Source organism: Sceloporus occidentalis, unplaced genomic scaffold (genome assembly GCF_023333645.1).
Source record: "Sceloporus occidentalis isolate IW3139 unplaced genomic scaffold, rSceOcc1.0.p SCAF_74, whole genome shotgun sequence".
Lineage (NCBI taxonomy): Eukaryota > Metazoa > Chordata > Lepidosauria > Squamata > Phrynosomatidae > Sceloporus > Sceloporus occidentalis.
Genome location: NW_028317054.1, coordinates 1,842,405 through 1,970,350, shown reverse-complemented (window position 1 = coordinate 1,970,350; position 127,946 = coordinate 1,842,405). Strand labels below are relative to the sequence as shown.

The following is a 127,946-nucleotide window of genomic DNA, read 5'->3' as shown; positions in this document are numbered from 1 at the left end:
ATACTGAGACAGAACATCATCTGTATAAGTGTGTAGAAAACGTGTTTCTACAGCAAGAATGGTAAGATGGAAATCAATATGCTAGATGAACCTGGGGACCTTGAAACCCAAGGAGCAAACTCATCAACACAAATTCTACTTTTAAGTCCCTATGCTACATCTATATTAAAGAAAAAGAACAATTCTTAGCCAACTAAATATAATTGACATTACATTTGTGTCTACACCATTCATGGTTATTGCAGAGCACCATTACACATGAGTAAAGTGAGCAGGGTCTTTTTACAGACAATTCAGCCCCCGATGACTTCCGTTAAAGCTTTGACATGTGCTGTATACTTTGTTAATAAAACATTTTATTTACTATTAATAGTCATTTCTTTTGTGTTTTCCATGAGAAGGGGAGAGGGAAAACATTTGCTATGAGAGGGAATCATTCAATTGTGAAAGTGGATGAAAGGGGAATTGGGAATGTGTGTTGGTTTATGGAGAGTAAGAGAATAACAACCCTGTGGAAAAGATCTGGGGACCGGGAGGAACAAGAGGAAGAGCAGAAGGAAAGCATGAAGGGTTTATTAAAAATAACACCAGGAGATTATAAAAGTCTATAGGGTGCATGGGATTGAAGCAGGAAAGCTAGGGTAAACTGGGGCTACTGAGACACTCTCAGGAAGAGAGGAGAAGCAGGCAAAAGGCCTTGTGTGAGAGGAGTTACATTGGAAGGTTAAAAAACCTGTGGTTACTACGAAGTAGTAGGTCAAGCCTATGAAACATAATCATTACTTCCTCTTTGCATGTTTGCATTTAACCCTTCGAGGATCTCTTGGGGCTCACCCCAAGGGTAAAGGTGAGACCACTTTGGTCCCTTGTGCCTAGATGAATGCTTACTGTACCCCTCTGATGAGGACACTTAAGGCTGAAAGATATGTCTGGGGTTGTTGGTTCCCTAGTGCAGGCAAAATTTGCAAAACAAAAAAGCGAAATAGTGCAGTATCCTCAAGTATGACACATCAGTAAAACAGAATGCAGTTCCTGGACTAGACTGGGAGTACCGTTCCTCGTATTGCCACACAAGCCCTTATGCATAACACTTATGCCAACCAATCTGTAAGTGCATTCTGTTTTACTGATGTGTCATACTTAAGGATACTGCACTATTTCGCTTTTTTGTTTTATCCATAGACCGTATAGAAGAATAAAGAAGTTTTTTACAGATTTTCCTGATGAGCCGCTTTTATCATTTCTGCTATATTTGTCTCGTGAAGATTGTGAGGAGTGTTCTGAGGGTTGCTGCAGTGTTTATTCTGGGAAGTATACTTTTTATATGTTTTATACATTTTTTGATTTCTTTCACTACCGGCACGTGATTGGTGACACCTCTTTCCCTTTTTCTGTAACGGCACAAGCCAGCTAAAAATTGAGATGTTCCCAAGTGGGGATGGACTGTAGCACAAGCTATGAAGCGGTTGTCTGCTCTTGGTGAGTATCCCATTCCCTTTTTTATGGCATTTCAATCTTTGCTGACATATTAGGAAGTAATCTAGCTTCCACAGGTAAAAGGCATCTGAGAAAAATTGAGAGCACTGGCAACCTCCTGTGGTGAGCCAGAAAATACCGAGACATTGAAAACCTCAGACTGGGGAGGTAGGAGCAGAACAAGAGTTATGGATACTTTCAAAACACTTGCAAACCATCTTGCCTTTGTGTTCATAGCCATTGTTGTCCTTGAGCTCATACCCCTCTCGTCTGTTCCATAGCTTCATGACTGCCTGTTCACAATGTCACAGAAAATATCTTTGCAACAAAGTTTAAAGATGTGAATCCTAATCAAGTCAGTTCACAAGGAACATGCTGTGCCCGGGTGAAATTTAAATGTTGTAAAGCCTTCTTGCTCAACCTCTAAAAAGTTGCATTGCTGTAAAAATTCCCTGAAGTGTCTGAAGATTTCTTGAGCCAAGGTAACATGCCGCGACAAGGGTATATTCCTCCCAGAAACTGTGTGATCATCAATACAGATATTGTTCACAACAAAGCAACAAAGCTTTAGCATTTCAGCTCTCAGGGATACATTATCTTTGCCATGCACATTAAAGCAAATATATAATGAAAGCACTGTGTGTCTCCTTTATCCTTTTCCTTATCTGGTATTGAATTATTTTAGTCTATTTTCTTTCGCTTTATGGAGTGCAGCTCTTTTGTCTAATAAAGTAGTTTTAATAAAGTAATTTAATGAAGCTGAATGCTGTGTTAACAAAGACATTTAAATATGTTTAAATATATTTTATCTAGTTGGAATCTAGCAACCAAATTTAAAATAAAAACAAACAAAAAAGTATATTTTTTAATGAACAATATAGAATTTTCAGTGAAAACCTATAAAAGCTCTTTATGGCTGTTCAGAAATGCGGAGGTAAAATCTCTTTCTCAATATCTGATTTATATCAGAAATATTAAGTTTATAAAATATTTCCTAGTTAAATTGCTTTCACCATATCATTATGCTAACTAGCTGATTTTGATAAAAGTAATTCAACACAAGATGAGTCATGTTCAAATATGTATCTTGCATTGCCAACAATTGCTGGCCTCTCCTATATTACTTGTTTCTGAATATAAGCTTGGTTCATATGTAAAAATATTAATTGTAAGAATATTGTTTATCGTAAAGTAATTCTGTAGTTACGTTTTCAAAGTTCTACATAATCAAGTTTAGAATTTTTAAAATTCAATTCAAACAGTAAATTGTAAAATATAAGAGGCAATGAGAAGAGTTTTTATTTCAATATTTCAATTAAGGTACTTTACTTTATATAAAAAAAGAAAACAGATGATTATGTTTGCTGAAAACATTAACAAGACACATTAAGTTGGGATTTTGACTTTGTTTTTCAAAATGACAAAGTCCTGAATAAATGTTGGCATGTGGGACAATGGTATCCAAAGGAATGAAGCATCAGTACCCACACTGTATCTCGTTCTGGGATGCTGGCTTGTTAAAGCATGTTCCATACACTGGACAACCAGGGAGAGGTCACTGTTTTTAATTCGTTGGTTTAGTTTTTGTTTCTTCTTTGCATCTATTAAGCATCAGAAAGAATACATAAATGTTGTTAGTTTAATGCAAAGGCCTACCTAGTTAAAACATCCCTGTCCCATCTGTGTCCCAAATGTGTCCAACAGTCCCAGTTTTTGTGGTACAGTCCTGATTTTCAGGAACTGTCCCACTGTCTTGGGTACTGGACCAGTTAGGGAGAGCCTCTGATCTTCCTTGAATGTCCAGGGAGCTAAAAATTCAATGGATATCTGTGCTGTTGCAGCACAGACTTCATTCACAGTTCCTATGTGGTTTTCTCATGATGCCAGCTTTGTGAGAGGTCTGTTCGGCAAAGTTAGGGGGTGACCATGCATCCTACCACACACTTGTCTGGGTAGCCACACTGACGTCTGGGTAGCCACAACGATGTCTGAGAAAGGGCCTGCCTCTCCTCATCTCCTCATCAACAAGGGTGTCTTAATTCGGGCACCTTATATGTTTATTAACTTAACTAACATGTAGGCTTTAGTAAATATAACCTAAAGTTCATTAATAATTATCGAGACACCCCTTGCAAGGGGAGCAGGGAGACAAATGCTGTGGACTACTCTAATTTGACGATTTTGGGGCACCTCCATAAGTCTTGTCCATGTTTTATTTGCAATGTGTGCCAAGTTACTATAATACTTATTAAATGCTTTCTAGTAAGATAGAAGCATATCTGCTTACTATGAGCAAAACCGTGTTAGCATATATGTTTGTTACATTTCTTACCTATTGCAATATAGTTTTCTCCATACTCATCCTTAATATATTGAGGAAGTTTATGCCAGATCTCCACACGTTCCTGTATAACCTTATTTTCATCTGACAGCGGTGTTTTAAATAGTCCAGGTTCAATGCATGAGACTTTTACTCCAAAGGCCTTCATATCTCGCCTTACAAATAGAAAAAAGCTGTTATTGAGTAATTATTCATTACTATGTTACTTAGTTCTAACCTATATGCACCTTTTGTTTATTTAATACACTTTTCATCTTATTCAATGAATAAAATATTAAAATTAGTTAAGACAAGGTCATATGTCACCATGTCATATTTGCAATGTGAAACAAGTTCTATGCTATTCTTGTGATTACCTTTTAACTGTTAACATACACAATTTTCAGGTTCCAGACATAGCTGCAAACATTCCAACATTTCCTTGGAGAGTCTTAAATATTTTCTTTTTGTTCTTATCTCTTATCTTTTTTCTCTTCTCTGTTCTTTCTTTGTCTGCTTCTACACGGAGGTAACCTCACGGGAAAAGTTTAGCCAAAATAGCAAAGTTTCTAGTGACGTAACTGGAAGCTCCGCCATTTTGCCCTATGATAACCTTGTGTAAACTGGATTGGCGAATCAGAGAGAGGGCGTCACCATAAGCTCCCCCATTTTGGGCTACAATAACTTTATGTAAACTTCCGCAAAAATAGCGGAGCTTCTGGTGATGTCCTCTCACCTAATTGGAGAATGAGCCAGATGACATCACCGGAAGCTCCACCATTTTGCGCTACGATAACCTTGTGTGAACTTCTGCCAAAATGGCAGAGCTTGTTGTGATGTCCTCACCCCCAACTGGAGGATTTGGTGGAGAGGATGTCACAGGAAGCTATGCCATTTTGGTAGAAGTTTGGCAGGAGGTTATGTATGCGGAGATGCTAACAAATAGAGAGAGAAAACCGAATATAGAAGAGACACGTAAGTGGAGCTGCGAGACACGGAAACAGAAGTGATTGAGAGACATTAAGACAAGGTAGGTAAACATTCAGAGAGCTTGAGAGAGAGAATGAACAAAAATGAGAGTGTGAGAGAGTGCATGAGAGTGAGAGTCAATTGTTTCCCAATTCAAAATGTCCCCCGATTAAGTATAAATATTTAATATGAGGCCAGTGTTTTGTCTTTTCTCATATTGTAACTTTTTAAATACACAACACAGTCAACCTCAAGCATTGATTTGAAGATTTTTAATACAGTTTAAAAGTGGTGCACTTACAAAAATCTTTTACTAAAGACTCTTGGAAATACTTAAATAATAATAAATTAATTTTAAATTTTAGTATAGGGGTCACACATATCATTTTTCAAGCATTATTCTTATTATTATATTTATTAGTGTTATTATTATTCCATTAAAATTGTTTGGTCTCTTTGATTCTACTTACCTTAAGCTGTCATTAAATCCTTCAACACCATATTTGGATGAAAAATACCCGCCACCGCTTGCGGCAATTCTTCCACCAACACTTGATATGTTCACTATCCGTCCTTTGGCTTTTTTAATCAAGGGGAGCATTACTAGTGTCACGTGTATTAAGCCTATTAAATTAACTTCAATTGGGGCTCTAATGTCTTCCAGATTCAACCAGTCCATAGGAGCAAGTGTTCCCATAATACCAGCATTGTTTATTAAACCCCAAAGTCCTGTAAAACAATAATACTGACATGTAAATGATGTACAACATTCGATATAAAAATATGTGCTCTCCTATCATAACTGCTTTGCTCCTAGGGCAACATAATTGTGTTTACCAAACCTTGAATTAAAGTGAAGTGATACAGTCAGTATCAAACTACTGTGATGCATTAGAATTATTTTACTTTTCCAATAGTATGTTTCTCAGACAGCTACATATTAGTGACATTCTAGCACTGTGATCTAAGCTCAATTTACTAAACAAACCAAGTGAATTATCATTCTGCTTTATGGGTAACAATAATCACCCAGACAGACCCCTTGATCCACAAAAGCCCATGGAGGAAAGTAATTAGCATTGCTGTAAAGAATCAGCTTAGTGTGGTTCTCTGATTTGTATATTTTGGGCCATTTTCAGCGAAGAAGGTACTCCCTACCTACATTCAGAGAGCGCATGTGAGTGAATGAGAGTGAGTGAAAAAAACCAATGAAATTCAAAGGAAAATTCAGAGCACTTTGTTTTATGTTTATTTGTTTTGTTCAAGGTTTCTCCTCGTTTTCTGAGATTTGTACGAATTGACGAAACTGGCAATTTAAATTTAAAGTCTAGTAACAAGGATTTAAGGCATCAGTTAAAGCCAAATTAGATTGTTTTAATCTCTTGTGCTGTTCAGATCGTAGATGAATGTCTGACAAGAAAGACTAGGAAACACCAGGCTTATTCTATGTCAAATATGTTTTCTGCTATACTACTGGGTAGCTTGGCATGTCTAACCAGGATGTTGTTTTAGTGACACCAAATAAGACTTGTCAAATTATATAACAATTAAAAGATAACGCTGACTTACCTCTACTACCAACTTGTTCTTGTACCCATTCAGCAACCTGCTTTACATTGTCTGCCTTGGTCACATCCAAATGAATAGTTTTCAGACGCACAGATGTTTCTTTATTGAGTTTGGCTGCTCCAGCTTCTGTATAACAAGTTGCAAGTACCCGAAACCCTTTTGAATCAAAGGTTCTTGCCGCATGGTTTCCAAATCCTGTGTCACATCCAGTGATCAATAAATATTTGTCTTCGATGCAATCGATCCTTAAGCCATCTCTTATTTTCCACCAAATATAGAGAAGCATCACACAACACAGCAAGTACACAAACATGTTTTCGGTGTTCTTTAGTGTTCTAGATTGAAAAGAAGACAGCAATGTTAAAGGAATAGTCAGGTCTAAATAAAGAACTGGATTGCCAACCTGTCATGACCCTTCTGAAAATAATCCTTGGAAAACACACTCACATTTTTGTGTCCATCACAAAAGTAGGGGTTTTCACATTCATTTCACATAGGGTTCCAATACTAGCTCCAGTTAAGGCATTGAAAGTAAAAAAGTTATGATGTCATGAGTGGTGACAACATGAATTTTCACGTTTTCTATATCTCACAAAGCTTGTGATACATGGTTTTTATTATTATTATTTTTATTTATTTATATAGCACCGAATATTTATGCAGTGCTTTTTACAATACATATATTAAAGGGGCATAAGAAAACCAAAACTGACAGACTAAGACATGCTTTAGATAAAAAGTGTCCTGCTCACAACGAGAGATTATCTCTTCAGGAAGTGTTACTTTGAGCCCTTTTCTAAGTAGTTCTACTCATATTGCAGGTACACAGGAACCAGATTTATTTAGAAAATTAATTTTTCATAAGTTTTACTCTTGAAAATGTGTATGGTAAATATTTTTTTAAAAAAACTATGATAATAATATAATAATATGTATAATATGATATATAATTTAGTATATAGCAGAACATACAGTTTGTGTAAATTGAACAACGGCTAATACAATCTCACCTTGTATAAAACAGTTTTATTAGGTATTTAAAGTCCTTATAGAATCATGTCACAGACACATAATGTTCTGATACTACCTGGAGGAAGACAGCTCCATTTAAAAACTCCTTAAGCATTATAAATATCACAATACTTTTAATACAGAAATAAGTTTTTCTACTCACATATTGTTAAAGAGATGTCCCGTGCAATCATCTGCTTCTTCATTACAACAGAATGCGTTCTAAACACATAACTTCCTTTTTTTATGACTTAAGGAAGTAGCTGTGTACATTTATGTCATAATGCTTTTTGCAAGACGCTGACACACAAAGGAAACAAATTGTAAAACAAGACTGACAGGTAGATCAAGATAGTGTGAATATAAATATATATATATATATATATATATATATATATTTAAATATATAAAAGAAAGAGAATGAATTACCTTAGTCACTTAAGGTAATCTTATAAATTAAAAAATATTATTACTCTTATCTTTTAATTATTAAGCACTAACATATTATGTAGGGCTATATAATATAAAGATGGGATGGTTAACAAATACATAATAAATATACATTTACACATACAGATACAGCATTGGTTGAGGACCCTGTCCATAAACTTGCCATCTCACCTTATGATACATTCATACACAGTTCATAGCAAGAATAGTGGGTTCATGACGGCCCTGCTCATGACTTTACATTCTGTAAGGAATTATATGGGATTCTTGTAGCACTAATTAGGGGTAAGTGATGGCAGAAAGCTTGGTGTTCCAGGAAAACTAGAAGAGAGGAAAGAGAAAGATGATTATAGAGTAGGTAAAAAAGGGGAGGCGTTATGGCTGTAGGCAGGGGTGCACCTAGAGTATTTGGCATAAGGGGCTGATCCTGTATGTGACACACCCCCTCACTTTAAAATGTAAAGACATCCACAAAAAATAATGTTCCAAGAATATTTCACTAATTTGTAAACGTATGTCAACTTGAAAAAAAACTAGAAATCTGAAAAAATAAAATAACAAATAAATTAAATAAGTTTAAATAAATAATATGTATTGAACAGATATAGTACAGCATATCTCCTATCACTATATACTGAGCCATACATTGATGGCGATACAGCGTAACCCCCATCACTATACACTGAGCCGGACATTGACCGTAGTGTAGCATAACTCCTATCACTATATACTGAGCCAGAGATTGAGGTGGAACTCTCCCAAAGTATGCATGATTAAGTGTGAAAGCAGTGGCGATTCACTAAGGTCAACTGGATACCTGGGTACATTAACATTCATATACAATGTCAATAGCTGGTTTAGAGGTAAATAAATTGACAACACCGTTTAAAGAAAAACTACTCGGGCTATCGACAGGTGTTGGATTTGAAGGAGACACGATTCTCTTGTGTATAAATGTACCTTTACAATGTAATTTAGACCAATTATCCACACATTATTCTAAATATCTAGTTTATTAGGATGAAAAACATTTTAAAACAAAAGAAATGTAATAGTAGCTCTTTTAGCTTAAAGATCCACATCTCGTTTTTATTTTCATTTCAATTTGTTTGATTAGGATATTGCATAAGCGTCTGACTTTTGGCATTGATGTAGCATTTTATGGTTGCCAGGTATGTGAAAGTATTAGCATAATGTTACAACTGAATTTTTTTCTGTTCTTGATCACACCCTGAAGACAGTAGTATTAGTTGGTTTTTAAGGTTGGAACTGTAGTGTAAATATGTGTAGTTGACTTCCTGTATTGTCAGAGTGCTGACTGCGTCCATAGTGTTATAATTTGATAGTAGGTTTCAGTATATTTCATAACACTTATGAGGCATCAGATTTCCATGAATAATTAAAAAAATAAAGATTCATGCTGCCTTTAAACTACACCTATGATCATTGTTTCTGTGCTGGCTTTAGGTAATAAGAGTTGCAGTTAAAGAACATATGTTGTCATGTGGCGTAGAAGGTCACCGTGGTTTGGGCTGTCACTCAAAATTTTAGGGGGCTGTCTGTGTTCCTACTTACTGTGTGTTGTAACAAGCTGTTTGCTGTTACCTATGTACAAGCATGCTAAGGTCGGACGCACGGCTCATGAAAAGGGGCCAGGTTATTGACCTGGCATCAATCCACTGAAAATCAGGTTGGATGCTGGCTGCATGTGCCATGGCCATTTAAGATGTTTTATTTCTGTGTTTAATAATGTAAATGTGCAAATACGAAAACCAGTATATTTGTTTTGCAATTCAGCTTAATAAACTTAGTGATTGCCCTTAAAACAAATATTATTACTTTTGTACTTCAAAAACTACTACAGCCATTCAATATATTTTTATTACCCTGTTTAACAATGCAATTATGCATTAATATGAAACTAGCTTTTTTTAAAGTCTATTATTCTACATCCAAAAGAAGGAGCCGCTAGATAGATCATAGAAAGGGAAATTAACAGAAGTTCAGCACCGTGGAAGCAGAAGGCAATAATGAATAATTCATAGAGTTTTAGGTTATATGGTGAGATAAGATATTTAATGTTAACTACAGTATGTATTACTAACAAGCAAACATGGCCTGCTTTATTTGTGAAAAGGAAAGACAAGCCCTGGATACTAAGAGGAAGGGCTGCATGACTGGGCCTATATTTAACTAGAAGCGTGATGGCCAGGTTTTAAAGGGTCATTTAAGGGACATCCTTTGGGGTCCCACATCCTCGTATGGGTGGGGTTTTGGTGGCTATTTAGGGGACCGTTTTCCCGCCACTGATCAGAAATCTGTTAATCAGAGTGACAAACCAAAGAATTTCCCGCCCTCCCTCCCCAATTTTAATCTGTTGTAAATGTATGTAGGGTACGGCAGAATTTTGAGATAGGTATGCTGAATTTACAATTGGTTGTTATGCCAACATTCATGTTCAAGTGGTTTTTCTCCACGGGTTCAGTCCCTGGGGGAACTCTCGAAGGGTAGGGTGTTCCGACCCAACGGTCTCCGTTTGGAATTTGTCGGGATATCCCTACAAGATGTTGTTTGGTTATGGTTTTACATGTTATTAATGCATAACCTATCTCTTGTTTTATTAATATATTAATATATTTTCTTGCACTTGTCACAGTTAATAAAGCACTGTGGCCTTACACTTTTTTCCAACGACCTCATGTCTCTTGTGTTTTTTATTTCATGTCTTTTCGCTGCATGTTAACATATATAGTGCCCGAGTCAAGAGTAAGCTGGACAAAAAGTGGCATTTTCCCATTTTGTCAAGACGCGTGTGACGTTACTGGATGTGGAGCCTTTTGGGTTTATTTTTTTATAAAAGTTTCCACTGGTCAGTAAGTGGCATTATCTGCCAATTTTGAAGTATTGGCAAAAGTTGTCACCCACCTCCAGTTCCGCATGTATTGTTCTCAAACGTCTATAGGCATTTCCTTATTGCATATCCAGGGCAATTGCAGGTACCAGCGGCCATGGTACTGAACTTCCAGGCTTTGGCTTCTACATTATTATTATTAACGAATCCATTCTGGGGGAAGGTACAATGTAGTTACTGTATGTAGTGACCGTAACCCAGTGGTCATTGCCCTGGTTAAGCTAAGCACAAGCTCTTTAACAAGTTCAAGTGAAGATAAACAGCCCAAACCAATAGTGTATCAATCACAGACAGGTCCATTTACCATGCTTGCTTCAAATAAAGAGCATATTTCAAGTCCAATTTCTTTAGATATTATTTTGTATTTAAGGTATGGTTGAAGTGAATAATAGTTGAAATGATTAGTTACAGGCATCTTAGTCATATTATATACATAAAAAAGAGATCTAGATAGTCTTGAAAGCTTCCAGTAGATTATACTTTGGTTACCAATAAAGGCACCATCTTCACCAAACTTGCTCTTTCTCTTTCTACAGCTAACATGGTACAACCCTATAACTTGATGGGGATATAAATATCATATATAATATATAATATATATATTTAAGAAAACAGGAAATACATATATGATAATGACAGTAGTAGTGGCAAAAAAAGAAGCCTTCATGTAAAGGTGGACCTCCTGTCGCTGGCACTTTAAACACTATTGTTATACTTTTTCTTATATTTTGTTTATTTGTCATATAATGAAAACACAACAGAAGATGTTGGAATCAGAAATGAACTCAATTTAGGTCAGTGAGATATATTCGCTGCCAGTGTCAGTGGCTTTTCACCGAACAGCAGTTTTACTCCGTATAGTAAGCTAGGATTCAAAGGTGAAAGTTTTTTCAGTTCATTACCCGTGACTGTTTTACCCTTTGTGTGCCAATAAGGGTGAACAACATCTTGATCAAGATGCCCTTTTCATTCTGTATAGCCTTTAATGGTTTTAAATTCATAAAATAAGTACTATTAAATTATTTATAACAAATTTATGCAGAACTCCAGGTATGTACGTAGTTGGATCATACCAAGACAAATTTTACAGCTGGAAGACTATGTTCGAGCTCAATGTCTGGCATTGCTCTGGTACAAAGTTAACCTGTTGTTTGAAAGTCAGAACGGAGCCAGAACTGCTGAGTTCTTTAAAATACTGTGTGCAGGCGTACCTTGGAAGAATTGATGCTTTTTGAAGGCAAATGAGTGGACACACCAAATATTGATTAAGATTTTTCTTTATCTTTGTTTATTCACTTTGAATTCTGTTAAATAATAAAAATAAACGATTATCATGTCTATTTTTTTATTACTTTACCGCATTTTTTCACACCTGCCTAAAACTTTTGCAGATTATTGTACAAGTGTGTGTGTATATATATATTTTTATACCATTGTACAGCGCTACGGAATTTGATGGCGCTATATAAAACCATAAATAATAATAATAATACCTGTGTGTTCATACTGAAATGCTGCACATATGTTTGAATATAGACATACTCTCACTAGCTTTACATAGCAACTTCTAGCTTTACATGTATAGAGATCTGTATATATCTCCCTTGTTACGTCACAAGTTATATCATCTTATACTGTAAATCCTCCAGTTAGTAGAGACCGCAAGAAACCAGGGTTGTTCTTGGTATAATTTTGTAAGACTGTTGCTTGTTTCCTCTCTATTTGGAAGATGAACACATTCTGATTCAGGGTAAAAAATTAAGCAACCAATGGAGAGAAAAAAAATTATGCAAGGGAAATGCATGCAGCTTGTGAATTATGATGTTCCACGATAGCGGGGTTTTATATTTATGGCTGTTCTAACTTAAGAATAAAGTTTTTTCCTGAACGTATTCCAAAATTAAAATCTAACATTTAAGCCTTACATCATTTTTAATATTGAGTGTATGTAGTTGTATGGTGGATTTACTAAGCCGGTGTAAGCCATTCTCTGATAAAAACTAAATGACAACCCAAGAGGAAATATTTTAATTACAATTCATTTCTACTAAGTTTGTAAATGTTGAAGTTGTAAAGCCAACTAAAATTAATTAATGTATTCATTTTGCATAGGAAAAAAAAAAGGTAAATCAATGCTCTGTAGGTTAGACAGGGTGAGCAAAAAATTTTATTTTCGTGTTTGTCGCGTTCATTTTCGGGCAATGAATTTTGTTTCCCGGTCGTTCGTTCCATACAAAATTCGTTTTTGATTTGGAATGAAATTCGGGAGAAGATCCCACTTTCTGGACCTTTTATTATATAAATTAAAAGAAAAGATTCCCCAGAGTAAGGACCGTGAAAGAGTTGCAGCAGCACTGGGCCCGGGCAGGCAGACACTGGCAGATGATAGGCACATGCAGCCCCGTGGAGCAGTACTGAATTTCCCCAATATTATAAGTTATAATGCCTGGTTTTGTCACCAATATTTGGTTATCAATGAAGAATAATAAATAGGTATGATAGAAAGATAATAAAACATTGACTTGTCCACAAATTAGAGGTTTGGCTGGCAGCATAAATGGCCAACTGTCTTAATCTAAACTCTACTCAGGAACGGGAAAAAATGTCTGCCGCAGTCTCTGTAATCACTACAGTAATCACTACAGCTTCTCCAACCCACCCCACAACAGTACATTTTCTGCACAATATAAACGGTTAACTTGTAGTATTGTATATGAGTAATGAGCATCAATATAACTGTCACACTCAAACTCCCATCAGCCTGTAACTGCTGCTACTGACAAGTTAAAATGGCGTCAGTACACTTATATATCTAATGCTTGTCCCTCCCCTTGTAAATGGTCATTGGCCAGAGGGAAATACTCCCACAGGTTGTTGGACCCATCAATCACAGCCACCTCCATTTTTTTGGCTACTTCTACCTATAAGTCATTCATATGTACTCTCCCACACACACTTTCCCTCCCACTTTACCTCATTAAAGAGCGGCAAAACGGCTTGTAATGTCGGCTACACATGCAATTCGGTTTTGTTAGTTTGGTTGGAGACCCCCCTCGTTTTCGTTGATTCATACAAAAGCACGAAACATGCCATTTCCGTTAAAAATAAAGTTTGTGAGAAAACAAATGCACAAGTCTAATACGGTATTTGGCAAACCTTGAAAATGTAAAATATAAAATGGACTTGCAGCATTGTCTACAAATAATCATTCAATTAATGCTTGGGCTATGATATTATAACTACCACTGATCTATAAGATCCTATAACGTATAGAAAAGAGAAACATGTCAGTGAGCTTTGACATTTTTTATATGTTAATTGACTTTAACATCGTATTTTAATAGCTACATATGAACAAATCTATCCTACTTTTTTCATTGTTTATAATAAAATCACTCTCCTATGTCAGAGATCAACAACCTGTTTGCCTCTAATAACCCAGATTTAGTCACCCAGGGCTTTTTCTTAGTACAAGAACCATAGGCAGTTGGCTGGGATACCGGAATAAGTGGGGTGCCTGGCAGGTTTGTATTGTTATTATAGGGATATAAAGTGGGATATCTAGACCCAAATCTCTTGCGGCTTCGTTCCTCCCACGAGGTCCCTTCTTTCTGAGACTGCAGAATGTTTGGCGCATACGAGTGCATCACGGTGTTCCACAGACCACAATAATATTTAGATAAAAAAAGGTAAAGTAGAATATACTTTACACTGTGATTGTATATTGCTAATCTGAAATGGTAAAACATAGATGAACTGACAATATATTATTTCTGAGTAAGTCTATTTATTACCCGCAATGTTAAGCACAGCTTATTTCTTTTTGTTCACAGAATGTGCTCAACCTGATTTTGACCTGCCGATCTGTGTGTCTTACAATGTCATTGGCAAAACTGATAGCGCAGCACAGTGTACGGTAGGTCAATGCCAAAAATAATCACCATAATCAAGAAAGATTATGCTCACCATAATGAAGAAAGATTTGTAAAAATGCCTGTTGGTCTAAGAAGCAAAATAGTTCATTTTAAATGAAAGGACACCTCCTCCAAATATATGCCCAATTTTGACTCCATATACCATGATGTTGTCTGTCACAAAAACAACTTGCTACCAGAGTCATTGAACTGTAGGAGTGGAGTTCGTGCGGCCATTTACCTTTATGTAAACACAAAATATACTCTTAAAAGCTTCAGTTCTTAAAAGTGTTCATTTACCCTCTAAGCAGGGATCCGATATGGACATACAAACTGCATGCTGACAGCGCTGACAGAATTTTTTTTTTTTTTTGTGGTTGACAGACAGAGAACACGTCTCATTGCCAGTCACAGGCAAGTAATATCTCCATTACTTAATTAATTATAAAATGTATTGCAGAAATACAGAAAAACTATATATATCTATATATAAATTTATATATATACATATATGTATTAAAATCATTATATATATATATAATATATATATATATATATGCAATACCTGCACTTTCTAACCTTAAACTATACTGAATATAATGAGTTACATAACATTGCATCTACTTCAACTGTATTAACACCAATTATTCTTTTGAGTTTGATGTTAGATAACATTGATGTTACTATTAATGAGCTTTAACAGACTTAAATAGGGTCGTATTTGTTGTAAACAGTTTGGATTTGGATAAATATTGTACATAGTTATATACATCAGCATGTATTTTGTGTTTTCAAGGTTTTAACTTCTTTAGGATTGTTACATAAAATGTATTTATAAATTTATATATATATATAAAAGATGAGTCTCTCTCATAAATCTTACCATCTCAATGTAATGTATACTTAATTCTAGCACTATAACTATTATTATGGGGGTGAACTCCTGTCCTTTACTTGCAATTACAACCAGATATACAAACCTAGAAATGCCACTAAAGTCTGGTGTAAGAACACCTATAAAGGCTTTTAAGAAGCTCTGCCATTAGCTAACTTCCTGTAATTGCGTGTCAGAGGAGTAGATGTTTTACATGGAGAGAGAGAAAAAAAAAATTCTACCACCTCAAATTTTTTTTTTGAAAATAAAAATACATTTAGAAAATCTAATGTAAAAATTAAATTAAACCTATAAGGAGCCAACATGTATAAGAGCTCTCCAAAGCTAAAAGTGCCCCAATATCCCCTAACCCTGCCACTACCAGTAAAAATAATATATATAAAAAAATCACTACCTTCAGTAGTATGAACAAATGCATAATACAGGGTAATATGTAAAGTATGGATGTGGTCTTCTTGAACAAAAAAATATGTATGTGGGGTATTACTGTAATCAGGGGATGTTTATGAACATAAATTAGGTAATTGTTCAGCTGTACCCACTGTGTACAAGAGGTTCTAGGCAAAAGATTAATTGAGAACATTGTAGTTAGCCTCTAGTCACGATACAAACACAATTCAGTGGACGTTAGCCTAGGGAGATACTATTCTGTTACCCACATATGTCAATTCATACATTTCTTAAATTTCCAATAGACTTCTGGAAAAACATTAACCCCCCCCCCAAAGAAAATAAACACTTAAATTTAGCTTCATTCATACTAAAGTTAGAGAACATTCAAATACATAAATAGTGATATAGTTACAGAAATACTTAATATAATACTTAATGTAATATCCAACAAAATGGCTATATGAAGTCTAGAGGAGATAAAAGCTATTTTGTTTTGGGGCATTCAAGTTATGAAGTGGATGTGATATTAGTGATAAATTAGATCAGAAACACCATGGTTAGTCAGAATACCATCTTCTGGTTACTCTTAAACCTGACAAACCCACGTGGTATTATTATGTTAAAATGTTCCAGAACCAAAAATGACATGGCTTCACTTATGTAGTTGCTCTGTTATAATATAACAGCTACTGTAAAGGTATTGTACCTGGGTAATTATTAGACTTGTGCATTCGTCTTCGGACGAACATGAAAACGAACACGAAGAGTGCGTTTTCGTGTTCGTTCCGAAGACACGCCGAAGAGAAGATGGCGGCGGTAAAACGTAGGCGAAAACGAAGACACACACCACGAAGATCTTCGTGATCATCTTCGTCTACCATTCCCCCCCCCCTTCTAACTTACCTTGTCTTCGCGGCATCGCGGCATCGCGGCAGTTCCCGGAAGTGGAAATCCGCAGGTTCGCCATCACGGGTTACAGGGCAGTGCGAACGAGCCTATTGGTCGCCTACAGGGACCTCCCCTGGCATCAACCAATTGGACCCTGCAGGTGACCAATAGGCTCACTCGCACAGTCTTTGTAAGTTACCCGGCACATCCCACTGGTCTCCCTCCCTGTTCAATTAGTTAAATGTCCGTACGAGCGACTTTATTGGTCGCTCGTACGGACATTTAACCCGGCACAGACTAACTAATTGAACAGGGAGAGAGACCAGTGGGATGTGCCGGGTAAGTTGCAGCATTGAGGTTTTAAAACCCCAATGCTGCAACTTACCCTGCAGATGCCACTGGTCTCCCTCCCTGTTCAATTAGTTAAATGTCCGTACGAGCGACTTTATTGGTCGCTCGTACGGACATTTAACTAATTGAACAGGGAGAGAGACCAGTGGGATGTGCCGGGTAAGTTACGGCACCAGGAGTTTAACAGTCTGTACGAGCGACCCTTTTGGTCAGCAGCAGGGGGCTCGTCTGCCATCAACCAATGGCAGACGAGCCCCCTGCTGACGACCAATAGAGTTGCTCATACGTACATTTAAACTCCTGGCGCCAGAGCTGCGTTAACCCCATATTAACCCCTTAACCAGGAAAACGAAGAAAAACCGAACACGAAGAATGTCCACGAATATTCGCCCGAAGAGAAGACAGGAACAGGCGAATATTCGCGGAATATGAAGATTTTTTTCCCCCGAAGATGAGCACGAAGAGCCCCCTGGTGCCCAAGTCTAGTAATTATTGACACGGTGATTTTAACCTAAGCAACGAAAACACTAAATATAAACTAAAGTCAGCAAAAAAAGAATAAAACAAAATCATATATTGAAAAAGTGATGTATGAACGAACAAATCAAAGGAGATTTTATAGAAAGCTGTTCATTTTATTACCCATAAATACTTTATTTTGTAATTATACACATAGATTAATAATAGAACAATTGAGTGACATTGAAAATTACACTGAAATATTATTAAGTTTCTTATGGATTATTAAAAATAATATCACAGGTGCTCTCCATAAAACAGTAATTGTAATTGTAATATGTTAAGCAAATAGACATAAGCAAATGATCTGGGTATTTCACAGTACTAGAAATGATGCTTCCAGGGATCATTTTTCTACTTATTTATATCTTCTTACTAATTTGGTGTCATGTGTTATAGATTTGTGATTGAGAAAAAGTGGCCAACATGTCAGTCACTCTGCAAAGTATCAAGAAGATTGGGGAGGACAATAAATCATTTGAATCGGATGACTCAGGTAAATGAAAAAGAGCTAATCAAGCAAAATTCTGGTAAACAAGCATCTTTTGGGGGATTTATATTGGTTTTTCGAAAGCAGAAGAACATTTTTGTGTTAGGAAAAAAAATCATACAAGCTACAATTGTGTGTCCAATGGCTGAGACCAGCTATAGTTGTAAATTATAGTAGTCTGTATACCTACATACTTATTTTGTAATATACCTTCACCAATGTAGGAATTCATAAATACTTACAGGAGGGCTTATCATTAAATTAAATGCATGGCAACGATCAGTCATATGCATTAATTATCATGCGGTTTGATCCAATTATTAAAAGTGAGACACCAGCAAACATACTTTGAAACATATACAAGTTGCTGAAAGAATTTACATTCTCCATATAGCATCTTTATAAATAAAAAATGCAGTGGTTGCATCAGAATGGATTGTACAATTTGTGGAGTTTCTTTTGTAAATTGTAACTATGAATTTTTATTTTGGCAGATAACTACAAGAAGAAAGAGTAAGTATCATATTAAATATTTATGAAATCATTACACAGGCTGATACACTTAATTAACATTTTCTTTCAAATAGTTCAAATTTAAATGATTCATCTTAATGACTAGTATTTTTTTTGACAATTTGCAGGCGTGATAGATGGGTAGATGATGATGATGCAATTTGTAGAGATAGCATAAGTCACTGTATAAAATGGGAGATTTGACTCCATGTAACATAATGTGTGTTTCACGATCGTTATATCTATGGATCAACTTTAAATGAAATACAACAAATTAAAACTGAGAAGTAGACAGTCACCTAACTTTTTTCCTTTCTGAGCAGAAATCTATATGAAAATGGAGAGTCGTCTTTAAAGAAAGAAAAGTAAGTACTGTATTTGTTGCTGTGGTTAAAATCTCCTGTAATTATTTATTTCATAATGCCTTGAGAGATTGGAAAAACATTGTGAATAACATATAAAATTTTCTGTTTGCCACAGGCCAAAAAGCAAACATGCGAGTGATAGCATTAGAGTTGGATTCTTCCAGTTGGTAAGAAGGCTTCCTTACGATGAAATATTACTGTCCACCCAAATGCCCATAATCAAGACACTAGGAAAATGATTGGAGTAACAAAAAATTAAGAAATCGAGAAGGATATACAATCTCTCTAGTCTCAATGAGTGTATTCCATTGTATTCAACACTTTGATTCCCAAAGTTTATTTAGAGCTCTTTTAATACAAACATATAGATGCGTAATGACCACAGAAAAAAAAACCATGTGTGCCATCTATATCCACAGTATTTACTACCCTTTGAAAAGAAACAACTGCACCTGACATTGGGCAAACATTACTATACACCATTCCTTATTGAAATATGAGATATTTATCTAATTAAACCCTTTTCTCCTCCCCAGTTTAGATTTTCTACCTGCTATGAAACTTTTCTGATGGTCTGTGGGGGCTTCGCTGCAGTTATTCACGGAGCAGCCCAGCCATGCATGTTACTCGTTTTTGGCCTCATGATTGACACATTCATTTTATATGACATTGAAATACAAGAGCTCGAGAACCCTAACAAAACGTGTATCAATAACACCATCATGTGGATTAATGAATCTTTTGAAGAAGAGGGAGATAATGAGACTACAAGCTGTGGGTAAGATGTTGGTAGAAATTACTTACATTGTTGACTGATGGATGGGGTCATTCTATGTACCCAAAATGGGGGACCATGACATACAGTACTTACTAGACTCAAAGCCAATACCTGGCTCAGTGTGGTGACAAGAGGATGTGCTTGAGCCAGCATTTAGCCAGAACTGGAACTGGATTAACCCCCTCCAGTAGCAGTAAACTGGACTAGGGTTGTAGCTTAGCATTGTGTTATCTTATGATGGACTATGGCTGTTTCACCAACCTCTTCTCACTAGTGCCGCTGACTCCCTTATTTTCTTGCATACAGATACAAATCCCACCAAATCACCGAATGCAACCAGGATGTACAATATACACAAACCACATGTCTCTTTGCATGCTTATGCGCACCCATTACACATACCAAAAGCACGCAGCCTGTTCTTATACCCTCTTATTCCTCCGTAACCCTCAGTAGTGTTATGCATTTGACTGCTATGTTAGAACTCAAAACAATTGTCAATGTTTGCTTACAGCTTGCTGGATATTGAGGCAGAAATGACAAAGTTTGCTCTGTACTACGCAGGGATTGGGTGTTCTGTGCTCTTTCTTGGTTATGTTCAAGTAAGTACACATTTTCTCACTTTACTTTCACTGTTTCCATTTATCTCAGTAGGATCTTCAGTATAAAGAGCAATTCCTGTGCAAAGTAGTGCCATCACCATAACAACCAAATAATCCTGCTGCTTTCATTTTTGAACGCTAAGCACAAGTATTGAGATAAATGTATCTAACATATTTATGCCAAAGAAGAAAATCATTCTTATACAACTAGATTTTTTGTATTTACTTGTATGAAGCAAATTGATATTAGCTTTATAGAAGAGTTCTGACATCATATGATGTTTTTTCCCCCCGATATGCCCTATGAAATTATGAAATGGCCAAATTAAGTTGAATCATAAACTTGAAAGAATAATAATAAGTTCACTTACACTTTGTTCCTACCTGGAAAATAATAATAAAGGCTAAAAAGGACAAATGGAAGGGAAATATTTTCCGTGGAGCATTACAAATGACTAGAATTTTCTGTACTTTCTGAACATCTCGGTTCGCGGTTGTTGAGCAATGTACAAATAAAAGATGTGTTTTCATGCAAAATATCCACAATTTTAAAAAAAAGCGCACTATGCTCAGAGACTGACTGATACTTGGGTAAATGCAGAGTAAAATAAGGATACATTTTTGCAGGCAATAGTTTGAAAATATTCCACAAAATGGAAAAGATGTGTCTACAAATATTGCATGTAACCTTTGTTTTACCACCTACTCAGATTTGTTTTTGGGTCATGGCAGCTGCCCGGCAAATTCAGAGAATAAGAAAGTTGTACTTTCGGAAAGTCATGAGAATGGAGATTGGTTGGTTTGACTGCACGTCTGTAGGTGAACTGAACACCAGGATGTCTGAGTAAGTATAACGGTTATAAGGTTATGAACCTAGAAATCTCATATATTGTGAGGTTCCAACAAGACAAAACAATGAATAATGGATCAAGCCAACACATAATAATTAAACATCACATAATTGTGTACTGCTGTCTACTGCCCCAAACCTCACCACAGATGAATGTATATAAACTTATTTTAATATGCATTCTTTACCTGCAAGAAAGGCAGACAATCATTTATTTTCTAAAGATGGTACAGATCCAGAGCTGGAGGGTATTGCTCCCACCCCCTGCCACAATCTGAGAGAATGTTGGTTCCTATTCCCATTGAAAGCTTTTTGTGCATATGTGCAGGTGGTCTAGTTAGACTCCCTGGGAATTTAACGCAAACTCTAAGCATCTTGTACAAGAATATTAGCTCAATAATTAATTCCATAGGAAAAATACTACCCTTGCAGTGAATGGACTTGGGCAACTCACATGGTTCCCCAAACTAGTGGATCTGAGCCTGTTAACACTGTTTTAAAAAAAGAATATGACGAAACCTCACCAATTATTAATTTGCTACTTTTTATCATTGCAGTGACATAAACAAAATTAATGATGCTATTGCTGATCAGGTGGGGATATTTATCCAGAGATTCACTACATTCTTATCTGGGTTCCTGTTAGGATTTGTTAACGGCTGGAAACTGACATTGGTCATTATCGCTGTAAGCCCTTTAATTGGAATTGGAGCAGCACTTATGGCATTGGTAAGATTTTATAAGTTTAAGTAAAATGAAAAAGAAATACATAGTAACATAGTAACATAGTAACATAGTTCATAAGGTTGAAAAAAGACCAAAGTCCATCAAGTTCAACCTATATACATATTGTGTCCCTACTGTGTTGATCCAGAGGAAGGCAAAAAACCCTTATGAAGCAGATGCTAATTGCCCCATACCAGGGGGAAAATTCCTTCCCGACTCCAAATATGGCAATCAGAATAAATCCCTGGATCAACGTTCTGTCCCTATTAATCTAATATCCATAACTTGTAATATTATTGCTTTCAAGAAACACGTCCAGGCTCCTTTTGAACTCTTTTATTGAGTTTACCATCACCACTTCCTCTGGCAGAGAGTTCCATAATCTCACCGCTCTTACTGTAAAGAACCCCCGTCTGTGCTGGTGTAGAAACCTTCTTTCCTCCAGCCGTAGAGGATGTCCCCTTGTTATAGATACAGTCCTGGGTATAAATAGGTCCTGGGAGTGATCTCTGTACTGTCCCCTTATATATTTATACATAGTTATTAAGTCCCCCCTAAGCCGTCTTTTTTCCAAACTAAATAACCCCAATTCTGATAATCTTTCTGGGTACTGTAGTCCTCCCATTCCCCTTATTACTCTGGTTGCCCGTCTTTGAACCCTCTCCAGCTCCACTATATCTTTCTTGTACACTGGTGCCCAGTACTGTACACAGTATTCCATGTGTGGTCTGACTAGTGACTTGTACAGGGGTAGAATTATTTCCTTGTCGTGGGCATCTATGCCCCTTTTGATGCACCCCATGATTTTATTTGCCTTAGCAGCAGCTGCCTGACACTGGTCGCTACAGGTAAATTTACTGTTAACCAAAACTCCTAAGTCCTTTTCCATGTCAGTCGTCCCCAGTGTTTTCCCATTTAATACATATTCCCAGCCTGGATTTTTCTTCCCCATGTGCATAACCTTACATTTATCTGTGTTGAACCTCATCTGCCACATCCCAGCCCAAGCCTCCAACCTATGCAGATCCATTTGTAATCGTGCGCTGTCCTCTATTGTGTTAACCACGTTACAGAGCTTAGTATCGTCTGCAAAGATTGATACTTTACTATGCAATCCCTCTACAAGGTCATTAATAAATATATTAAAAAGAATAGGACCCAAAACTGACCCCTGTGGTACCCCACTAGCAACAGTCACCCACTCAGAGTATGTACCATTAATAACCACCCTCTGTTTCCTATCACTGAGCCAGTTACTTACCCACATACACACATTCTCCCCCAGCCCAAGCATTCTCATTTTATGTACGAGCCTTTTATGTGGCACCGTATCAAATGCTTTGGAAAAATCAAGATATACGACATCCAGCGATTCACCCCGATCCAGTCTTGAGCTCACCGCCTCATAAAAGCTGATCAGGTTAGTTTGACAGGACCGATCCCTTGTAAACCCATGCTGATATGGAGTCATACACTTATTTTCATTGAGATACTCCAAAATAGCATCTCTTAGGAAACCCTCAAACAGTTTACACACAACAGAAGTTAAACTAACAGGCCTATAATTCCCCGGGTCACTTTTTGTCCCCTTTTTGAATATTGGCACAACATTTGCTATGCGCCAGTCCTGGGGAACAGACCCTGTCACTATAGAGTCCTTGAATATTAGAAATAGGGGTCTGTCTATTACATTACTTAACTCCCTTAGAACGCGGGGGTGAATGCCATCTGGACCTGGTGATTTGTCTATTTTGATTTTTTTTAGGCGGCACTGCACTTCTTCCTGGGTTAGACAGGCGACATGTACTGGGGCATTTATCTCATCCTGCTGTATATTACCTGGCATTTCATTTTCCTCTGTGAATACAGCAGAGAAGAATATATTTAATAGATTAGCTTTTTCCTGATCCCCGTCTATAACTTCTCCCTCATTACTTTTTAAGGGGCCAACGCTTTCATTGTTAACCTTTTTACTATTTATATAGTTAAAGAACATTTTGGGGTTTGTTTTACTCTCTTTGGCAATGAGTCTTTCTGTCTCCAATTTTGCTGCTTTTATCTGATTTTTACATTTTTTATTTTTTTCCCGATAGCTTTTTAGTGCTTCCTCACTGCCTTCTTGTTTTAGTAGCTTAAATGCCTTTTTTTTGCCATTTATTGCCCCCTTTACATTTTTATTTATCCACATTGGTTTTCTCTTGTTCCTGACTCTTTTATTCCCATACGGTATGTACCTTTCACAGTGAGAATTTAAGATATTCTTAAAAATCTCCCATTGAGCGTCTGTACTCTTGTTTTTGAGGACATTTTCCCAATTTACAGTGTTAAGGGCTTCTCTTAGTTGATCAAACTTTGCCCTCCTAAAGTGCATAGTTCTTGTGGCTCCTCTAAGAGTTCCCTTATTGAAGGACAAGTTATAATGCATCATATTGTGATCACTATTTCCTAGATGTCCCCTGACCTGCACATTAGTTACTCTGTCAGGTCTGTTGGTTAATATTAAGTCCAGTAGGGCGCCCCCTCTGGTCGGGTCCTGTACCATTTGGGACAGATAATTATCCTTACTTATAGTCAGAAACCAGTTTCCTTTATGAGATTCACAGGTCTCGGTTTCCCAGTTTATGTCGGGATAGTTAAAGTCCCCCATAATAACCACCTCATTGTGATTAGCTGCCTTGTTTATTTGCTATCTCCAGTAAACAACAATTTTAAGGTTTATATAAAGATATCCCTGGGCAAATTGTGCAAGTTGTTATACAGGGCATTAATTTGATGGTAGTCCCACATATTATTTCACTGCCCCACAGCCTTCTTTGCTCTTACAATAAATTGTTGTTTACTGGAGATACGTTTATCTACCAACTATGCTGGGGATGAAACGTGGCCCTGGCACTTTAAGGCTAGTGGGTGCCAAATGTAATCAAGTGCATGTTACATTTTTATTGCAGCTTGAGGTAGTGTGTATCTGTTGGGCAGCACACTGCTGGCATGGTATGTTAAGCGTGTGTGTATAGGTGTAATTGTATGGTGGTAGTGAGTGTTACTGTATGTCAGTAGAGTGTGTGCATTAGTGTATGGTGTTATTTTGTGTGTATCAGTATATGGTGTTAGCATGAGTGTGTGGGTGTATGTTAGTGTATGTTGTTAGTGTGTATATGTGGGTGTTAAGCCTAGGGTTAGAGGTGTGACAGTGTGTGTATGTATTTGTTAATTTATGATGTTAGAGTGGGTGGGTGTTAGAGTAAGTTTGAGTGTTAATGCATTTGTTTTAGTTATAGAGGACACACTGAAGAAATGCTGCACCCAGGTACCGATACCCTAATCTCACCGATGAAAGCAGCAACATTAATGCAAAAATGTATCATTTTTCACAGCATGGAAGAGGGGAAATTGCCCAAACATAGATTTCTTCTTTAGGATAGCATTTGCTGATGTTCAGTTTATAACTTATACATTTATTTCTCATTTATTATATCCGTGTCCTTAGGCTGTGGCGAAATTAACAGGTAGAGAATTACAGGCTTATGCCAAAGCTGGAGCAGTTGCAGATGAGGTCCTCTCTGGCATAAGAACAGTAGCTGCTTTTGGTGGAGAACTGAAAGAAGTTGAGAGGTATGAAATATTCATGTTAAAGGGAGTTTGTTAATGTAGATTGTATTCAGTATTATTCAGATTTATTCAGCTGTCCCAATTTAGTCCACTGCAGGTATAGTTTATTTTGTTGAGAAAAGGGATTGAAAATCTAAGTTGTAATAACTGTGGAGTAGAATGGTTGATTTTTATTTTGCACACAGATCATTGTATATTTTGGAAGCTAGTTTTATATATTTTAGTGGAAAATTGACTCTCATTGTTTATGGGTCACATGAACTTGGATATAAAGGTGTGCAAATCAGATTCATGCTCGGTAAAAGCTCTCTGAACAACTAGAGTTCCTGTGTATACATTTTATGATAAACTTATACATTAAAATCGAACTGAAGAGTGAGAGTATAACATTTTAGTATCTTAGTTGCAAATGTGCTGGGCTTCTTCTTGTCACGATCTGAATGCTCATTCAATGCAAGCGGTGTTTATTAGATGTCCCGCTAAAAAGGTCTCATAACAAAACATTAAGTGTTTACATAGCACCTTTATCCCAGTGGGACTCTCAGAATGAACTGAATCGGAGGCTGAATAAAAGATGTTGTTAATACTCGATCGATGGTACTCATTAATCAACTTCTGAAGGATGAAGGGCTGAGTTGACACTTTTGGGAAGCAGAACCTGTGACCCTGAGATTTGATCAGGTTCTGAAGTCAGGGTATTTATCAACTGGGATATCTCACCAGCTTTCCTAGCGTTTGTTTCTGTTATGCCTGCTGCACTATATAGAAATTCTTATCATGCATTGGAGTAATTCTTCTTTTTTTATTCTATTTCACACAGATATGACAAAAATCTGGTGTATGCCCAGCGTTGGGGAATAAGAAAAGGTGTAATAATGGGGTTTTTCACTGGATACATGTGGTTTATTATCTTCCTGTGTTATGCTTTGGCCTTTTGGTATGGATCCAAACTGGTCCTTGAAGAAGAGGAATACACTCCAGGAAACCTTTTGCAGGTAAATGACAATAATGCAACAAGCCATTAACAGGTTTCATCTCAACATGAATAATAATAAATTATGGATCCATCCAGATGTTCTTACTTCTCTTCATCGTGGAGAACCAGTGCCCAAATATTTAAGTGTTTAATTCCTCTAAATGTTGCTTTTCTTGTAAATTCTTGTCTAAAATATAAGGCAATTACTTACTTTCCATTATAATCTAATATAATTTACATCTTGTCCACGGTGGCTTCATAGAAGATGGCAATTCATTCAATACAGCACCTCCTCTGATAATTATGTTTTCTTGCATTGCAGGTGTTTTTCGGTGTGTTGGTGGGTGCTTTGAATCTAGGACAGGCATCGCCTTGCTTGCAAGCCTTCGCCTCTGGAAGGGGAGCTGCCACCAACATTTATGAAACTATTGATAATGTAAGATTTTGTCATAAGATGTATTGTAATTTAAAGTGCCAAAATAATTGGTTTAGATAATCAATAGCCAGCGGGCAGCTCTCTAGTTTTATTCTAAATTATGATTCCAACGCTTCTGGACCACCTTCATTGTCATGAAATGTGTCATCTTTCTATTCACCTACAACTTACCGTTTCAACAATAAAACCTAAAGAATGCATGGGTTAATAATTATTGATTATACAAAGAGCAAAATGTTTTTTAGATAGAAATATATTTAATACTTATTTTAAGATAAAATGACAGGCAATACTCATGTCTGCTGACATGCTCTTCGCCGAGTTTCTCTTATTATCTATGCATATGGAAAGTCTGCTTTCATAATTTAAACATACAAAAGTTTGTACCACTATTTTACATTCAATCAAAGTAACCCATCATGAGGTTAAAGAAAAGCAGAATTTGATTGCAGATAAGAGCCATTCAACACATCCAATCTGCCTGTTTTTTTCCTGCGTCAAGACTCAATCCTTAATCAGTGCTTAATTCAGGATAGCGTTATGCCAATCCCTTGTATGTTTATATTCCATAAGTGTATTAGCCCCTACCATTTCTGCTGAGAGGCTGTTTATATATCACCCATTTAAATCATAAGGCAATGTGGAAAGAAGACCCTAAGCAAACGTTTCCTTTCTTCCTTCTGTCGTAGGAGCCAAAAATAGATTGCATGTCTGAAGAAGGCTACAAGCTGGATAAAGTGAAAGGAGAAATCGAATTCCATAATGTTACCTTTAATTACCCATCTAGACCTGAAGTAAAGGTAACTATGAAATATTATGTTCATGAAAGATAATAACGATAGACAATTAAAATACGATAAGATTCCGATCCAGATTCTTAATAGCATTTAATAGTTATTTTAGTGCTGTAGAGGTGAGTGATTCATCCCCATGTACTTGCCCAAATTTATAGGAGGTACTTTATTGGGAAAGAATATATTTTGAAGTTTGCATGGACAGTTACAGATCTAATCTCACAACAGCGATGCTCACCCTCGGGTCTCAGGCAAACAGTCCAGTAATTCTGTGTATCCCTGCCTGAAAACAAGTAATTGAATTCATTTTAATTGAGATGGGCTATTCAAAAACTTTGGCCCTTGAGGAGTGAGTGAGACATCCCTTGACAAGAGTGAGTTGTGGTCTTAACTAGAAACGTTTCCTTTTTGTAGATTTTACACAAATTAAACATGATTATAAAATCTGGAGAGACAACGGCATTTGTTGGGCCAAGTGGAGCTGGAAAAAGTACAACAATTCAACTTATCCAACGTTTCTATGATCCAGATGAAGGAATGGTGAGTGAACCACGTTTGATACTCTTTTTTAGTAACATTAAGGGATAGAGGACATGAATTGTGTTCATATTATCATACGACATTGTCTTGTCAATGTTAGTGGATTTGCTAAATCCATCAATGGTGGGTTGACTGGTTACCATACCTGGGAACTCTTCAGATTTCGCCTGGAGTCCCTGAAATGAGTTTGTCCATGACTACTCCCAACCCAGGCCCATCCTGATCCTGACACTCTATGGGGAGCCAGTTCTGTGTAACATGTGGTTATCTGTGCCTTCTTAACCATGACACACCCTTTCTGTTTTACATAAGGAAAAGGAGTATGAGTGGTATGGGAGGATAGCCCTAGGAAATTCCCAGTTATGCTGGTTAAATAGGATGAACAAAATTTTATTCTTATTAGTTAATAATGCCATTGATCTATTTCTACAGTATGTGTTTTTTATCATTTAATTTAGGTAATTAAAATATGGTTACTTGTTTATCAACTCAGGATTTTTTGATTTTGAACATTATTGAAAGTAGTTATGGAAGACGTGACATTAACTATTATCAATTTATTATTCACAGGTGACCTTAGATGGCCATGATGTACGTTCACTCAATATTCAGTGGCTACGCTCCCTGATTGGTATTGTAGAACAAGAACCAGTTTTGTTTGCTACCACAATCGCAGAGAATATTCGCTTTGGCAAAGAAAATGCAACAATGGAAGAAATAATCACAGCTGCAAAAGAAGCCAATGCCTACAACTTTATCATGGATCTACCACAGGTAATTATATTTATATATCATTTTTGTCTGTTGTCTAAATACTAAGATCCTGCTAGATTCTTAGGGTTTCTCTATTACCATAGAGTATCTATGCTATGTCAAAAATGTGGTCCTAGTGGATGGAGTCAGATGCCCCTAATGTAAAGGGTGATGATAGTATTAGCAGATGTTTTTTTGTGTCCCCATTCGACCCATAGGGATGGAGCACACTCCACTGATCGGCATTAGGCAGCATTATTATTGGCAGCCAGTATTGGAGTAAATTTGAATCAACAGGAGGGCTCTCTCACTTTATTAGAAGGAGACCCCGTTCACTTGTATTGTGGGCATTGCTTTCGAAAAAGGCGTCTTTTTAAGTCAAGCGGCTTTCATTAAGAAATGCAGAGTCTCTCAGTAAAGCAAAAAAACAGTAGCTTACTACATCATTTACATTGCTGCTGATTCCTATTGCAACTAAGACTTTTAAACTAAAAGTGCCTTTTTCATATCTTTTTTTTAGATCATATTTAATAAAAGTTGTTTTACTTTTTACAAAAAAACAGCTACCCCAATTCTATTGTTTACAGGATATTATTAGTGGATATGCATTAAAAGCATGCATCAGGCCCAAGTAATCAAATCAAATTTACAATATTCAGCAATGTAGATGATAAAGATTGCACTTGCATCAGTTTACTGTATTTGATAGAAAAGTCACACGTGAATAGTCAGGTATTTCACTTAAATGCTTTTAATTGCACATTATCTCCATAGTACAAACATTCAAACTTAGTGTTATACATTTCATGTTGTAAATTAAACAGTTATTTTTGTTAACATTATTGAAGCTGATACTTCGCATGCTTTCTTTGGGTACTACTCAAGTTAAGGTTGTTTGTTTTCTTAACTAAATTTCTCCTAATTTCCCTTGGATAATGATTGTCTGCAATAGAAGTGTTTGAGTTGTCTGTGCTTCTTTTTGTATATATATATTTTTCTAATTTCTCTCTTTTCCTCCCCTCTGTACATGACCCTGAATATTTTTCCTTTCTTGTGCTATCTCCAGCCCCTTATTTTCATTCATCCTATGTTTTTTTTCTTCTATTGCATCCCACACAATTCCGCTTTTTTCTTCTGCTTTCTCTAAGCCCTTATTCTGTTTTGAAGTATGTGTCCCATCTTCTATTTTATTCTTCATATTCCTTTGCCTCAACTCTTGCTCTCCCCTTTCTCTAGGGTGATGACCTTTCTTTCTCCCTTGTGTTTTATTGTCATTGACATCTCCTGTCCCTCTTACTTTATTTTGCTTCAATTCCTGTTCTTCACTTTCTTCTAGTGGTTTGCCATTATTTTTTCCTGGTTCCTGCCATTCCCTTTCCCCTTGGTGATTACCTACTCTTTTTCCTGGTTCCTGCGCTCCCCTTACTCCAGGCTGCTGAACTTCCCTTTGCCCTGAGATTTCACTATTACTCACATCTCTTATTCCTCTGGCTTTGTCGTGCTTGTTATGCGCAGGAGTCTGCCCTTCTCTTTCTCCTGGCCTCTGACCAGTTCTTTTTCCTGGTTCCTGCCCTTCCCTTTCTCCTGTTTTTTGACCTTGTTTTTGTCCTGAGAATTCACTATTACTCACATCTCTTATTCCTCTGGCTTTGTCGTGCTTGTTATGCGCAGGAGTCTGCCCTTCTCTTTCTCCTGGCCTCTGACCAGTTCTTTTTCCTGGTTCCTGCCCTTCCCTTTCTCCTGGTTTTTGACCTTGTTTTTGCCCAAGATGTTTACTATTACTCACATCTCTTATTCCTCTGGCTTTGTCATGCTTGTTATGTGCAGGAGTCTGCCCTTCTCTTTCTCCTGGCCTCTGACCAGTTCTTTTTCCTGGTTCCTGCCCTTCCCTTTCTCCTGGTTTTTGACCTTGTTTTTGCCCAAGATGTTTACTATTACTCACATCTCTTATTCCTCTGGCTTTGTCATGCTTGTTATGCGCAGGAGTCTGTCCTTCTCTTTCTCCTGGCCTCTGACCAGTTCTTTTTCCTGGTTCCTGCCCTTCCCTTTCTCCTGGTTTTTGACCTTGTTTTTGCCCAAGATGTTTACTATTACTCACATCTCTTATTCCTCTGGCTTTGTCATGCTTGTTATGCGCAGGAGTCTGCCCTTCTCTTTCTCCTGGCCTCTGACCAGTTCTTTTTCCTGGTTCCTGCCCTTCCCTTTCTCCTGGTTTTTGACATTGTTTTTGCCCAAGATGTTTACTATTACTCACATCTCTTATTTCCCTGGCTTTGCCATGCATATGGACCTTTCCTTCTGGCTGATGCCCTGGATGTTTAGTCTTAATTAGATCTCTTATCCCTCTGGCTTTGCAGTGTTTGTTGTGCCCATGATCCTGTCCTTTCCTTTCTCCTGGCTTCTGGTCTTTTTTCTCACCTTGCTCCTGCCCTTTTCTTTCTCCTGGCTTCTGGTCTTTTTTCTCACCTTGCTCCTGCCCTTTTCTTTCTCCTGGCTTCTGGTCTTTTTTCTCACCTTGCTCCTGCCCTTTTCTTTCTCCTGGCTTCTGGTCTTTTTTCTCACCTTGCTCCTGCCCTTTTCTTTCTCCTGGCTTCTGGTCTTTTTTCTCACCTTGCTTCTGCCCTTTCCTTTCTTCTGGCTTCTGGTCTTTCTTACCTTGCTCCTGTCCTTTCCTTTCTCCTGGCTTCTGGTCTTTTTTCTCACCTTGCTCCTGGCCCTTTCTTTCACCGGGCTTTTGAGTTTTACTTTGCCCTGGTGCACTTTCTTTTCTACTTAAATCCCTTAGTTCTCTAATCTTTTCATTCGTTTCACAGTCGCACTCATATTCATGTTCATGACTTGTTTCGGTAGTCCGTTCGTGTGCAGTTTTACTTTCATTCTGATTATGCCCATGATCACGCTGTGTTAGCTGGTTTCCTTTACATATACATGTTTTGCTGCAGGGTTGACCTAAATGCTCATTAGGTCTTGCATGTAGACCTGTAAATTTAGAAATCAGACTTTTAGTATGTGCATCACTAAAACATTGTCATTCTAACTCACAAATACAACACAAATGCCATTAGAAGAATTGAAACACATACTGACATAACACATGAAGCATTTCCTTCTTGTTTGTTCTTTCCGATGCTGCACTTCCCCATCAGTTACTTTAAATTGTGCTCTATTTACTCAAATCTTGAATACCTATTGCTTTGCCATAGTTATACTCATTGTTTGACCCAAATGCAATATCAGCTCTCTTCTTCTTTACCTAGACCTTCCTGATGCTGTTGTTTTTTTTCAACTCTTCCTTGCTTTTAAATTGTTTATTTTTCAATCATGATTTAAGTGGAACTGGACTCCCTTTATACTACCGTCTTTCTGATAGCAACCTCTTCTATTGGCCAGGATTTTCACCCATTTTCCCTTTTAATTGATTTTCTTTGTAGATAATGGTATCCATAGCAAAGGGCAGGACAAGAACATGTGAAACACAGCACAACTCTGTCTAAAGGGCACCTTCTAAATGTTAATAAGGCAGGATAAATGGGTGCAGGATTTTCATTGGGAGGGAGTAATAAGTCATGGATTTGAGAAAGAGTGAAGAGTAGTTTGAGAAGGAGACAGATTGTTATTTTGTGAAAAGGAATAGAATGTTGGGTTTAAGGGATAGGAGAGGAACTGATGGGGCTGGTGAAGGTATGAGCAATGGCAGTGGGAGAGGTAAAAGTAAGGTATAAGCAAGGTTGTGGGGTGTAGCATTGCCCCATTAGACACTGGAACCGGTGCCGTACCAGGTTGTGCCACAGTAACATAAGTCACGCCCTTATACTACATATACAGTCATTTTCTCATTGTATTTTCTACATAGACATATCTGAAATGTTTGAGTGATGTCAGGCTCCCATTATATGAATGGAGATACTTTATATTTGTTTACCTGATCTTTTTCTTTCAGATGTTTCTGGTAGAGCGATTGGATCTGTTCCATTATTTTTCTGATTCCTATGTATAAAGCTCTGTCCACTTTTAACAGCTGTATGATGTTCATTCTTCTCTCCTCCTCTTTGACCTGATTTATCGCCTACGCCTTGGGTCCTTTTGTTTATGTCTCGTTTAGTTCTTTCTTGCTTGTGGCCTTTAGTGTTTGTCACCTCCAGCTCTTCTCCCTCAGCTACATCCTGCACTTCCTCATCACCTAGGCCCTGCATTTCCCCATCACCTAGATCCTGTACTTCTCCATCATTTTGATCCTGCTCCTTTCCATCACCTCGACCCTGTGCTTCTCCATCACCTAGGTCCCGTGCTTCTTCATCATCTATACCCTGTGCTTCTCCATCATCTATATCCTGTGCTTCTTCATCATCTATACCCCGTGCTTCTTCATCATCTATACCCTGTGCTCCTCCATCATCTATATCCTGTGCTTCTTCATCATTTATACTCTGTGCTTCTTCATCATCTATACCCTGCGCTTCTTCATCATCTATACCCTGTGGTTCTCCATTATCTATATCCTGTGCTTCTTCATCATTTATACCCTGTGCTTCTTCATCATCTATACCCTGTGCTTCTTCATCATCTATGCCCTGTGCTTCTTCATCATCTATATCGTGTACTTCCCCATGAACTTTTCTATTGCCTGACTCATGTACCTTCCTTCTCCCTTGCTTTTTGGTTTCTCTTGATTCAAGTTCCTTGCTTTCTAGAGATTCATGTTCTTTGCTGTCATCTGACTCATGTTCTTCTCCAGACTCCTGTCTTTTCTCTTCTTCTGATTCCATAGTTGTCCTTTCTCTAGAGTGTTGCTCATTGGATTGTGTTTCAGTTTCACTCACATCTCGAATCTCTCTTCCTTTACTTTGGTTATGTTCATTGCGTGCTCTATATGTTTGCCCTTGCTTGTTCTGACCTAGACTTTCTTGGTACTCTTTTGATTGCCTTTCCTTGAGTAAACTGGGATTGTTATCATAATTCGATGGATGAGCTCCATTTCCATTGTCTTCATTCTGAGATGTGCCATTTCTAGTAGCAAATATGGGTGGGGTTTTTTCCCCCCTTTCCTGTTGAACTGGTCTTGTCTTTAGAAGCTTCTGTTCTCTGTGTTCCTTCTGTTTTGAAACTATAGCTATGGAAGCAAATTAAAATAGTAAAAAAATAATCAGAAGAGATACCACATACAACCGTGATAACCCAGTATTGAACATGTCAAGATAAATAGGCTATGTAAAGGGTCAATCGTGAAATTAGTTTTTGTTAGCTAGTCAACCTCCTTTAAAGGCCCTCTTCATCATTTGCACAATATGATACCTTTTAGAGGGTAAGAAGATTACCTTTTTTTTTTTAGTACTTTATTCTTTGGCATTATATTTTTAAAGGTATGTTTATTAAAATTATGTTATTATCAAATGTGCTTTTAGTTTACAAACCTAAAAAAAAAACATTTCAAGTTAATGCTAGAATAGTATTATTATATTAGGAGTGGCAGTATGAGGCAGAGTTTTGCAGATCTTCCAAAGTTTGAAATATAAATGTGGTGTACATTCATTTCCATAATGTTTATCTTAGTTCCATTAACCAATTAACAGTTTAAGTAACAGTTTAATGAAACACTGCATAGTAAGAATTCAAAACCCAGTCAAACAGAAGCAGACATAAATTTTATCAAAGGCATGCCATCATGATTTAAGTTGTTTATAAACAAATGATCTTACCCTTTTTTGTCTAAAAATCGGCATATTCAGTATGTCTATTGTGTGGAAAAAAAAGTGACAATAGCACAAATAGTGCAAATATTGTTTTTAGCTTATATTGACAGAATTGTATTTTATTTTGCCAAATGGTGGAATGTTTTTATCCGGTTTTCGCACACTATAACCATACCGAATCTGTTGCTTGCTGCCATGCTCAGATTTACTCATGACTGGCTCATGCATTCCAAGCCCTATGTATAAAGTAGCAGGTATACTCAGGTTAAAGCGCCCATGTAACAGTGACTAACGAATACAAAAATGACATAGCTTTTGTCCTTATCTGCACATTCTCACCCATAATTCAAAAAGAACATTGGAATTGTGCACTTTTTTGAGCATCATTGTTTTGCACAGACCCTTATTAACAAAAAGCATATTTTATTTAAAAAGGCATTTAAAAAGAAATATTTTATTGATATACTATAGCTTGATAACACAGGTTTATCATCCATTTTTCTAATAAAGCCTCAAATATTAATGCATGTCCTGTCCATCTGCATAAATCAGTATTAACATTTATGTAATTTGGTACAACAATGCTAAAAACCTACACTATATAACAAGTGCTATAATATGCCACATCAGTGTGGTTACTAAACATAAATAGAAGTATACGCACTTTGCTGCTTATTTGATTTTAAATTTGACTGCACAGTTCTTAATGATTACAAAATACATCTACAACATCCATGCCACTAGTACCATATGCTTTATTTGTATGCATACCTATTTCCTTGATTAATTTTGAATAAATCTAATTTATTGAATGGTGTTGGCTAGACACTTACCTTCTGGAATAACTCCGGCAGCTGCAAGCCCCAGCAGCACAGGCAGTAGGAGAAGTCTCATGTCTTCTGCCCTCTGCTCTCCTTAGAGTGTTTCAAGGTAGTTCTTCAGTATTGGAAAGCAAAATAGAAAAGTGATGTACACATACTGTTTTCTCGGCTATATATATACATCTGAAGCTGTTGAGTCAGAATGGCTTCCATCTAAAACCCTTTGATTAAGGAATTATGGTGTATAAGGAAACCTGTAATTAGTGACATTATCAAATGAAGAGAAAAACATCACTTCTTTTTAAAGTAGCCAGTTACTTAGGACAGTCAACATTATTAAAATTAGCTTTTTTCTCCACCTTTTCTTTTGTCGTGTGAGAAAATTTTGTTAAAAAATGTTTATAAAAAAGCAAAACATCACCATATACACTAACTCAGAATCTCATCTGCAAAAAAAATAGGTTTATATGTTGTATTTGTAATAATAATTATATTTGTGACTACTAATAGCTATGCAGCTAATATTAAAAAAAAGAATATATATATTATATATATACGTTAACATGACTTTAAACTGTATGTAACATTGCATTGGGCAGAATGGATCTCCTTGGGCAACCTCAAGCAATGAGATTGTATATATATATATATATATATATATATATATATATATATATAGGTATATAATTATTTAGAAGGAGACACAGAGCTGTGTTGATATCCATAAGCCATCAGATGCCACCACCTTGTGAGCTAAGTCTTGCATGTGAATACAAAATGGAAGCCAAGAGAACTTAAATGAGCCAATGAAATTGCGACAATCATGTCATGTGGATAATATAGATTGAACCTGATAGTTGAAGTACATACTTAATCTTTAGCATATATTGTATATTTCTAGCAATTCGACACTTTAGTTGGAGAAGGTGGAGGCCAAATGAGCGGTGGACAGAAACAAAGGATTGCCATTGCCCGGGCTCTGGTCAGAAATCCCAGAATCCTCCTGTTGGACATGGCAACATCTGCCCTGGATAATGAGAGTGAAGCAATTGTGCAAGAAGCACTTGATAAAGTGAGTAACCACTAAATGTTACATAAATGAGTATAATTGAGGAGGCATCAAATCTTTTCTCTGTAAGTTTTACCTTTTCTTGAAATATATACTAATTATTCAATTCTAGCAAACTTTCACAATTGTATTTAGCTTGATGGCCCAAGTCCGAGTTACATCACATTACAATGAATCTGAGAAAAATAGGGCAGATGTAACAAATATTACAGATTTCTCTGGGTCCAGTATAGGAAGTATAGGAAGGAAGGAAATGGTACATTAAATGGAAATGGTACATTAAAATAAATGAGTGGTTCATGAAGTTAAATAATGTGTCATTTTGTGTTTAGGTTCGCTTTGGACGCACAACTATCTCCATTGCACATCGATTGTCAACAATAAAAAATGCCGATGTGATCATTGGATTCGAGCATGGAAGAGCAGTGGAAAGGGGAACCCACGATGAGCTACTAGAGAGAAAAGGAGTTTATTTCACACTTGTTACTTTGCAGAGTCAAGGAGATAAGGCGCTTAATGACATGCAAAAGCAAAGTAAGTCATTTTTGTTAACCTTTAACAGTTTAGCGCACACTTCTTCTGCAATTGGGTTATATCTGCCATTAGAATCTTTGTTACTGTATATTTATATTTTGTAAATTGGGTGCATTAAATATAAATGGTTTATTTAAATTTACATATTTTCTGCAGAAAAAAAAACTGAGCGTATCTGCTGTAAGAGGGAGCGAATCTGACCCGTATCATTTCTAGTTAATTTAATTTAGATTTATTGAAAGATTTGACTTGGCATTATGTAGGGCCATTCCAGCATTTCTCAATATGGATAGGTATGTTGAATTAGGGATAAAACCCAATTAAATAGAGAATATTAAAGCACATTGAATATTTCTGATTAAATATCATTTTTATGTACAATCAAAGTTGGTGATAGAAACCTGATTTTTATATATATATTTTCCCCAGAGAAAGAAACAAAAGAGTTCCAGGAACCTACGCTTGAAGCAGTGCAGCTGTTTAACAGAGGAAGCTATCAGTCGAGTTTGCGGTAAGGGTGATAAGACGTCTGTTGATTTGTTAACGTTCCGTTTCCTTGAATTATAACAAATAATTTTTTTTTAGTAAAATCATATCATTAACACAAAAGAACATCCACTATGACTGAGCTATTTCAGTGTACAGTGTACTTATGGTCCTCTGACTGAGCACTTTCTTTGGAAGTGATACCTTATACCATTGTATGGCTGTGAAGGAAAAAGGAGGATTGTTCTAGGTTTATATATGTTGAAAGGTCATATACAAAGAAAGACAGAATTACATGACATGGAATAGTACCTAATTAAATATATGTTAGTAGGAAGAGAATAAGGCACCATTCAACCCCAACGTAGAATATTATTTGTATACCCTTTACACGTTCATTAAAGATCACATTTAAACAATGTAAATGTTAGAGAAAGTGTTTTCGAGAAGACTAATATTTAGATAATGTATACATAGACTAATCCTTTCTACGTATATGAAGGCACTGCTACCAACAAAAGCCAATTTATTATAAGTCAGGCCTATAGTACACCGTGAAGCCTACCAACGCAGTACAATAGTGAATTCTATCAATTACACAAAATGACATACAAAATGTTACGGCATTTAGTGCCATCCTATGTACATGTAACACACATTACATAAACCAATTGGGCAGACTGGACAGGCAAAATGGTTGTTATCTGCCATCAATTTTATTTCTCAGGTTAAAATGAACGCCGCCAGCATTTGAACAACTGCCTTTTCGTCAGGAGTACTAGTTTGTTATTTGGGTTTGTTCACTAAGAAATTGAGGGGTCAGTCAAGTAATGCCTTAATGACAGCTCGGCTCGTAATGGTTACCAGAAAGGTCTAGAGTTTTTTTTATATATATATATATATATTTTCTTTCTTTTTTACATTTTTAAAGTTATGTTATTTTGCAACCCTACTGAGGATTTAAGGTTAAAATGTGTGAGTTGTAAGTAAGTGTTAATGTGTTGAAGTGCAAATGTGATTTGGCAAATACAAGTTGGACTTGATTTCAAATATTGCGAGATTACTACCACAAACGCGCATTCTTGCTTCTAAATCACATGCACTTTTAGTAGACTTTTCTGTGATTACATAAGATTTTCCAATGACTAAGCTTTTCATAAAAAGACCCGGATCCTCCTCCACCTCTAATATACCGGAACTTTCTTCTATATTAGATAAGGTTCATGTGTTAGCATCTGGCATGCTTTGGTTTTAGGGCTTCTATTCGACAACGCTCAAGATCTCAACTGTCCAACATCGTTCCTGATGCTTCTTTGCTGATGATGGGGGATACATCATCTCAGTATGAGGAGACAAGACAAGCTAAAACAGTAAGATTATAATTGGCTTCAATAAAATAAAACGTAAAAGCTTTCATCAATTGCAACTATTTTCTGGCCACAGCAAGGCTTTGAAGGTGATGCAATGGGCCGTATTTATAATGAGAATAGACTTTTATCCGCTAGAACATGCTGCTGGATTCCCTAGTTATTGCTCCAGAACTGCTCGTTATAAATAATGCCCTCTGTGCTACCAGTTTTGTGCAGACTTCGATTGCTATAGACTCAATCCCATTAACCATTAAAAAACAACTATTTCCCTTAGCTGGGCAATAGACTTGCTGTGTTCATGGAATTGCCTTAAACACAAATACCTGTAGACCACTGGGGTCCAACCAAGTCATAAACGTGTCATGATAATACATAACATATGCATTTAATTAACAGCCTTCTTTATTATTCTAGGACATCACGCCAGATGATGATGAAAATGTAGAGCCTGCACCGGTGGCCAGGATTTTAAAATACAATGCTCCAGAATGGCCGTATATGTTATTTGGTTCATTTGGTGCCGCAGTGAATGGGGCTGTTAGTCCTCTCTATGCCTTACTGTTCAGTCAAATTCTTGCGGTAAGATTGTTCAGCACTTTAAAAAAAATGCAAATTGCTTTTAATATTTTAAAGTACAGGACAAAGATTTCATCATATTAGTTTGTATTGCTGATATATATATATATATATATATATATATATATATATATAGTTTTACTGAGATTTATATAAATAGGACATCTGTATGCGTACGACAACAATTACACTGCATACTTTACCAGAGTAATTCAGCTCCTGTGGTCTAAGACAATCTCATCCCTGATTGACATCAGAAGGACTTGGATTATTTTGCTTCCTTACTATTTTTGGGCAGCCACTCCATTTCCAACAACCATAGTTTGGCTACACTATAAGATCCACAAATGATGTGATAAACACACCTAGGAACTTGTTTGACCCAAAGTGTCAGAGGAAATTTCTTCTTTCCTTTGGACTTTTTTCTTTCTTTCATGTTCCTCTTTATTAAGAGTACAGAATGTTTGGTGGATATGAGTCTATCTAATAATACATTGATAAAAAGCAAGGCAAAGCAGAAAATGTCTTATAAATGAAATTTATGCTATTTAAAATTAAAAGGAATGGGTGGGGTGCCAAATAATACTTTCTTGACACTCCATTATGAGGGTACATGATGTACGAACACTCCTTTCCCCAAGTGGGGGTCTATGTGTTAGTTTAAGCCACTTCATTATCCACTAACAATTTTGTTTGCATTTCAGACATTTTCTTTACCCGATGAACAAGAACAAAGGAATCAAATTAACGGAATCTGTGTGCTTTTTGTTGCTATTGGACTCATATCTTTTCTGACTCAGTTTTTACAGGTATCTATATCTGTTTGCCTTTATTAAAATTGATTTGATTCAGAACACATAATGTAAACCTTTTGCATCCTGTTTCAGGGTTACACATTTGCAAAATCTGGAGAGCTGCTGACAAGGAGGCTACGTAAAATCGGATTTCAGTCTATGTTGGGCCAAGAGGTTGGATGGTTTGACGATCCCAGAAACAGCCCTGGAGCATTGACTACACGGCTTGCAACCGACGCATCTCAAGTTCAAGGGGTAAAAAAGACAATAAGCATATTAGTGCATAATATATTCCAAGAAATTGTAGTTACAAGGTGTAGATTTGAACAAAAAAGCAGCTCATGAAAGTGTTCTTGACCAAGGAGTGTCTGGTTTGGAATATTTTTTGCTTTTTGAATTATTCTAAATCAATTGACCACAATAATGTGTTTAGAAAGTAAACTATGAAAATAAAATACATGATTCTTCTTCTGAAACTATGATTTAATTACATTGTTGATAGGTCCCAAAGATACGTAAACAGTCCTAATAAATCCCTGCGCCTTATCCAGGGCTCATCAACCACTCCAAGACAAAGATGGTCCATCTCTGACCACTTGGGAGCTATTAAGATATATGCAAATGTATTAAATAGTCAGCACCATATTAAACCAAATACTGTGTACCAATGGACCATTAAAAATCGTTAGACGAAAAAAGGTAAAATAAACTGTTAAAAAGCCACAGAAAATGTAAATAACAAAGCAAACAACATTAATAGACCAGAATTTTTTAATGCACAAACTGAAGGTCGCCGGTGGAGTTACATAACAATGACCGCCTAATAAGAGAATACATTTACTCGTAGAGTTTGTCTGAGCTTTAAAGTAAAAGGTCAAGCATTTCATTTTATGAGCGCACATGGTGTAAGTTTATCTCATAATGATATGTTGTATTAAAAATCTACTTATCAAGCGTCTCCTACTAGAAACCTAAAAGTGAAAGGTCAATAAATATACTTGAAAATAATTTGTCTAAATTATGCATTAAAAAGTTATAGCACTTGATTGCATTGCTTAAAAAAGTTTTCCATTTTATGAATTGATACAACTAAGTAAATGAAAGTTCCCAACCCAGTTAAATGATTTCATACTGATGCTTTGAGTCGATAATAATGCTGCTAGTAAGGCAGATGTCATATTCTGTAAATGTACTGTACTATGTAAACAAGTATAATTAAGTGTTGCAATTTATTCTCTAAGGCTAGGTTTCCACTTGGGTTTTTTTTTGCAAAAAAGCCCATAATAACGCCAATTCAGCCACATGGCGTTTTTTTTAGTGAAAAAACACTGCAGCCAGATGTTAGCTGTTCTTCAATGGGAAATCGCACAATGCCATATCACTTGGCGTTTTTCTGTTTGGCGTTTTTTCAGTCCTCTTTCGCGTTTTTCTGCTTTTTTGGGCTCTGTGGCAGTTTTTCAAAATCGCAGCATGTTGACACTCTGGCGTTTTTTGCAAGGAAATCTTGGCGTTTTTCTCCAAAAGAAGTCTATGGGAGAGAAAAAACGGCATGAAAAAGCCATGTGGGTTTTGCCTTGGCGTTTTTTATGGCGTTTTTTTCCACAGTTACAATGCAGAGGATGGACCCAGTATCTGTGTGTCCTACGAGAAATAGGCTGGAAACAAACAGTTTCACACAAAACAAAGTTCATATTGAATTTTACACCATTTGGAACAAACATGCCATTACAAACAAACATACCCAACTGGATCCTGCGTGCCAAAAGCAACAGCAAAAAATTTGCACCATCATTTGGGGCCAATCTTCCTAGAGGAGCAGACATTCGGATAAAGCATGCCTTACAAACCACAGAAAAGTGACAAAAGGGTCCGCCGGGGCATGTTAAGGTAGAACTCTACCAAGGAAATGACATCAGGAGGGGGCAGATACTTGCCATTTATCCTAATCCCTTTTAGCTGGGTGAAACTTCTAACTTGTAAAGGCTGGAAAAACTGCCTAAGGTCAAAAAAGCAATTTCCACAGAAAGGCTAAACGCCAGAAAAAACTCTTGGCGTTTTTCCTGGTGTTTTTCTTCAAGAAAATAATGCAGGACAAAAACCCAAGTGGAAACCTAGCCTAACTGTTGTGAAAAAAAATGATCTTTGAGAAATAAAGGGGAGACACTAGGGGAAATGTATATCCCAGGACTACATGGATATTGATGCTACTTTGTGGGGTCCTTTGTAAATAGGTAGGCCCCTAAAAGAAGAATCTGTTCACTTTATATTAAGCATCACATAGTAATCAATTTATCATAAAAGTATATATTGGAATCGGTCTTTCCTACCCCAAGGATTATGCAAAAGGCAGATCTTAGGAGGCAGATGTTGTCAAGGGTGATAAAATACAGAATGGAGTAGGCTGAACTTGGTAAGCAGTGGGCAGGACTCAGCACCACTCTAACCCCAGCCAGAGCTCAAAAGGACAGCCCCTGAGGTCCAGCAATCAGGTGCCATAAGCAGACCAAGGGAAATCCAGTTTTAATAAAATGCCACACACAAAACTAGTCAAAAAATGGTGTATGTATATATATATATATATATATATATATATATATGAACTAGTTAGATACATGCCAATTAACCAATTCATATTAATTAATTGATTTAAACAATTACAAGCAATTATATTAATCCAAAATGTGATGATTACTCCAGATGTAGCAATAAGTAAATATTAATGAATTCAATGTTAATCTCATATTTCCAGGCAACTGGATCCCAGATTGGCATGATTGTGAACTCCTTCACCAACATAGGAGTTGCCATAATCATCGCTTTCTACTACAGTTGGAAACTGAGTCTTGTAATCACATGTTTCCTTCCATTTTTGGCTTTATCTGGGGCCCTTCAAGCTAGAATGCTCACTGGATTTGCAAATCAAGATAAACATGCAATGGAATCAGCTGGAAAGGTAAATACATTTACTTATCTTCCTTTTTATAAGATACATAAAAAAACTGGTTAGTGAAGTAAAGAGATATAACAAAAATATCAATTAATTTACAAAACTGGCTCATTCTGTGTTCTAGATTTCGAGCGAAGCTCTAGGTAACATCAGAACTATTGCTGGAATAGCAAAGGAAAATAAATTTGTGGAAATGTATGAGGAACAACTGGAATTACCGTACCGATCAGCAATAAAAAAAGCCAACGTTTATGGATTGTGTTTTGGGTTTGCTCAGTGTGTGGTTTTCATTGCAAACTCTGTGTCTTACCGATATGGAGGGTACTTAGTAGATAAAGAAGGTCTGCATTACAGCTTTGTGTTCAGGTAATACAAAGGTTACTCTTAAATTGTATAAACACTTATTGTAAAGAAACTGATATTTTAGAACAGAACACATAAACATGTATCTAATGGGAGCAACCAATACCTTTTAGCAATTTGATATTATATTATTGTTTATAATATTGAATGGATATATTTGTCTACTTTGATATTATCACACTCATTAAGCATGATACTAAGGACATCGAATATGTCAGGGTCAGGGTGGGAGAGCAGAACAGGGAAGATGGGGTAGCCTCTACTGTAGAAAAGATTGGGTGGGAAGCAGGGATTTCTGGCAGGATGATGTGGAGGAAGAATATCATGGAGGGTGGCAAGTCATGGATATACAAGGACTGGAGCTGGTACTAGCTTTATCAGTTATTATTACAACCACCAGGTACACACATGCGCCAACTACACAAAAATGCACTTTAGACATTTTCCATATACACACATTATGCAAATCAGATTTTTGATGACATCACATGATGATGTGATGAGTGTTTAAATATATATATATATATATATATATATATATATACATAACACCCCACAATGTTTTTTTTATCTCTCTTCAGAGTGATATCATCCATTGTGACTAGCGGAACTGCTCTGGGAAGAGCATCGTCTTATACCCCAGATTATGCCAAAGCTAAGATATCTGCTGCACGTTTCTTTAAACTGGTGGATCGTGTTCCAAAAATTACTTTGTATACAGATGAGGGGGAGAAGTGGGTAAGTGGTTTTCAAAGATGATGCAATATCCTCCCCAATAACCCAACATGGAGGCCTCATATCTAAGACAGCAAGCAAAACCTCCTCAGTGTCATCATATCTAAGCCACCAGAACAACTCCGTACTCCTTGCCAAAGGTTACAATACACAGCACAATCAACCCTTACTGTAGGCAAATCCCTCCAAGTGACATCATGCGTATCTCCTTGTATTCATAGATCATTCTCTACTAAGTATTTAAAGGACTCGAACAAATACTAGTCAATGATAAATATTTTATTATATTCCTAGAATGGTTTTAAAGGGAGTATTGAATTCATCAACTGCAAGTTTACATATCCCACCCGTCCTGATATTCAAGTACTGAACGGTCTCAACGTGTCTGTAAAGCCAGGACAGACTCTTGCATTTGTAGGAAGCAGTGGATGTGGAAAAAGTACAAGTGTACAACTGCTGGAAAGATTTTATGATCCAGACCATGGCAGGGTGGTAAGTGTTTACTAAATATAATGTTACATATTTCTAAAAATCTAATAAAATCACCAGAAGAAAAAAAAGTTGAACGCAAACACAATGCTTTGTATAGCAAATGATAAAGTATTTCCTTCTGTATTGCAACAATTGTGCGCAGAAAATCCTGAATAAACAATGACCCAAAATTAAATCATTAAACTTTATTATTTATTTCCCAGTGAAAAAAAAATCCAACACAGAAATTGCGTTATTTCCAAACACAAAGTTAATTATATGAGCTAAAGAATGATTTTGGCATCAAACTTCTAGGACCGCTAGACTTACCGTATCTGCAGTGTACATCCCATAGCTAACATTAAATACACTAAACGGGAAAGCAATAATAATGAAAAATAAACGTACACTGTGTATGCGTTATTGGGCTTTTCTTATGAAAACATAAACAATATGCTGTAGGATAATTATTGCCTTTCCTTTAATGATTATTTTTTTCTCCAGATACCAGATTATTGTATTATTTTAAAAAGGTTTTTTTGTTTCACAGCTAATTGATGGACATAGCTCCAAGAACATCAATGTTGCGTTCCTACGGTCTAAAATTGGAATTGTGTCTCAGGAGCCTGTACTGTTTGACTGCACTATAGCTGAGAACATCAGATATGGTGATAATTCCAAGGATCTCACCATGGACCAAGTGATTGAGGCAGCAAAGAAAGCTCAGCTTCACGACTTTGTCATGGAACTTCCTGATGTAAGTATACATCTAAACATAAATGTAAAGCCTTCAAGACATTTATATGTCATGCTTATGATGAAGCTGCTGAGGGCCTGGCTCCCTAACACATCAATTCTTGGTGATTACTGTCCATGTGAATTCAGGCCTGGTGGCCATGGAGGACGAGTACAGCCCATGTGTCCCTCTCACTGTCTTACCCACAACCTTTTGTCCTTTTTCCTTACCTGATGTACCTATCTCATTTGTTATCTGGATGCGTATGATGGTATCACATTGTTCTACAGTCCTGACCCCCACAATAATGAGTAAAACAGAAGGAACTGTATTAATTACATTAATATAAAAAACTAGATTCTTAGATTTGTTACATAATCAGCACCAGCCACCGTTATCAGATGTTAATCTGTAGCCTGAGGCTGCATTAATCCAATATGGTGGTTGGGTGGTGTTATTAGACACTGGCCCACTGGGCATTTTCTTGATGTACCCAATGGCTAGTCTGGGTCTATCCTCATTGGTTGCCTTTGGATCAAGCAGCTTACTGTTTAAATTAATGCATTATATTGTGTAATAAATTACTTCCATATAACTGTTATTTCACTAAATTATGTGATAATCTATGGTTTTTAGCTACAGTGGTAGGAAAATTATTCTAGAGAATATAAAATGAAACAAAATGTATCTTATTGCAATTTTAAATTAAATTATTAAAATTCAATTAATGTCTTGTACCATCTATTTTTATGACAGTGTACTGCTTCAGGAGTCTTTGCTGTTGCATTTTATGATCCTAAAATTTCTAATTGGTAATAAATAATTCATAAAGGTAGAAATATGTTAGATATATAAAACAGTGAGAAAAAACAACAAGGCTGATGTGTATTTAACTCGTAAGTGTGAGAATACATTAATGTGCTCTTATTTAAACATATAGAAATATAATACCAATGTGGGGGCGCATGGATCTCAGCTGTCTCGTGGTCAGAAACAGCGAATCGCAATTGCCAGAGCTATTATCAGAGACCCTAAGATCCTGTTACTGGATGAAGCAACATCTGCTTTGGACACAGAGAGTGAAAAGGTAAGAAAATAGTGAAAGTAGGTAAGGCTAGCAACACTAACATTATTAAATCTATAGCAGGGTTAATATGTTTAACTGTGTCTTTCTTTGGGAGTTTATTGCACTTTCTATTTGCATTTTCACATTTTCTTGTCAAAGGGTTTCTTAAAACAAGTTTGCCAACCCTGGCAGGTTTCCAAAGTGGGAAAGGCTGGGTTTAGCTGATTAATCTCAATTAACTAGCAGTCTTTGCCTTTGTCCACAAAATACCAGCAATGTGTAGAATACATTGTACCTGAAGGGTGTGCTATAGAAATCTCCACGTTTGGATGACGTGGATCTGTGATTTTGAAAGTGAAGAATAAGACATGGCTTATGCAGTGACAAGAGGGTCTCTTACCTCTGCCATTCTTTGGTCAAGGGCCGGCCCTGCTCACCAGAAATTCACATTATGTCGATTAAGCCCCTCAGTAAAAGGAAAATATTCAGCACATTCCACAGCGTTATTCAGAACTTTTTTTTCCAAAGTCATGATCATGCTTTGGTTTTTAAGTAAATAACACTCTTCTCTAAACCCGCTGGGGTTTCCTCATACCAGCATGCGTTGTGCAAACATGTAGCTCTCCTGTACATAAGACCAACAAGGGCCATGAAGATTTTGGGACTGAAAGCAAATAGAAAAATGGCAGGCTGGATGGGGAGAATGGTTTTACTCTTTAAATATATGGTTTTATTATTACAGTGGAATGAGAATGAAATGTTGAAAACCAAAACAAATTGTTAAGGTAGGTTCAACTGATTGTATTATTTCTTTTGCAGACAGTTCAAGCTGCCCTCGATAAAGCCAGAGAAGGTCGTACTTGCATTGTGATTGCTCATCGTCTGTCTACAATTCAGAACTCTGACATCATTGCAGTCATGTCTCAAGGAATTGTTATTGAAAAGGGAGCCCATGATGAGCTCATGGAGAAGAAGGGAGCTTATTATAAACTTGTAACAACAGGAGCACCTATTAGTTAATCTCTGACACAGGGTTAAGTGGTAAAAGGAATAGAACAAACAGAAGGGTTTATTCTAATGGGAAAAGATCATGTAAAGTATACTGTAAAAGCGAACATTTCACAGCATTGATGATCTTGGTGTTGTAGTTCTGTTGTTCCTTTTGACATAGTTTTTTTGACTATACCCGTTACAAGGCCAAGAACTCTCTTCTGTATAGACCATGCAGATAACAATTCGCTTTGGCAAATGGTGCATTTGTGTTTTCTGTAATGTTATCATAGTGGCAAAGGACAATTAGAACCAAACATTATGGATATTAGCACATACTTACAACATATACATGCGCACTACATTCCAATACCACTTACAGACATGCATATTTTAATACAGTATCTTTTTACAATACTGTAAAATCCTGATAATCTCCATTTCAAGCGATGAAATGCAATGAGGGCACTAAAGGGAGTGGGACGGCCAGCTACATGATTCTTGTTGAGCCAGGTCAAACCAAAATGCGGGCTTAGCTTGTTTGGCTGTATACAACATACGGATGTTGTAAAAATATAAAATATTCAATGGCTCGTTGATATGTCACCTGAATAAGTATTATTTGCATGCTACATATGACCAGACAAACAATGACACCTATTGGAAAGTTAGAACCTCAACCATCATCCAGTTTTCCGTGCAAAATCTTGGCCTGTAAATAACAGTTTTCCTTATTTTAATATTTATTAATATATGTACAGTGATTTGTTTCACCAGTGTTATAGAACCCAACACAATGTAAAATACTAAACATCTAAAGTATCAGCACACAGTTATAGTGTCCACAGACTAAAAGAACCACTAAATATCTGTTAGAAATTCAGTGGAAAGTCACTGAGAACAGTCATCTATTTGGCATGGAATTACAAGGAATATTTGTCCTGGTTTATACCGCTCTTTCAGTTTGGTGGAAACTGGTTCATAGAGCAGATACTTCACCACGTGCTTCACAAAACTCAGCCCTGTGGACCACATAATAAATGCGATCTTTGGATTTTAAAATAACAAATTATTTACAAAAATTCCACTGACTCAAACAAAATAACAATCTATAATCATTTTAAAGAAATGCATGTCATGCTAACTGCCTACATGACTCTTTACCATTCGGAATTCTGGACCAGCAAAAATCCAAGATGACAATAATTTTTGGGATGGGATTGTCATATTGAAACTTGCTAAACTTTAGAAAACTGTGAGGACTATGTGAAAAAACTGACATTTAAAAAAAAAATTGAGGTACTAGATTATTAATATTCTGATAATACAAAATACTTAAACATGATATTTTGAAGATATTGGATTATAGATAGGGAATTTCTGGGAGACCCCCTGATTAGTGGCACTCGAAACAGCCCCCTCTACTGCAACCACCTTGTTGTTCTGTACTTACAAAGATATTTAATGATATTGAACTCCATAGAAACTACATATTATACCACGATAAAAATGTTAAATATATGTGATTCAGATTGACCAAATTGATCAATTTGTTATGAAATTCCAAATAATCATAAGTAAATTTGTTCTTATCAATGCAGTATATTAAATATAAATGTATTTCTGTTTTGTTTATTGTGTATATTTTGTTATATTGATATATAGAGAAAGGTTAGATTAGGTTGTGATGAAATAGGGTTTATTCACTTAATAACCATGGGATACGAAATAATTGAGGTAATAACATTTAATATTATAATATTAATATCTGAAGAAGAGATGACCTGAAAGCTTGTGGGACTCTTTTTTTCTATGCTCGACCAATAAACGTTATTATCCTCTAATAAAGACTCCATCTTGCATTAAACCAATAAGTCTATATCCACTTTTTTATTTGTGATCTAAAAATCCCAATCAAGGAAAAGGGGTTTTCATAATGTCTAACTAGACTTGAGACATTCTATCACCAGTTTAGTTAAACATTGTATGAGGCAAAAATGACATTTCCCCTAGGTCAAGAAGACTGAGAAGGGGATCTGGGTTTGATTTGGTCTTGGTGTGATATACGTTAAAAAAACAAAAGTGCTTTAACCATGTCAGTAAAGATGGAGAAGGTGTCTGTGCTACTGCAGGGCCACAAAGGAACAACGAGGCCACCCCTTCTGAATGTATCTGCAGCCCCTTCCAGCCCTGCAAAAACCAAGGTAGAGCTGGGTCATACTGGCCCCCTCGTAAGGAACCACTGAAGTCTTTAAGGGGATGTGGGAGCTAATAGGTCAACCCACACCCCTCACCAAACCCATGAAGACTCAGCTCTACTGTGTTGAAGTAGCTATTGGGGACAACCCAGTAGTTCCCCGTAACAAATTGTAAAAATAGTTGAGTTGCACAGTAGGACTCAGTTGTCGATGTACCCTCTGTGACTCCTGTTGTTGTACAATTCAAGTCCCTGCAATAAGTATGCACCAATTAATACTTTTTTTATCTTGAAGATATAAAAACATGGCAGGGAATATAGCTGGTTATATATTTGAAGCACAAGGACATGACCTTGTACAGTTAACCTTATAGCATATGACTTCAACTTCTAATGCAATATTTGGAAATTTTAAGGTGTGTAAAAATAAATTAATATTCTGATCAGTCAAAATGTTCGTTAAATAATTTACAGTAAAAAATATAGATAAGGAGAAAGAAAATGTAGGTTACTCCTCCTGGCTGTAAGCCCAGAACTACGTACGTGTTAGTAAATGTGAAGGTCTAGCGCACAAATGAACCTGATATTTTTAATGTGCAATTTCTAAAAATGTTATCACTTAATTATGGAAATTAATTTAATTTAGTGCTGCATGCATGTCTATCTTTGTGCCGGTTCAAAATTGTTTTGGAAGGGCGCTTTTTATTTTACCAACTTTGAAGCGATACAGAGAGACGGGCGCGAGGAGACAGGAACAAGTGGTTGCTGGGGTCACCTGGACCCCTAGAGTTGGCGGGCTCGGTCACATGCAACCGATGTGACCCCTGTAGTTAAGCCACTGGTAACATAAATATTAATTAACACAAGAATTTCCTTGAGGTTGATGTGAGTCTTCATGAGTTCCTAATTACTTTTTTTTGACAGCACACCCTTGCTGTCATTCAAGAGACAAAAACATAAAAAAATTTGGCACTGAAAAATTTTAGTTGAGTTACTGTCTTATATTCTGCTTTCAGAAGAGAAAATACACAAAAACTCATTCACTGTACCAACATTGAATTAATATGAGTTCCATAGGGCTGCACCATTTAGGTCTATAACCTTATCTTTTCAATCTTCATCAAACATGATTGAATAGTTGGTAGGTTTAAAGTATAATGTTCAAAAAGAAGTCTCAAGGACTTTATATTTTTAAAGGTTTTATTGTCCCAGTGATTATTATGTAAACCTCTTGAGACCCAGACTTCAACTAAATACTTTGCAGACTTACTCTGTAATGGCTAAGAATATTATGGTGACCAAACATGCCAATGACAATGAAATTAGGATAAAATTAAAAAAAAAAATGTAAAGACACTATATTGTGTTGCATAATGTGTATTTTGTTACATAATGGCGACATATACAATAATATGAGGCTGTTTCTGAACTAAATTTTAATATGCACATAGAGTGTCTTATGCTGACAGGTTTGCAACTGATCAATGTTTAACATCAACACGTAATAGTTAGAAAATATTATTATTGATCTAACTGTCTAGTCATCATAGAGTAATTTCACTTGCAGTATAAAAAGTCTAGGATTAATTTAAAAATACATGAAATATAATCATTCTATAACCTGTAAATAGTACAAGCACATTTTAGGTTAAAAAAAACATTAAATCTGCATTTAATCAATTAGTAAATTCAGTATTCATTTATGTAAACAAAGAACACAGCTTTGCAACAATGTATTCTCCCTGTTTTGAATAAACAAATGAGACACTTTCCATTTAGAAGCTTTTATGCGTTAGATGATTGACCTCCATCTGTCCCTTCCACGTATGCAGCTGGAAAATAACCCTTCTTTCCATTAATGGTACCGTACCACCAGCCATCTTCATCCTTGCGATGAACTAGAACGTGATCACCTGCCAAAAAATAGATACACATAAATTTACAACAAGTTCCTATAAAATTGTCTAATAACCTGGAGATCATGAGCAAATAGTGATGACCTAATTGTTAGTGATTGTACATCAATGTCATCATCTGTACATTTTATGTCCTCTGCAAAACAGTTAGTAGTAACTTGAAGAGTAGTGGACCTATGGAGGCTAAAGGCCTCCATAGCACAGCTCTCTAGCACAGGAGACCTACACCTACCCCACCTCGGGGACGGCCACCCCGGATCGCCACTTCCGACATAAGATAAGAACCGTTTGGCCCATCTAGTCTGCCCAATTTTCCTGTTGTAAGGACACAAACCTTCACCAGTCCTTGGTCTCTTCTTAGATTCATTATAGCTTTATTGTGTTATGTCTAAATTCTCTCACTGCATTAGCTTTTACCATTCCAATTTTTTTTACTTAAAAAATAGACCACAGCGGTGGGGTCATGTTCACAAGCACCAAAAGTAACCAGTGACCATATACATGTATATTCTCATAACCCTGGTGGTCAAAGGGGAACTATAAACGTTTCTAGATATGTGTATAGAATACACGATGGACTTTGGAGAACAATTTCAGGATTTCAGATGTACCTTTCTGTAAGATGAGTTCATCAGGCCTCTGAGCCTGGTATGGATACAAAACTTTGAATGAGCTGTTTTCATCAGTGTTTGAGTCTGTAATTGGAAATATAGTAATATATAATGTCAAGATCATATTCTCACTTTTATTTCAAAATATCAGAAATATCACTTTCCCAAAGACCAACTTCTTAATTAATACCCGTATATATTCCTCCAAAACATTGCTCTCCCAACCCATTTTAACTTAGAAGTACTAAGAAAATATAATTCTACATTGCAGAACGTATTCACTTTGGTAACATCCCAGGGGGATAAGGGTAAAATTATCCAATAATGGGAAACTTTGTTACATTAATTCAAACATAGAATTTAAACAAATAGCAATACATCCAAATGTATCTCATTTTACTTTATGTAGCAAACGTTCAAAATAAAAGTATTGGTGATTGAGATCAATCTCAAAGATTTTAAAAGATTAAAAATTCCAATTAAGATGCACCTGTGTCTAGGGGCAACATGACAGAAATCAATCAGCAAAGAAAACTATAACAGGGTTTTTAATTCCAGGCATTTATTCAATTCTTACACATTTCTTAAAATGTTAAAATTCTGTTCCCTGTACGTCAATACCATATGGCCTGGTCTTGAAAAGCAAATATTAATTACGTAAAATCCAGAAATAAATTAGCTCTCTCCACCTAATGTATCGGTTTGTCTTAGTCTGTCAATTCTCGTCTTGTCATACCCCTTGAACTTATGTATTGTATTAAGCGCTGCGTAAATTGTTGGCGCTATATAAATAAAAGATAATAATAATAATAATAATAAAAATAGTTATTGCATCTGCTTTAGAGCTCGAATCCTTTACATTAACACTGGTTTAGGGAAAAGACCATCATATTTGAGTTGTTTATGGCAGAGCTAGACATCGGATTGTACTGTTTTGGTTGACTTTTAGAATTTGGTCATTCAATGGTAGTAACGTTTGCTATAGAATTTGACGGCACAAAACTGTTCGGCCCATCTAGTCGGCCCTTTTTTTTCCTAATGTAAAGAATCAGTCTTTGGTTTGCTCTTAGTTTCAGGATAGCTTCATACCTATTTCATGCATGTTTAAATTCTCTCACAGTAGCTTCAACTGCTTCTGATGGCAGGCTGCTCCATTTATCTACCACCTTCTCATTACTTTACATCTAAACCTCTGACCCTCTAGTATTAGACTACGACCCCTTGCTCATCTCCTTTGCATTTTATTTATTTTTAATTAAATATTTAAAACATAATTAGCAGAATATAATATTTTATACATGCATACATTTCTTAAACATGGATATGAGATTAATTACCATTTGGCGTGTCATCCCACTCCGCATCCACATTGGAATAAACTGGAGTTTTAGGAATTCTTTTTGTTAGCCCTCGTGGTGGTTTGCTGGGCAAATCAGTGGAATCTTCTACGGTCTCATATTTATCATGAGATCCCATACTGCTGAAGCGAGCGCTCCGTCGGATAGATGAGCGCACACTTTGAGAGCGCCTAAGTTTTTTAGCATTTATAGACCGTGATATCTGGACGGAGCAGTGCTGGCAGCCCTGTGGGCAGAAAGATGTGCAAAAGATACTACATTTATTTTAAATTTAGATTTTTTATTGATACAGCAGAAAACCATAGAGAATGCAAAGAAATGCTTTTGATGTGCAGGGGAGAATGCAGTCCCAGGCTGACGAGGTGAAGCCCAAGGGTGGTACTCTAAGAGGAGAATTTTTAAATTCTAACTCTCATATTAATAGTATCTATAAAGTGAATAACAAAATAAGAATGCGACCTTCTCTTTCCACGTACTGATGCATTCACTGCATGGGTGCGAAGGTGCAGATCTCTTTTCCAAAGTAGCCAGAGCCGAGGATAGTTTAAAGTGATTTGCTTCCAAAAGGCTTATTTTCAACTTGGTCTATAAAAAAATAACATACGCATTTTAAAACACAAACGAAACAGTGTGCTACATAAATATTTTTTAATATACATGGTGTACCTCTTCTAGAAGGTCAGATGTATTTTCTTCATTTTTGATATCTGAAAATGCCGGATTTTCATCATAGGCCTTCAACATTTTCTCCAGTCCTATGAAGAGAATGATAGCCAGATGAAATAAGACATTGACAGAGAATCATAAATAAGATAATCTTAAACTAGAGTGAAATCACTATGTAACTCTGGTCCAATGTTGGTAGAACTTGATGGACTTTGAGTAAGCATGTCATCTTAGTAGGCATGGTTGTACACTATATAACCAAAAGTATGTGACATACTCAGTTATGGAGTTTAGCTGTTTCACCCACACACGCTGATAACAGATGTATAAAATTAGGCAGCCATCTCTATAGACAAACATTGGCAGTAGAATGGGTCATACTAAGGAGCTCAGTGACTTTAAACATGGTCATAAGATGCCACCTTTGCCACGAGTCAGCTTTGCCACAAGTCATGTAGGAGTAGCAAACACTCCTCCATAAAGCGTTAGACCACGCACACTCACAGAGTGGGATTGCTGAGTGGTGAAGTTAGTAGCCCATACAAATCACCTGGCGTCTGTAGCACCACTCACTACAGAGTTCCAAGCTGCACCAGGAATGATTTTCCAGGCCCGAGCATGCCTTAGATTTCCAAGTTGAACAAATTAGTCTTAACATTCCGTCTCTGCGGTTCTTCAATATTACCAGTATTCTTAGCTTAGACTTCTATGTGACTGAAGGGCCTACTTTACATTTTGTCTCAATAAATAATATTAAAGTATGATCAAAGCTTATACCGTCCTTGTCTTTCAGAGCCTTTTCAATGTCATGTTGTAGCCTTTCAAGCTTTGTATTAATGGAAGCTATTCTTCTTTCGCCATTCATTACAGATGAACCATCTTCTTCCTATTGATTATAAAGAGTTAAACAGGAGCCTCTAAGTTCTTTTCTCTAAAAAGAAAAAATATTTCACAATGCACTATACTCACATAATAATCCAACAGTAGAAATTCAGATTTGTTGTTTTCAGAATAAACGGCTGTGTCTTCCAGGAAAGTCTGAATGTCCTTTTCAACATCAATACTTTTAATAGCTTGGTCAATTAGGTTTTGACTCTGTAATAAATAATACATTCACAGAAGAGAGTAGACAAAAGCACCATGAAACAAACATACATCATAGAAACAATAGCTGTTAAGTGTTCTTCTCTACTTTAGTTATTTTATTGTTATTTAGCAACTAATAATCTACGTACAGGAGAAGATAGCAAGCCACCATTTTTTGCTAAGCGCATACAGTTCCCGTGAGCCCTGCGCACACATGCCCCAGACAGGGGGGTAAAAACATAGACAGTGTATATAATTCAGGTAATGAGTTAAAATGCCTTTATACAACTCAGAAACAACTATTGTGTCTGTAATTATCCGAGATCGCGACAGAATTTATTCAGCTTAGATAAAATTGTTCTTAACGCCAGAAGAATTGAAATAAGATGTCCAAGAGCTGAATGCAGATGACATCAGTACAGCCTTTTCTGTTTATAGATGAAAGATGATGTATTTGCTTACGATAATATAATCCTAGCATGATTAGGAATCTCAAGAGATATGTTTGATGCATACAATGACGCCTAAAGGTACTTCAGAGAATAGACACAAAATATTGCCAAATATCACTTACCGTGTTCAGTGTTTGTCCAAAATTTGAAACATGCTGGTTGTACCGTGTAAGAATGTGAGAAAGGAGCTGTATTCTCTCTTTTTCAAGTTCTTGAATACTCTTAAATAATAAAGTATATAAAACACACATTATTTAGCGGATTTAAAAAATCATGAATCAACACCAACTCATTTAAGTCACAATGTTTTGTAATAGTATAAAACTTGATATGATCGTTGGAACGTAGTTTTACACCAGATATAAAGTTAGTTTCCAGAAGGCCTTAACACATGACACAATTCTTCCTAAAAATACAGAAAGTAAAGCTAACCCTAATAATGTAAAAATTCAGGTTCTGGGGTGCTGCTAGACCAATAAAAACATCTAAGGCATAAATATTAGGGATTCCATCACATTATATTGCCATATACCTACAAAACTGGGTTACTTTGGGGTAGTGGCGAGCTAAGCAATATATGGCCATATAATTTGACACAATCACCAATATTTATTCTTCAGATAGGTGCTCTTAAATAGTATTTACTGGCTATACACTGATTTCTTGTTTTGTTGTATAATTCTTGCTTAACCATTTCTTTGGCTCCCCTTTGCCTAGGGCCATTGATAAAAGCCAAGTTGCTCTCTGATTAATGTCTTTATGATTAAAATAAAATAACTATATTGTGTTGCGCTTTTCATTGTCCTCTCTTGTCCTGATACAGCCACCTTGTGGCAGCACGACAGAGGAGATATTTTATGCTTGTAACAAATAATAATAGATATATAGAGGTTAGAATGCTCATGAATTTACATCTCTGGTTCCATAGTCAACATTAAGTCATGTCATCTAAAATCTGTTTTGCATAATTCAGTCTTGTGTTTCCAAAATCAATATGGACTTTATAACAGCGAGACATAAGATCATTAATAATTACCGCATAACAATTTTCAAGGACATTTTCCCATTTCAGTCGCACAGCTTGGCCAGCTATATTTTCTTGGTAATAATCGGCATCTGTTTTTGTCAATACTTCTGTTGATTTTTTTAGTTTATTGAACAGCTGTTATTGGAGAACAATTCAACACATTATTAGGAAATCATCATTGTACTGTACCCCATTGTCATATAAAATGTTACTATTTATGTCTAATTCACTCAATGCCATCAAGACATGTCCTATTCTCCTCCAACTTGCTTTAGGTGAATTGTCCTGTAATATCTCTTCAGTCCAATGGAGTTCAATAACTATAACTACAAATTTCAGTGCAAATCCACATAATATATAACCCACAAATGTTTCATTATATTAAAAAAGTCATTATATTAAAAAAAAAGTTATTTTAACCAACCATAACATTTATTTTCCCTTCCTATGCATTATAAGCTAACCCCATAAAGTTTCTCCTGCAAGAAGGACCAGGTTAACCTTGCAAAATACAGATAAAATCTCAAAGATTTAATATGTATCAATAAACTTGGATAAGTGAATTGTTTTTTTTATATTTTTAATTAAACTCCAAAATACTCTTTGGTGACTTTTCTACTAGAAAATAAAATATGAGATCCATATTGTATATGGTTTATATATATTTGTTGTATTAAATGTCGGTTACCACCTTTTGTCTTTCCTTTTCTGTTAGGGTCTGTTTACTGTTTTCTGCTTCAACATGATGGAACAGGGTTTCATGCTTTTTTGTGTGGTCCATTAGCTTTTTTTTAGTCTGTAGAGGACAAACATGATGTTTTAAGTAATATTTACAAATACTTCTCTTAATATTCACTGCCCACTGAATTCTTTGTAAAATGGTTGACTGTTGCTAGAGATAAATGCAGTACCACATATAGCCTCCAGGGGTCAAACAGTACCAAGGATTTTAGACAGCATTTACAGCCTGACTGTATCCTTTGTGTGCCCCTTTTAAGTAGTCCTTTGTAAAGGACAGGAGTGGATTTTGCTTATTGATCATTGCCAAACATTGTAGCCGAATGTTTCGAGACATTATATTTTGGGCTCAGTGGTGCCAGCTCTCCTCTAATCTCTTGGCCATTTGAAACCTTTTGTTGAATGTGCTTAATATGTAGCCATAATTAAGTAACCTGTAATATAGAATGAAATTCAGTCTTTAACAATGCAAAAGAATGCATACGTAGAACTAAGGGTCAGTGACCTAAGATGGGTAATTTAACATACCCCTTCTTCTATTATCAACTTAACATTTAGTAAAAGAATCAGTCCTATTCTCCAATCTTTCGTTCTGGGCATATTACTTTTACTAACTTTGAATAATTTAATGGTTAGACTTTCTACAATTAAGCAAACTTCATATACTTGCATATCTCATTAGGCAGAAGGTAAAAATACCTTGATCTGTTGTCTCCAGTTGCTTAGTACAGAATTTGCCATCTTTTCAACTTCATTATCTAGCTTGTAAATTAAAAAAAAAAATTCTGTTGTAAATTACCTACATATAAAAAATGACATTATTCAATTGATGTTAAAAAATCAGCAGAACGTCTGAGGGTACCGATCATGCAACTGACACTTTGTGTTATGATCTGGAAAATATGAAGAAGTTCTAACTAGACACAAAAGTCCCAGTAACAGATCCATGACTTTCAAGAAAACAGTCATGATAACTATATCAACAAACTTGGTAGGATTCATAGCTTAAATCCAACACATTAGCCTTTTCAATGACAGGCATTCATTTGAGAGCTTAATGTCGATTCTTACTTCTACAGAGTTTCTGTTCTAGGGAGGCCTAAGATGTATGGAACCAACTTCTCGACTTTGATAATATGAGGTTGATTTATCGATTTTTATTTTTAGAAGTAGATATAGAGCTTTTTAAAGCAGTATATAGAGTAAACAGGTGCTGTTTATAGGCCAATTTGGAATCTCTCCCTTGTAACAGGTCCGTTCAGCAGTTGGACACTGGGGTACCTGATTGCCCAAGAGAGCGATCTGCCCCAGGTTTTGTGGCTGGGACTGCTTCCTCCCTGAACCTGAGCCTAGTCAGCCTAAGCCTGAATATAGCACTGGTGTATACAAGAATTGCAAAATTTACCGTAAAATCTCAACTATGCCATATAACTAGGTGCTTTTATCTTATATATACAAAATAAAGCAGCGTACATGCAAAAATTCAAAATAGTGGGAAAAAAATCTAGAATCACATAATCAGTTCCAAATGATTGTCTATAACCATATTTTTCAACACAAAATATCCCTGCACCAGAATTTATGATCAAAGATGGTAAATAATCATAGAATGCGCTACAGTTTAAGAAATAAGGATCTTGTTTCAATGACCTGTCTAAACATTAACTCATCATTGAAAATGATTTGTGATTCAAATGTCTGGCTGAACCCAAAATAGTAGCTGAATATTCTAAATGGCCACAGTTAAGAAAAATCAATAGAAAACAACTTCTAGTAAAGGGACCACACTGACTGTAATGAGCTTCTGCTGTGGAAATGACTCATGGCATGCTGTGCTGTGATCATAAAATATGCATTCTAAATTTGTTAATGTATTTAAGTAGTTTGCAATTGGGGGATTTCTTATTTGCTTGGATTGCCTGTGATTATGGCTGTAATGTTCTTTTTAATAAAATATCTATTTTCTTAAATGAATCATTGAATAGAGCCCAAGATGCTTGTAATGGTGGACTACGCAAAGCCGCACAATGTTCTAAACCTCACGAGACAAAATGTTCACAAGAACAAGAATTTAGCCAGTTCAAGATTATGTTGTACTTGTGGAAACGTTCTATAAAGGAAAACTCCTATTCAAGATTATAATGCAGAAAAATGATAAAAGTTACCTTTTTCTTCCTTTTGTCATGTTCTTCCAAAACCTGATTTGTTGGTTTTATAGCCTCTGTCTGAATTACAATGCCTAGTTTTCTATGAGAAAAATGAAGGAAAAATCTTGTACTAAACCATGTTGTATATAAATTACCTGTTTGGCACCAGCAAGATCACTGTACACATATCAAATATTTTAATAACAACATTATTAACAGGTTTGTTAAAAATGGATTGATAAACAGGTATGGTTAGAAATGTTATTAACATGTTAGCGTATTTCTCAAGTCATGGACAAGGCTTATGGTGGGGCACCTAAGCGGCTCTTAGATACACACAGACACAGTAACATGCTTACACACACTAACATGCACACACACAACCATACACCTTGGGTACCTCAGGATGAGTCCAGTTGCATACTTACACACACACTTATACACACAGCGTAACATTATCCATCGTGGTCCTCATAAGCTCCCTGTGTCTGAGCTCCAGGAAATGACATAATATTCCAGTGCTCAGACTCATGAGTGTTGGGGCACTAGTTTGGGGGCATGTAGGGACCTCCATAATACCATTGCACAATGAGCACTGAGGTAGATGGATCATTATTTAAAAGTATGGCCTTATTTTCTATAACAATTTTTCGTAGATGTCATAAACAAACACAAAAAATAGCAGTAAGAAAATAAGTTGTATACAACTCTTAATCAATACACTGCAAAACTTACTTGTGAACCTCAGCTGTTGTCCTCATTTCTTCAGAAGCACAGGTCCATGCATTGTGGATGCAACTAAACGTAAGACGTGGTGTCAGAGAGCATTAATTGGTTTATTTATCCATCATGCTATTAGAAAACCTACACTGTTGTGCCATTGGGATTCTAAAGCTATTGAATGGTGGACATACCAGCCAAGGCCCATGGCACACTGTGGCCCTTTCAGATATATCAGTTCATACTTAATTGTAGGCTGAAGGGTAAGGAGTAGTTTTCAGCCAGCTTACTTTCATTCATTCACCTAATCTCTTGTGAAACCAACTCAAACTAGACAGGTAATGGAATCTCAAACAAATAATATCACCACTCTGTACTTTGATAGCACAGTAACATTGTAGATTCAATATTGGTGAAGATATTGTAAAAAATAGAAACAACACATAGAATAACAATAGTCCACGGTTTTGCGGTTGTAGAAAACACTAGAGATGAATGAGATTGTTGGTTTCACAGCACAAGTTAAGGTGGACTTGATGGCGTCTGAAGGAACATCTATGCCAGCATCCTTACAGAACAAAATGAAGATCAAGAGGAGGCGTTTGAGCTAAGCTCTGGTCTTCTCAGTCCTATTCCCAAACCAGGGCCAAGCCTGGTACTTGGTTCAAGCCCATATTGAGCCGATGCCAGCTCACCCAGCTATAGATAAAACCAAGTGGCATTGTCTATGTGACCAATGTGTGCTTATTTACTTACTTTTTGTTCATGCTGTCCAATGCTTTTGTCAGTTTGTTAGCAAGTTTTTCAAGTCCTTTAGCATAGCTCATTTCTAAGTTGGACCTAAATTATTAACACATATCATCAATACATTAATAACTCATATTATAGCTATCTATCTATCTATCTATCTATCTATCTATCTATCTATCATCTTCTTTGTAACTAGAGCTCTCATAGATTAGAATTATATAACATATTTTCATTATTATTATTATAATTGAAGTATTTACCAATTATTGTAATCATATGTTTGTGTATCGTTACATGATGAAAGTTTTAAGTATTATACACAGCCTGAGGAAAGACCATTTATTGCCCGAACCCGTCAAAAGTTTTGAGTGCCTCTTGAACTAGAAGCCTTTTTCTTTCATATTCATATGACCAGGTGGTTTAAAACAATGATTGAATCTATTGAGTAATGTCATCTTGAGTGACATCATAAATTATGTTACATGTAATGTTTTCAATTAATGGGGCAAAATGCCCCCCCTCCCCTTGTGTAATGTGATCTCAATATCAAAACCTTTTTTGGGGGGAGAAATACAGTAAAACAATAGCGAGATAGAAATTGATGGCAGATAAGAACTACTGGTCCCAACTTGTCTACATGCTTTTCTTCATGTCAAGACGCAGACCTCAATCAGTCCTCTGTCGATGTATGCTTAAATTCTCTCTCTGTATTAGCCTCTACCACTGCTGGGAGTTTGTTTCATTTATCCACCACCCCCTCAGTAAAATAAAACTTCCTTTCATTATGTCTAGTTCATATGTACATATGCAGCAGAACATGGTAAAGCAACGTGTTTTTGTTTTTTTTGTAGCAATAACCACAGTAATATTAAATATTGTATTTTGCATTATTAAAAAAAGCTAAAAACTTACCTTTGTTGTAGAACTGACATGAGTGATTTGCAAAAGGCCTCTCCATTTTTAGATATATTTTTTAAGTCCTGATATATCTTTTCATACTGACAAATGTAAGAATAATACGAATCATTAGTCAGATACAGCAAAATTCATAATTTAAATTATCTTTTTTTTTTTTTTGCACATTTCATGTTTAGCATAATCAGGTATAATTTCAGATAAGAATTGTGAGAAACCGGGAGGAAAAAATGAACTTTGCCTTACAGAATATGTCAATAAAATGAGCGCTGCCAGACTATTAACTGTTTGAATGATAAAGCGTGAATAACTAATTACATATATGCCAACGCATATCACATACCCATCTGTCAGTCATAGGAGTAAATAAATGACCTACCTACTCCTTTACTGGCTAGAAACTACTAAAACTACTGAAAAGAGTGCAAAACATGGAAAATACACCATGTTTTTGTGGGGTTTTTTTTCTTTTTTCTGAAATCCCCCTTATGCTCCTTTGCAAAATCATGAATTTACCATTTATATCATTTGTTTATAGAAAATAAAAGAAAACAACAAATTTTTTTTGTTAAAGCAGGGAATGCAAAGAAGCCATTAAAACTATAACAATAATATTCCGATAAATTATCCTAAATATTACGTCAAACTAAAGATTATTATATGCTGTGAAATTTAAAAAAATGCAAATGCAATGCAAAAGTAAAGCCTGAACTTACTGCAAATAATTACAGTCTACAAATAACAAAATCCTACCGATAAATAAAATTAAATTTTTGATGTATATATATATATATATATATTTATATATTTATATATATTTAATATTATTTTTGTTTTACAGGTGCCATGGGTATTATATCATAATTAATAAAATCTGAAAATCCTGAATATGAAACGACTATAGAGTTTATGTTTCCTAATTGCTGTATATTAAACGCTTAATCAAGATAAGAATATATTTACCAAGGAAACTAATGAAATTCCCTTTGGCATAAAAATAAATATGATACACATGTCGTTGCCAGTATCTTTTAAGTCGCTTTTAAGTAGTTTGCTTTTTTAAAATAGTAGATGGGGTACTTACTGTAGAGCCCGATAAAGGATTTTTCATTGTGAAAAGGTGTATTTGGTCCATAAGGCTTAGAATACAAGGGTGAGGCAAGGAGGGTAAGGAAGGAGCGGGGCATTCTGGGAGCTTTTACATCTTGTCACATATTTACCAAGGCTTGATACATATCAGCAAAGGACAATAAAAATATTTCTTAACACAGTCATCGTATAACATGCGTATCGGGTCAGTGATAATAATATTCTGCAGCAATTTGGCAGCTGCTCTGGTGCACAAGTAATGTGTGTTTTGCTACATAAACAGTAACTTATTACAGAGTATCAGCAATGAAGCCAACCCACATATGGCGCGGACTTTACTCTTCATTCTGATGACAAAGAAAGCCTTGTTCTGATTGTGTATTGTTTAAAAGTCTATATACTGAATGCCGTTCTATGAAACAATAAGACGGGGTAGGTTATAACAAGGATTTGTCCTATAAAAAAGGCTTTTAAACTAAGACAACGTGCCATTGGAACACGGGAGTGATAAAGGGCTGTAGGCCACCTATGAAGATATTCCATTAAAAATCAGCCGTTCCCAGCTACAATAGTCATTTACAACATTAACGTCTGCGCTGCATTTCTCATCCATTTCACGTTATTTTAATGGACAACATTTGCTCTTCTTTCAAAAACAAGGACATTTCTAAGTGACCCCAAACTTTTGAATGGTAGTGTACATAAATATATACACCAATCATCCATAACATTATGACCACCTGCCTAATATGGTTTAGGTCCCCCTTTTGCCACCAGAACAGCCCTGACCCGTCGAGGCATGACTCCACTAGACCTCTAAAGATGCTGTGGTATCTGCACCAAGACGTAAGCAGCAGGTCCTTTAAGTCCTATAAGTTGCGAGGTGTGGCCTCCATGGATGCATTCTGGTACCATGCATTCTCCAGGTGACGCACACGCACCGGCCATCCATGTGATGTAATAGAAAACGTGATTCATCCAACCAGGCCCCCCTTCTTCCATTGCTCCGTGGTCCAGTTCTTATGCTCACGTGCCCATTGTAGGCAATTTGGACAGGGGTCAGCATGGGCACCCTGACTGGTCTGCACCTAAGCAACCCCTATACGCAACAAACTACGATGCACTGTGTTTTGACACCTTTCTATCAGAACCAGCATTAACGTTTTCAACAATTTGAGCTACAGTAGCGTGTCTGTTGGATTTGACTACACGGGCCAGTCTTCGTCCCCCACAATGAGCCTTGATCCTCGAGAAATAAAGAATTTATGAAGCTTCACAATTTCAGTTTGTCCATGTATGAAAAAAAACATTGTTTTACTGAAATACAGGGTTGGGCTTCTTTTTTTCAAGAAGAAAAATGCAAATTAGAACTTGTGCATCTTTCTTCTCTGCCCTTTAATTATTCATACCTCCCAAGTGTCCCCCTTCAGGAGAAATGCTCCCTTTTTGGGACACAAAACCAGCTGTCTACATACTGTTTATTTGTCGGGTTTGAGTGTTTATAGTGTTCTGCTGCATTAAATGCCACAATAATGTGTATAGGAACAGATAAATATTAAATGGTATAAATAGAATACACCTTTATCTTCCAAACTTTTTACTCTGTTACAATAGGTGACAGCCACATAAAAGGTCTCAGTAAAGCTAAAGTTCTGCCACACCTCTAACTACACACCCTAAAGCAAAGTCCCCAGCTGTGGCAACATGGCATGTTCATGGGTAAAAACGTTGAGTACTTATTACATATACTCATTACTCTCTGTGGCCCCTGAATACTCGTATTATAATTAACCATGGACAACTTTGGAGAGTTGTAACTCCATAGAGGCTTGAAAAACAAAATAAGGAAAATGACTACTGTTTCTAACTGCTAGCAATCAATTGCCAAATATCAAAATAATAATTTACAAAAATATATTAGTGCAAGTTCTTCTTAGGCTGGATGATGTTCTATCCTAGCACTTTACACAAAGTAAAGAAGTTTAAAAGTTACAAAATTAGGTCTTTCTGGCATCAGGGGCACTGCCTTGGCTCATCACTGAACCAATTTCATATTCTGTCCTAGGATCTGAAGGGTGGCAGCACCTCTGGTGATTGGATTCCCTGCTGTCACGGTAACCCCCTGAGGCTGAGGACACATGGGGGTAGATTCGAGTTTGCCCCAAACTCAATGGATTCCTTGGGAGACTCTTTGCCAGCCTACCCCCCTCTTATGTCACCTTGTCCTCATTGGGGGGGACAGTGTGACTGAAAAACCATGTCTGGTCTGCCCTAACCAGACTTCCATGAACTAGCCGGCTATGGGGGCTCTATATGGCCAGAAACGCTCCATGCGCCTGACCGGGTCCTAGCCCCAAATTCATAGAACTGTATGGCGGCTAGGAACTGCGCGATGACCACCGACAATTGAAACTGCGTTGCTAAGGACATCAGAGGTGGTTATGGAGAAGGAGCTCATTTGGGAACCCTGGTTTTCTTACCTATCTTAATGACTGGGGGTTTAGCTAGCCGCGACTATGGAACTCTGGCCTGGCTGCCGCGCTTACTATTCCCAGGGACATTTCCGACACTGTTGCTCAGGGTCCCCATGTCGGATTGAATCGCTTTTTTGGAACAAAACATCCTTGTACCCTGAGATCTCCTGATGCCACTCCCTCCCTCCACATCCCCTCGGGATCACCCTGAAATAATGACTTTTTGATGCTGGCCTGTATGGAGGCGAAGAGCTGTCAGGTAGTTCATGGGATTATACTCCTGATCCAACCATGTTGTCTGTATAAATATCTCTGCTGTTCCCAATGAAATCAGTTCCTGTTTTACCTCAATATGGGTTCTGTCTTGTTAAGTCTCAGTGCTGTCCCTGTCAAAACAGTTAAACACAGTCTTGTTAGGCTGCAGTGCCACCGATGTTCCTGAGGAGCGTTGTGTTTCCAGCTGTCTTTGACACTACCTCCACCTGACGATTGAAGTCTTTTATTCCTGGTGGCTATGGAGAGAAGCAAGCAGCGTCTGGCGGGTGTACCCAGTCAGGGTACGGGTTGGTCCTGTCACACCCACCATGTCATAACTCTCAGTAGGCTGGATTGAGGAGATCAAGGAATGAGAAAATAATTGATTTACTGTAAAATAATCTTATAATGCTAATTTCTGTCATATCATATTATTTGATAAAAAAAAGTGATTAAACAGAACGTATAACTCGCAAGACACCTGCAACTTACTTTTATCCCCTCTGCCATCATTATACTGCACCCCAGGGTGTGATATTACCTCATTATTTCTGTGTTTACTGTTGGACATGTTAAAGATACACAAGTCTGGCCCCAAGCGTGTATACATGAACTGGATTCTACAACTCATTTATTCTTGTATATTTATTTTGTTGTGAATATTTGCAAGTTCTGACCAAACCTTAGGGTTGAGCAGACACTCCTGAATTGATAGCATCCAAAGAGGGCTTTAAATTGCATGGGAGTCTCTTTTGGGTTAAAATGCAAAGCAGTCCCACTGATTCAGCTCATTGGTAAGTAAGATGAAAAATTAGATAGGACTCGCCAAACTTGGGATACTTTGGGGTACTTTGACCTAAGTAATATATCCCCATATAGTGTGATGGAATCCCAAATACTTATGCCTTAGATAGTTGGTTTTTTTTAATGGTATTCGCTGGGCATACACTGAATTCTTGCTTTGTTTTATATGCCGCATAGTAATACCATTATAACACTATACAAAATGGGGTACTTTTTTCTACGTAAGTGAACACAATGCTCAGTGTGGAAAATAGCATGTGAGTAATTTGGATTCAATAGCTTTGGAATTCTTTGTAATAGCCATATAATCTACTAAGGTCATTGACACTACATTGAAGATCTTACTGAAGATATGGATGGTCCTCTATATATCCCTTATCAATACATCTCCTTGAATTGCTCAGAGTATAACGAATATTATTTTTTTTTCAATGCATATTTGCATTGATTAATTGTAATAGGTAAACATTCTGTGCCTCTTCACTTCATTTTTTAAAATAAATGACGTTTTAGAAAAAGAAGGAAGTATTGCTAAAACGTGGCCGAAAATACTTTAAATTCCTTCATGGATTACAAAGCATTATGCAAAGAAGGGTTTTCACAATACAGTACCATTATTTTGCTGTGACTTCGAATTAGAATTTGGATGTATCTTCCCATAGTACAAGTCTGAATTCATGCATTTTAGCCCCAAATCTTGAATAAACTCTAAGAAGAATTGCAATAAAGCACCATTGTTAGTACTGCATAGCCTCAGAGGAACGGGATAATAGGCAAAAAATGTATTGCACCATTCCCTGCATTAGCACGTTTATCTGATTATGGAAAATGTGTAAAAATGTGCAGAATTATTATGAGTTCAACTTCATAATGATTTATTTGTTCTGCAGATGTTAAGTAAAGCTGGATAACAGATGTATTTAAACATAAAGTTTTAAAAAAATAACCTTATCTCATTTTAATGATTGTATTTCACACTTGGGCGTGTTATAGGGGAATTGTGTATGCATATGAACCAGAGTCTAAATAAATATTATTATGTATTGATTTATATAGCATTAACATATTCCAGAGCGCTGTATGCTTTGATGCTGTTTTAATATTTTAATGATATGTTATAATGGATATTATTAGCAATAATTTGTGACTTTCCTAGTGTAGGCTACCCAGAGTCTCCCTATTCTGGGAGATCAGGTTTATTCATGGGTGGGACAAGTCCCAGATAGCCTTTAGTGGGTGGGGCGTGAGTGGAAAGTGGGCGGTAAGTGGGCATGGCCACATCCCAAAGAAAGAACAAAGTTGCCAAGAGACACAGAGAAAAAGGGCTTCACCCTTATAATATGCGTTATATTACATAAAAAGAGAAAAAAATGCTTACAATTAATTCTCAATATTGAGTATTTATCCCAATTTCCTATTTTGCTCAACTTATGATGCTTGTTGCATCTCTTTCTCTATCCAATAAGCCTCAAATTGGCAATCCATATAGTGTTTTCTTTTTTCTACAGAATAATGAGAGGTTTAACGGTAATATTGTCATTTGTTAAATGTAAGCATTAAATCCTTATATAACTCAGGTTTAAATGACTGCAGATTTGAGCTCTAATTGTTAGCCCAACTGCTGTGCCTGCAAAGTAAATTAAATCAATTCATCCAAAAAATATTAATTTGACATTTTAGTCAGAAAAAAAAATCTTTATTATTACTTTTTTATATAAAAATTCAGCCTACCAGCATTGGAATTCATTTTGTTAAGAATATTTGTGTATATTTAGCCCAGCTCTCTCCTGGCAACATTCTACCCAGCGGGAAGTCTTGCCAAGTGGCTGCGGTCTTAAAGCTGGTATTTGGCAAACAACACGCATAAATTGCACTATCCAATGTGATCCAATGCACATTATTAGATGCGGAACTGCAAGGATAATACATTGGCTCAAAATATTTCAGAACAATCCAGGGGGCAGTTATCCCCCTGTGCTTTTTGCCAGGTTATTCTTTGGACAGTAGCCACTAACTGCCAAGTGCCAAGGATGACTTAGACTAAGAATACTTAAGGGCTTGCATATTTTCTCCGCGGTCCCCAGTTACTGTAGGATCCAGCACATCCACCAATTTGCTCGCTGACATTCAATCCCAATGAAATCAAAGGGGAAATTAAACTCCTACATGACCTGGCTGAAATATTCACAGTGGCCACTTTTATCATACAAGATAGGGCAGCAGGCACTAACTGCCATACTCACCTCACTTAGTAGTGATCAAGCTGGATGAGTCCTCCTGGGTACGAGGAGAATTGGCTCTGTCTATCTTATCAAGAAGAAAGGCAGTGTGAGCCAAAGCTGATTTGGCTAAAACCCGTAACTACCTAATATGTGGAAAGCGAGTTCAGCCAGGCTTGCACTTGGCTCTATGATCCAGCCTAGTTTCGGTCTCTGTCACAACTTGGCTTACTCTTTAATACAAATGGCTTACTCACATGTGACATTGACGGTCATTAGCACCATTTTACCAGAGTTACATCCACCACTATGCAAGATGCAAGAGTACAATTATCCAATATCAGCTTGTATAAAATGCATCCCAAGTTTTCCTTTTTATCAAACATATTCTTTTACATCGTAAGCTTAACAAGGATAGAACTCTATTATGTAACAGTTTTGTTGTTCATTAGTAAATGATACACTTATTCATCAAGTGACCTTAAGGAGAACATAGCTTTATTTGCTGCTCCTGTACATATTGGTAAGGGGTATAACGAAATGCCATTGTTATGCCCCCTGAGCTTAACAATATTGATGCAATATAATACAAAACATTATTGCTATAATCCATGATGACATCATATGTTTTATATACCCATGTGTGTACTGGAAAGAACACTGAAAACTATTTTCTTTTGTAAGCAGTAAGTCCCTATGATAAACTGCACTAAGAATTATTAGACTATGTAATAGCATCTGATTTAGATATATTCTCAATGGAAATTTACTGAATGCTGTAACATGGTATGACTTCGACAACAAGAAAAGTAGATTTTTTGTACGAAAATCACTTCAACGGTGAATGACAAGTTTTCCAGAACTACTCTCCTTTTTAAAAATGTGGAAATTTTGGTGTATGGTAGTTTATACCCGAACACTTGAAATGTATTAACATAGTAAGCAGACAAAATAACTACACAATCACCCATGGAATGTGAAGGAAAGAACACAAAACATAATCCTTGTCACAACAAACAGAAAAAAAGTGAAAAGAAATGATATTTCCTATCCCAAATAATTCAAAACAAATGTAAAATCTCCAAAAACTTTCAAACCGATGAAAATACTGATTCTATTGAATTAATTATATAGAAACATAAATGCATGCCCACACATATTGATCGTTATTCTTTCATCATTCACAATAATAATTAGAATAATGGCAGTGCACGGTTCAAATTCTTTGATATTCTGATACTGATTTCTGGTGCAGAGATATATGAAGAAACTTAATTCACAAGGTACTTAATGTTTCCAGTAGCAGTTAACAGTTTATTTATCACTTTGGACTCAGAACTAATGTTCCTCGGAATAAGATGCACCAATAAGATAGCCATTCAAGCCATTTGCATTACTGCTTCCATTGGTACTAATTTTCTGTGCACTTTTTGTACGAAGTACTGTATCTTCTTCATCCGAACTTGACTCAATATCACTTTGGTCATCCTTTGATACCTAAAACAGATGAAAAATTATTTGAAATATCTTAACAGATGGTATAATTTATAGAGAGTTCAATAACAAGCACTACATTTGTTCACTCTCATTCACTCTTACTCAGTCACACTGTCACTTACTCTCTCACACTCTCCTTCCGCATCTTCACAGACATAACCCGGCAACTTCCACCAAAATGGCGGGGTTGCGGTGACAGCATCTCCCTGATCATGAATTGACAGTAATTGGAGGATGGAGGGGACGTCAATGCCATGTTGCCCTCAGTTGGCACTTTCGGTGATGTCCTCTTCCCTGATTGTGGTGGAAGTTGCCGGGTTATGTCCGTGGATGAAGAAAGAAAAAAGGGGATTGATGATTGAAGAGAAGTGAGAGGATAGAAGATGAAGAAGATGCAGAAGTGGTCGGCAGAGAAGGTAGGGAAACATTTATAAATGGCATGAGAGAGAGTGAATGAGTGTGAGAGACTGAGTGAGAGTGAAGGTGGAGCCACAAATATCGGACGGAAATTCAGAGCTTTTTGCTTTGTTGTCGTCTGTTTCGTGGGTGGTCTGGCCTTGTTTAAATCGCCGATTTTACAAAAATTTGGTAAATTTGCAATTCGGATGAATGTGAATGCACAAGTCTAGTAAGAACAACAGTGCCCTCTAGACCAACTAGCTTGTCCAAAGACCTCGTCCTATGATCAGTATATCCTTTAAAAGAGGTGGTTGAGCCCGAGGTGGCACAAGATGAGCCTGGATCTCCAATCAGCTGTTATCAACCATTAAGAGCCATTTTTAAAAAAAAATTAAAATAGATGCAGTGGTGAAAAGGGTGAATGTTTTATTGGTGAATTTTCTCTCTGCTTTCATGGATCACAATTCTAAAGGGGGTATATATATATATATATATATATATATATATATATATATATATATATATATATATATATAGGTTTGTCACCAGTGTAGCCCACTTTGTATGCCAATATACACTTGGGAACTTACATGCAAAGGATTCCATTTAGCAGTCTTCTGTGGAAAGAAAGGAAAAGCAATAAGAATAATAAGAAGAGAAAGAAAAGAAAGCCATAAGGAGTGAAGGTGATTGCTGTCGATAATAATATGCAAAAACAGACCACAAGGCAGTATGTGGCAGTAACACAAGACTGAATAGGGTAAATTTTAAGAGAAATGTTTTACTTCCATCAGGTTCTTTTTACATTACTTTCTCTTTTACTCTGATTTCTACTAAAACTTTTTTATGTTTTACTTAAAAAAGAATTTAAATATCATTAAATGGTAAAATACTCAGCAGTGTTTTATGCCATAGGTGTAGGGTGGTGAGTCAGGGAGGGGAGTCCTTGTGCCACTCGACAGGGGCAAAATCACCATATTGGCTCAATTGGCCGGACTGGGATCTCCCTTGTAAATGCTAACGTTACACATTTCACATTCATGCAGTTTTACCAGGTTATATTAGACATAACAAAAAAACAAATTTCTGGTGATTAGACTATAAGCTTCAAAGAGCAGAGCTCTCAGCATCTTCTGTTTTTTATTTAATTTAATCTAATATATAAGCATTTCTGAGTCCAGAAACCCTTTTAATATGACTCTTTATGTAATAATAGAATAATAAAGTACTTGATTTTGCTGGTGCTGATAATAGTTTTCTCTGCAGTAATTTGCAGGGATTTGTCCCCATATTCAGTCCTGACTTTACATGTGGAAACTCTTGGCTCTTTAGTAAGGTTGCTACGTGTGTAACAGTAGCTGAGAATCCTATAAGGGAGTTATTAAAAATTCTAATGTTTTGAATTCTCACCAATGGAATTATGAAACATATATATATATATATATATAAAATAAAACAAAATCAATCTAAGTTGTTGTTACCTTGCCTCTTGAAATAGCTTTGCAGGCAATCTTGATTATTAGGTATGACCAAAATAAATGTAGAGTCTGTAGCAGTAAGAGCAGCAGGTTGAAGACCCACCAGGATGGGTATGGGCCAACGATTTCCCAGCTTTCAAACATTGTTGTGTTTAGTATCCTGCAAGGTAAATAATAATATTAATAATAATAATAATAAACATCATCATCATCGCAATCATCACCATCATCTAGGGCTTCAATGCATTTGGCACTACTGTTGAATATTTAGTTTCTTCTAATGTCTGTAATGTAATGCATACATAGAAACTGTCTCAATGATAGTTGCTAATTAAGTAATAAAGGATAAAGCAATAATAAAGCATGGGTAATTTAGTAGGAATAGAGTGTACACTAACCAGTGGCGACTCTAGAAACAATATATAGGGGGGCACACAAGATACCACAGTCAAACTGGGGGGGCATTCATAATTTCCAAAAGTAATGTGCTATGGAATTATACTTTTGTTATTGGGCTAATATAATACTTGATCATTCAACATGGGAAACCTGAAGCCACAATTGAGTGCGACTAATCCTTGAAATAAATATTATAACACAATAAATAACTTTTCCACTAATTGATTTTAGGGCCTTGAACGTTTTGTCCCCTGAAGTCACTACAACTTCAGGACGGCATTTTATCTCTGGATAAATATAAATTAATCAATTCCTACTGTAAGTTTAGTGGCAGGAAACAGATGACCAAACACACACACCAACACAGGCTCTGTCACACCAACACCCAGACACACACACCAGGACAGGCTCTGCCACACCGACAACCAAACACACACACACACCAGGACAGGCTCTGCCACACAGACACCCACACACATCAGGACAGGCTCTGCCACACCCACATCCAAACACACACACACACACACCAGGACAGGCTCTGACACACTGACACCCAAACACACACCAGGACAGGCTCTGCCACACCAACACCCAAACACACACCAGGACAGGCTCTGCCACACCAACACCTATACACACACACACCCGAGGACAGGCTCTGCTACACTCATAACCAAAAACACACAAACAGCAGGACACAATCTACGTCACAGACGTCTACATAAGGATGGATTTTTCACACTGCATTGTAGTTTATACCCCCCTTAGTGTTTTTGCCCCTTGTGTATTGATGCCCCTGATGCCCATATATATTAATATTAGCCCCAGTTGCCGATAGCAGGTATAGATCAACACATTAACACACAAACCAAGCTTTGCATGTATAGATCAACTGAAATTCACTTGTGATCTCAGTACTGATGGTATATATCAAATAAACAGAACCAGACATACAAATCCTGTATTTGCAGGTATACAATAGTATATATTAAATGTAGCATTGCAGGTATAGATCAAATAAATACATGGAAACAGCATTGCAGGTATTAATCAACTGAATAAGACATACAAACACTGTATTTGCAGGTATACATAAATAATGTATGGAAATATATAGATATGGATCTACAGAATAATGCAAAAACCCAGCTTTGCAGGTATAGATCAATTGGAATTCACATAAAAACACGTCATTAAAAAGGATATATTTAAAACCCCCTAAATTACAAGCATAGATCACAGGTTGCACACCCCAAAGCCAGCCCTGGCGTCCACACTGCCCACACAGCAATCACACTCCTATCATGCTAGGTCAGCCAGTACATGCTGGTACAGGGTGGCTGTAAGTGATGTGTAGATCCCATACTGCTGGCAGCATCAATACACAAGGGGGGCAGCTAGCTAGGTTTCAGCATGTACTGGTTGACTTGGCATGATAGGAGTGTGATTGCTAACAGCAATCAAAGTCCCATCATACCTAGGTTCCAGCACTTACACATCCAACCAGTAAATGCTGGAACCTAGGCATGATGGACTGTGATTGCTGTTAGCAATCACACTCCTATCATGCCAAGTCAGCCAGTACATGCTGGTACAGGGTGGCTGTAAGTGATGTGTAGACCCCATACTGCTGGCAGCATCAGTACACAAGAGGGGCAGCTAGCTAGGTTTCAGCATGTACTGGCTGACTTGGCATGATAGGAGTGTGATTGCTAACAGCAATCACAGTCCCATTATGCCTAGGTTCCAGCACTTACACATCCATGCTACCACACACACACACATTCATTCATATACTCATTCATTCACAGATTAATTCCCTCAATCACGCATACTCATTCAAACACCCTCCCCACCCCCTTACCTGCACTGCAGCTCCTCGATGCCGCTCACAGACTTCAGCAGAGGGCGTGGCCTCCCTCTGCGTTCTCTGGTACTGCACAGAGGAAGCAGGGCTGGAGCAGAGTCATGTGATGTCACGTGAATGCTGCTAGGTTCCGCTTCCTCTATGCAGTACAGAAGACCCTCCCACAGGTAAGTAGCAGGGCTCGAGGTGCGGCCCGCCTAAGATCGGTTGCCCTGGCTGCCGATCTTACGCGGGCCGCACACTCTCTCTCCTCCGCATTAAAAAAATAATAATAATTATTATAATTGCAAAATTATCAAGTGCAGTTGTGTCTTGGAAACACAGTAAAAAGCAGTATATTAAGCTATATGACTTTCAACCACTAGGTGGCATCTGTGTACACTGCCAGTGACATGTATGGATGGAGGATGCAACTTTTCATTTGCTTCATCTACAAGCGACATGAATATTGTATATTATACACCGATCAGCCATAACATTATGACCACTGATAGGTGAAGTGAATAACACTGATAATCTTCTTATCATGGCGCCTGTCAATGAGTGAGATATATTAGGCAGCAAGTGAACATTTCTTCCTCAAAGTTGATGTGTTAGAAGCAGGAAAAATTGGCAAGTGTAAGGATCTAAATGACTCTGACAAGGACCAAAATGTGATGCCTAGATGACTGAGTCAGAGCATCTCCAAAACCGCAGCTCTTGTAGGATGTTCCCGGTCTGCAGTGGTCAGTACCTATCAAAAGGGTCCAAGAAAGGAAAAGAGGTGAACTGGCGACTGAGTCATGGGCAGCTAAGGCTCATTGATGCACGTGGGGGATGAAGGCTGACCCGTGTGGTCAAATCCACCAGATGTGCTACTGTAGCTCAAATTGCTGAAAAAGTTAATTCTGGTTCTGATAGAAAGGTGTCAGAACACACAGTGCGTTGTGGATAGGACTGCGTAGCCGCAGACCAGTCAAGGTGCCGATTCTGACCCCTGTCCGCTGTCAAAAGTGCCTACAATGGGTACGGGAGCATAGGAACTGAAACACAAAGCGATGGAAGAAGGTTGGCTGGTCTGATGAATCACATTTTCTTTCACATCATGTGGATGGCCGGGTGCGGGTGCATTGCTTACCTTGTCAGCAACAATAGAGGAGAGGGACTTGGTAGCATTTTTTTCTGATGACTTAAAGCTAAGCAGACAATTCAATAAAGAGTTGAAAAAGCATGCAGGGTGCTGGATTGTATAGCTAGAAGCATTAGTAGCAGAAAGAAAGAGGTGGTTCTGCCACTTTACAGATCTCTGATCAGACCTCATCTAGATTATTGTGTACAGTTCTGGAGACCCCATCTCCAGAACAATATTGGCATATTAGAGATAGTTTAACGGCACCAAAATGGCAAAACAAAAATTAGAAGAACTCTCAATATGTATAGCTCGGAGGAGAGAAGAGATGGGATGTGGCAGAGACATTTAAATGTATAAAGAGGGAAATAAAAGACAAGACACAGTCTAAAACTAGAAGGTTGATGCTAAGATGAAATGTAAAAAAGCTGTACATTACTGAGAGTTAGGTAGACAAGTGGAATGGGCTTTCATGGTTAATAGTAGAGGATAAAACTAAAATAATTAAACATCGATGGGATAGGTAGATTACGTTTTTTCTATTGTCTGTTGCCATGTAATATTGTTAAAAGTGGATTATATTTAATGACCACATCAGATTGTATTGTTGAATTTTCAAAGCATACGCAAGCAGAGTATTCAGAAACAGGCCCGGACTGGCCATCGGGCAAACCGGGCGTTTGCCCGGTGGGCCGGGCCGGATTAATTTAGGGGCTGATGGAGCTGCAGCTCCAGGCCCCTACCTTAAAATAGGCCTAGTCAGGACCGAACTGACTGGGCCTATGTGGCCTCTACGGCCGCATTAAGCAAGGGCATAAGGGGCACCTGCCCCTTAAGCCCGCCGCAACTGCGACCGGGTCCGCCACTCTAAGGGGTCGGGAAGCCCCCACCAGGGCCGGCCTTATGGGTGTGCGGCCGCACAAGGTATAAATTTTAAACATCGGGGGGGTTTTTTTTTACTTTATTTAACATCCTCCATGTTAAATAAAGTTTTTGTTAACTTTATTTAACATGGAGGATGTTAAATAAAGTAAAAAAAAAAAGCCGATGTTTTAATGTAAGCCCTGTGCGGCCGCAGACCCCTAAGGCCGGCCCTGGTGGGGGCTTCCCGACCCCTTAGAGTGGCAGACCCGGTCGCAGTTGCGGCGGGCTTAAGGGGCAGGTGCCCCTTATGCCCTGGGTTAATGCGGCCGTAGAGGCCGCATAGGCCCAGTCAGTCTGGTATATTATACAGCGCTCTTTAAAATGATGTGTCATTAATGTGCTGCGGGAAAGACGTTTTACTATTTGCTAATAAAAATACATTTTAAAAAATTAATAAAGATACATATATATATTCAGTAAAACAGATTTTCCATCCTGTGAGTAATTAATTAATTAGCATTATTCAAGACATTTTAAAAATATTTCTTAATGACAAGTGTATTACACTATAGAAAGTTATTCCATGTCCCAGCATTCATTTCTTAGAAAAACATATTATAAAAGATTAATTGCTTTTTATTTGGGTTAATGTAAATAAAGTGAGCATAACTTAGGTAAAATTGCATCATTCTCTTTTTATGTTAATAGTCTCATTGCAGTGTATTGAGCTGATTTGAAACATTTTAAACCACTGATTTGGCTATGCATTATGTGGGGCCAACCTCAGCAACGTTTTCTTGCAAAGAGGCTGGTTATCCCTGTATAATGCATACTTAAATCAGGGAGCTTTCTTAAACATAACTCCAAATATTACAATCTGTATTTTTCTCAGGGCCAACACACCTCTTTTTGCAGGAAAATGTCACTAGTCATAATGTATGCTGAAGCTGGGGATTCTAAATGTTCCAACTCACCCATAAGCCATGTAAAGATTAGGACAAGAATCGAGTCATCATATTGACAGTTAGTATATGTGGACAAATTGACTGAGAATGGAAACGTTTGACATCACTATAAATGTATCAAACACAAGCATGCCTTGGAACTTCTCAGAGCTTCTCCCTCTTCTCGTGTAGTGGCTTTGTGAAGGGACAGAGCTATCTTTGTGGGGGCAGTCAGCTGCATGTGGGGCAAGGTTAGCCGTTCTTTTGGGCAAAACTAGCCGTAGAAAGCCTTTAATGGAAGGGAACTGTCAGGGGAACAGGGGGAATAGGTGGGAGTTGGCGGTATCTGGGACAAGGGTGGCATTGCCAAACTCCACTCCCCTGCTTGGAAAAAGAAGACTCAGGGAAGCTGGCCTTCGCCCATAGACTCCTGGCCTGGAAAGTTGGCAGGTATGAACACAAGGTATATTGTAATGTCAGCCACAGACAGAAGAACTATTGTAACATCGAAAGCAATATGATGGATGCCAAGGAGCATGTACCAAAATGTGTTAACTTGCTGGCAGTATGCTATGAGTATTGTTTGGAGGGAGTATATTCCCTAATAAGAAGAAAAAAACAAACTATGACCACTGGACATTTCTGCCGCTGGAAGGATTTTTACAATAAAAAAAATGATTAAAGCCTCAGCTTCTTGCAGGAACTGGACAGCCGCTGTTTGATCTTTGTTAAATTACTTGTGGGCTCCACAGATTATCAAGTTGAAACTTTAGAGCAGCAGGAAATAGACTGGTAGGAACAGTAGAATTATTAAAGAGACTGATCAAATATTGAAAAAATACCTCCAGACAAAGAATGACACCTCATCATTAATCAAGTATGGAACGTAACACTCCGACACATCACACAATTTCCTTTAATTATTTTCATCATGATATCTGGTCATTTTAACAGACATTTTATACTCTCTCCTTTATGGAGGGTAAAGCAAGGAGGTTGCCCTTGGTCCTGCTCGGGAACGGGCAACTTTGAACAGCATGTTAGGAGAAGGTATAACTCCCTCCAGACTAGGCTTTCTTTGCCGTAACAACACAAGTGTTACCCAAAGTTGGGTTTTAAGTTACTATGGTCTTATTATTGTAGCAACCAGAAGGTAAAATCTGGAGCGCTAAGCTGTGTGTTAGAAAAAGCACAAGAAATGTTTCCCTTTTAATTCTTAGCTCCTCAGAGACAGTGGGTAAAGTTGGAATAAGACCTAGGCATGTGCAGCATATAAAGATATCCACCTGAAAAGGGCTTAGGCTATGCGTTCCCTGGCTTATGAGTTTAAGTACTTTTACGAAGGTTATCATCAACAAAAAGTGTTTCCCAGTATTTGTTTCTTCTTTAAACTGCAAAGTCTAGTAACCAAATCAAAATGAGAACATTTATATATTCTGGGTAAATACTAAAGAAAATATTAAAATTGCTTTTCTATTTATAAATGGTGTTTACAATGAAGATGTATGCCCCATATTAGCTTCCAAGCATATTAGGTTGGATTGCCTTTGGATTACATTATAATTTTGGAAAGCGTCTTTCCAGTAAATAAGCCCACGCGGACCACACTAAATACGTTTTCTTCTTCTGTTTCCAAAAAAACCCTCTATTAATAAACAGAAAGATAATGCAAGTCTTTATATCAAAGCGTTATTTGGAAGTACCAAACATTATGACTGACAGCTGTAGAAGCTTATGTTAATAAAAACCTATTTTAATGCCTTATATACTGTATAATTGGCCAATCTATTTGTAATTTAGTTTGCAGTAAATGTAGATTGAGTAATGGGATGCATTTTGTATGTAATGAAGAGGGGTTTTTTTACTTTGGTGCAGGAGCTGAGGGGCCTCTATTGTAAAACATGCTTTCATATACAGTAGGAAATATTAAAGACCGATGAAAACCCACAATAGAGCCAAGAGAACCAATGTGGGCATAAGTTGAGTTTGACCTTATTTTTTAGAAGAGAGTGAATGAACCTAAAAATGTCTCTTCCTCACCAGTCTTTGGATAACTGGTATGACGGGTGAGTGGATTACCATAGGCACAGGCTTCACCCCAGCTCAACCAATGCCTAACCCGTGTTAACACAAACTCCTCTATAAGGGGGGGAAGTGGCATCGCTGATCCACCAATATTTGTCGTTGATGCCATTCTTAGAAATGATCACATATATTTCCTTTGGCAGTTATCAAAATGCAAACTCAGAAACTGAGCAAAATATATGAAACAGAAAATATTGTGTAATGTTGCAATAATACTAGAATTTAGTAAGAACTGCGATATTATGTCCCGAATTCTGCATACATTTTTGGAAAAATGAGAGGATGTCCTGGTGTTAGTTTTTGTAAGCAATTATTAGAATTTAAATAAAACTAGGGCAGACTGTCAGGTGCTTTCCCACTGACCAGAGCATGTGTTAAGAAATTGAAATTTTTCAGATTTGAAGAGGCGCATTTGCATTGTCTAATTGGCTGTCAATGGTAAGGAAGTCAGAGACTCTAGTGAGGAATAAATGATATATCTCTGCAGTATCTGATAACTACAATGGGGCACAAAGGAAATGCTGCTTTATTGTAAGTATAAATAGCCCTGAAAGAAGATGATACGGATTATCAGTGGCTTTATCCCAGTCTGCCTATTCTCCAAAGACCATTCAATAAATTCCATTGCTATTTTTTACAATGCAAAACAGTCAACTACAAACTAATGAAAATAATGACCAATGTAAACATAATGTATTATTAGCAGGTGCAAAAAATGGACATTGTCCTATTGATCCCAGATATTATAGTCCAAAGATGTTTGTAATGCGTTTAAGTGAACCAAGATGTAGTCAAAGGTCCTTTTTTTCAAATGCCAAATCTGAAGATGGGGCATTCAAGTTCTTTACAGCTTATGTGTCAATTGGGACCCATTATAGATATGCATATAATGTAAATACCTATATCCTTCTGTACTGCATATTATGGCATTTATTGATTTGTGATAAAATGCATTATTTAGTAAATTTAATTTCCTAGGATACTAATCTACATGGCAACATAATACTGTATATTTACAAGACAAAAATGAAAAAAAATGAAAAAAAAAAGAACAGTAGCACATTTGTCATGATGAAACTCATTAAAGAAAAAATAAATTGATTGCCTAAAATATCAGAAGGACTTGACAGTTCATTGTAAGCCAGAGCATAATCTCATATAAAACCCATTTTTACGTAAGCATTTATATTTCATATATCCCTTTGTTTACTGAATTATGGGAAAATGTAGATCATTTATCACAGTAGGTGACTGTATTGCAAAAATAGATGTTCTTACGCTGAGGATCACAGAGTTCACAGCTGAATCACATGTTTCTCCAAGGAATCAAAATCAAATTTTCCTGTATAAAGCTAAGTTTAAAGCAAAGTTTTTTGACCAATAGTGCATCCTGCTAAAAATATAACCAAGACTCCTCTCTTACTTCACATCAACTGTAGTTCTATGAACATCTTCAAAACGCGGTTATACACTATAAAGTAAATGTGAAAAGATAATTATATGTACTTTTTGGCTGTTGAAAGAGCCCCTTCATCATTCATTAGGGGACCTAAAATACTTGGGTTTTTTTTGCAGAATATGCCATTTCGCAGGTACATATGGGAACCTGCCTCCATTTCCTTCGATCCATATAGAAGTTGACACATCGGGTGACCAACATATTATGAAAGGGCTTCTTGGCCAGAAATAAAAGGAAAAATGGCCAAGCTGCCGATACTCTTATCCACCAGGTGATATCTTTAGGGTTTTCAGGTATTAACCTAGGGAGCGCTCAGCATCATAGGGGTCACCGGCCACCATCATTTAGGATGCATTGGTACCAAATGTCACAAGCACAAAAGTTAGTTTGTTAATTGATACACTGTCCCTTGTCAAATACATATCAGAGGCATACAATTCTTAATACAGTGAACAATAAATCAATGAGTTGGGAATTAATGAGTTAATCATCTAGTCTTCATTAGTAAAATTAGTACTTGTTTTGGCACACAGTACTAACTCAGTTATTAATCCTGTGGGTTTCTTTTAACTTATTTAAATATTATTATTTAAATATTTTAGCTGCAAGGGTTGGTCAAATGAACAACTTTATGTTAAATAGTTCCAGCAATAAAAGATGGTGACAACATATCTCACAAAAACTCTATTTAAAATGACAAATGACTTGCAGTGTTAACTAAATACCGTCACTTCATCAAACAAGTTATTTTCTACTTACCATAAAGGAAATATGCCAAGTCTTGCAATTATGAAGACAAAAGCAAATATGACAAACAGAAGGTCACACAATTTCTGACACTTGGAATAATTTGCCATTTTGGCTGCCTACAAAAAAAGCAGAAAGCATTTACTGTTGATTGACCACCATGACATATCAGTAACCTATATGTTTTTTCCCCCTTTGTGCAAGAATATTTTTACCCATATTCACTACTTGCATAGTCAGTAGCATCTGACTATAATAGTTAACAATTATAAAGTTTATGTTTAAAGGGGTTTTGATATTCAGGTTTTAAAATGTAAAGACAAAAAAAACTGTTATGGGGACTTTATGGGGAACTTCTGGGGGTTATAAATCTATGCCTATGTAATGAAGTGAATAATTAATTTATGAGCACTTTCGGAATGCACATATGCAACTGATCAAAGTCTTGTGGGTAAGTAGATCTTGAGCCTGTCCACTTAATACTCACTTTGCTGTACCACATTACAAATAAAATTCTACATAGCTTTCAGTGCTGTACAGATAGAATAATTAAATAAATATAAAAATTCTATGGTAAGTACAATTCTGGAAGGAAAACAGAGATTAAACACCAATGGCATTACATATAAAAAAAAAAATAATAGAATAACTGGACCATGAATCACCGTGAAGCTCCACCTTGTGGTTTACAATGATTTTTGTTGTCATCAATTATAGATTTAATATGCATCCACAGAAACAGTTGGACTACACTGTCCAAGCAAAGAGCTACTCCTTATTTTTTTAAATATTAAATATTATATATATATATTATATATAATATAATATTTTTTTTATAATATAATTATATTTATATTATATTATATATATTATATAATAAAAATATTATATCCAACCTACCACTCATCAGCAGGACAAGCCCCATCCAACAAACATTTTCTCGGAAAGAAATGTAACATGACGTCTTAGAATTCCAAGGGGTCGTTGTTTAGCTGAATGGCTGTGAAACCCCCAAGAGTTTTAATTCTACTCTACTCCAAACTTCCATAGCTTCTTTTGCATTAAGTTGCACATTTCATTTCTTTATGGCGTGCTTCTAGCATGAAGGATTCAGACCATACTGTTGAATGTTGTGCTTACATTCTCACCTCTAACAGAACATCTGCTACATCATGAAGGCACATCACCAAAGTACCTACTCGTACCATATTGTTTACATAGGAAAAGGTGATTAAGGATATGGTTGCAAGATGGTGGAGAAACATGATGCCAAAGTCCTAAAATACAGAATAAAAAAATTAAACGTACATGTACACAGAGTACAGAGAAAGCCAATTTATCATATGTTGTGTACTTGATTTCCAATTACATATATTATTTACTTAAGAGAACAGAGAGAAATAGTGTGTGGGAAGAGACATACAATCTATATCTTATATTAAGAGGTTTGAAGCAAAATGTTAGATCAAGGAAAATCATTAAAATTTCCTTGTTCTGCTCTTTGTGTGCCACCTGCACAAGTTACCCCAAATAACTATAAAAACTATAAAATAACTAAAAACAGCTTTAGATTCTGGAACCAAGTGCAGTCATTTACTTTCATTCTATATGCTCACAACATAAACATCATTTAATAGAATGTGCATGTTTTCAGGATCATTAAAATCAAAATTTCCAATCAAAGAGACTCTATAATGCTATAGAGTTTTTCATTTTTAATCAAACAATATCAGTATTTGTTGTATGCAGCTTTTTATCTTGAGATGAAAGTAATGATGTAATGGACAAACAAAAAGATTAGAATTTTTCAGAATAGTAATCACATATTAGCTACAATTTCTCACAAAAGGGATCTGTAAGGACTCCTTGACCTTAGTACAACATAACAAAAAAGGAACTAATAGATAAAAAATATATAAAAAAAAACCCTAATTGTTGGTTTCTAGGAACATATTGCTCTCAGAAGGTGTTCTAAGTGCAGGTCCCAATGAGGGGTCAATCCACAAAATGAAGAGTTCAGCAACATAGCTAAATCTCATGACTAATTGGCAGCAGCTTAGAGACACTCAAGGTAAACTCCTCGGATATCAGATAATGCTCTCTTCCATGAGTGGATGAAAATACTGTCAAGCTGCTTACCCATGGACATCAAAGCAGATATGACTGAGCCAAGAAGAATGTTTCTCTTGCAAATGCTGTGTACAACTTGAAACTATTGGAAAGTAAAGCAAATCAAGGTTCAGTCGATAAAAAAGAATGGACGTTAAGGAAAGTTTGTATTCATATATAGATAGGATGTGGACAGTCTCTGAATAAAGAGATAAGCCCCAGGTTTACCTCTCTATGTCCCAGAAATGCTGAGCACGTGCGCAGAGAAGGAACTGGACAACTTACTAAAAGGGAAAGTGGCTGATTGCTGCACCATGCAGGGCCATGGGATGAAGTGGCCCCAGGCGCAATGGCCTCGCAAAAGGCAGCAACCCTAACAATAGAGTGCATGTGGCTTCTGTAGCGCTGTCCATGTCATTGTTCTTGCAGATTAATTTAAGTTACTCAATTTGCTTCTATGATAATAAAATATATAGTAGACTCAACTGGGCTTCTTGTATTTCTCATTTCTTTTTAGGTTAATGTTAACACATTTTTAAAATGTGATCAGTGTTTATGCAAATTGTTGGTTTGCGAGCTATTAACACTTAATTGAAGGTCTAGGCTGTGACATGTAACAATTAAACAAGGACATTTTTTTTTCCATCGGTTTTGTTCACAGAACACAAGATTGAGTCAGTGTTAATTCTACATAAACACAGGTTATATTTTTTAGCAACTCAAAACCTAATTCTGTATCTAATATTGCAAAATTAGTAATGTGACTGAACTCCAAGTGGACACAAATTGCTGACAAGCTGATTGTACCTGGCAGAATGTTAATGTATTTTAAATTGCATGAATTGATGTAATTGTTTCGCATTTTGGATAATGATACTGGAACAAGCAGAGTCCAATGATGGGGAAAAAAAAATGCATGTGTAGAAAACAGGATGTGCCGTTACAGAAGAGATCTGCTAAGGTCTGCTATGGTTATACAATCAGCAACTATTCTCATTATTTTAATATATTGGATGAATAATGTAAAACACTACAGATACAAAAGCTGGACATAGTCAGTGATTCAGTAACATTTGAATTTTAGATGCAGGTGCATTCTCTGCTGGTCTCAGCTTCAACTCAGTTCTGAGACATCAGTAAATAAATTATTTTTATTCCATAAAGATCCAGAAATCAAGCCCTCCACAACCTTGACTTAGGGTCTTAGGGTCAACACCCTTTTGGTGGCAGACATATGCTGACATGTGTCTGAAAACCTAGAGGATATCCAAACTAAATTGATTTATCATCTTGAATGTCTGCTAGTTGAGTCAACTTTATAACTTAACATTTTGTTAAGTCACAAAGAGTAGACATGTTTACTATAATAGGTTCTGTTAGTATCTCATAAGCATATAGGGATGCAGCTGAAAAACACTACATGGTTAGTACTGAATTGCCAAGGTTGTATAAAGCAATGAGTGTCTTGCAACTCTAGCATTTGAAGGTTTTAACGCCCTCTTTTTCCTGATCTGCCAGCTGCTGTCAAAAATGATCAGCAATTCCTTTTATAGTTTCTAGATTCCAAACCTAAATATAAGCCCATCTCTCGGCTCTGATAAATCAAAAAAACAGGTGCATGAACACTGCCAAACTGAGCAACACACGTAGGCACTCTCGGAAACATGAATAAGAAATTAATCTTTAGAAAGAAAAAAGAAATTATAAAGTAGTGATCAACTTTATGCTCTAACGCTAAACCTCAAGGGGTGTCGTGGGTGAAAAAAAAATCATGTATCCAGAAAAATCATACCAAACCTTTGTACAGCTTGTAAGTGGTATATTTGTTGTTTTCCCCATCTCTGCTGTTCTTGTACTTGTTCTAGTTTCTGTTCAAATATTCCCCTCTATTTTTTTTATTTCTTATCTATTTGGATAGCTCATATTTATATGAGAGAGACACATTAAATGCAACTAATTTAAACACCAAGACAGTATTGCCAGAAAATGTCCTTGAGAATAAATGTGACTTGTCAAAGACACACATTTGGACTTAAAGTGCCACTTCCATTTAATAATTATCAGATGCACATTACAGAGCAAGAACTTTCATCTATACATGGCAAATTACCTAATTCCTATGATACTTTTTGTTACATATTCAAAGGTTTTAGTGGCTCAATGTGTTTATATTTGAAGCACTAAGTTCATGTGATTTCTGCATTGTGTTGTTGAAGTTGTTTATGCGTAACTACAGAGACTATAAACTATTGTTCTTGTTTCTCTGTACCACTTCAAAATTGTTCAGAAAAGGCCATTTCTAAACAATTTTGAACCGTCACACAGAGAGAGAAAGTCAGGCAGCGAGGTCACATTACGCCAGTAAAAACGAGACTGCACGCAAGGGCTGAAAGCTGCAGGAGAGGTAAGAAGGTGCGGGGGGAGGGAGAATGTATGTTTGCATGCATGTGAGCATGTATAGCATGTATAAGTGTATATGAGTGTGTATGTATTAGTGTATGTGATCATGCATGTCTATGTATAAGCGTATGTGACCATGAATGTTGATGTTTAGGTGTGTGTGTGCGCATAGATGTGAATGTGTAGGTGTGTGTGAGCATGTATGGGTAAGCAGTGTAAGATGGAGCGTGTGTTAGCATGAGTGGTGTGAGAAGGAGTGCGTGTGTTAGAATGAGTGTGTATGTGTGTGTGTTTTACATATGTGTGCCATAGTGTATGTTTGAGGGGGGGAAAGTGCAATTGTAGCACAGACAAGCTGTTTGGGGTAAAGATGGCACAGATAAACTGATAGGGTTGAGTTATGTTTATATTTACTTCTGTGGCTCTGCTCACTGTTGGTGGGTTGCACCACCAATACCTGTCTTTTAAACTGTTAGGGGGCACTGACAAGCTGCAGAAAAGAAGGCACATGCAGGCTGTTTGGGTGCACTGATAAACTGCTTGGGGTAAAGGTGGCACTGTGTGACATGTTGTTTGCTAAGGCTGGGGGCTCTGGGGAAATTTTTGCACTGGGGACATGCGGTTTCTAGTTTTGCCCCTGAATGTATGTGAAATGTCTGTGTAAAAGTGTTTGTAGAGTTTCCTGTCTCTCTATAGTTCTGCTCATCGATCTTGTGTTTTATTTCACTTAAGGTCCAATTACAGGCATGTTTACCGCCTTTAGAGATACATTTACTAATTGTCTCTGAGTTATGATTGGCTGGAATATGCATTTGACACCGAAAGAGCATGTATGTGTTTCAATTTGTAGGTTTGTTTTTATTTTATTGGACATGTTTCAATTTAAATAATACATTGTATGGCAGCAGAATTTATAGTGCAGGCTTTATAACCATCTATGCCATGAATGGCTTTTTGCTGGCATTGAATCACTAACCCAGGTGAATTAGTGATTAGGTTTATTCTGCAGCCTAATGCTGTGTTCGATGTTCCTTAATTGAATCGGGCACAAGAAGAACTAAACATAGGGTATAGTATATTGCCTATTGTCATTCCCCTACCCTTCAGAGCTTTCAGTCATTATGATATAGCGCTTCATTTTATTTTTAACATTCAAACATTTGCTACAGATAATTGAAACTATAAAAAAAATAATCAATTATCCCCAATAGTTCTTAGGGTAGAAAGCAACACATTTACGTTCAGCTAGCAGAACACTGGAAGGATGCCACCGATTTCGTGCTGATAGATCGTCTTAAATTAATTATTCAAGAATTGGTGGAACTCTCCCAATTCCTCCTAGCTAAAATGCAGCACGATTCACAGGGCACAAGGTTTCGACATTAGCAAGCTGCTAACAGATCCTTCAAACTGCAATAATGTAATATTTATTACTTCTTTTCTGAATGTTTGAGGAATGAACAATATATGGTTTGAAGGACAACTAGGCAAATGTGATCAACAAAAATATAAAGCCCCACATTATTCATTTGCCACCAAAATGAAAATGATTTATGATTTTCTCAACTGGATAGTTCAGAATAAGCACTTACACAAATTCTGATTGCCAACAGGTGATTCAGCACAATACCTACTAGCAGATTGTTACAAAATATAATACAATTCAGAAAGAAATTGGAGAAAAAATCAAATTGTAATCAGATCTTTCTTCCTCCTGCTTTTTTTACTTTTACAAAAAAAGATGTTCTTAATTTTTACTAAGTTAAAGAAGAAAATATCCAGGAAATATCCTGCTAGACATAGATCATGGCACATTTAATGCCACTTATCAATCCTTTCTTCAGGCAGGGTAACTTTTACATGGTAGGTTTTTGGGGGCAGTATACGTGAATAATTAAACTTTATTTGAATCATTAATTGCTATTTGAAAAAATACAGTACATTTTACCTTCCGTTTGATGTCTGTGAACTGAGAAAATACCAAGGACCAATAGAAGGAGAGCTCTGCAATGTAGTAATAATGCAGGTCTGGCGTTAGTTGCTGAAAAACAAAAGTTGAGTATTGTAAGGAAATATATATATATATATATATATATATACATATATATATATATATATATACACATACAATAGATATAACAATGTACAGTAAGCTACCAAAATCAAGAAATATAATGATACGTTTTACAGTTTAAGTTCTATTCCTTAAAAGCAACCACAGTCTATAGCAGCTAGAGATCCGCTTAAATCATGACTTGCACTGCGCATGGCACTAAATCAACTATTTTATGGATAAATCATATAATCTACATTCACTGCAAATTTAACTGACTGTATTGTGAAAACTTGCATGAATATTTAGAAGATTTATTAATCTGATATTCTAAGTGATTCGTTGGCCATATCAAAATACCATTGCTATCTGTTATGCCAAGGAGTAGCTTGTTCCTTTCAACTAACACGTTGAAAGCCCTGAATAAGTGTCTTACCAGGAATACACTGTGCTGATAAATCTCAATTAATATATTATAATCCCTTTTATATGGCATTACTGGTCTCAAAGATGCTACCTGCAGTTTGGTACTACAGGTAACCACATAATCAGATGTATCTTCTCCAGTCATCTAAACTTCTCCACAGAAAGACCAACCCATTGCTTCTTTAGCAAACATGGACTAAATAAAAGGCAGGTGTATCTCCACATCAGTAAAAAAGTCAAAACTAGCCATGTTTTTATAGTAGAACCAATAAAATGAGGATTATAAATAGTCTATACTGGTAAGAGATTTCTCAAACCCTGATTCACTGGAGTCCAAGCTGATTTCTTACAACGTAAGGACCTTACGGAGGATACTCCAAAAAGAGAGGTTTATCTCCACAATCAGCAACTGATGTAGTATATCAGCAGCCAAGGTCTGTTTCTGCTTATTATAGGTCCAAGGCTTCAGCCCAGGACACAATTTCATAAAATGTGTTCAATGCATGCAGATGCATATGATGTTTTATTATTGGATTTGTTTTGGAGCAATCTATTAGTCCTGTGTGGTGTATTTAGATGGATACTCCCTATTTTTCTTCTTCATTTTAATGCATGTTGTAGCCCATCTTGAGTGAATTGTATGACTTCTAGATAATTTTATTGCATGTATATTGGTGCATTTGTTTGTTTTTATTAGAGTTGCGTACTTAAGTAGGCTGCCTGCCGTGATACATGTTAGTGGTTGAGTCTTCCCTTAAAATTATAGCTATTTTATAATATGATACAACGTTTTTATTGGTCTAACTATATCTCATGCAGATAAGTCATCAAGAGGTACTTCCTTTATGAATCGACACAGTATCGCAGTTGATAAAGGGTCTTTTCATGGACAAAAATATGCACCCATTATGTAATTAATCTGAAACTACCAAGGAGAGAAAAAAAATGTATATACTGTGTTGAAGATCTACATTTTTTTAATTAAAAACATTAAAAAAGCATGAAAGTATCATAATATTTACATATGCAGATCCTAAAATGAACAAACAACATAATTATTCTATTTATGTCAGTCATGCTTACAATTTGGAATATTAAAAACAAAGAAAATCCACTGCTTGTTGAGTTGAATTATTAATGTGTATTATTTTCGTTCAGGACTGAGTTTGCCATGGAAACAATTTCAGAAATGTTATTTTTCTTCCACAATCATCATTCTAAGTGAGCCCTTAACTCACTATTTGTGTTTTTGTAGACACTATCTCAGCTGAACACGTTCAATGACTATGATGCATACATAAGGTTTTGGAGAGGAAATAAGACAGCTGGGGACATGGAGGAAATAAAATCATGTGGAATTGGGGATTACTCTAGCCTTGGTGTAGAGCTAATCTAAATTTTATTAAAGACAGGAGGCGAATATTTGGCTTCCGGATCCCCTATCTCTGGCTGTGGACGCATTTCTCCCTAGACCAATCTGCCGCAGAAAGGATGTCAGACAAAGAGCCGCCCAAATCAAAAGCAGCGGAAGCAGCTGCTCCCCTAACCGAGTGCGCACCAAAGGACCCGTCCACTCCTGCTAACCATAGAATCCACTTAATCCATCTGGCCACCGTAGGAGACGACACCGGTTTAAAGGGAGAAACGTAAGAGATCAACAGAGGGGCCGAAGAGACCGGCCTAAGAGACGCTGTGGAAGACAGATAAACGCGAACACACCTAGCAACACACAGCCTGGGGCGATCAGGAAAATAAGGGTAAGACACAGAGGAAGAGAAACCTTTGGTCCTACGAGAAATAGAAACAGAAACACCGTCCGGGGTAAAAGAAAAAGAGTCAGTATTGAACGCCCGAATATCTGAGACTCTCCGGAAAGATACCAAACATAGGAGGAGGGCCAATTTGTCTGAAAGCTGACGCAATTATCCGGCCACACTTCCAGGAACCGCAGAGCGATGGAGACATCCCAAAAGGCGATATACCTGGAAGACGAATCCCCCGAAGGAGATGACAAACAGTCGGATCCTTCCCGACACTAACCCCAGCGACAGGAACGTGAGCAGCCGAAATGGCCGACCGGACCAAATTGATGGTCCGATAAGACTTCCCTGTCGCGAACAGATGAGCCAGGAAGACTAACACCACAGGTGCCGTAAAGGGATCTGCCTGTTGTTCCACACACCAGCTATACCAGGATCCCCACGCCTGAAGATAGGATCGTCTGGTGCCCGGCGCCCAGGAATCCCAGAGGAGATCTCTAGCTTCGTCTGATAAGCCTGCCGTATTCCAGGATCCCCTAAAATCATCCAGGCCACCAATGACAACTGGTCGAGAAGCACCAGCGGGTGAGGATTGCCCCCCGGGTCCAGAAGGAGATCCTGAGATGTGGGGAGGAGCATGGGGTCGTCGCATGACAATTCCAGCAGCAGGGGAAACCAGGGTTGCATCTTCCAGTATGGGGTGATCAGCAGGATCGTGACCCGTTGCCTGTTCACCAGATGGAGCGTCCGGAGGATCATTGAGAAGGGCGGAAAGGCATACGCCCCCGACCCGACGCAGGCCACAACTGGAGAAATGCGTCCACGGCCAGAGATAGGGGGTCCGGAAGCCAAATATGAAGCCTCCTGTCTTGCCATAAAATTCAGTAGCAGATGTGATTCCTGAGGGTTAATAACACTCTGATTTGTGTTGGGTAGGGTTATTTCACTATGTTCACACAGATTTGTATTTCACTCTAAGGGGTCTGTTCACAAACTGCAAATAGTTTCTTGGACTCTCACAAGTCATATCGGAGTTATGTCCCCAGGGCTGGACCGAAGAGCCTCTGGAACTTTAAGGGCAACGGCGGCCAAATGGTATAGGTGCATCCTCCAGCTGGGTACACTAGAGATAACGCTTTTATACTCACACAGCATGTGGCTTCATGTATCCAACTGGTGGCTGCACGTATCCAACTGGTGGCTGCATGTATCCAACTGGTGGCTGCACAGTGCACTTTTGGCCAGGGGCCTACCAGGCATTTGCTCGGCATGCCAGATGGCTATTCCGGGCTTGCACGTTGCCTACCGACACAAGTGAAGTATGTTGTGACGGATAGATAAACTCACAGAAGGAAACCTGTTACTCTGTTATATTCTCCACAAACTGCATTTACTGGTCAGCAGCATCTGAAATCTATATTTGTAGACTGTAAAGGTGATCATTCCAGTCACACATAGCAAACTAGTTTTAGAACACTAATTACCTGATATGGATAATTGTACCAGCAATTTCTTGTATTCCAAAGCCATGGTGTCTAGTAAGAAAGAAAACAATACAATGATTTTCATGACAATTTATAACATTTTTATCTATTCTTTATTACATTTATGGAGACAAATATAGTCATGGACATGGCCAATTCTATTTACTTAAACAAACTACTAAAAAATCAAGAATATGATTATTCCTAAAGTATTTGTGAAAACACCATGAACATATACACATAAATTCTATGTTCTATGATACATAATATCATTTCACTTCCAAACATTTTTCATATATGCTTAAAGTATATTTATTTGTTTGTTTGTTGACTGGTCAAGAGTTATTGAAATGTCTTTACATTACCACATCATTTCTGTTCTATTATTTTTATCAATTTTCTGTTCTATTGTTATTTTTTTAAAATAATGATTCCATATTAAGATACTTTTTTCCTATTTCTGTGTGTTTTCAAGAGTTTTAATAATCAGTGATACAAGAAAAGCATTAACACTTAGAAAAACAAAGCAAATTATTCTAATAACTTGTACTTTTACATAAACCCTTTTAAGGAGCTTTGAAAAGACTTTAATTATGTATACGTGTCTATCCACATTTTAATATTCATGCACGTTCTTGCATGTGGTTAATTTCTATTTTCGACACATTACACCCACTGTGCTTTTCTAGTACACATTATTATTATCTGTAATTTACTATGCTCTTATCCCAATTGCAACTCATATGTTCTAGGTTATTCTGGGAGGGTAGTTGTTAGTATCTTGTACCTTAATTTCCCTAACATGTGAAAAAATTAATGTATCTGCCTCTTTCCCCTGCTCCATATGTGATTGAAGGCTCGTAGGCTCGACTAGACCCAATGTTTTTTTGCTGAAGGAAGAGTTGATAGGATATACAGGTTCACCCCATTGAGCTTCTGTTGCTGGAAATGTTTGGTTTGGCCCTGTACAATGTATAGATAAATCAATGAGATTTATTCAGCCTTTTTACACATTGAATCATGCATTATACAGGGTCAGGTCAACCCTTTACACAGATAAAATGTGCCGGTGTTGGTCGTTCATAATGAATAATGAAATGGGGGAGTTAAAACCACAACACTCCCGCCAACCCTCCCCTTAGTGAATAACCTCCATTGGGAGTCATGGCTAGCTGTGGAGGAACAGAACAAACAGATGGGAAGTGGGCAAATTGGGCAAATATAACCCACCTACCTCAGTATCTAAAAGACTGGACCAAGAGGTAACCAGGTTCCATTCATGCTGACAATGACATATTTAATTAAATGTACTTGTTAAGTAGTTATAGAGACATATCAAGCTAGTATAGATGGAAAGAAATATGTGCTTCAATTTAGGAGTAACAGTGACATATTGAGTAGGTGAAGCCTGACTACCTGCTAATCACCTAAAGAAACAATACTCCTCATTAAGCATAATATATTCTTGCACCAGATATATAGTTGAAAAACCCTCATGGCATTGAAGAAAACCACAAAGATTTCTGAAGTGCTGCAGTGTAGTGCTGGGTCTTTTATGGTAGAGATGTATGTATAAAAAACACTTCTAAATATGGAGCAATCACCACAGGGACTGATGAAATGTTCCTGGAGTTGTGTTTTGTTTTTGTGTCCTGGAAGTTGTTTTGTTTACCTCTGGCTTTAGTGTAGTGTACAATTTTCACATCATTATTTCGACATGTCTTTTGTCTAAGGCCTGGTATTTTTCTTATGAAAATTACATTGCATTTTGTGACATAAATCAAATAAAAATCAAAGATTACTGTAATTTATTTTTAGAATAGGCATTTGTGAAAAAAAAAGATGCAAGTTTTTTGGCTAAAATGATAGAAATGCTAGATGATGGAATAGGTTTCAGCATTTCAAATTATTATTATTTTGCTTCTAAATAAAACAATAATTACTATATAACATTCCATCTAAATGTATTTGGGAACATTGGCAGAGGAACACAGGGAGTATAATAAAATATTAATTCTACAGATGTGTCTCATTGCTCCCAACCATTTATTCCCTTAGGATAAACATGTATTTGCAAACACTTTGAGGCATCATGAACCTGCTGCGTCTTAATTTGTTTCCGAGAATGATTCTGTTATTAGAATCTTAAAGTCACACAGAAAAAAATGTAGGCTTAATGTAACCCGTATCAATTGACTGACACACTTAGGTTTCAATGTCATTTATCTTTGTAATAATGTTTTTTGTAAAAATGGCAAAAAGAAAATTAGCCTTACATGAATATCCTTGAGCAGATGGTGCATTGCTTCATTCTAGTACAAAAAGAACACTGTGGGATCTCACAGCAGACCAGCAGTGTTTGATAATTACTATTCATATTTTGGCTCCTGGTCTCAATCACTAATAAATTGAAATCTCTGCATGAAAGCACTCAGCCTGCGAAAGCTGTAGTGATACCATGGATACCTTCTACTAGTTTCTAGGCTCCTAGGAGAGATGAAATAGGACATTATTGGAAATGGCTACTATTTTGGTTGCTTTTCACTTACTTCGCTATTACAGAGTAACTATTGCCATTAACCTAAAGGTGGAAACAGAAATAGGATCAAAGATAATCTCCACTTGAAACAAAAAGGACAGATGATTGCTGACAACATTTCAACTTTCTTTAAGGATGATTCATATATCAAGCTCATGATCTAAACAAAAAAATATCAGTTACATTAATTATAAGAGGCGGTTCTGGAAATCACCAGGCCCGGGGGCAAGTCCAGCTACGGGGTAACTATGAATTTGGTATTCTTGAAGCTGGGACTGGTTGTAAGAGGTGAGATAGCTGTGATGTAATACATAAAGAAGTGCTTTGGAAGAATGACAGGACTTGATACAATAAATCTTGTAATGCAGTTTTTGAGTGACTGGGTGCATTGAGGATATTTTATGAGACACCCTAGGTGGAACAGCACCTCGGACATATGACAACATATTTTGGAAAAAATGCCTGTAGACGATAGTGTATATGCTCAAAAAAACATGCATGATTTACAGATTAGTCACCCCTGCCTTTGAGGAATCATATAGCATGAAAAAAGCACTGGGGAAAATAACAAGCTAACAGCATGGGTTTTTACAAAGTTTTACATGATATTCTAGATTTTGCATAGTGTTCATTGGCTTTTACCATACGTGTTAAGCATATGCAAATAAACTTGATATTTGCCTAAAGTGCAATGTCCACTGGGGCATAAAGAGGAATGCAGCTGAATTTGCATGAAACATCTTTCTCCGGAGATGTTATGTGAAACTGGCACAAAAGATTAATTTGACAGAAAGTGTAGGTTCTAGCAGGTTTATACCTGTTTTAGTATTCCATATTTATAACTTGTCAAAAACACTGCAGTAAAGTAATATAGGGCAAGCATTGTTTGGGATCTTTAAAGATTATTTTTTTTCTATTTAAAGATTGTGAAATGAAATAGTCTCAGCTGATAGGTTTGACTAAATCAGAATATTTGGCATTTATTATCCCCCCCCCCATGTAAGAAATGGGTTAACTGTTTCTTTAATGGGTCATTTTCTATTGCCCCTCTTAAAGATTAACGCTGGAGATGGGCATGTTTAAAATACAGAGAGCTGTTTGCATTACTGTCAATAAAATGCAAAAACCCCAGCTTATTTTAAAATTCCAAGGAAGATATGGTTGCTAAGCAACTTTAAAATACCAATTACAATTATGGATCAATCTTTTAGCACACCGTAGACTTTTGATTTATTGTAAGTATATAATCAGTATATCAATGGTATATAGACATTTAAACATTTACACATTGCATTATTTACAAATGTGTGAAACTATTGGACAATAATGTTTACACCTACCGTTTGTAGGTACCGGACTCCATATGTAAACATATAGAGGTTAAATGTAAACTTCCACCTGTAGGGAGTACAATAAATACATCAGTTTTGTGCCTCTCAAAATAGTAGTTTGTCAAAGAAAATGACAACATAATCATTAAAATGTGGAAAAGATGATGTAATTCACATTAAGGTGGCTTTCAATACATGTATAAAGATTAAACGTAAACTTTCATTCATTTTGTGCTTCTCAAAATAGCAGTTTGTCAAAGGAAATGACAACATAATCATTGAGGTGATGATGTAATCACATCAAGTGCTTGATGTCAAGGAAGCTCTGCTTCCCCAGGGCTCCAAGTTCTTATTTTTAAAGCTCCCCTGTGGTCACATCCACTTCATGCCCAAGTGCCACCGACTCTTGCATACCCTCTGCTCAATTCAGACCGTTTTAAAGTCTAACCAGCATTAACGCCACTCCTATTCTCACCTCCTAATCCCCACCACAACCCAAAAAGAGGGAAAATACTGACTGCCAACCCTGGGAAGTTTCCAGCTATTCCACCCTATAATGTTTAATGTCTACCCTCAAATAAAAGGTATATATAATGCAAACCTCAGGATCATATGGACACCACTCTGTACTATAACAACACTTCCACCTCTCTGCTTCATCAGAATCAAATACCATGAGAATTTGGTCGGTTTCCTATCCTGTCGGAACCTGAATCAACAATTAACTTACCCATAGGATACATTATTGGGAATAAATAATCACCCTGTCAACACGAAAAGCGGAAAAGGAGAAACAAAGACTTATGATTGAGTGAGGAGAAAATAACAGGTTTCAAATGAAAATTCTGAGCTTTCACCTTCATTTTCATTTGCTTCAATTGGGGCTCCCTCCTCCTTTTTGGAAGTTTGTACAAATGAACAAATTCAACAAGAGGAGTACAAGAGGAAACAATGACATCATAAGCACAGACCTCACTCATCCTCACTTGAATATGCTTTAAGATGTCTCTAATGCTTTTATTAGAACATGGGATATATAAAAGAATAGTTAGTGAAATATAACAGCTTAGTCATATGCAATACTGTTATTCTATTCTACAGATTTCCCATGAAATATAACACTCTTGTAAGCAGTATGCTCACATTAAAATATATATATGAACATTTGGGCTCCTGTTAAATAAGTTCTTAAAATTTGCCATATGCACATATTGATGCAACAGTTTCTGTTCACTGTGAATCTTGGGTACGCAATAAAAACCTGTTTCTTAAAATTATTAAACTAGTGGCGAGCCTTATCATTTATTCTTTTCCAGATGACAGTTCTTGGTAAATTTGCTTTAAAAATTCACAAAAACAGAAAAATGCAATCCGTAGTTATTCGTAGCTGAGTTACATATTCATTGGCAGTTGTTGGGGTCCCCCTGGCCAAGCCGGGGCCCTAAGCAGCTGCTTTATCTGCTTATATGGTAGAATCGACACTGGGTATATTTTTTCCTTTAATATATCCTGCTGAATATGTCTACGACAGACGAAAGACCATAATGACTGTGTGATTCATTTAGCAATCTAGTTACAAAAACACAATTCACAAACCTAATATTCATTTTTAACAAAGTACATCAAGCCCATCTCATTTAATGATGAAAATAGGATCAGCTTTAAAATCCTGCACATTCAATATAAGTGTTTTATGTAATAGGCTATTTTCATTCATAGTTGAAAATGTAATTACCATATGATACTTTTTCTCCTTAATTATATAAATGAGATTCTAACATCCAATTTTTTGGGCTTTACTTTCCACGTTTTTGGGTCATGTTATTTTTCTGTACAAGGCAACTTTCCCATAATTAAGAGACTATTCATAATTAGCAATAGCACTCTGTACAAGTACAATCTACTTGAAGCCGATATATATATATATTTACAGTCAACTATCTACTTGCAAATTTGTATTCAAATTATAAAGTAAAACACAGACTGGCAGAGAGTGAAATTAATTTACTTAATATACATTTTTATTTATAAACCAAAGCATTTTTAGAATTTTACTGTGATCACCTTTTTCTTTAATAAATAAGCCAGAAAATAAAGAGCATTTTAATTTTAACATTATTGAATTTTTCCAATGGATTGAAATATATCTAAATGGGTTACTTTTTCCTCAGTGCTAATTTTTTGTTAAACATAGAAAAAAAGGTAGACTTGGGCACCAGGGGGCTCTTCGTGTTCGTCTTCGTGCTCGTCTTCGGCCAAAAAAAATCTTCGTATTCCGCGAATATTCGGCCGTTCCTGTCTTCTCTTCGGGCAAATATTCGTTTTTTCTTCATTTTTTCCGGTCAAGGGGTTAATACGGGGTTACCGCGTACCGCAGCAGCTCTGGCGCCAGTAGTTTAAATGTGCATATCAGCAACTCTATTGGTCGCCAGCAAGGGGCCTCCTGCTGGCGACCAATGAGCACACTACCATATATAGCTAATATATTCTTGGGCAGAATATTATGCTACTCAATGCAAAACCAATACAATACAGCTTACATTATAGTCATCTTTTCATGGTCGTGGAACAGAACTCACATGCCTGTGAATGACTCAAGAACTGCCATATGCAATATTTTACACTTTGGTCCAGTGTAGCCAACTTCACCCAACATGCAATCTGACTCTGGTGGTCGATTTCCCTTGAATAATAATAATAATATTAGACCAGGCCCAAACATAGATAAGCAGGTATGGCTTCCATTTATCTTTGTCTCCGTAATGGATGCCTACCACCGTGTACACCTCTGCATACTGGGCTCCTTCTTACAACGTCAGAGCCCCTGTGGGTCGTGACAACACTTCTGGCAAAGCCCAGAGTTTTCACCAGAAAAAAAAAGCTTGATATATTTTCATTACAACCAAGTAAAATAATTAAAGCGCTTGTGAAACAAGGCAGATGTACAAATCTTTTGAGTGATAGTTTTTAATGACTGAGCATTGCAATAATGTTATGGATATTTAAACCTAACACCATTTGAGACTGTGGTTAACATAACTCCTAATACTCATTTGAGATGGCAGCAAGGCCTAATAAATAAAGGATGTTACATCAATGGTGTGTCATGTTATTTAATTAACAATCCACTCCATCATACAAAATATGCTATAAAACTGGACATGCCATCTGCTTTTATTAATATGCCACTACGTGATGCTTTAAACCAATTACTAAATTCACATTAAATCTGACTGAATGCCTCCATGCACAGGCATCAGTATGCAAAACCTTTACCATTTAATTTAATTAAACCGGGCCTGGACCTAGCCCAGGCAGAACAAATTCACGTTTATATTGAAGGTATTAGTTCCAGAGAGATGAACAACGGATTGTGCTTAAAGGTTAGACAATGCTATTTAAAACGTGACTATGAATTGTTTTATGGTATTTCCAGGGTATTATATACAATTTCCTTTATACCATTTATTTATAGAAAATACTATATATAGCTTTAGGCTCCTTCCTTTAATGCTTGTTTGCAATATACCACTCTGGGCTTCCATCTCATTAATATAGACAAAGTGCTGCTAGGCAAACTGCTGCTTACAATTTACATTAGTGTTCAATTCACATGGACTCAACATACTGAAGTCCACAGGGGGGCCGGAATGGGCTATAGTGGGCCCTGACTGGTGTGTAGAGGAGGGGCAGGCTTTTGGCGGGAATTTAGGGATTTAAGGGGAGGAGTTGGGGGTAGGTTACTTAAGTTATTGGTATCCTGGGCTTGGGAGCCAGTTTTAGAAAGTATACCTGGGTTGCGTGTCCCTCCCTCCCCTAATTATTCGATTTCTGGGAAGTTGTGTGTGGAGTTTGTCACAGTCTAATGGGCGGCAGCTTGCCAGGTATCCAGGGGGGTTAATGTGGTGGAAAAAGATGGAGCTTTGAGCCTCAGGTCTAGGTGGAGGCATCGGGTTATGTCCCTTCCTTAATGGATATTTGGCTCTCATACCAGGGATACTTGGCAAGCTTAGTGGGTTTGTTGTATATATTTATGTGTTTTTGTTTTTGAGTCATTGTCTTTGTTAACGTTATTGTTTTCAGGTTTTGGCGTGACAATGGCTCCAATAAATAACAACGTAATTTAGTGTTGTGTTTTCATTATTGGGGTAAGTAGGGGTTAAGCCTAGCCCGGAATTCGAGACTAAAACTGTCAAGCCATTCACACTTACATCATACCTATGTTTTAGACTAATGACATCATTATTATTTGATTTGTCCACTATGGTTAATGCTGTCCCTCATTCCTTTCCATTTGAACAACCTAGCATACTCGATAGCTGCATACTGTACTGTTTAGGGCACTATGCAGTATATATGCTGATAATAAAATTAATTATGCATCGTATATGATAAGAAAATGATAAGAAAATTGTATACCCTACCTTAAATCAGGATAAAATCCCAATTTACATAGTTAATTTAGATGTAAAAATTAGTTTACTCATGCATTATTTCATTTTACATCACCTTTTTTTTGGAACCCATCCTTATGCAAATGTAAGGACTGTCCTTAATGATATTGATGCTTTATTATCATTAATATTACCTTTTATTTATTAAGCACCAACAAATTACACACTGGTGTATAATTTTAATGGGGCAGTTAACACACATAACAACTATACATACAGACACATCAAGAGAGGAGACCTTGGAGGAAAGTATTGACCTTTCTGGGCATTCTCACTATTTTTTATTTAATGTATGTTATTTTTTGAGCATTGAATAAACCAACTAAATAGAAGCTGTTCTATTGGATTGTACAATATATTGCCCCAATCACTTTATGACTTTGCAAACTGTTTTAACGACATTCACTAGCGAAAGATAATAACATTGTTCTGGCCTTTTTTTATTTTTTGCTCTAGTGCCCGATGCATAAACCCAGCTCTAAGATAAGGGAGCTTTTGCTTTTTGTTTAATGAGTTTTCTTTTAACTTTTCATTGTCAAAAATGGCTAATCCCATTTCTTGCTCTGTGACATCCACAACTCAATTGGTATATTACGAAATGTGTATATAAAATGATTGTTTTTATTGCATTGCAGAACTTGGCATTCAAGCAAGCATATCATTCAATGCTCAGTATTTACAGAGATTATTATTCGACTACTTTGTTCTGAAAATTCATTATCTTGCCTGCATTATTATGGTCTGACTTCAAGAATTGTCATTATGTGCATTGTCCTCTTTTTGAGCAGAGGGCACTTCCTGAGGATTTTTGCCATTTATGTACAGAAGCTACATCATTAATAAAAGTTGAAAATTACTTAAATCCAAGTTTCCTTTTTGTACTGATCTAGATAATGACAAAAAATAATTTCCAATTTGGCTAAAAAAAGAGGTTAGGCATTGATCTATGACTCAATGGGTAGCCAGAAAAATCCATGGATCAACAACTTTTGAATTATGTTGTGCACCCCTCTATAGTTTATTCTTAAAAACCTCCGCAGTACCTGTGGTCACCAACTTCATAGACAGAGCTTTACGGCCCTCACTGTGAGAAATGTCATTCTCTGTTTAAGAACTAACCATGACTTCTCTAATCTTCTTATAAATCATAAATCTAAATCATAAATCTAATTATGAAGACATGTTTACATTAATCTTGGTTAACAGATCACGCTGAGTTCTTAGCTATATGTTCACATTTCCAACATATACGTTTACTTTAATATTTACTCTGAATATCAGAGAAACAATACGAACATACAAATGCTTAAAACTTTAATAATCCAAAATTTCTAGTCTTTACCAATAAAATTAGACATTTTTAAATAATTTCATTAAACCAATCCCACTGTTCAAGTTTCAAGGCTTGAAAACAGCAAGCAGTGAACTGGAGTAAATTTTACATATAATACATTTTATAACCACAATATATTATGCTGGTGCATATGACAGCCGATGTACTATGGTAATAATAAGCTATGCAATAAATTCTACAGCAAATATTTAATCGCATGTGGAAGTGGCACAACTGAATTATAAATCATGAAAAAAAAACCTGATTTTATTTTGGTAAAAGAGAAAGTTTGTTTAAAAAAAAGAAATCCTTTGCTTGAATAAGTATTCAACCACCACACTTAATATTCGGAAGAGCTCAATTTTGGCATCATCTGAATGTTACTTGTGGACTGTAATTTTCAGATAGTGCCGCTATGGGATTGACATCAAAATGTTGATGGAAGCAGTCGGACACTCGTTTTTTAACTGAACTTTAGTAATATCAGAGAATTGGCAAGGAGTCAGAATATTTTGTAAGGCACTATAGGTACATCTGGCAGGCAATTTATTTAGTAGTCGGGTTGGTAACAAATGTTGAAGGTTTTTATCAACCACTTCTTCTATGTTACCCCAATTTTTATTCCCAAAGATGAATACGAGTAGGATATGGCCCTGAGATAACTTAAAGAATACACATTCTACTACTTTTTATATAAGAGCTTTCATTCATTAAAAGACACTCAGATCTTGTAATTTGCTATTGTTTTATGTAATAGTCAGTAAGCTATAAGCTCTCATTTAACTGACTGAATATTATTATTATTATTTCTTTTACTGTATAGGCCAAGTAAAACATATTTTTAGTATTCTACATGATACAGATAACATGGTATGACAGACTTTATCTGGCCAAATGCCATGCTACATTTTATAACCACAGGTCATTGGTTCTAACAAATTTATAGGATAACAAGCTGTGGGTTAACAATCAAGATATTTTTCTAAGATATAGAGAAAAATGTCTTGACTATAATATTTTTTCCCAGAAATAGAAGGACATGAAAGAGTAACACTGGTTAACACTAGCTGTTTATACATTTAAAAAAATAAGACACAACACAAAAAGGTACTTATTGGCAAAATGAACAAAACAACTCACATGCTTTCACAAAACCGAGTTAAGGTGCTTGGCTTTTCTTGGTTCCTCCTTTGTCGAAACCAGCGCTGGATACTCCGTACGTCCCAGTCCAATTGCTTTGAAAGTCCTTCCAATCTCTTCTCATCAGGATGCTGCAAGGTAATAAAATTAAGACTTTATTATATGAAATATCTACTGGAAAACATAGACAATGTGGGATGCTAAATATAAGATCACCAAATAACGTATTACTCAATAAAAGCCTGGAATAAAATGCACTCTGTGTTTATGTATATTGTTTAATAAAAGCATTATTATTTGGCCTATATGATTTGTTTCAGTGTTTTAATATCACACCAAATAGACTACGTTGGAGGCCTGGTCTGTCTTCAAACATTTATGGACCTGAGGCAATCTTTCTCCTGTGGGCCCCCAGCCAACGGACTATGGTGACTGCTGAGGGTCCCAAGGGATGCTGGTTATGACCCAAATACACCTACCCCATTTTGCTGTGGTAAACCTGGCCCTGTTTGCTGTCTTGCCTGAGTTTACATTATGGCACCGAGCATTCGTCATAATGTCAACGTGTTTTTTGGGAGTATATTTTAGGCTCCATGAAACAGGGCAGCACATTTAACTAAATATTTACAAACTTATGTGAGAACATATCTGCGCAAGCAAATATAAATTTTTTAAATTACCAACACCGCATGTAAGCAGAAGTCAGTTGGAAACTTAATTCATAATTACTAGCTATAGTCAGTGCATAGTATACAAGAACTATAAAACTCAATTTATTAGGTAAATCATAGACTGACGGATCCTGCAATTAAAAACAGAGTGATCATTAATTGAAGGTTTTTTCCAAAATGTTAATATAATTACAATTCAACATATGATCTCATTGAGCTTGTAGCTAAATGCCCTCTAGAAAATATTAAAGCAATTTCTGCACCTTTGGAAGCTTAACAATGACTTTAGACCCCTGGTTCAGGCTTCAACATATGCAAAGAATGGCATGGTCAGAACACTGCATACATTTTACTGAAATCATTCAGGATTATTAATACAACACTGTGGAAAAAGTCAGCCTTTTTTGGTGACTATGAGAAAAAAATACCAAGCTTTGGGAAGAAAATAGCCATTAAGGTCTATTCACTAAGGCAGAGTTGATAGGAGAATTGTTGTTTCAACTTCTTGACGGCACTATACATGAAGAGTCAACCCTGTGAGCGTCTGCTGTAGGAAGAGCTTGGCCACAGTGATAAAGACAGGTCCAAAATCATTGACATTTTACCAATAAAGATACACTCTTATGATATAAATATGATTATTTCCATAATAAAATGATAGGCATACCTTTGTGATTGCAGTGAAGACTTTTTCCAAAATAGCATTATGCTGGGCTTTCTGTGGTCCACTGGCTTGAATTTTCAGAGCCAAAGCACAAGGTTTTGCTATAAACCTACAAACGTGAATACAAAATATATTATTACTCTGCTAAAAAAAACATAAAAATCTGAAAAATGATTTTTTTATCTGTTTTAATGTAAATCTTTGGAGGGTAGTAGTCAACCCTAGTGGTGCTAGAAGACCTTTTAAAAGGGGGTTCTAAAGCTGGGTAACTTTAGCTCTACTCTTAGACTGCTTGGTTCTATCTGCAAGGATTTTTGATGAAAAATTCTAATAAAAAATACTTTTGATCTAGGAAATGAAAGGGCCTTCCTCTTCTTGATCAAGACAATTAATTACTTGGAAATGTTGAACATCATTGGCATAATGACTCATTCTATTGCATTGACTATGTAATTGTGATAGTTCTGACCAAAACTGTTGTTTCTTTACCTAAACTAAGCAATATGTGTTATAGTATGCTGAGATTGTGGATACTACAAATGATTAACAGTATGAATAACATAAGGTATTGACAAGGTGGATAGGAAGAATCTAATATGAGATCTACAGAGAGAAATAGCTGGAAGCAAAAAGGAGCACATGAAAGGTCAGTATCAATAAATTCCACTGTATCTTTTTATGCTGAACTGAGCAATGACGTAATTGCAGTCGGGAGATTTGCTCTGCTACAAACGATAATCAATTGTGCTTAAAGGAAAACTGTCTAAATTATAGTTCCAGTATAAATAACTTTACATAAAACTAATTATAGCTTGTGTTTTGTCAATTAGTGTGATTGTTTTGGAGATTTTTTTATTTTTTTACAAATTTTATATCATTGAAGTCACGTGAAATAATAGTCATGAAGCTCGGAACACGCATGTAACATCACGTTCAGTAACATTTCTGAGCTTCTGCCTTCCTCAACAGACCAGAGCATACTGGGCTAGCTCTCCCTTGGGGATATGAACCAGCAGCCCTTCCTAAAATCTAACCAGAAATTACCAGAACCCCACTGGCAATATGATAAAGTCAGGGTGCTGTTGTGGTGAGATAACATAGATATAACCCATAGTAATGTAATGGCTATGATTCATCACTCTGAAAATAGCATATTTTGCTACAACTATAAAAAAAAAAGAAAAGAAAATATTTTTTAATAATCTGATACTAATAATAAAATATGGTTGGAGTTTCTCTTTTATACTGTTGCAAAAACATAACTCTAGAAATACAAAGAATGCTCTTAATACTGATCTGTGCATACTTGCCCTCCTGCTCATGGGAGAAATCGTAATAAACGGAAATAAGGTATTTTATAAAACAGAAGCATAAGGAACTACAGAAGAGATTAGGCTCACATCGGGATAATTGTGCACCCAATTTCTCCAAATGCTAAAATTTCTGGTACATTGAGCCTGTGAATGACAAAATTATATTTCAAAACCTTACTGTATATATAACTGTTTGTCAAAATGCTGAAAACCCTTTTGGTTCAGCTGTTCAATTTTAGATTCCAACCTTTAATTAAATCAGATTAAAGCAACAGTCTGTTCCAAACTGTGTCTTTGAGTTCTCTGTCTCTCAGGAATTAAATTGGCAAGTATTAATCTTGTGCTCCTTTAGTGCAATGCTTTGTACAGTCTCTATAGCACATATATATATATATATATATATAAATGTTAGTTTTTGTTCATATAGCTTTGTAATTCATATGAAATATATGAAATATATATATATATATATATATATATATATATATTAGACAGCAAGTAAACATTTTGACCTCAAAACTATAATTTTTACATTTTTGTTGACTATTTAGTCCATTGTTATTACTTGAACTACTTTAACTTCAACTCAAATCTCTAAATGCACCCTTCAGATACAACTAACATTCTTTTTAACATTCAACTAAAACCCTAATGCCTTGTTGACAACGGTAGAAGAAAAAGAAAAAATGTTGAATGTCTCTTTCCCTGACCCATCTGTATTCATGTGTATGAATCATTGTTGCTGGGGTGAGTTAGAACATACAATGGAGCCAACGGGAAAATCTCCTTTTATAAACAAATCCACCTACATTGCTTATTTTTAGCGCCAAGCTAAGGAAATGAAGTCATCAAATATATGGACCTTGATGGCTTCTGTTAAGGACGTGGCAGCCGTATATTTCACTTAATGACTCACTGATTTAACATACTGTCAATGGTTCACGATCCCTTTACTGTTATTGAGCCGTACTTGGGTGACGCATTTTGTGAAACATTTTAATCAACAAAAAAAAAGTAACCAAAAAATAAAACAATAAGCTAGAGAGTAGCCCCAATAAGACTTATTCCACCAGTATTACTTTTTAAAAAAAATAGACAGAAGCGAAAGCAAAGCAAGTACAGAAATGTGTTTACAGAGGTTGATCATTGTTGGCCAAATCCACAAACTAAACAGAATATTGTTACAATGATGGTTTCTTAATGAAAAGTAAGCCCCACGTAGTACAGTTAATTAAATTCAGAACAAATAGAGTGGATTAACAGCCGAATCAATTCACACAATCTGACAGCAGCAATTTGCAGTTTGATATAAAAAGTATAATATTCTGCACTTATTGCACAAGTAATTTTATTTACTGTGTACTAACACATTTGCTTTAAATAGTGTAGCTCATGGTTTCACAATGTCAGTTCTCAAATATCTTCAACTGTGTAACTCTTCAAGGTCACCGCAAATAAACACAGCTGGATCCATCGCTGTCCCAATATTTCTTGCACACAAGCTGTGATCATGTGAGAAGATCCCGGAAACCTTATATTTTGCTAATTAAGAAACTTTGTTTTATATCCAAGGCACTCAACTTGTTTTTTAGAATGCTCCGCAGCACATCCCGCCTTCAGAATGTCCACGACTGAGCAGAGGTGAACAGAGGTGATCTAAACAGTAACTTATCCGTTTAGACTTATTCAACGATGCTAATGTCAAGTCTACTATAGGCCAAAAAGCTAATGAAGATGGTAAGGTGTTTTGAAGGGGTTAGATTAGCATGTAGAACTTGTAGAGCGTGACATAATTAAGTGTTCCCGAAAGACACTACAGGCCAATAAAAAGTTTTTATATAGCAATAATTAGCTGTTTTGAACTATATGTAATCCGATATGGTATATTGCCTACAGCATACAAAACAATGGGGCTCCATATGTCGGGGTAGGTAAAGCTGTAACAAACATTTTTGAACACAATATATATTTTTTCAGTTTCGGTTGCTTCAGAACTATGAACGAAGGCAGATTATTATAAAATTAAAAATAAATGTCAACATTTTAGCCTGAAGGGAATCTCACAGAAAACTGCACTTATTAATATGCATTTTTGGAAAAAAAGCTTAGTGCAAAAAAATAGTATTTTATTAAATAACTACTGTATTTGTTAAGTAACAAATTTTTCATTCAGCCGGTTTGCTGTTAGAATATTAATTTAAGTTACGCTTACAGTGATTTGCGGTCTGGTTTAAGGTCTTAAGACTTACAGAAAATCAATTCTATCGATAATGGCCTTTCCTTGACAATATATGCGTAAATTGATTGTATAAAATGTAAAGCTTTACTAATGGGCAAAACAAACAAAACCAAAGATCCTCATCATCCAACAAGCACTCTATCAATTAGCTAAAAGAAACATAGAATTGGACAGCAGATAAGAACCATACCCTTACAGTATTTGCCTTTACCACTTCTGATGGAAGGCTTTTCATCTTAGCCACCACTCTCTTGGTAAAGTTAATCGACCTTACATTACAGCTAAACTTATATTTTAGATTATAAATTCTTGTTTGTTTGGCCTCTAACATTTCTCCTCCTGCACTTTGTTAACTCCCTTTAAAAGTATTTAACAAAACTTTATGGATTATTCTATTCATTTTAATAATTGTATAAATTATCGTTATCTTGACACTTTATCCAGTTAGCTTGTTCAGCTGCATCAAACTAATTGCACGTCTTCTCCAAATAAGTACTCTTTACGGATGAGTCAATGATCATTTAGAATGGAATCAAAACCTCTTTACTATTTGTGAATCTCTATAATCACAATTATTTTTATATATGTTATTCGTAAATTACCTGGTTATCTGTTTACATTCAATGTCACCTTCAGAATTATATGTGGCTGGTTTTATAGAAAAATGGATTTGGGACCTGCTTTCATGCAAGAGCCAATAAATTCTTCATTTCTCTAAAGAAATACAAAGTGGAGTTTCCTAGCAACACACGGAAAAGGTCAACTCTAAAATTGGTTTACTTTCAATACAAAATGCATGCCAAATAATTTTATTGATTTACCTATATTTCCCTGCATTTTATGATGACTTTTATATGATATTAAATCAATTTGCTGAACTGTACAGCTAATTAAACACTTAAAGTTGCAGTGATAGATTGTGATGCCTAATCTTTTATGTTCTAGATTGTGTAATACAATGTGATGATATTAAAGGTGCAGTTCCATCTAATCTGTGCCATAAAACATCACCAGGTAAGCGGTACATAATGACCTAGGTGGGCGATAGTAAAATTAGGATGATCATGCTCCTCGATCGGCCGCTGCACAATGGGTACGTTGCAAAGATATTTTTTTTTTTCATCAACTGGCCTATTTACACTGTGGCAATCCTCAATAGGCTGTCGTACTGCTTGTGAAACGGAAAGTGGAACAGATTTTTAGGTCATTTTTTCTATTGCCTGTCACCTAAAAAAGACATATGACATTGAAATAAGCCACTGGTGTTGCTCAGCAACAATATCCTTTTTTCATCCCTAGCTTTCCCCTTTTTTTGTTACGTTACCGCAAGCAGACCTCTCACAGTTCTTCACACCTAAACATACACTAGCTCCACAAAAAATATAATATATGGTGGATTTGGGATAATTACAACAAATTACATTTTATATATTTTTTTTTCCGTTCACAAAACTTCTGCTCGTCTTCCATTTCTATTGTCTATCGATTGTGATTATTATTCCACATTTTAGGAATGGGAAGGATTACAGGAGGGCAATTTCCCCCTGGTCTGGTCCAAAACTCTTCAAAAACGGCCAATCTAACTTGGAACGGCCCACTCACAGAGACAGAAGAACAGTGGAGTCATGTAATGGGATGTTACATGGTCCCATTATAATTGCGTGGCTACTTGCACAGGCGAGGTGAGATGAGGGTGGTGTGAGATGGTGTGGGAGCATGGAGGTGTGAGAGAGTGAGGTGTGATTGATACAGTGAGATGTTAAGGGTGTCAGTATGTTTTAGTGTAAGAGTGCGTAATTATGTTTGTTACTGGGGGTAGCAACAAAGCTGTACCTGCACCCCTTGCCACAAGGTGCCAGCTCTCCCCTGGGCATAGTCAAATATCACTCCCTTACCCAGGGAAAGAGGAAAGTTACCCAGAGACCAAGAGAAGCAGCTCATCACTGGAAGAGTACCCAGGTGATATATCCATTCATACACACCAGAAGATAAAATAACTTCCTAATTATTGTCTAAAAATCTAAAAAAAACAAAACATCTAGACTAGCTCCTAGCTGGTGCCACAAGCATCTTTAGAATCAAGGACAAATGCTCCCATAACAAGAGAAAAAACAACCATCTGGCAACCGTTACCTATGCAAAAGGTGTCTACAGATACGGGATCATCTATATCAGAATGGAGGACGAAAAATGAATGCGCATTACACAATAAAACAACTTCAATATCCAAAACAATACAAAAACATTTCACAAGAGCATCGATTATGGTGACAGAAATGAGATTAAAAGAGGATTTCCATTTCCAGTAATAATTTTTACTTAAAATAACCCAACATGCGGTAGGTGTGATATAAATAACAGAATAAAAAAGATATGTTCAACCCTGCATTCTATTCTTAGACAAAACATAATCAGTGTTTGATGCATTAAACAATATAATATAATGCTTTTTCCAATTATATCCTAGAAGGTATTTAAAATAATTTACTTCGATCTTCAGAAGTTGTTTCATTTTATTTTTTTTTACAAGTCTAAAGAACAAAATATAAAAGAATATATACAGTATGTGAACTGGCCGCACGTCTGTCCAGAAGGGAAAAAACACCAAGATTCTTGGATGTAATCACTAGAGGCTAATTGACGGTCGAGGCAAATGTGCATTAAGGTTGGAGGATACAAATTTGCAAGTTGTGTCACTTTTTCCAAATCTCATGTACAGCTCACAAGCAACTGAGGGGTTATTAAATTCCAGAGCTGCTTTTATTTTTTAATTGTAGCGGAGCTGATGCGAGTCATGTTCACTCAATGTGTGCTGGCAGTGGTGAATAGGCAAGCTGGACCTTTCATTCTATTGAAAAACTTGCCTTAAATGCCAACTTGCATTCACTCGACCTTAAGTGGATGGACCTATCTGTTTCTTCTGAGTTACTTTCTCTATTTTCCCATCTTTAGAAATACATCTTCTATACGACTATATAAAAAACGTTGTGATGTATAAGTAATTTATTGGATTTATACTGAATTATGAAGCTAGAAAATCAATCTGCCTCTCCTTTCTCCTCGACATTCTTCTTAGCTGACCTAATTAATTAACCTTTGATTAGAGTGATCTGCATCCTATAAATATTTTTTCCCTGACATATACACTGCCATATGATTGAGGTTTCATCTGTTCATACTTAAGGATGTGAGTGCTACACAAACAACGTCTATATGGCTTTCCGTTACACTAAAGTACCATTTAATGAACATGTAAAAATCTAGAAGGTATTCTCAAAGTAGGCAGTACAAACAGTTTATGTGATTCAGACATATGCTCCCATTAAATCCCAGGCTCCTCATTTTCCTTGCTTTCGATAACATAATGCTCAGAACTTAGGTCAATAATGCCTGCTTTGAATCCACTGCAGTCTGTAGATTGCACAATTCACGCTGATAGCAATGTTCAGCGGTTCAGGAATTGCTTCAATTGCATGTTTAAGCACTAAAGCAAATCTTTGGGCTTTATCTTGAGGAACAGTCTGAGAGGATATTTCGTTTGCTCTTTGAGTTACAGAACAACTTTGTTTATTGTGATAATTTAGTAAAAAAACACTCATTCTCGCACACTCCTTTACACTCTCTCCCATTTTCACTCATACACATTCTCTCACACTGTTATACATATGCTAGTGCTAACAGCAATATATATATCCTTAGTCTCATACTAAAAATGTGGCACACGGGTCTGTCCCTCCCCAGAACTGGCCAAGTAACATGCTGCACTGAAAATAAAACTGATTAAAAATAAGAGAATGCATTACTTTATATTCTCTCTCTCTTTAGCTTCGGCTTCAAGCAAACAGCAGAAATACCTGTGTCTGCAAAAGGGCGGAGCTACAGGCAAACCCTCTCCCCGGTTGGATGAATAGTGGAAAGGGTGTGCCCGGAGGCTCCGCCCTGTTGACAATGAAGGAAGACTTTGTCGAGCAGAAGAAATCTTAGGATGTGGAGAGTGTGGGTAGGAAGAGGTTAACTGTTTTCTGCAATTTGGTGATAAGAGTCTGATACACTGGGAGGTAGTATTGCTCTGTTGAGGAACATGATATATGGTAGAGGCAGGGGCGTACCTAGAGTATTTGGCACCCGGGGCGGATCCTGTAAGTGGCACCCCCCCCACCACCAAATGTAAAGACATCTACAAAATTATGTTAAGAATATTTATTGCACCAATTTGTAAACTGTATGTCAACTGTAAACAAGAAATCTGAAAAAATAAATTAATAACTTATAAGTAAAATAAATACGTTTAAATAACATTTACTGAACATATAATAGTGCTTTCTTTAATAACCCTCCCAAAAAAACAGCGTCCACATTGCCCACATAGAACCTGACCAGCACCCAAATTACACACACATAGGACATGCCATCTTTGCCCCCAAACAGCCCAGCATGAGTCAGCATTGTTCCCAAACAGCCGAGTGTACGCCATCTTTGTCCCATGAACACGCTACCTGTGCCATCTTTGTCCCATAAACACCCTGCCTGTGCCATTTTTGTCCCATAAACACCCTGCTTATACCATCTTTGCCTTTTTGACAAATCAACAATACACCTATGATTAACACAAACACTTTTACAGTCACTCACTAATTCACTTTCATTCACACAATTCAGTCACACAATCATTTATTCTTTCACACAAATTATTTACACATATTCATTGATGCATTCTCACAAATTAATTAATTCTCTCACTCATTCACACAATTCATCCACACATTAATCCATTCATTTTCGCTCTCTCATTCTGACTCTTTATTTCAATATTCTTGCTACCCTCCTTTCTCCCTATCTACCCATTCTCACCCCCTTCTGCCCTATCTACCCCGTCTCACTCCCTTCTCCCTATCTACCCTCTCCCCCCTTTGAAGTTCACTTACCTTTCAGGAGTCCTGCGGTGGGGGTGCAAGGCCTCTGTCTCCCAGCTCTGCCACTGTATGGAACAGTATAGAGTGATGGGAGTTATGATGTACTTTAAAGCATAATTATATAATGAAAAAGACATTGGAAATGGTACAGCATAACACCCATCACTCTCACACATTTACCAATCCACATTTACCAATCCACACTTACCAATCCACAGATTCCACACATACCAATCCACAGATTCCACGCATACCAATCCACAGATTCCACGCATACCAATCCACACATACCAATCCACAGATTCCACACATACCAATCCACAGGTTCCACACATACCAATCCACACATACCAATCCACATTTACCAATCCACAGATTCCACGCATACCAATCCACACATACCAATCCACAGATTCCACACATACCAATCCACAGATTCCACACATACCAATCCACAGATTCCACGCATACCAATCCACAGATTCCACGCATACCAATCCACACATACCAATCCACATTTACCAATCCACAGATTCCACGCATACCAATCCACACATACCAATCCACAGATTCCACACATACCAATCCACATTTACCAATCCACACTTACCAATCCACAGATTCCACACATACCAATCCACATTTACCAATCCACACATACCAATCCACAGATTCCACACATACCAATCCAGAGATTCCACACATACCAATCCACACATACCAATCCACAGATTCCACACATACCAATCCACTCTCACTGAATGATTTCCTACCTTTCCTCTTTTCTTCTTACAGCATTAAGCTCCTTTTCTTCCTCTTCGCTCCTCTTCTTCTGTCTTCTTCGCTCCTCTTCTTCTGTCTTCTTCCGGGTCAGAGGGCACGGACGGCGGTGGGCGCGGCTTCAGTGTTGTGCGCCGGGATCTGACAACAAACCCCGGCGCATAGCAGCAGTTGCCGCGTGGATCGCGAGGGAGCGATATCGGAGGTCTTTAACAGACCTCCGGCTCCCTTGAGTGATTTTAAGCCGGTTCAAGGGAACCGGCTTAAAATCACTCAAGGGAGCCGGAGGTCTGTTAAAGACCTCCGATACCGCTCCCTTGCGAGCCTGCTCCTCCAGCGGCGGACATTACTGTCCGTCTCTGGAGGGGTGCCGGGTGCCGGCAAGTTGGCACCCCCCTGATGAGCGGCACCCGGTGCGGACCGCCCCCCCCGCCCCCCGCTAGGTACGCTACTGGGTAGAGGGCATAGGTCAAATTACACAGCTGGTGAGAAACTGGACCATAAGTGTAGACTCAGGGTCAACTTCAGGGCACAGGATGTCTGCTTTAAATAACTGAAACCCCACCCATATCATACATATTAATGATATGTAGGTTAGGCTTTTGCCTTTTATGGTAAACCCAGAGATATTACAAGTGTGCCAGCCTTTAGTAGGAGTTTACTTATTTCTTTTGTTATCAATGTATATATAGTGTGTGAAAATGTAAAGCTGGCAGATTTGCCTGCTTTTGTGCAGATCTCCCTGCAGCTGCTTGTATCCGGAATAAACTTTTATGCATTCAAAGAAGTCTGGTGGTCAGCACAACGTTTGATATCCACAACAACGCCTTGAAGATGGGCAAATGGACCCAATGCTTCTTATCTGCCATCAGTTTTATGCTTTTATGTTTAGATTGCACGCTTCCCATTATGGCTGCAAAAGTAACAGCAAAAGCCAGGATATTGAATTAGTGTGATGTCTAAAGAAGTTTCTCCACTTATACTCCAAGGTATATAAGTTTGGGCTGTGAAGTTTTGGTAAACTGGTACAGATGACTTATGACATTATAATACAGGCATACCCCGCTTTCAGGACATTCACTTTAGGGACACCCGAGAGTATGGACATAGTTATAGCACAACCAGTCCCCTGTTTACGTAGACTAGCTTCATAAGAGCGAACGCATAAGAGCATGACGCCAGCATGTCAGCTCGTCTTTCAAGCATCCTTTGTGCCTTTCGTGCTTTGTGGTCGAAATGACCCGACCATTGCGGAGCAGAACATGCATTGATAAGTAGTGCTTCACTTTAAGTACATTTTCTTTTTACATACACGCTCTGGAGCCCATTGTGTAAGTTAATGTGGGAGATACTTGTATTCTGCAGTGTTTCTTCTTTTACAGCAGCTGGCTATATTTCAAGAGCAAGGGTCCAACCATAAAAAAAGACATTTACAACCACAATATGCAAATGTCAGAGGCAAAAACATTGTTAAATCAGATACATTCTCATTCTCAAGTGTGTTGCAAAGTAAAAAAAATACAATACCAACATCCATGGATGCAAAATAAAAACCCAGAACTCTCCAGTTTCCTTATTACCTATTGTAATTATTTTTCTTATTACATTGCAGAGGTACAATTATCTCTAATACAACTCCATGGAAGTATTTTTTTTATTCTTATTAGTATTCTTTTGTTGACCTCAAGTGTCTTCATCGTTAGGGTATATTTAATTAGTATATAAATATTTTTTTATATCCAAACAGGTAAATGTAGATGTGAAGATGGAATATTGGCTGAATATTTCTGGGTATCATAGAAAGGCAACCAAGATTTAATAAAATATGACCTATGTATAGCCTAATAGTGATAAACAATAAGAACATGTAAATCAGCTGCCTGAATATTTAAAAAATACTAGTGATCTTTGAAACAAATAACACTATTTAAGGCATCTTTTCAAGCATACTCCAGCAGGCGGTGCTGCAACATTTATTACGTGTAGACTACGTTTTAGCAATGAAGCTAGTCAACGGTGCCAATAGATCTGCAACACTTACATATAACCTTTTAAATTCAAAATGTTGCTAACCCCATTAGTTCTTAAGGGGGTTAATGACTTGTTATTTTTAGACAACAATTTTACGTAAAATTAAGGATTAAATGGACCACCAGTTTTTCAGATGAGCTCCCAAGAACATCTAAGGTTCAGGTGCCCAGAAAGTTCCCAGATAACTCGATAATCTCAAAAGCTTGTTCTAAAATCTAAATGCTAGCCCAATAAAAATGTATTATCTTAAACTGTAATGCTCAAGTATTATTTTCTGGTTGAAACAGAAATGATACATTTTTTAAAGTAATTTTATTTTAACATATAACTGGCTGCCTAGAGAATGAAATTGTTAACACAAAGTTCTTTTTTGTACTCAAAAAGATTTTCCATTAACTGAGTAACAGATATTGTGCATCTGCAGATGACACTAATAATGATAAAGCAGCAAGTTTGCTAGAATAAATTTCAGCGTAATGAACCATACTTTATGAATCCTCAAACACTTTAGGCATTTTATAATTTCATGTATTTTAAAAGCAAAAGCAAATACCAACAACATTATAAGTAACTTCTACACAAAAAAAAATATGGAGGAAACAACCGAAGAAAACTCTCAGGAAGACTTCGACCAGATCTGAATAATATTGAATAATGTAATTTTTCATTAGTCACTTGTCATATAATATAAAAGCAGACACTAAAAGGTAGTTGGAAAATAAACTGACAAAGTTTCTTAAAAGTTTCTGTGTTGTTTTATGTAGATTCATTAGCACCAACACAATATTCAAATTGACAATATACAAAATTTACAAAATATTATTATTATTTTTATATAGCATCAAAAGTTTACATGTAAGTGCATCTTACAATACATATATTCAAAACTATATTTGACAGACTAAGACAAACTGATGCATTAGGTAAAAAGAGTCCTGCTCACAAGCTAAAAGTCATTAGTACAGACGAAGACAGTTTTGGGTTTGGGAGCTTACAATTTAATACGGTGACAGACCTAAGGTTTATTTCCTTGGCATACTAGAGAGTTTAATTCATGTTTTGTCTAAGTGGGAACAGCATGTTTAATACAGTGTGATTAAATGTATCACATTTCAGCCATTCTTGGCATAGTAAATGTACCGGTTTGTGATTATCCCATTGAACTCTATCCTGGCATTCACTGGGTTAACAGTGCCAACAAAGTAAATATACAATATTTTCTAATCTAAAATAAATATTGATAATGCATTAGTATATAATACATTGTGCTATACACTGCAGCACTATTACCCCACCGCTTTGTCTAGTAATACAATATGTTTAATAACACACATGATAGAACGTATACATTAGTAGGGACTATATATAAAAAGTGGTCTTCATATTGTTCCAGGTTTTGTTCATTTATGCAAAAACAAATCCTCAAAATTGCATATAAATAACATTTGCTTCATTTCATAAGGCAGTGACATTGCCACACAGTGCCCCTGGAGTATAATGTATGTGTTATATAGCAATACAAAAATGTTCTACTTTTGATGATCTTTCTGTCTCGCTGGATTCCTAGCAACAGCAAAACCGTGGGATATAAAACCCTACCGACCCTAACAACAAGTTTAATGTTCCTGCTATTCTAGTGTGAACTTTAAGAGTAAATTTTACAACAAAAAATCAGTACGATCACAGTGTCTCTACTAACGCCAAACTCTTTGGGGTTTATTTATTAAGGTGGGATTTGGAGGACAGTTACACAAATCAAGACGTTTGTGAAATCAAAAGCATTTGTCATACATAAGACAAATCATTCTATTATGAATAATTCAAAAGGAGACTAAAGAATCATTAATCATCTAATATGACCGCCATTGTTTATTTAAATGAGTTTGATAGAATAGTGGTTGCCTGCGATGAACTTCTGTCCAGGTATATACAGGATGGTCATGGGCACGTGCTAATACAATTACACATTGGGAAGACCTGTCATTTATTTAAAAAATATATATTTTTCATATATAAGAATATATATAATGCTTTCACTGAAATGTGAGCTCTAGCCTCTTTGGGTTCAGCTGATACCCTTCAGACCAGTAGTTCTTATGACAGGCTCAGTAAAGAATATGATGAGTGCGCTCTACGTGCCAGAAGATGACCTTAATGTTACTCAATCCAATTGGATCTGATGGTTAGCAAAGGTCTAGACATGAATACATAAATAAATCTGGAAATGAATATAAATGTGAAAAGTTAAAGCATGACGAATAAATGTGGACATGGCAAGTTTGTATTATTACTGTTCTAATGAGATCTGTAATATGGCTATTGATAAACCTTTGGGGTGAATTCTGTGTAAACAGTGACACATTTCAACCAAGGTCAATTACAATATTAACAGATTCCAGATCAGGATGAAGAAAAGCTGCTCTAACATTATGCAAAATAAACTATCGCTTACTTTTTTGGTATTTGAACTTAAATACAAGTCCATGCTCTAGTCTTCCCTCTTTCATGCAGTTAAATTTTTCATTAATACGTACAGGATGGTCATGAGATTAGATTCCCCCAAATGTACAATAGCAACATGATATGACCACCATCTCTGCAGAGCTGTAGAACCAATACAATCAGATGCGCCTTATGTGAAACACAAGAACAACAAGAAGAAACAATCACACCTAGAAAGAAGACAAGACCAGCTTTAAAGAAGAAGGTTGCAAGGAGTAAAACCAAACCACAAACTGAGAATCTAGTTTAACCCCTTAATGACAAAGCCCGTACATGTACGGGCTCAAAATGCATTGTTGACCGCCCATTGTCCTTAAGGTGTTAATTCTTTTAATGTTTCAAGTTGTGCAACAAAGCTCTGTCACTGAGAAGTTGTGTGTTTTTCAACATGTACACAGCAGCTCTTAATCATTACGTAGAAGAGAAAGCAGACATTTGCTTAAAGCCTCCCTTTTTAATGGGTCTTTGGGTTTTAAGCACCTATATTCAATCCATTTTTTGCTTATTCCTAGCTCCTTATTGGCCACAGCCCACCGATTTTTTTCCACCAGGAACATTGCCAATGGGCAGCTTAAGTGCACCCCTTGCTTTGCAGTCCCCAAAGAGGCTGCCCCTCTTTACTTATGGAAGTTAAGGCCCTGGGATTTTGTATGATAATGTATACCCTCCCAAGATAAAATGTGATGGAAAATATTTTTATCATGTACATGTGTTTTGTAATCCTCCTGCAATATGCTATGACAAACTGATTTAGTCTAAAGACTAGAGAGCTGCACTAAAACCTCCTTGAATATTAATAACACTCATTAAATTTGTGTATAACCGAGACAAGTCTGTGTTCTATGACTGCATATTAATCAATGACAGAACCTGATGTAATATCCAACAATAGCCAAGGGCTTCTCGTCATTAGCAAAACCTGTAGCATACAATTTATTCTCTCTTCTGGACTCACAAGCTGTTAGCTTGGTATGTTTATGTCAGAGAGACAAATTGATATGACTAGTCCATATGTCAGGTTTATAGAAGCCTGATACTCAATACCCAAATAAAAGGGGACAGTTCCTTTACATATTATGGACATTTGTGGAAACCATTAACCATTAACCTTTAGGTTTCACAGCATGTGGCAAGAATGTCAGGGTCATAATGCCAATGAGAGCAGCTGAGCATGTCAATATGTGTCTCATAAAGAAGGATATTTTATTTTGACGTTTAGTACACAAGGTCACAATAGCAACACCTGGCTTACACACACAATGAGACATCCATGCTCACACACACAATGAGACATCCATGCTCACACACACAATGAGACATCCATGCTCACACACACAATGAGACATCCATGCTCACACACACAATTACACATCCATGCATGTATGCAAACACATATACATACATCCCACCCAAATGTTAGGGTTTAGGGGACATAAAAAATCAAGTAGAAGACTAGCTCAGCCAAGAATAAACAATGCCCTATTTGCCCTATGGTAACTGCCCCCTTAGGAGGATCTCAAATTTTAGGGTATGTTGTAAAAGTGAGGAAGTAGATAGAGGTCTGAATGGAGAGATGGAAATAGGTTCCAAAAATATGAGGAGTTATATGAGGTGAAAACAGCTGGAGAGAAGGAATAAAGGAAATGAAAGGAGACAAAACTTGGCATCAATATTCCATTTTTAGCCACTGATAGGGTTAACTCGGCTATCCAGACTCAACATCAGTCACATGCCCTAACATGCCAACACTTGAAATGCAGCTGGTATTATACATGCATGCAACTATACATTTTGAAAGTTTTATATGAGGCTGTGAGAGTTAAATGATAATTAATATGGTCATGCCTTCAACATACAAAATAGAGTATAAAAATACATGTTAAAAAATCCTTTAATAAGAAAAATACTGGCCTCTCTCAACCAAGGGAGGGTAACAATCAACCTGAACAAAACTCAGGAAAAACTATTTCCCAAGAAAATCTCTAACCATGTGTAGGGGATAAAAAAACATCAAACATGGAGGGTATAGACTCCCCTATACCCCTAACCATCCATGATATGCCCACTGGAATGGGGTAAATAAAATATATTAAAATAACCTATATGAGGTATGGAGCCCATCCATGGCTCCCTCTTTCCCTATCCATGTCTATTGAGATGCAGCATTAAAAGGTAATAAATACTCTCAGGTGTAGAGTCTACCATTGACCCTCTACCCATATCCCATGGTCAGTGAAATGGGGTTTAAAGTGAAATGAAACCTTGGAGAACAAGGACCTCCCACCACCCTCCATCGACAGTCATATCTTATTACCCACCACTGATAGCACACATGGGGTAGGAGAATAAGTGGGTCGTCATTATCCACTTCCTGGTTGATATTAGATATAGTGGCATCCTGTTTTTCTAATTTAGTGTATTTTTTTACTTTTTTAATTTTACATTTATAAATGAGTGGCGGGATAGGGGACATTTCACCTTGTATTCCCCTGAGGATGTGAGGTGAAAACTGCGAGTTGGAGTTCCAACTAGCATTTACAACTTGTGAGTTAAGTTAAGTGCTCTTGTATCAAGTTCCATGTGTACAAATGGCTGCCTTGTGGTACTGATATACCAAGTAACATCTTATCTGATAATGTTATAGATTTACAAGCAGGACCAGCCTTGGGGTGTCCACTGCCCTATCTCCCTGGCACCTCCTCCAGAATGAAACATGGTTACTAATATAACAAACAACTTAACCCCTTAATGACATGTACGGGCTCAAAATGCATTGTTTTCAATGGGTTTAGGGACTGCCCATTGTCCTTAAGGGGTTAATAAATGGCAGTGCTGGCCCTCTTTCAATATATACTTATGGAACGTTGGAACCCCAGCTGCTTCAGAGACAAACCAGGCCTCTTAATCACTTTTGTACATGTCTGTCATTGAGAAACAATCTTTTCCACCTCTTTTTACAGAGAGCTTCTGTATTGTCTACTAAAGTGATTTACTAAAGTGAAAGTGATTTAAGTAGACTGTAAATAAATTTAAATACCATCCTATCAAACAGACCATTCTGCACAGTCACTTGTTCTAAATACATTCCACAATAAATGGAGCTATCATTTAATTATTGTTCTCAAAACCTAAAGTGCTTTTCTTATCTAATATAAGCACGTTTTGATGGTCCATTTACTGAACATGTCTTTGCATATTAGGGACTCATAGTACGGCGTACCAAGAAAAATGTATCAATAAACTAAAAAGCTATTAAGACTTTGTATTATTACACTTTCCTCTTATGGACTCAATATACCTAAAATGTCAAAGAATTTGATTTGTGAAGATGGAAATATTCCAACAAAGCCAGAGTAAATTACAAATCTTTTGAAATATAGTATTATTCTGTTCTATGAATCACTGGTTGAAAACTATATTATATGTTTTAAACTTGATGTTCATATGTATCTGTGTGCACACATTACATTTCAAACATGAGAAACGTAACATGTTATGCTCGTTATACCAAAAATGTGATATAACCAGTTCTGTTTGTACAAAAAATAAATAAGCATGTAACAATGTTATCATGTATGGTATTCCACATATGAAAAATTTAACCTATACATGATATTCATGCCTATATTGCTGAAGTCAGCAGGATTATGAATAGATTAAGGTGTCCATAGGTACCCTGGAGAGCATCCCTGTGTTAACCTAACATTCCTTATTCATTAAAACCCACAGCTATCAATTTTCAAGTTAAAATAAATATCACATTATAAAAAATGCATGGTATAAGAAAATCTACTAGAAAAGCGTAGATCAAAATGTCACCACTGTAAATACAGAAAGTGAATATGGCGACAAAATTAGGCAGCATCCAGCATGGTTTCTGACCCTACCAAAATGTTCATTTGAAAAGACCATCTCTGTTTAAATGCTACAGTACATCGAAAATAAACCCAGTACAATTGTTGAATAAGATGCTCACCATCTACAGTTTCAACCAACTCACAATCAACGTTGAGTTTGTACACTTTGAGGGGGAAACATAATTTATTATATTCCATTTTGTCCCAATTCCTTTTTTTGGTGTGGACCTCTGACTGCCTAATATTTTTAGTAGGAACTTTCAATGAACCGCTGCCTGACATCACTCCATATCTGCCCTATCTGCCTCTTCAGAGGCAGATCAAGTGCTGCAGTGTGCCTTTCATATCCAGCTATGGGCCATGCTTACATCATTAGGTATTGCTCAATGAAAAGACCAGATTGGACATACGATCTTACCTGCCATCATAATATTTACTAGACTTGTGCATTTGGTTTGGTACAAATGCATTTTTGTGAAATTTTTTTTTCCATTTACATTATTTCGAATAACGAACCAATGAATGTAACATTGGAAGAAATAAATTAAAAACGAATGTGCGCAATATCCAAAACCCAGAAGTGGTTTAGCTGTTTCAATACTGAAGGTGATGCTAAAGTTGATGTCTTTTCTGACAGGAGAGACTAAGCCGCTGGGGTCCAATGTGATCAGGTATCTCAGATACCGGAGGACTGATGGCTTCCTTGGACGTCTTAGGGAAACTTTACATTTTATAAAAGGATTCAGAGAAGTAGGCATATAAAACAGAAGATGACTGCTGCCTTCACTGGCTGTTGGTGGTGAGCTATGGTGTTTTGGCATGGGCTCCACTTTTTTCTTCAGACTCATGATAACTTGGTTTTCCATTCTCTAACTCCACTTGGTGCCATCTGGGTGGCTTTGAGCTCCTTTTGTGACCTTTGAAAGTTAACTGAACTGCCTGAGCCGTAACTTAATTGTTTTTTTTTTTAATTCTTAGTTCTCTGAAGATGCTTTTTGTGCCTGCTTCAAATATTTTTATATCTTTGTTAGAGTCACAGCATATGTAGCCAATTCTTCTGAAGCATCTGATCAGGACCCCATTTCTCTCATCACCATCTCCACCTCTTGAGTCTGAGAGTTTTTCTTTATTTTTCTTAATTTCTCAGCTTCATTTTTGGCAGCTTTCATCTCCAACTGCTGTTGATCAAAGAGTCTCAGTTACTCCTCCAGGCTTGAACACATCGCATATCCCCAAGCTGCTTCTGTAAAGCCTCTATGGTGTCATTTCTTGCACCATCTCTTCCCTTGAGTCAACAATATTTTTCCATTTTGTGTTTTCCCTCTGTCCTGAGTGAAGACGATCCACTTCTTTCTATAGCAATGTTGCATCAAGAGTAGGATCCATTTCATCTCCAACATCAAAGTACAATCTTCTAATTAGTTGTCGGGTGCAGACCACCAGGGTTCAACATTGTGGACATGTTTGTCTTGGAGCCCAGAGAAACCACTGTTCCTGGACAGTGTGCCTGAAGTGAATCGCTGCCACATTGCAAGTACTGTCAAAAAATTCCAGACAGATACTGCAGCAACTTTGAAGGGCATGGCTGCACGTCACTAAATCAAATCACAACACATTCATCTCAATATATCAAGAAAAATATAGGACAATAATAAACAAAGTACAAAATAATAAATAAATGATAAAACAAGGCAGAGACGCCACTCATCTTTACCTGCCCCCAGGCCAAAAAATACCACCACGCCATCCACTTTCCACTGCTCCCTATACACTTCACTCCTACTTAAGGCTGGCTGGGGCTAGCTCCAACTCTCCATGGTCACTTTGTAAACCTTGTACCAGAATTACTTTTTTATATAACTTCCAGAAAGCTTTTGCTCTTCAAAATGTTTACCTGGGTTTTTTTTTATGAATTACATGTCCTCTGCCAGTAACCCTTGGGTCACAGAAGATGAAGCTCTACGTAAAGTTCCAGTAAAGGATTCATCACTCAATTTCAAAGCAGAGCAGCACAAAAACAATCCAGCAGCTGTATTTTAGGCGCCTCGGCTCTTGGCATTTGACCAACTCTGTATTTGTTCACATTTTTCTTTACTCCAGTCCTATCTCTTAGAGTAGAGGTGTCAACAAGGATAGCATACCAAGTTCTGAGGATGATACAAAACAAAATATTGTGGTGCCCAAGAGCAGACATCCACTCCATAGCCTCTCCTATGATGCGTCCCGCTTGGGAGAACCTCAAGTTTAAGCTCTCTTGTCTCGTAAGAGAGGAAACATCTCCATCAACATAGAAGTCTGATGCTGCCATGTGGACAGTCAAGAACGAAAACGTGAGGCAAATTTCTCTCACAAGGGAACCACAAAACCCCATACATACATTTTGACCTTCATGGGCTCATCAGTGGGGTTCGGCTGGTATTCCTCAACGCACAAGAGATAAAGGAGGGCAGGATTAAACTAATATGTTGATGGAGATTTTTCCTCTGTAATGGCACAAGAGAACTAAAACTTGACATGCTTCCAAGTGGGACGCACCGTAGGGCAGGCTGAGAAGCGGCTGTCCGCTCTTGGTGAGCATCTCAGATTTATTTTGTACAGTGTTAAATGTTTGATAAGGAGTGAATCAGATAAAAATAACACGTTCCCTCTGGAAGATGCGTGGCTGTTGGATGCCCTTGTCTTCGGGTATATTTGTGGTTGTATTTGGTACATGATGGCGATAAAAAAAAAACCAAACTATATAAACCCAACTTAAACCAAGGGCCGAGAATATTTTTGATGTGAATTATTCAATTGCCTAGTGCATATATCTGACACAGGTGGATATGCCTGTGAACATTTGCCAAGACTGCAATGTTTTATCAAAGCTCTCTGTGCTTTTTACTAGGACTTCAATACAATTGTCAATAATGATTCTATTCACTAGAATCACTAGAACAAAAATCTAAGTAAATAAAACTGTAAAGAAGGTTATGCAGCTTTACCATTGTTGACAGAAAAAGTAAGATAAAGATATTTTTGTTAAAAAAGCTGTGTGCTTCGATGCTAAATGGAAAAAAATATAAAAATGTTTAGTATTTTTTAGAATTTTTAGAATTTTAGAATTTTTTAGAATTTGGAAAATGTAATGTGAAATAATTAAAACCTGATGCCCTTATTTTCTCCACCTTACACATAAACATAGAATTGAACAGGAGATAAGAATCATTCAGCCCATCTAGTCTGCCATCTAGTCTACCCATTTTTCCTGATGTAAAGACTCAGATCCTAATCAGCCCTTGGTCTTGTCTTAGATGCAGGATAGCATTATGCCTATCTTATGCATGTTAAAATCTCCTCACTGCTTTAGCCTCTACCACTTCTGATGGGAGGCGGTTCCATTTATCTACTACCCTTTCAGTAAAGTAAAACTTTCCTTACATCTAAACCTCTGACCCTTTATTTTTAGTTATATGTTTCTTTCACAACAGTGCACTTTTAATATTCAAAGGGTTAAAAATGCACATTACCAGACTGGCTTGATGTCTTATGGAGCCTTGCAGAATTTTGAGATAATATGTAAGCCCTGAGCAAGGAAGCTACTGCAGATAAGAGCTATAAGACCCATCCAGTCTGACCATTTACTAAGATCTTACACCCTTGTTGGTCCTTGGCCATGTTTTATGTTCAGAAAGCCTTGTGCCTATCTCATACATGCTCAAAGTATCTCAGACTTTCCATTTAACCTTTTAAGTGCCAGCCTGGAGCAAACAATCCAGACTGCCTTTCTTTATTTACAAATGTATCTAGAAATAAGTTGTTTTGGTAAATGTAACAAGCACTTCCATTTCTCTCCTTCTTGTAACAATGTTGCAAATAGCCACAGATGGATAAATGAGAAACGTGTGGAGGTGAAGTATCTGTATGAATCTTGTGTTTGACCTTTACAGTAACAGACACTAGTGAAAAGGGTTAATCAGAAGCAGTTTGCTTTGTGTACACATCATCATGTAAGAGATGTGTAGCAGTGACCTCTGGTACACCCAGCTCTGCTGTGGCTCCCATGCTAGTCTCGCCTCCTGCTGTCAGTACTAGCATAGAGTGCTGAGAGTGGGGCTGGATCACCAGATTGGACCTGTGCAAACCAGTGTGTTACAATCCCAATTAGCCACAAGGATATTGAAGTATGATAAGAGGGATAAAATGGCAAATAGACATATCCCCGCTGCACGTTTACACTGTACCATTTGCGTAAATGCAGTAGATTGTAAGCTCTGTGGGGTAGGACCTATTTCTGGTACTTGTATAGGCGCATCACTATTTGTATTGAACTTATGTCTTACTTTTTTTATCTATAAAACAAAAGCAGATATGAGACGATGGATACAGACAGAAAAATAGATCGATTCCTATAATGTATTGAATGGGTCTCTCTGGCAGAGCTTGGATGTATGACATAGTGTTAAGAGCAGAGTATCTGGAAATACAGCATGACTCTCTGCTGCTGCTGCAGAACCTCTTGGGATATATATCACCAGTAATAAAGTCACCCAACTCATCCTCCTATACTGCAGCCAGACTCTCAGCCCCCACAAGTGGCCATGGCTGAATGACCTTCTGGATTTGCCATTCCTGCCAGAATATGCAGATCAATGATAAGGGGTAATGACTCTGATGGATGGGCCAGTAGGTCTAATCGCCTCCCCAGTCCCCAAGCAGCCAACCTGCCTCCGGATCGTGTGTTCTGGCTATGCCATTGCTTACCTCTCAAATAAAAGCCGGATCATGAAGATACAGAAAGCCAGGGGGATGGTTAGGTACAGATCCTCAGCTTGGGGAAAAGTAGCTTCCTCTGTGTTCTTCAGATCCGCCCAGGTTACATTGTGTGGCAACCAAAATCTCTCATTCCAAAACCAGACTAGGATACCTGCCATCTTGGCTACTTAGTTTCTAGATGTGGGTTTTTCTCTTCTTTTCAACCTGGGGCTGTGCTGCTGGCAGCTGTGGGGTAAGGATGCTGCTTTCAGGATGATTAGTAGGTGGCTGGACCATTTACTGATCAGTTCTAGCTCTGCCTCCTTTTTATTCCTCTTTCACATCATTCTGGAGGAGGAGACTGCACACACACAGGAGCATCTGCAGCTGCACACCCTCCATTCACTTGTAAGCATGCCTATGATTGGACTGTCTTGGGTACTGGGGACCTGTCCTCTATTCGGGAATGTCTCATGTATTTCTTCCCAGTAGTGAATGGATGCTGCACAGGGTCTGGCTGGAGCTGCAGCATCCAGGAGGGATGGACTAAACTGTCTCCTGGTGGCTTCTGCTGAATTGCTAATCCCTTCAATCTCAGCCAGACTCTGTGTGACTAAGGGTGATGGGGGTTGCAATCCATAAACAGAGGATACTCAGACAATGAAAACAATAAAATAATAATAATGCATTATAGTAATATTAATAATCATAATAATTCATTGTAGTAGTAATAAAAGTCTAATAAAAGTCTGCAAAGCAGCACTATTTTTAAATTATCACTGTATAAGAAGAAATTTACAACTGGTTGTGGGGGAGGGTGAGCCTGGATATTTTACATGTATTCCATCAAAGAGGCAATCTATAACTGACGCATAATTATAGATTTATGGCACATAATAGAATTACCAGCTTTCAACAGGGATAGTACTAGGGTTCAAGTCTGGATTTCTCCCTAGGTGAACTATATCTCAAGAGCCATCCTCCTACATGGGTTCATGGTGGGTTCCCATACTAGATGGCACATGTATGGTTGGTTGGTTCATAGTGTACTTAACCCAACCATCACTACAAGTAGAATTATCTTAATTGAAGGCAGATGTTACAACTAGAATTCATTTACCCAAAATAATAAAAAAAAATGGAACCATGGATATTTATAGCACAAGTCACAAAAGGATTTGGGAATTGGATTTAAT

General features: G+C 36.8%; 4 protein-coding genes across 5 annotated transcripts; 1 reads left to right on the top strand and 3 right to left on the bottom strand.

The window, feature by feature from the left end:
* Positions 1–2,862: 2,862 nt before the first annotated feature.
* On the bottom strand, positions 2,863–6,647 carry LOC149285929 (dehydrogenase/reductase SDR family member 9-like). The gene is made up of 4 exons (XM_089494725.1): positions 6,335–6,647; positions 5,236–5,494; positions 3,809–3,972; positions 2,863–3,077 (listed from the first exon to the last, which is right to left on the bottom strand). The coding sequence occupies exons 1-4, from the start codon at positions 6,645–6,647 to the stop codon at positions 2,863–2,865; spliced, it is 951 nt and encodes a 316-aa protein (XP_089350851.1).
* Positions 6,648–18,089: 11,442 nt separating this feature from the next.
* LOC149285928 (bile salt export pump-like) lies at positions 18,090–47,776 on the top strand. Its single transcript, XM_089494654.1, has 27 exons — positions 18,090–18,162; positions 18,651–18,669; positions 19,150–19,201; positions 19,571–19,812; positions 20,327–20,414; positions 21,125–21,258; positions 21,822–21,993; positions 25,478–25,602; positions 26,420–26,594; positions 26,898–27,011; positions 27,701–27,811; positions 28,220–28,345; positions 28,916–29,119; positions 36,511–36,681; positions 37,011–37,212; positions 37,648–37,723; positions 38,954–39,068; positions 39,483–39,647; positions 40,349–40,453; positions 40,532–40,693; positions 43,188–43,391; positions 43,510–43,751; positions 44,330–44,486; positions 44,778–44,975; positions 45,505–45,711; positions 46,631–46,777; positions 47,576–47,776. Exons 1-27 carry the CDS (start codon positions 18,093–18,095, stop codon positions 47,774–47,776), a joined length of 3,984 nt encoding a protein of 1,327 aa, XP_089350780.1. The 5' UTR covers positions 18,090–18,092.
* A 3,952-nt stretch (positions 47,777–51,728) lies between these two features.
* On the bottom strand, positions 51,729–63,440 carry LOC149285927 (nostrin-like). Its single transcript, XM_089494653.1, has 16 exons — positions 63,414–63,440; positions 62,327–62,412; positions 61,421–61,504; positions 60,680–60,742; positions 59,963–60,044; positions 58,497–58,559; positions 57,751–57,855; positions 57,069–57,194; positions 56,155–56,253; positions 55,464–55,589; positions 55,272–55,380; positions 54,495–54,583; positions 54,288–54,413; positions 53,808–54,054; positions 52,471–52,554; positions 51,729–51,856 (listed from the first exon to the last, which is right to left on the bottom strand). Exons 1-16 carry the CDS (start codon positions 63,438–63,440, stop codon positions 51,729–51,731), a joined length of 1,644 nt encoding a protein of 547 aa, XP_089350779.1.
* Positions 63,441–70,508: 7,068 nt separating this feature from the next.
* On the bottom strand, positions 70,509–126,929 carry LOC149285926 (ceramide synthase 6-like). 2 transcript variants are annotated; one of them, XM_089494701.1, is made up of 11 exons: positions 126,760–126,929; positions 104,385–104,490; positions 103,047–103,177; positions 96,129–96,186; positions 92,250–92,300; positions 88,475–88,567; positions 83,166–83,294; positions 82,030–82,136; positions 72,548–72,704; positions 71,657–71,680; positions 70,509–70,667 (listed from the first exon to the last, which is right to left on the bottom strand). In XM_089494701.1, the coding sequence occupies exons 1-11, from the start codon at positions 126,927–126,929 to the stop codon at positions 70,509–70,511; spliced, it is 1,185 nt and encodes a 394-aa protein (XP_089350827.1). The 2 variants fall into 2 exon arrangements, with proteins under 2 accessions (XP_089350827.1, XP_089350828.1); XM_089494702.1 differs by lacking the exon at positions 71,657–71,680.
* Positions 126,930–127,946: the final 1,017 nt, after the last annotated feature.

Coding starts and splice junctions, on each gene's coding strand:
- LOC149285929 (XM_089494725.1), bottom strand. CDS start 6,647: ATGTTTGTGTACTTGCTGTGTTGTGTGATGCTTCTCTATATTTGGTGG. Junction 5,495..6,334: donor AGAACAAGTTGGTAGTAGAG/GTAAGTCAGCGT, acceptor ATTGTTTTACAG/GACTTTGGGGTTTAATAAAC. Junction 3,078..3,808: donor AGAAAACTATATTGCAATAG/GTAAGAAATGTA, acceptor GATGCTTAATAG/ATGCAAAGAAGAAACAAAAA.
- LOC149285928 (XM_089494654.1), top strand. CDS start 18,093: ATGTCAGTCACTCTGCAAAGTATCAAGAAGATTGGGGAGGACAATAAA. Junction 19,202..19,570: donor GAGTTGGATTCTTCCAGTTG/GTAAGAAGGCTT, acceptor TCTCCTCCCCAG/TTTAGATTTTCTACCTGCTA. Junction 29,120..36,510: donor TTATCATGGATCTACCACAG/GTAATTATATTT, acceptor GTATATTTCTAG/CAATTCGACACTTTAGTTGG.
- LOC149285927 (XM_089494653.1), bottom strand. CDS start 63,440: ATGAAAAATCCTTTATCGGGCTCTACA. Junction 55,590..56,154: donor TTGGACAAACACTGAACACG/GTAAGTGATATT, acceptor TATTTATTACAG/AGTCAAAACCTAATTGACCA. Junction 52,555..53,807: donor GTGGGATGACACGCCAAATG/GTAATTAATCTC, acceptor TTCCAATTACAG/ACTCAAACACTGATGAAAAC.
- LOC149285926 (XM_089494701.1), bottom strand. CDS start 126,929: ATGGCAGGTATCCTAGTCTGGTTTTGGAATGAGAGATTTTGGTTGCCA. Junction 103,178..104,384: donor TCTTCACTGCAATCACAAAG/GTATGCCTATCA, acceptor ATTACCTTGCAG/CATCCTGATGAGAAGAGATT. Junction 71,681..72,547: donor AAGCTATTTCAAGAGGCAAG/GTAACAACAACT, acceptor TTTCCACAGAAG/ACTGCTAAATGGAATCCTTT.